This window comes from Nomascus leucogenys, chromosome 10 (assembly GCF_006542625.1).
Source record: "Nomascus leucogenys isolate Asia chromosome 10, Asia_NLE_v1, whole genome shotgun sequence".
In the NCBI taxonomy this organism is placed as follows: domain Eukaryota; kingdom Metazoa; phylum Chordata; class Mammalia; order Primates; family Hylobatidae; genus Nomascus; species Nomascus leucogenys.
The window spans coordinates 4,011,975-4,151,332 of NC_044390.1; the positions used below are offsets into that span (position 1 = coordinate 4,011,975).

At 50.8% G+C, this 139,358-nt stretch overlaps 7 protein-coding genes, 1 long non-coding RNA gene and 1 pseudogene across 19 annotated transcripts in view; 4 read left to right on the forward strand and 5 right to left on the reverse strand.

Moving 5' to 3' along the window:
• Nucleotides 1-2,431: 2,431 nt before the first annotated feature.
• Nucleotides 2,432-13,508, reverse strand: LOC100592754 (putative killer cell immunoglobulin-like receptor-like protein KIR3DX1). Its single transcript, XM_003281639.4, has 9 exons — nt 13,469-13,508; nt 13,215-13,250; nt 12,288-12,566; nt 10,443-10,748; nt 9,191-9,490; nt 8,372-8,422; nt 4,071-4,193; nt 3,290-3,342; nt 2,432-3,181 (listed from the first exon to the last, which is right to left on the reverse strand). The coding sequence occupies exons 1-9, from the start codon at nt 13,500-13,502 to the stop codon at nt 2,990-2,992; spliced, it is 1,374 nt and encodes a 457-aa protein (XP_003281687.3). The 5' UTR covers nt 13,503-13,508; the 3' UTR covers nt 2,432-2,989.
• A 5,533-nt stretch (nt 13,509-19,041) lies between these two features.
• Nucleotides 19,042-31,459, reverse strand: LOC101176722 (putative killer cell immunoglobulin-like receptor-like protein KIR3DX1). Its single transcript, XM_030820061.1, has 6 exons — nt 31,266-31,459; nt 23,563-23,642; nt 22,536-22,841; nt 20,879-21,178; nt 20,184-20,234; nt 19,042-19,061 (listed from the first exon to the last, which is right to left on the reverse strand). Exons 1-6 carry the CDS (start codon nt 31,457-31,459, stop codon nt 19,042-19,044), a joined length of 951 nt encoding a protein of 316 aa, XP_030675921.1.
• Nucleotides 31,460-32,295: 836 nt separating this feature from the next.
• LAIR2 (leukocyte associated immunoglobulin like receptor 2) lies at nt 32,296-40,552 on the reverse strand. Of its 2 annotated transcripts, XM_003281619.4 has the most exons (5): nt 40,431-40,552; nt 39,644-39,679; nt 35,172-35,465; nt 34,289-34,336; nt 32,296-32,457 (listed from the first exon to the last, which is right to left on the reverse strand). In XM_003281619.4, exons 1-5 carry the CDS (start codon nt 40,462-40,464, stop codon nt 32,414-32,416), a joined length of 456 nt encoding a protein of 151 aa, XP_003281667.1. In that variant the 5' UTR covers nt 40,465-40,552; the 3' UTR covers nt 32,296-32,413. The 2 variants fall into 2 exon arrangements, with proteins under 2 accessions (XP_003281667.1, XP_003281668.1); XM_003281620.4 differs by lacking the exon at nt 34,289-34,336.
• A 9,052-nt stretch (nt 40,553-49,604) lies between these two features.
• LOC100592421 lies at nt 49,605-56,673 on the forward strand (annotated as a pseudogene).
• Nucleotides 56,674-69,860: 13,187 nt separating this feature from the next.
• CDC42EP5 (CDC42 effector protein 5) lies at nt 69,861-77,232 on the forward strand. Its single transcript, XM_030819662.1, has 3 exons — nt 69,861-70,093; nt 70,589-70,732; nt 76,712-77,232. Exon 3 carries the CDS (start codon nt 76,712-76,714, stop codon nt 77,156-77,158), a length of 447 nt encoding a protein of 148 aa, XP_030675522.1. The 5' UTR covers nt 69,861-70,093; nt 70,589-70,732; the 3' UTR covers nt 77,159-77,232.
• Nucleotides 77,233-78,345: 1,113 nt separating this feature from the next.
• Nucleotides 78,346-80,887, forward strand: LENG9 (leukocyte receptor cluster member 9). Its single transcript, XM_030819669.1, has one exon. The coding sequence runs from the start codon at nt 78,590-78,592 to the stop codon at nt 80,027-80,029; it is 1,440 nt and encodes a 479-aa protein (XP_030675529.1). The 5' UTR covers nt 78,346-78,589; the 3' UTR covers nt 80,030-80,887.
• LENG8 (leukocyte receptor cluster member 8) lies at nt 80,102-93,056 on the reverse strand. 6 transcript variants are annotated; one of them, XM_030819668.1, is made up of 16 exons: nt 92,627-92,738; nt 90,467-90,559; nt 89,582-89,756; nt 89,097-89,198; nt 88,183-88,293; nt 87,154-87,406; nt 86,745-86,886; nt 86,270-86,473; nt 85,594-85,872; nt 85,373-85,513; nt 84,917-85,202; nt 83,991-84,092; nt 83,837-83,905; nt 83,607-83,736; nt 83,318-83,525; nt 80,102-81,353 (listed from the first exon to the last, which is right to left on the reverse strand). In XM_030819668.1, the coding sequence occupies exons 2-16, from the start codon at nt 90,502-90,504 to the stop codon at nt 81,191-81,193; spliced, it is 2,403 nt and encodes an 800-aa protein (XP_030675528.1). In that variant the 5' UTR covers nt 90,505-90,559; nt 92,627-92,738; the 3' UTR covers nt 80,102-81,190. The 6 variants fall into 6 exon arrangements, with proteins under 6 accessions (XP_030675528.1, XP_030675523.1, XP_030675524.1 ...); XM_030819663.1 differs by having other exon boundaries at nt 80,104-83,525; nt 92,627-93,056; XM_030819664.1 differs by having other exon boundaries at nt 80,104-83,525; nt 92,631-92,770.
• An 11,685-nt stretch (nt 93,057-104,741) lies between these two features.
• TTYH1 (tweety family member 1) lies at nt 104,742-126,104 on the reverse strand. 6 transcript variants are annotated; one of them, XM_030819675.1, is made up of 14 exons: nt 125,851-126,104; nt 122,123-122,301; nt 120,054-120,165; nt 119,032-119,252; nt 114,681-114,776; nt 112,107-112,179; nt 111,529-111,604; nt 110,870-110,925; nt 110,570-110,662; nt 110,228-110,320; nt 105,745-105,887; nt 105,558-105,603; nt 105,288-105,368; nt 104,742-105,124 (listed from the first exon to the last, which is right to left on the reverse strand). In XM_030819675.1, the coding sequence occupies exons 1-13, from the start codon at nt 125,974-125,976 to the stop codon at nt 105,330-105,332; spliced, it is 1,353 nt and encodes a 450-aa protein (XP_030675535.1). In that variant the 5' UTR covers nt 125,977-126,104; the 3' UTR covers nt 104,742-105,124; nt 105,288-105,329. The 6 variants fall into 6 exon arrangements, with proteins under 6 accessions (XP_030675535.1, XP_030675534.1, XP_030675532.1 ...); XM_030819674.1 differs by having other exon boundaries at nt 105,288-105,371; XM_030819672.1 differs by lacking the exon at nt 125,851-126,104 and adding an exon at nt 124,608-125,469.
• LOC105738353 overlaps nt 125,611-139,358 on the forward strand; it is a 16,065-nt gene continuing 2,317 nt past the window's right edge. The window contains exons 1-2 of the long non-coding RNA XR_004031908.1: nt 125,611-125,856; nt 134,263-134,379. This is a non-coding gene — a long non-coding RNA (uncharacterized LOC105738353). The remainder of the gene's footprint in view (nt 125,857-134,262; nt 134,380-139,358) is intronic.

Here is a 139,358-nt window from a genome sequence, read left to right on the forward strand (position 1 = left end):
CACTAACCAGCATTTGTCTCTTAGCCCACATATCCCAGATAGTGGAGGAAGCGTGATCCTCCCTCTGGCCCAGGGAGACAGAGAAACTATTTCTGGGTAACATCAGAGGATCTCTGATGTTTGCTCCACGCTCTGCTCCCTGGAGGGGTTGGCTGTCCTCATCACTTACCAGACCTGAGTTGCTGATACCTCCTCCTATGGGCAGGATCCTTGGAGGGTTGCTTTGAGTCCCAGAGGTTAATCAGACTCAGTCCTGCCTCAAAAAATCTCAGAGTCCCATCCTGGCCAACATGGTGAAACCCCGTCTCTACTAAAAATGCAAAAATCAGCTGGGCGTGGTGGCAGGCACCCGTAGTCCCAGCTACTCGGGAGGCTGAGGCAAGAGAATCTCTTGAACCTGGGAGGTGGAGATTGCAGTGAGCCGAGGTCACGCCACTGAACTCCAGCCTGGCAACAACAACAACAAAAAAAAAAAAACTCACAGTCCACACATGAAAGACCAGTGGGGATCAGGCCATAAAATCTCCGCCTATTGGGCACAGACACTGTGAGTCAATCTACCTCCTCACTTAGCCTATGAGATAAAGACGTGTGTCTGAAGGTGGATGTCTGCATTGAGATGCTCAAGAAATGGAGACAATTACCAGGTGAAGAAACAGCACGGGACAATTCCATGAGCTAATGACAGCTCATTGCAGGCAGCAGTTTGTGAATTGCGCTGGGTAGGTGCCAATTCAAGTAGAAAGAAACAGAATAAAGGCTCAGAGGAAGAGGTCATCAGAAAGCAGCTTCCAGAGCATGTTCTGTGCAGAGAATGGATGTGTGCTTTTTCTCCATGTGAAACCAGAGGACAAGAAAAGGTGCAAATACGAGGTTGTCATGAGCGTCCGTGTGAAGAGACCACCAACAGGCTTTGTGTGAGTAACAAGGCTGTTTATTTCACCTGGGTGCAGGCGGGCTGAGTCCGAAAAGAGAGTCAGCAAAGGGTGGTGGGATTATCATTAGTGCTTATAGGTTTGAGATGGGCGTACAAAGTACATTCTCAAGGGCGGGGAGAATATTACAAAGTACTTAAGGGCGGGGGTGGGGGTGGCGGGGTGGGGAGGATATTACAAGTACCTTCTTAAGGTGGGGGTGGAGAAATATCACAAAGTACCTTTCTTTTTTTTTTTTTTTTTTTTTGAGACGGAGTCTTGCTCTATCGCCCAGGCTGGAATGCAGTGGCGCAATCTCACTGCAAGCTCTGCCTTCCGGGTTCACGCCATTCTCCTCCCTCAGCCTCCCGAGTGGCTGGGACTACAGGCGCCCGCCACCATGCCCAGCTAATTGTTTTGTATTTTTTTAGTAGAGACGGGGTTTCACCATGTTAGCCAGGATGGTCTTGATCTCCTGACCTTGTGATCCGCCTGCCTCGGACCCCCAAAGTGCTGGGATTACAGGCGTGAGCCACCGCACCCGGCCTCAGAGTACCTTCTAAAGTTGGAGGGGAGAATATTACAAAGTACCTTCCTAAGGCGGGCGAGGGGTGGCGGCGGGGGGCGAGGAATATTACAAAGTACCTTCTTGGGCGGGGGAAGAATATATCGTATCAGTTAGGGTGGGGCAGAAACAAATCACAATGGTGGAATGTCATCAGTTAAGGCTATTTTCACTTCTTTTGTGGATCTTCAGTTGCTTCAGGCCATCTGGATGTATATACGTGCAGGTCACAGGGGATATCATGGCTTAACTTGGGCTCAGAGGCCTGACAGAGGTGACCTTCTCAAAGTTTGGGACAAAATCTCTACGGCAGAAATTTGCGTGAGGATTAGAGGTGATAAGACACTCCACAAGAGAATTCTGCTTGTTCCTCGCATTTCGTAAGATAAAGACATCTCACCATTGATGTTAAATATTACTGTTTTGTTACATTAGGTCTTTTCCAGGAGCCTGCACTGCATGAGAAAATAAGCTCTGCATCTTCAAATTTGCACCTTTAATCTAGAACAGCTAGAACTTCCTCTTTTGTATTCATGCTATTCTCTCCGACAGCCAGCAGCCACACATGGCTCTGAGAACTCAAACTGTGGCCATGTGGCTGAGGAACTGAATTTTAAACTTCATGGAATTTGATCTATTCTAAGTTAAAAAGCCATATTTGGCTAGTGGCTACCATATTAGATGATTCAGATATAGAATACACTTCATCTCTGCAAAATTTTGTTGAGTAACAGCAAAGACATGGAACCAACCCAAATGCCCATCAGTGACAGACTGGATAAAGAAAATGTGGTACATATACACCATGGAATACTACACAGTCATAAAAAAGAATGAGATCATATCATTTGCAGAGACATGAATGAAGCTGGAAGACATTATCCTCAGCAAACTAATGCAGGAACAGAAAACCAGACACTGCATGTTTTCACTTATAAGTGGGAGCTGAACAATGAGAACACATGGACACAGGGAGGGGAGCACATTCACTGGGGCCTGTCAGAGGAGGGTGGGGTTTACGGAGAGCATTAGGGAAGAGAGCTGATGCACGCTGGGCTTAATACCTAGGTGAGGGGTTGATAGATGCAGCAAACCACCATGGCACACATTTACCTGTGTAACAAACCTGCACATCCTGCACGTGTACCCCAGAACTTTAAAAAAGTTTTTTAAAAAAACCTTATTGAGTAATTTAGAGATTAAACTGGCTGAGCATACACAACGGCTTTCTAGAAGCATGTCTGTAGAGTTTCAGAATAAGTCAGATGATATTAATGAGATATCCAGGATGAGTGTGTGGGTATAGTCAAATCACCTTAAATGGTTGTATGCTCAAAATAGAATGGTAGAATGGCTAGTTGTCTGTTCAGCAGTGCTGGAATTTTAAGATAATCCCACAAGCATTCAGACACTCCTGTTGCCAGCTTGGAGGTGTCAAGATGGTACCAGAAGGAGGAAGAATGTCCATGGAAAAAAAACCCTCCTAGGAATAGATCCAGGTCCTTGCATATTAATGCCCTTTGTGCCAAAGACTGGGGGCAGCTCTGTCCTCAGCCTGGGCTTGGTGGACGGTGATGTAGATACTGGGCTCCTCTGAGAGGTAGTGGGGACACTGGGAGGCAGCAGTGAATCCTGTCTGTGAGAGGGCCTGGTGGTTTAACTGGGCATACATGATCTCCTGCGTCTCTTCTGCTGCAGGCTCCTGAGAGGATGAAGGTGAAAAGAGGAGCATATTCAGTGACCGAAGGAAGGGGCACTGTGAATGTGAGGGGATGAAGCTGTGGTGATGGTTTGGGCTGGGAGAACTCACCTCTTCATCCGTCCGTTGGCCTTCCATGGTCTCTGTGTTTGCCATGGTGGTGTCTGTGGGGTGAAAAAGAAAGTGTTGCAGATCTTCACATCAGAGGTGGCAATACCAAAACAAGGCAAGGGCATGCCTGAGGCTGCAACGTGATCCAGCCTCCCCCACTAAATTCAGAGAACCACCCATCAGCAACCCCGGGGCAATCTTGACTGCCCCAGGACCCCTCCCATCGATGGCCCCCACCCTTCTGCCTCTCTCATGGACCATCTCCTGCAGGTCAGTGGCCTCCCCAGAGGTGAGGTGCAGGTAGGGGAGGGGTTGGGGTGATTGGTCAGTGAAGGGAAGGAGCAGGGTTTCTCCATCAAGAACCTCAATGGAGGCCGGGCACAGTGGCTCATGCCTGTAATCCCAGCACCTTGGGAGGCCGAGGCGGGTGGATCACCAGGTCAGGAGATCGAGACCATCCTGGCTAACATGGTGAAATCCCGTCTCTACTAAAAATACAAAAAATTAGCCAGGCGTGGTGGCGGGCGCCTGTAGTCCCAGCTAATCAGGAGGCTGAGGTGGAAGAATGGTGTGAACCCGGGAGGCGGAACTTGCAGTGAGCCGAGATCGCGCCACTGCACCCCAGCCTGGGTGACAGAGCGAGACTCCATCTCAAAAAAAAAAAAAAAAAGAACCTCAACGGAAACACAGATCAACCCACAGGACGTGAACAGCCCCCCTGTGCCCTGGTCACATCCCCATGGGGCTCGCATGATACTGTCCTCCCCTCCCTGAGACTTACCATATTTTATGTAACACCAGAAACCAATAAAAGCAGAGAGGCAAACGCTAGTGGAGATGATGGCTACTGAGAGTCCAATGAGGACATTCCAGTTGCTTGACTGTCCTTGAGGACGATGTGTGTCTGTCAAGAAGCAAATGACAAACCCTCTCATTGACTGGTTGCCTGTTTTGTGCCAATACATACTGAACGCACAACATGCTTTATCTGAAGCTCTTCCAAGATCCCTACACGCAAACAGTTACTTTCTCCATTTTCCATCACTTACAAAAAATTCCAAGAGAAGTGAAGACACGTGTCCAAATCAAAGGGCCAGTAAGAGAGATGCAGAGGCCTGGTGTGGTGGTTCACACCTGTAATCCCAGCACTCTGGGAGGCCGAGAAGGGCAGATCACCTGAGGTCAGGAGTTAGAGACCAGCCTGGCCAACATGGCAAAACCCCGTCTCTACTGAAAATACAAAAATTAGCCAGGTGTGGTGGTACACGCCTGTGATCCCAGCTACTCAGAAGGCTGAGGCGGAAGAATCACTTGAACCCAGGAGGTGGAGGTTGTAGTAGGCCGAGATTGTACACAGGCTAGGTGACAGAGCAAGACTCCATCTCAAAAAAAAAAAAAAAAAAAAGGAGAGACATGGAGGTCTGAACCCAGGCCTACCAGGCTCCAGTGTGCCTCCCCTCCCACTTCCTCATGAGACAAGACAGTTTGTTTTTGCATGACAAAGGAAATCCTCTGAACACCATTTCCCCCATCACTCCTCAGCCCAGGACAAATGCACTTTCTGAGAATGGAGATAGAGGTGGCCAGAGGATGACTCTCATGCCAGTTTCTGAGAATTGAAATTGCTCCAAAGAATGCTGGTGCTTTTCTGAGTAATGAGTAAGAGCAGGTGGGTGGAGGATTCGGGAGAGAAAAAGGGGAGTGGGCACAGGCTATGTCACATAGGAGCACATCCTCCATTCCAGGACCCATGCTGAGAGGTGGTGGGAGGACTTCCACATGTGTGGACACATCTCATCCTCACTCTCGCATCCATGATATAGTCCTTGAGAGAAAACAGACTGTAGCCAGCCATACTCTTGGGCTCAATTGATGGCTCTGCTACTTCTAGACATTCACCTTGGGAAGCTTTTCTTTCTTCTCTTTGCTACTTTTTTTTTTCTATAAGGAGGAGGCATCATTAGCCCAATATTCTATCCAAGAACTTGGATGCTTTGGCCAGGTGCTGCAGCTCATGCCTGTAATCCCAGCACTTTGGGAGGCGGAGGCAGGCTGATCACTGGAGTTCAGGAGTTCAAGACCAGCTTGACCAACATAGTGAAATCCGTCTCTACTAAAAATACAAAAATCAGCAGGGCGCGGTGGCAGGTGCCTTTAATCCCAGCTACTTGGGAGGCTGAGGCAGGAGAATCACTTGAAACTGGGACATTGCAGTAAGCCAGTTTCATGCCACTGCACTCCAGCCTGGGTGACGCAGAGAGACTCTGTCTCAAACAAAAAGAAAAAAGAAAAGAAAGAAAATGGATGCTTCCCAAGGTGAGTGACCATAACTAGCAGAGCCATCCATTGAGCCCAAGTGTCTGATTATAATCTTTTCTCTTTCAGGGACTATTTCTCGTTCCCCCATAAGGCTCCCTGCTGAGTTGCTCCTTCTCTGATAGCCCAAGTATGAGTTGCCATCAATGGAAACAGAGGCTCAGAGAGAAACGAGCGTGCCCCAGGTCATGCACTGAGGAATACTGGAACGAGGTTCTGAACTCTCCCTCTTAGTGAGTCCAGCTGTGAGCCTCTCCTGAATCCACCTGCTCAACTCCTTCTCCAGCCCTGGCACATCTAAGCCGCCATGAGTGTCCTCTACGAGGACGTCACACCCCCACCAGGCTCCTGGCTTCCACTCCTGCCTCCTTGTAATAAACACTATTCACATCGGCCGATTGCTATCTCTAAAATAGAATGTGGATCATGAAACGTTTCTGACTAAAACCTTTGTCTTCAGCCGGGCACAGTGGCTGATGCCTGTAATCGCAGCACTTTGGGAGGCCAAGGTGGGTGGATCACCTGAAGTCAGGAGTTCAAGACCAGCCTGGCCAACATGGTGAAATCCTGTCTCTACTAAAAATACAAAAATTAGCCAGGCGTGGTGGCGGGCCCCTGCAATCCCAGCTACTCAGGAGGCTGAGGCAGGAGAATCGCTTGAACCCAGGAGGCGGAGGTTGCAGTGAGCCAAGATCACACCATTGCACTCCAACCTGGGCAACAGAGCAAGACTCCGTCTCAAAAAAAAAAAAAAAAAAAAAAGTCTGGGCACAGTGGCTCACACCTGTAGTCCCAGCACTTTGGGACACCGAGGCAGGTGGATCACAAGGTCAAGAGATCGAGACCATCCTGCCCAACATGGTGAAACCCCGTCTCTACTAAAAATACAAAAATTAGTCGGGTATGGTGGTGGGTGCCTATAATCCCAGCTACTCGGGAGGCTGAGACAGGAGAATCACTTGAACATGGGAGGCAGAGGTTGCAGTGAGCGGAGATCGCACCACTGCACTCCAGTGTGGGTGACAGAGCAAGACTCCATCTCAAAAAAAAAAAAAAATCGTAATTAAATTGTTTGTAACTCAAAGAATTGAGGGGATGGATGTCTTATCCTCCATGATGTGCTTATTTCACATTTCATGCCTGTATCAAAACATCTCATGCACCTGATAAATATACACACCTACTACGTACCCACAAAAATTAAACATTTTAAAAACGAGAAACCTTCACGTGAGTTGGTCCCTGTCCATCTCTCTCAGCTCCACTCCTCTCCCCCGACGTGTCAGCCTCACTGGTGCTGTGAACACACCCAAGCCGTTGCCATGTTGAATTTTTTTTTTTTTTTTGAGACGGAGTCTCCTCCTGTCGCCCAAGCTGGAGTGCAGTGGCATAATCTCGGCTCACTGCAACCTCCGCCTCCCAGGTTCAAACAATTCTCCTGCCTCAGCCTCCGGAGCAGCTGGGACCACAGGCATGCACCACCACGCCCAGCTAATTTTTGTATTTTTAGTAGAGACGGGGTTTTACCATTTTGACCAGGATGGTCTCGATCTCTTGACCTTGTGATCTGCCCGCCTCGGACTCCCAAAGTGCTGGGATTACAGTTGTGAGTCCCGCCCCCCGCCCTGCTATGTTGAGTTTATGGCACCACTGTTTACCTGCTGGGAATATCCTTCCATCAATCCTTCCAACACTGGCTGTCCTTGTCATCAGGATCACACCTTAAATGTCACTTCCTTGAGTGACATAGAGTCTTCCCTTCCACCCACTCTAAAGGATCCACTTAAGCTTTCTCTGTCACATGACTCAATCTTAATGAATACAAAACTAATGAATCTGAATAAATGAGTTCACACGTTTATTCATTATAATTTTTCTCCTCCCTGCACACACCACTGGAATATGATAACCTGAACACAGGAACTGTTGAATATGTCATAGGACTTTAGAAGATGGATGATAAGGCTCGGTGTGGTGGCTCATGCCTGTAATCCCAGCACTTTGGGAGGCCGAGGAGGACCGATCACTTGAGGTCAGCCTGGTCAACATGGCGAAACCCCGACTCTACTAAAAATACAAAAATTAGCTGGGTGTGGTGGCGGGCACCTGTAATCCTAGCTACTCAGGAGGCTGAGGCAGGAGAATCTCTTGAATACAGGAGGCAGAGGTTGCAGCGAGCTGAGATCGCGCCATTGTACTCCAGCCTGGGAGACAAGAGCAAAACTCTGTCTCAAAAAAAAAAAAAAAAAATAGCTGGGTATGGTGGCGGGTACCTGTAATCCCAGCTACTCAGGAGGCTGAGACAGGAGAATCGCTTGAACCTGGGCGACAGAGGTTGCAGTGAGCTGAGATTGTGCCACTGCACTCCAGCCTGGGTGACAGAGTGAGACTCTGCCGCAAAAAAAAAAAAAAGAGATAGATAATAAATATTTAATGTGGTCTCTTAAATCCTTCCCATCTCCCAGCACTTTCATGTTCACAGACCTCCCTGGAGGAATGAGAAGCACCGCTTTTCAGCAAGGGTCAGGTGACTCTGACCTCTTCCTCCCCTGTGGACCAGGCCTCAGTCCCAAAGCATCTGAGGCTGAAAGACCTCACAGATCCCTGCACTGACCACAGTCTCAGATGTGGATGGGGAATCTGGGGACCTGGGAGGGGCTGCCTAGCCCAGGGTCATGGAGCTGGGAGGTGGCACAGCTTTCACTCACACAGGGGCCTTCCGTCTCCCCAGGGACTCAGACACTGGGATAAGAGTTATTTGCTTACCAGATTCAGGGGTGGATTCCGTGAATGACAGAGGAGTACTCTTAGTGTTTCCTAGGAAAAATAAAAGGCAGAGAAGTGGTGAGCAAGCATCATTGATTGCCCCATTAAAGTAGGACCATTTTCTTTTTTCTTTTCTTTTTTTTTTTTTTTGAGATGGAGTCTCACTCTGTCACCCAGGCTGGAGTGCAGTGGTGCCATCTTGTCTCACTGCAACCTCCACCTCCTGGGTTCAAGCGATTCTCCTGCCTCAACCTCCCGAGCATTAGCACCATTTTCTTTGGAGGGTTGGTCCCTGCACACCCCCTACTCTGTCATCCACCTAAAGACCAACGGGGGTCCTGGGGTCTCTTCCCTGGAATCTCTGGGGGACAATTCCTTCCCTGGGATGGGAAGGTGATAAGGAGATGCATGGTGATATCAACAGACATTGTCTTCCATCAGGATGATAAATCTCCACATTCCCTGGCAGGGAGATCTCCCTGAGGTGAGGGGTCAGGAGGGGCTTTGGAGAAACGGAAAAGGGTGAGGGGCTGAGGCAACCTCTGATCTCCACAAACTACATCTGGCCTCACCTCCCCCTGTGTTTGTCCTGATCTCTTTCTTCATACAGGAGGTGGCGGAGGGTGTGGAGCTGCCCCGTTTACCACCCTACACCCTGACAGCCCCATCATGCTCAGCTTCTTTTTTCCTGTTTGTATTTGTCACAGTTTCATTTTATCCAGAATACCTAATACCCCTGTGTCCCCAGTGGGACGCCCCTCAGGTGTGGCTCTGTGATCTAGTGGGCACCAGCGCATGCAGCAGGCATGGGCTCCTCACCTGTGACATAAAGGTGCAGTGGGTCACTGGGGGCTGACCACTCATAGGGAGAGTCATTGAAAGAACCATAGCATCTATAGGTCCCACCAGGGACTGGCATTGCGGGGCCCACAGAAAAGTTGGCCTGGAATGCTCCACTGCATCTCCACCCTCCACTTCGCCACTGCCCATGAGCAACCCCGTCTCTGAACAGATGATACCAGTCAAATGAGATTTCAGAGCTGCAGAAAAAGGTCAACTTCTCTCCCAGCCTCATCATGGGGTCCACATGGGTGGAGAGAGAAGGCTTTTTGTATTTTCCTGAGAGACAAAGAGGCTGATTTTAGAACACACTCCTGAGTGTATGAACAAAGTAATCTCTCTCCCTCTTTTGTTTTTTTTTTTCCTTTGAGACAGAGTTTCACTCTTGTCTCCCAGGCTGCAGTGCAGTGGCACGATCTCAGCTCACTGCAACCTCAGTATCCTGGGTTCAAGTGATTCTCCTGCCTTAGCCTCCTGAGTAGCTGGGATTACAGGCACGAACCACCACGCCCAGCTAATTTTTGTATTTTTAGTAGAGACAAGGCTTCACCATGTTGGTCAGGCTGGTCTCGAACTCCTGACCTTGTGATCCGCCCACCTCAGCCTCCTAAAGTGCTGGGATTACAGGAGTGAGCCACCGCGCCCAGCCTCGCTGTTGTTATCTTGGCAGCAGATTCCGAATGACGGCTGGTGCCTCTGTCAATCTCATTTTCATCTCTAGGGTCCTGAATCAGCCTATGTCTGTGTCTTTTTACTTCCTCTGCATTTCATTGATTCTGCTTTTGACTGTGTCCCTGTGGCTTACCGCCCCTAGAAGCCATATGAGATGTGGGGTTCTCCTAGAAAATGGGAGTTACTCTGTGCTTCAAGAACCTTCAGAAAACATAGTGCTGGCCTTGAGTTCTCTGACATGGGGCTACGGGGTTATGAGTCTCACTATTTTTCAATTGTGTGTGTTGAAAAAATATAAGAATCTCAGGAGGATCAGAAGGAACCTCACAGGCTCCCACTGCAGGGAACAAGGAGTTAGACGTGACTACTTGTTGGGGAGGGTGGAAGTGACCCCTCCTGCCTCTTTAGGCAGTAAGACGTGTTAAACCCCCTTGCTGAGCACTTCCTCACAGTCCCTCTTTTCCTTTATTTCTCTTCCTCTACTGAGGTTTCATTAACAACCGCATTACATGGAGCTCCCATGGCACAAACAGACCACAGCTGGTCCAGCCACACTTACCCGTGATCACAATGTCCAGGGGGTCACTGGGAGCCGACCACTCATAGCTGGAGTGACTGAAACAACCACAGCACCTGTAGGCTCCTGCGTGGGCAGGCGTTACAGGACCCACGGAAAAGACAGCCTCGACGTAATGGATCCCAGCCTCCATCCCCTCGTCAAGCTGCTGGGAATGCTGTATGTGCCCGTCTTTGTATAAGACAAATTCATCAAAGGCCAGTTCTGAGTGACAGCGCAGGCTCACCCTGGCTCCTACATGCACCACGAAGCTTGGGTGCGCTGAGATGGAAGGTTTTGTGAACAAGCCTGAGAGCAGAGACACAAGAGTTCACATGAGTCTCCTTCCTCACCCCTCACCCGAGACCTCCGGGTGAATCTGTCCCTCGTCACCCCCAAAGCCCGTCCACGTCCTTCCTGTTTGTGTGCATGCATGTTCTCTCTGCGTGGATTCCCACTGTCTGGCTTGAAACCATATGAGATGTGAGGTTCTCCTGGAAAATAGGAATTAGTCTGTGCTTTGAGAACCTTCAGAAAACACACGGCTGGACTTAGGTTCCCTGGCATGGAACTGTGAGGTTATGAGCCTCACTGTTTTTCAATTCTGTGTGTTGAAAAATACAAGAATCTCTGGAGGATCAGAAGAAACCTCACAGGCTCATACTGAAGGAAACAACTGGTTTTGTCCCAAAACCCAAGAGGTTAGACGTGACTACTTGTTGGGGAGGGTGGAAGTGACTCCTTTTCCCTACTTAGGCAGAAGGACATGGTAAACTCCTTTGCTGGGCAGCCCCTCACAGTCCCAATCTCCGTTCAGATCCTCCAGGAGCTTTCGTAGCCTGGATCTCCCTGCCTCACCCCAACCTGCTTTCCCCGCTCTCTTGGTGGAAAGACCCAACTCTTCTCTGTTCCTTCTGAGCTCCTTGAATGTGAGACTGCCAAATTAAAATACATGCATTGTCAATGTCGTAAAATGGTTGTACAGCAAAACTGAAATGTTTATTCTGTCATTTTCAAAGTTACAAATTAATGACTTGCAAATTGAGAACCATTTTCCAGTTCTTAAATTTTTCTCCCATGCTTCAAGAAGTTAACAACAACAAAAACTGATTTTGCTTTATTAACACAGAACCAACCATGCAAATCCTAATTCTTGATGCTTTCTCTGAAATCCTTCCTTGACTCATGGTTCAAGGCACAGATCTCTATCTTTCTCTTCCAGAAAACTCTACACTCTCTCTCTCTTTATGTGTATATTTACATACATATATAAAATATGAATAACTCCACACTCTCCCTTCCCTGCTTTATAGGATGAGCAGGGGCGACTCCACAGGATGAGTTTCTAACTCTCCGTGAGACACTCTGCACATCCATGAGAGAGAAGGGATGAGTGTCAGGAGACTGGGAAGGAGGAGAGGAACGGGTGAGTTTCCCAATCCATGTCCCACTGAGCCACTGGACTCATCTCCCAAGGGAATTGTCACTTCCCCAAGGCTCTGGCTCCTTCAAGGCAGGGTAACGACTTCCCTGGGGGAAACACTGGTGCTGGGATCAGGCAACATGGCTCCTCCCTGGATCCACCCTGCTGCAGTTCATACCAGCACCCTGCGTCTGCTACTCCCCAGGCAGATTCTCCCGCTGCTTGGCTTCCTCCCTCCTCCTCCACCTGGGTACCTGATTCCTCACAGGAAATGCCCTCTCTTTAAATTCCCAGGATGGCTTCTGTGTCCACAGTTAGTGCATGACTAGGAATCCCACAACAACTCTCTGGCGTCACTGGGTGTGGACTCTGGGCAGGTCCATCTGGACACCAGGTGGACGTGGGGTGGGCTGGACTTCTCCTACCTGTGACGATGATCTTCAGGGAGCTGCTCTCAGCTGACCACTTTGAGGTGTGCTTGTAAATTCCAACACATTTGTAGGTCCCTGCGTGTCCTGGGGTCACAGGGCTGATGGTGATGTTGTTGGAAAGGCCAGCGTGCAGCTCACGGATTCGGGTCCCAGTTGTTTGGACTATTGTCAATATGACAAACCGAAGACGGGGATGACAGGAGAGAGTCACACGTCCTCCTAGGGGAACCACAGGGCTTGGCCAGGCTGACAGGGAGAGCTTGAACTGAGCACCTGGAAGAGAAGGAGGCACAGCCTAGAGAGGGAAATGTGGAGCTCCCTGTCTCCCACTGTCTTTGGGGGCGTTTCTTTCTTTATATTGTTCTAGTTTGCCCTGTAACATGGGGTCCCCTCATGCCCTGGGATGCCTGGTAGTGAGCCAGGGACACAGCCCACCCCAGAGTGGACATGGAAGGTCTCCCCAGAACAGCATTCTACTAAGCGTGATGATACAATATTGAGCCCGGTTGCTCCTCGTTCTTGTCTACAACAGAAATCTGTGCATGGAGGAGAAGGAGGAAATCTACCAGATTCAAGCAATACAAAAAACATATCAACTCATTTAACAATTCCCAACACAAGTGCCCGGCACTGGGTCCCTGCCTCCCGACATAGAGTACTCCTACCCACCCCCAGACATGCCGGCTTCTGAGCATCACAGGCTCCTTCAGGAGATTGGATGAGCCCGAGGGGCTGCCTATGGAGGGTTTCTAGAACAAAATGGAGCCTGGGGTCTCCAGAGGACTCCCTTCCTGTGTTCCCAGTGCTCACTGCAAAGCCCTCCCCATGTCATCTGCATCAGCCTGACTTCGTGTCCGCCCTCCCTGCCTGGAGAATCATTTGTGTTTGGCCACAGCATCCTAGGACTGAGATAGGACTCACCCGCATGTGTGCAGATCTTCTGGTTCAGGCAGAATCCTGGGCAAAAAAAAAAAAAAAAAAGACAGAGAGAGAGAGAGATAGCTTGTCTTCATGTGAATCCTGCCCTCCTTGGAACTAGGTTTGTCAGCTCAGCCTGGATTCAGAGGGTGGATGAACCTGGCTTCCCACCCCCAGCCCCGGGTTGTGGGGAGGCCAGGTCTTCAAGAGAGCATTTTCCATCCCAACCCTGTCCTCCTTTCCCTTCCATGACTTACCCAGACACAGGAGGGTGAAGAGTTTGGGGGCCATGGTGCCACTTCTATTGGGCAGGACACAGGGGTTGAGCTAAATTGGGAAATGAACAGGATGTGGTAACCACGGTTCCAGTTTCAGTTTGCAGAGTTTAGAGGGTGCCCACCACACAGGAAGATGGCCAGCTCTCACCCTGAACATAGTGGGTACATGGGAAACTTGCAGGTGGTATTCTTGGTTCAACAGAGCCCCTAACAAAGGTCTGACTTGAACCCCAGCACTGACCAATGCATAATGCCTAAATTTCAAATTTAATTTTTCTATGTGCAAAATTGTAGGATGGTATCTTAATATCGTATTGCCTTTTTTGAGAACTATGCATGATTCGATTTCTGCGATGCAACATTCTCCTGCCAAATTAAAATAGACGCATTGTCAATGTCGTAAAACGGTGTACAGTAAAACTGAAAGGTTTATCCTGTTATTTTCAAAGTTGCAACTTAATTACTTGCGAATTGAGAATAATTTTCAAGTTCTTCAATTTTTCTCCTATGCTTCAAGAAGTTAACACCGAGAATAATTGATTTGCATTATTAACACAGAAGCCAGCGTGAAAATCCTGGTTCTTGATGTTTTCTCTGAAATCCTTCCTTGACTCACAGTTCAAGACACAGATCTCTATCTTTCTCTTCCAGAAAACTCTACTCTTTCTCTCTGTGCATATTTACATACATATATAAACTGTGAATAGCACAAACATATGTACATATAACACTGAAGGTTCTCCCCAAAAGCCAATTCATATTATTAAAAAATTAGTAAGATTATAGCAGGAAAAAAAAGCCCTGTGAAATCCACACTGAAAAAAAACAGCATATTCACAAAAATAGTATCAATTCATGCTTTGCCTCTCATCTGTCCCAGAACTTCTCAACGTATGAAAACCACACACACACAATTTGGGATCTTTTCTGTGTCATTTTTGTAAATATGTGTCTTCCGTATCATAGCTATCATCTGGTAATATTTGTGTGTGTGTATGTACATATATTTTTACGTTTTAAATATAGCACAAAAGGATAGTTTGTTTTGTGTTTTTGATTGTAAAATGATACCGCTATGCTCCTAATGCTCTGCCTAGCTCTTGTTTATTTAACAACAGACAGACTGCAGTAAATCGCTTGCATATTCCTCAATGTATTTGTCCTTTTGGGCAGATATGACGCGTGTTTTCACCAGGCATTTTGCTTTTTGGAGCAATGTTTGCTGGAGCATTCTTGCCTGTGTGTCCTGGGTTTTAAGAGTGAGTTTCCCTGAGTACACACCCCAGGGTGGGACTGCAGGACATGAGGAATGTCAAGATAAAAATAAACTGACAAGAACACATTTTTTCCAGAGTGATGACCCCAAAACTGCCAGCAACGGTTGTCAGATTCTGTTGTTTTTTCCACTTCTCAGAAAATACCTGATTACAGATGACAGAGGATTAACTTGATGTTAACATTTACTTACATATATTCTACAATAGAAAAATATTTTGAATACATGCTGTGATATAAATATCTGTACCTGTAAGCAAATGTATCACCTATGAGAAATAATTTTTACAAATCAGTGATGCCATTTATTAAACATTGTGCTATGTTTCATAAAATGTGTTATAACTGATTGAATTGGAAGCGAGATTTGCAAAGTTCAAGACCCCAGTAGTGGACAGTCACCCTCCAAGCAAACACACGGGACAAACACCCACTTGAAAATATGACGCATGCATTGGTTAAAAATGAGGAGAACTTGTTAATTTGACGTTACTAAATATACTTCACGGTGTTTCCGGGTTTCTTGCCAGGAAGACAGCTTAGCAGTGTTTACACATTGGAATGAGGTCAACAACTTTGTGAAGTAAGCTGTTTTAATCCAGTGCAATTTTTATTTAGTACAAATTAAAGTTCTAAGAAGTAAGCGTACACTGGAGTGTGAGAACAAGACACAGCATAATTAATAGCAGAGGGGCCATGGCCTTTGAAGAAGGAAAATTTGAACACTGATAACTTCAAAAGTTTGGCTTTTGAAGGTGAGAGTTAAGTGTATATACATTTCAAAACGTTCCATGAAATTGGAAATTTTTAATTTTATATTGAAGAACGTGATTTTGTGCTTTTTAAAGCAGTGTTGAGAATATAAATAATTACAGGAGTTAATTTGGGATATTGATGTGGGGCATATTTTGATTACTGAATTCAATGCCTAAATTCGCAACTCTTCACTAAAACAAGCTCTACTAAATGTTGAATGCATGTGATGCATTACATGTTAATTAGTATATCTTTAAACTATTTTCCTTCATGAATTATTTCCAGAAGGACCCATATCATCTGTAGATCTTAGGTATATCAAGCAAATTTTCCAGAAGTGCCGCCCAAGCAATAAATACAAATAGTTGATTGATTAGGTAAAGAAGCAAGGCTCTTGCAGGCAAGAGCCAGTGGTGTGTTTTGTGTCCATTCGTGATGATTTAAAAGATTCTATTCACTTGAGGTACATTTAAAGAAATGTCGTAGCCTAATCTCCTGACGGGCTTATGGATTCCTCTGGGAAAACCACATAAAAGAGTAAATTCAGAAGGTCAGAAATAAGCCACACCTAAATTTTTCAAATATGGATCCTGGACAAATAAACCAGATCCTATCTATTCCTTACTTGCGTTCTCTTCTTCAAAAATTCCAATTTTAAAAACGTTGGGTGTTCTTGATCTGTCTTCATATGACTGTACCCTGGCTGAGTATTTTTTAAATATGTATATGTTTCCATCCCTTTGTATATACTTTCTGCAAGCATGCCTTTCTCTGTTTCCAGCTACAGTTACTTTATATTTTCTGTATTTTAATGTGCTCCACCTATTTAATACCTTTCTTGTAAATTCATGAATTTCTTTTTATTTTTACCTCACTTTTAACATCATTAAAATGAGGGAAATAACTCTTCTAACCTATATAACATGTCTAAGTTTTTGGTGCTTTAATGCATTTTATTTATTTATTTATTCATGTATTTATTTTAAGACAAAGTTTCACTCTTGTTGCCCAGGCTGGGGCGCAGTGGCATGATCTCAGCTCACTGCAACCTCTGCCTCCCAAGTTCAAGATATTCTCCTGCTCAGCCTACCAAATAGCTGGGATTACAGACTCCTGCCACCACGCTGGCTAATATTTTGTAATTTTAGTACAGATGGGGTTGGGCAGGCTGGTCTCAAACTCCTGACCTCAGGTGATCTGCCTGCCTTGGCTTCCCAATTGCATTTTATTTTTGAAAGAAACTCAAGGTGCCTCAAATTTCTCTGGGGCTATCTCATATTTGTATCACTTTCACTTTCTGAATAAGTTCCCTTCTTATACACAAAAATTTTATTAGGGTATACTTACGCTTTACTTTTTCTTTACAGTAGCCATGACAGTTTACATTCTGATTAATCCTCATTGTTAAGAGGAATGAGCTCCTTCCTCAATACTAACATGAAGTAGGCAGCACCTTGAATTCTGGTCATCTCTTACCTTCAATTGGTAAAGAGGGAAGTCAACACATCCCAATAAACCTCCAGTTTCTTCTGCCCATTGGACAATTTCTTCCGCAGTTTTGCCGTCTTGGAGCAAGGCAAAATCTGCACACAAAGTAGCCTCTTCCATCGGAAGCTCTGTGAGCTATCGTCACCATGCTGTATATTAGATCTCTAGAACATTTTCATCCTGCATAACCAAACTTTGTAGCCTTTGACCAACGTGTCCTCATTTCCCACACTAAAAACCCGCCTGACTATAGTGTAAAAAGACCATATTACATACCTGAAATTTGCTAACAGTATACATCTTACATATTCTCACCACATAAAAAAAATGAAGACAAAAATGATAACCCTGTGAGGGGAGAGACACTTTTTTGTTAGCTCGATTGTGGTAACTATTTCACGTACATCAAAACATCATATTCTACCCACCAAATATGTACAATTTCTATATGTCCACAAAGCTTGAAAGTATTTGTTACGATCATTGTGATTCTCTCCTTTTTTTTTTAAATAATAAAGACATTTAATGTCTCAATTCACAAAAAGTTTTGAGGCAGGCAGTGCTAGTGTTGTCCCAGCAACCTAGTGGCACTGGGGTTGTGGGTTGTGGGGTTCGGTGGTGGTATTCCTGGGATTCTCTAGGCCTCATATCTTTTTATAATCAATGTTATTTTGTTTTAAGTTCCAGGGTACATGTCCAGGACTTGCAGGTTTGCGACATAAGGAAACTTGTGCCATGGTGGTTTGCTGCACCTACAAACCCATCACCACATGGCCTGTGGCCCCTTTGCTTTGGATAATTTCTCCCATTTGGAATGGAAACATTCACCCAGTGCCTATACCCCCATTGTATCTTGGAAGTAGCTAACTTGTTTTTAATTTTACAGGCTCATACGGGGAAGAGACTTGCCTTGTCTTAGATGAGACTTTGGACTTGGACTTGTGAATTCATGCTGGAATGAGCTAAGACTTTGGGAACTGTTGGGAAGGCATGATTGGTTTTGAAATGTGACAAGGTCACGAGATTTGGGAGGGGCCAGGGGCAAAATGATATGATTTGGTTATGTCCCCTCCCAAATCTCATCTCACATTGTAGTTCCCATGCATTGGAGGAGGGCCCAGTGACAGATGATTGGATCATAGGGGCAGATTTCTCACTTGCTGTTCTCATGATCATGAGTTCTCACAAGAGCTGGTGGTTTGAAAGTGTGACACGTCTCCCCTGGTTCTCTCTTTGTCCTGCAGCCATGAGAAGAAGGTCCCCGCTTCCCCTTCAACTTCTGCCATGATTGTAAGTTTCCTGAGGCCTCCCAGTCACGCTTCCTGTTAAGTCTGTGGAACTGTGAGTCAAATAAACCTCTCTTCTGCATAAATTACCCAGTCTCAGGTAGTTCTTTATGGCAGTGTAAAAATGATCTAATACACCAAGTTCTTTTTTTGTGTGTGTGTCTGCCTCATGCACTTCCGTTTCTCGATTAAACCAATTACTTAAACATGAAAAATTAATGCAAAATAATGTCAAGGTTTTATTTGAAGTGATTAATTAAAAACACACATCTTTAATGGGATCTGAATGATAGCAAGCACAAGTGAAAAGGCCTTTGTGTTGAAGCCAGTGTGGAATTCCTGAGCTGATCCATAGGAGGGCATATCCTCAGGTTACCCATCTGGGTGAATCAAGCTTCTGGTTGCTTTACGTTATTCCAGACACCCCATTCTCTCAATCCTCCAATACTTGTGAGCTCTCCATGCTGAAAACAGTGTGAAGGTCCTGTTAGTTTGGGCACAGGCTTCACCCTGTGTGTCTAGAATTCTTGATCCTCATCCACCCATAGAATAAAGGGACCACTTACATCTCTGCCATGAATGGATTTCCCTGTCTGCTTCAAACCTGTCGACACAACCCAAGGGCAAGCTTTGCATTTGCAGTGATTCAATTCTCACCTGAGAAGATCTATGAAATTGAGGCTTTGCCCAGGGGAGGTGACTGCTTCCAGCCCTGGCCCATTGAACCCAATGCATTATGTTCATCCGTCATTTTTCCTTCTGACTGCCTGGAATAGGGACAATGACAGTGACCATGACAGGGCATATGGGTGATGACCTCCAAAGTCTATCTCCTGTCATCAAAATTCTGACCTCACTTCTGGAGCCTCTGGAGAGGCTGACAGGCTGGCACTTCCACATGCAAATCTTTCTGTGTGTCTCCTATCTGAGCTGAAGATTCCCCATCTCTGATTCCACCTTTCCTTCACAGCAGGCTGGAATATGTGGTATTCTCATCTGTACATAAATAGACACAATGGTTCATAACACTTACTCGAAGCATACATTCATTCAGATACTTCACTCCAAGTTTTAGATAAATATTATTTCTTTATAAATACCCACATACACTCAGGACAGTATGTTGTCTTATTTACAGCAAAAGAAATGGATCCTTCACATTTCCCTCACCCCAGGACTTTTGCATGTGCTCTTCTCTCCATCTCAACCTCCATCCCTGTCCTCACACCTCATATCACTGTTGAGTGCAAATATCACCAGCTCCAAGGCTTCTTTCCTTACCATCATAGGCAAGTAGGCTTCTGTATTAGTTTTCGTGGTTTAATTTTAACATTTTCTTTCATAAAATTTATCATTGATGTCATTTATTTCTATTTCCCCACTTTTTCATTGTTTCTCCTCCAGTTTCCACCATGAAGACACTCTTTGTGTCTACAGTATACCTTAATTGTACAAAGTGTGCAGCCCAGTACTTGGTACACATTTAATGATTAGTAACTATATGGGGAATTATTGAATGACTCAGTGAAGAATGAATGACTGAATGAATGATGTGGGGCCAGACAGTGTCTCACACCTGTAATGCCAGCACTTTGGGAGGGCAAGGTGGGCAGATCACTTGACATCACGTGTTTGAAACCAGCCTTGCCAAAAGTCCCAGCTACTTGGGAGGCTGAGGAAGGAGAATGGCATGAACCCAGAGGTGGAGCTTGCAGTGAGCTGAGATCACACAACTGCACTCCAGCCCAGGGGACAGAGTGAGACTCCGTCTCTAAATAAATAAATAAATAAATAAAATAATAAAAAATAATAATAAAAGATTTCAGGTGGAGAAGGAGACTTCTGTCTCCCCAGGGATTCACAAACTAGGTGAAGAATTCTTTGCTCACCGGTTTCAGGGGTTGATTCCGTGGTTGTCAGGCAAGTACTCTCAGGAATTCCTAGGAAAAAAGACAGAGAATGGGTGTACAAGAGTCGTTCCTCACCACACTGAAGTAGAACCATTCTATGTGTAGTATCTGTCTCCTGACCACACCTTACTCTGTCATTCACCTAATGACTAATGCGGGTCCTGAGGTCTCTTGTCAGAATCCTTTGAGAACAAACTTTCTTCCCTAGACGTGAAAGGGGAGACAGGGCTCAGAGGTGCCTGGTGATGTCAAGAGACCTTATCTACAATGGGGTCATAAATATCTACGTTCACCACATGGGAAATCTCTGTGGCTGAGAGGTCAGGAGGAGCTCCTGGAAAATGGATAAGGGTGAGGGACTGATGCAACCTCTGATCTGCCCAAACCTTATCTGGCCTCACCTGTGTTTGTCCTGACCCAATACTTCATTCACCTGGACTCACAGGATCCCAAAGTGAGCCTCCACATAGGATGTGAAGAGGGTGGAGGTGCCCTGTCTCCAATCCTGCACCCTGAAAGCACTGGTCATTCTCAGCCTCTCTTTTTCTCATTGTATTTCTCACAGCTTCATTTTTTCCAGAACCCCTAAAATCTCCTGATCTCCAGCAGGAAGCCCCTCAGAGCTCCAGGATTGCAGTTGCCACCAGAGCATGCAGCAGGCATGGGCTCCTCACCTGTGACAGAAACGTGCAGTGGGTTACTGGGGGCTGACCACTCATAGGGAGACTCATTGAAAGAACCATAGCATCTGTAGCTCCCACTAGAGGTTGGGGACACAAGGCACAGAGGAAGGTTGACCTGGAATGTTCCACTGTGACTCTGCCCTCCACTGAGCCAGTGAGCACGAGCCTCCTGCTTCCTGGATAGATGATACTTGTCAAATGGGATATCAGAGCTGCAGAACAAGGCCACTGTATCTCCTGGATCCACCATGGCATTCTTGTGGGTGATGAGAGAGGGCTTTTTGTATTTTCCTATAAGAAAAAGAGACTTTGGTTATTTATTTTGCTCTATATTCTCAGCAGACAGTTCACCCAATATACAATGGCAATTTCCTTCCAAAGCCTCCTGGGATTAGGAGATTGGATTCCAAGCCTCTATTGTTCTAAATGGTGCATGGTTTTCTCTTGTGTTCCTCTTCCTTCTACATTTTCGGGTTTTCTTCTGACTGTGCCAGACTCCAGTAGCAGGAATCCAAGGGCCACCAGGACCAAGAGAGCCGCGCCCATCCTGATGAGATTCCCTACTGTGTAATCCTGGGGGTGTGAGCCTGGGAATAGCGGACAAAGGTGTCACCAAAGCAGTGAAGGCCAAAATCATCCTAAAGTCCCTGGATGTCCAGTCGGGCCACCCACATCCCCCTGAGTCGTCATAAGGCTTTTACAACAAAAGCCTTCTCCACACTACTCTTAGTGTTGGAAAAAACTATTTTCTTACGTTAGGAGTCATACGTCCGCTAGTGCTCTCTCCATCTGTTTTCTCTGTATGATCCTGATTCGATGAGTGTGCGTGCCTTTTTAAACCCTCCTCTTTCCATTGCTTCTCCCTTGCTTTTGACTATATCTTTAAGTCTTACTGTGCCCAGACAGCATATGAGATACGGGGTTCTCCTGGAACATGAAAATAACTCTCTGCTTGGAAACCCTCAGAAAATATGATGCTGACCTTAGATTCCCCGACCTGGAGCTACGAGGTTATAAGTCCCAACCCAACGCTGTGTGTTGAAAAGTGAAAGAATCTCCATAGAATCTGAAATACTCTCACAGATGAACACTGCAGGACCAGTTGCTGTGATCCCACACCCTGAGGTGCTAGACATGACTACTTGCTGGAGAGGTTGGAAGTGACCTCTGCTTCCTCTTTGGGCAGAAGGACATGTTAAACCCCTTTGTAGAGAAACACCTCACAGTTCCAATCTCCACTCAGATCCTCCAGGAGCTTCGCTGGTGGGTGGTGAGGGTGGGGGTGTGTGGTGTGCCCCTGCATCACATGGCAGAGGAATGGGGGTGCAGGTTCTATGTGGGGAACCAACTCCAAAATGCAACTCAGTGCCTGAGCTGAGGGAAACCAGCCCCTTGTCTACGCTTGCGAATCTCTCTCAATATCTGTTTCACATTCTCTGTCACTGTCTAACTTCTTTTCTCTTTAACTATCACAAGTTCTCTGTTTCTCCCCCTTTCCTTCATCCCCTCCTCTGGCCTTCTAATAAGTTACTTGGTGTTTCTGTGTTCCGGTATTTTTCTTCCTCTACTGGCGGTTTGATCAACAACCACATTACCCCAGGGAGTTTCCAGGGCACCGAAAGACCACGAATGGTCCAGCCACACTCACCTGTGATCACAATGTCCAGAGGGTCACTGGGAGCCGACCACACATAGCGGGAGTGACTGAAACAACCACAGCACTTGCAGGCTCCTGCATGGGCAGGCGTTATAGGACCCACGGAAAAGACAGCCTTGAAGGAGTGATGTCCAGCCTGGGTCATCTTACCATACTGCTGGGAATGCTGTGTGTGCCCCTCTTTGTATAAGACAAATTCATCAAAGGCCAGTTCTGAGTGACAGCGCAGGCTCACCCTGGCTCCTGCGTGCACCAGGGAGCTTGGGTGTGCTGAGATGGAAGGTTTTGTGAACACGCCTGAGAGCAGAGACACAGGAGTTCACGAGTCTCCTTGCTCGCCCCTCGCCTGAGACCTCAGGGTGAATCTGTCCCTCGTCACCCCCAAAGCCCGTCCGCGTCCTTCCTGTTTGTGTGCATGCGTGTTCTCTCTGCGTGGATTCCCCTTGTCTGGCTTGAAGCCATATGAAATGTGTGGTTCTCCTAGAAAATGGGAATTAGTCTGTGCTTTGAGAACCTTCAAACACACTGTTGGACTTATGTTCCCTGGCATGGAACTGTGAGGTTATGAGCCTCGCTATTTTTCAATTCTGTGTGTTGAAAAATACAAGAATCTCTGGAGGATCAGAAGAAACCTCACAAGCTCACACTGCAGGAAACAACTGATTTTGCCCCAAAGCCCAAGTGGTTAGACACTTTGGGAGGCCGAGGCGGGCAGATCACGAGGTCAGGAGTTGGAGATCATCCTGGTTAATGCGATGAAACCCCGTCTCTACTAAAAATACAAAAAATTAGCTGGGCGTGGTGGTGCACGCCTGTAATCCCAACTACTCTGGAGGCTGAGGCAGGAGAATCACTTGAACCCGGGAGGCAGAGGTTGCAGTGAGCCGAGATCACACCACTGCACTCCAGCCTGGCAACAGAGTGAGACTCCATCTCAATAAATAAATAAATAAAGCAAGCTAGAAAGGAGAGGTCATCATCATCTTTCTACAATGAGGAGAATGATGAGGGATGTTACCTGCTGAAGCTCCACTGTCCGTAATATGGCCTCCGTGTCTTACGCTGAAACCTGTGAATTTCCTCCAATGTTTGCTCTCGCTAAAAGCGTGGAGGCAGAATCTACAGCATCAGATGCAGAGTTCCAGGCAGTGGGAGGAGAGGTAGTGGGGAGGTGGAAATGAATCAGAGGTTTCGAAGTAGAAGAATGAAGAGCAGGTGCTGCTAATTGTAGAACTAAGGAAGTCAGATGGCGGAAGTGTTTGGGAGGAAAAAAACCACACACTCGGGCCCGGAGGGAGGCTCTGCTTTCTCTGAGGCCAGCTATCCATCTTATAAACACCTCCCCTGACTGTTGCTTCTCCTGGGGTCATCCATCCCGTGATAGCCCCATCGGCTCCTCCAGTGAACCAAGGCAGAGACTGGAGCAACCCTCAGTTCCTCACGCTCTTCTACTCCACACACAGCGAACAAATCCAAACAGCTCTTTCCCCCAGTCCCTCCTCACCCACGTCCCCTGGCCCATCCCCACAGTCCAAGCTCAGCTGGAGACTGAAGACATTTTGTCTGTGTCACCACATCAGCCTCCTCCCAGCCCCCTACTCCAGACCCTCACTCCTGCTGACGTCTGTTAATTCTCATAGCCCCAAACTTAACTGTTTCTGGCCCTGGTCAAAATCCTTCCACAGGTCTGCATCTTCCTCCAAATAAGACACAAGGCTCCCTGTCTGACGTTCGTATTGCCGATGATCAGGACTGAGCTAAACTCTACAGCCCCAGAAAACACAGCTCTTCCCTACAGAGCAAACTCAGCACAGAAAACCACCTGGCCCTCCCCAGACACACACACACACCCTGAGATATTAACACATTTGTAGGCCAGGCGCAGTGGCTCACGCCTGTAATCCCAGCACTTTGGGAGGCCAAGATGGGTGGATCACAAGGTCAGGAGTTCGAGACCAGCCTGGCCAATATGGTGAAACCCTGTCTCTACTAAAGAAATAAATAAATAAATACAAAAATTAGCCAGGTGTGGTGGTGGGTGACTGTAATCCCAGCTACTCGGAAGGCTGAGGCAGGAGAATCACTTGAACCTGGGAGTTGGAGGCTGCAGTGAGCCAAGATTGCACCATTGCACTCCAACCTGGGCGACAGGGCAAGACTCTGTCTCAAATATATATATAATGACCAAAGTATTGGCAAGGAGTGGCAGGTGTACACCATAGATGTTTGGGTAGGAGAAATCCTGACTTGTTGAGAATCATCCTTTTCTACCCTATCCCCATCCCTTGTACTCTTTTCCTTTTTCTCTTCTCCGTTGATGCTTTTGGTAGTGTTTCCATTTCTGTCCAACAGCTTTGTGACTCTTCCCTTAGGCAAGAACCTATGGAGTTCCCTACAGGACTTTTCTACTCGCCGTGTCCACAATGAAAGTCGATATTGCTGCTACCCTCTCCCCAAGTCTGCAGTGCCTTTTGGGTATCCCATCTTGGAAATCAGTTTACCATTCCCACAGTCATCTTCTTATTTTATTTTTTTTTTTTGAGATGGAGTCTCTCTCTATTGCCCAGGCTGGAGTGCAGTGGTGTGATCTCGGCTCACTGCAACCTCTGCCTCCCGGGTTCAAGTGATTCGTCTGCCTCAACCTCCTGAGTTGCTAGGGTTACAGGCACCTGCCACTATGCTTAGCTAATTTTTGTATTTTTAGTAGAGATGGAGTTTGGCCATGTTGGCCAGGCTGTTCTCCAACTCCTGACCTCAGGTGATCCACCCACCTCAGTCTCTCAAAGTGCTGCGATTACAGACGTGAGCCACTATGCCCAGCCAAATCTCCCTCTCTTTTAAAAATTTATCTGGCCAGGCACCATGGTTCACACCTGTAACCGCAGCATTTTGGGAGGCCAAGGCAGGCGGATCACGAGGTCAGGAGATCGAGACCATCCTGGCCAACATGGTGAAACCCCATCTCTACTAAAAATACAAAAATTAGCTGGGCCTTGTGGCGCATGACTGTAATCCCAGCTACTCCGGAAGCTGAGGCAGGAGAATCACTTGAACTCGGGAGGTGGAGGTTGCAGTGAGCCAAGATCACACCACGGCACTCCAGCCTGGGCGACAAAGTGAGACTTCATCTCCAAAAAAAACAAAAAAAAAAAGAACACCAAAATAAACATTATCCACGTTTAATTGTTTTCTGTCCCTGAACACTGCTGGAGGTCACTCCTATTGCCCCAGTGTTCAGCCCTTCCATGGTCAACAATGAAAATTTTAATTTAACCTATTAGGCTCAACCCCTCACTCCAGCAATTGAGAATAATTCTCCTCCTAAATCTTTCCCCTTGTTTGAGCCTGTAGCTCCTCATAGCTACTGATGCTTCCTGAATACACTGCTCTCTCATTTGAGGACGCTCTCTACCCTTTCCTTCTCCTCTTTTCCTCTCTGGATCAATTGTCTATCTTTCTGGTACCATCCGAGGGGTTTTCATGGCCAAGGGGCTTTCTTTCACTCCTTAGGAAAAGATAAATTGGTATCTCTTTTGCGTTTCAGCAGCACCTGAGCTTCTGGCAGCAGAGTCCTATCAGTGCATTGCAGATTTCTCTGTCAGAGTCTGTCAGGGGCAGGAGCCGAGTCTGACTCATTTCCACATCACCTGTTTCCTGTACAGGATGTGGCACATCACAGTCCCGAGTCCCAGGAGATGTTGCTGAGTCAATATTTGAAAAAAACAAATGCCTGCATCCGTCCAGGCTAAGTCTCTAAGCCTGAGATGGGGAGCCCCAGGACTTTGGAAAGTAAATCAGGGAATATGTCAGATGTCCAAGGACCTTCAAGAAAATGTTAACAATCATTCATAAACACAGGTATTATTACTGAGCAAAGTTTATCAGGCTCTGTCTAGCCACATAATAATGATAATATTATTATCATTTTTAGAGTAACATTATAGTAGCAATCACAATAGCCCACATTATTGAGTGAGACTAACAACATGTTCAGAGTTTACTTTGCACGTCACATGTATTAACCATGTATTCTCCACCAAAACTCTATATAAGGTAGGTACTGGCATTGTCCTCATTTTATAAGTGACAAAATTGAGTCATGTGGGTAATTTTTCCTAAATCTCATAGTTTTCAGAGACAAAGCAATGATCATATCCCAGCCTTCCTGGCTCCAGAACCTTCCCTCCTAGCTAAATGGAGAGGCAGAATATAGTAATCCCTGATCATCCATCTTCCAAACATCCTTACAAAACAGATAGCATTATTAGTGCCATTTTGTGGAAAAGCAAAGTGAGTCTCAGGTAATGTGACTCTTCCAAGCACATAAACATAGCAAGGTCAGATTCAGGTTTTGAAAGCACTTTGGTGTGATTTAAAGCCTGTTGTCATTTGGCCATTACCCAATAGTGGGTATCTTGAAAGTCTGGGAAGAGCTATTCTCAGCTAGATTGGAGAGAACCAACTCTTTCTGACACCCTGGATTATTCTAGTTGTCCTGATGGGTGTGGGAAATTCTGAGCTTTTTTTTTTATACTTTAAGTTCTAGTGTACATGTGCACAACGTGCAGGTTTGTTACATATGTATACATGTGTCATGTTGGTGTGCTGCACCCATTAACTCGTCATTTACATTAGGTATATCTCCTAATGCTATCCCTCCCCCCTCCCCTCACCCCACAACAGGCCATTGTACTTGCTTGCAGAATCCGTGGAATGTAATGGTTATTTTTTTCCAAAAACATTGCCTTAACAACTGGCATCCTCTTTTTCCAATTTACCCTAATGCCTGTATATTGCCCTGAAAAAAATATTATTGATTAGATTTTTCCAGGAAGACTCTATTTCAGAGTCCCAAGATGGGGACTCAGCATATGCAAATTATCAACTAAGAGACAATGGAGAAAGCTGTGTGGCCTCCGGGACGCTGGCCGTGGTGCTGAAACTACAGAAAGGCGCCAGCATCCCAGTCAGTACCGTAAACAGTAACCGCAAGAACCACTCTCCTTGGACTGAATCCAGACAGGGGAAATAGGAAGGGTGTCTAGATATAGGGCCAGATATATTGGGAACATTCAGAATAGGAGTCAGAATCTAGCAAGAGGTAGAGAAGCTCAAGGTGTAGATCATGTTCATATGAACTATGGAATCTTGACATCTGGATAAGGCCATTTTTTTTTCTACTGTACACCACAGTGGGCAGAGAGGAAGCAAAGAGGGAATCACTCTGGCCTTGCCTTAGTAATAGCAAATAGTGTCTTTTTTTTTTTGAGATGGAGTCTCGCTCTGTCACCCAGGCTGGAGTGCAATGGCATGATCTTGGCTCACTGCAACCTCCGCCTCCCTGGTTCAAGTGATTTTCCTGCCTCAGCCTCCTGAGTAGATGGGATTACAGGCTCACGCCACCATGCCCGGCTAATTTTTGTATTTTTAATAAAGACAGGGTTTCACCATGTTAGTCAAGCTGGTCTCAAACTCCTGACCTTGTGATCCTCCCGCCTCCGCCTCCCAAAGTGCTGGGTTTACAGGCATGAGCCACCGCGCCTGTCTGAAAATAGTGTCTTATTTCAATGCACTGTGTGTATAAATTGTGAGTATGATAAGATTGTACTCATACTGGGACTTTGCTACTTGCTCTACAAATACTATATCATTACTTTTTATTGTAATAAAGTACACAAACATAAAACTAACCATTAACTATGTAAAAGTGTACCAATCCGTGGAATTTAGTGCATTCATAATCTTCTTCAACCATCACCTCTATTTAGTTGCAAGTTATCTACAACACCTTAAAAAAAAGCCACACACTTTGGACAAAACAGAGCCAATACAGTGTGTGTGTGTGTGTGTGTGTGTGTGTGTATCCCTCTCTCACTGGAACAAGATGCTCTCAGCTAGATTGGAGAAGATCAACTCTTTCTGAAACCCTGGATTACTCTAGTGGTTGTTTTGCTGAGAGTGGTTTGTGCAGACATTGGTCAGCAGAACTTCTTGGACTTCAGAGTCTACACACACCCAGTTAGGTCTTGGATGGTGGTGAATTCTCATCTGAGACCCTGATTAGTCTCTCTTGTCAATACACAGCACAAAACATGTAACTAAGAAAGGGTGGTCCCCTAGCACCCATCTGTAATGAGTCTTCCCATCATCTCTTTCTGTAGAGTCAGGAAGTCTGCACCTCCCTCCCAAGCCACTGAGGAACTGGGGGCTTTCTGCGTTTCCTTGTCTTTTTAGAGCTTCTCTTGTAGCTCTAAAGACCTCTACATTTCAGGGAATTCTCATGCTTCTCATATCTTCTGTCTCTTAGGTCACAGTCCTTCCAGGTAGTTAAAAGCATCTGTCAGATTCCGAAATCTCCAGTCACCACCAGCCTCATCTGAAATCCCAAGTCACCTGCTCACAGGATGGAGGGAGCTGAGGATTCTGCTCTGTCCTGGGGTTCCTGAGGCCTGCAGTGACGTTCCATGCAAAGGGCCATCCCCAAGAGGATAGGATGGACCAAGAATTAGGAACATGCAGAGAAGGACTTGAGACTTTTTAGGGTCACAGGTGAGAGTGACTGGCAGAGGCCATGGGTAGAGGAGGTCTCCCAGCAGAGCTGGGGTCCTAGGGGAAGGCACTCCCTTCTGGTTCTTGGGGTCAGCAAGGTGTGATCTGATAGAGATGGGGGGCAGGTTCACACTGTTGGCTGTGGTGTCCTCCTGGGATCAGGTGGGCTAAGCCTCTCCAAGGGCACAGACCTATGGGTTTCCCCAGACCTCACTCTCAAGCCCAGGAGAGACCCAGCCCTAGTGGTCACATTTCTTCAAGAAGAAGAGAATGAAGCTCTCGGGTCTGTGATCCCTCCATGAAGCAAGGCCCATGAGCTTTGTGATTCTTGGTCTAAACCCTCCTCCCCAACACCTGCCCAGGCTCTACATTCTTCCTTCACATAGACACTCTCCTTGACCATGCTCGACTCAGGCTCCTCTGAGCTCTTTTCCAATGAGCCCTGACCTCTGGGCTTCCATGTTTATCTCTGCTTTGCCCAATTTTAGTAAGAATTGCAACTCTTTTCCAATTCTTACTTAAGAAAGAATCCTGCAGAGTCAGTTTAACTCTAGATATCTGGTCACCCTTAATCAGATGGTTCACAGGTAAGAACCCTCATTCTCCATCAGCCTCAGGTGATGTCTGGCCGCCTTGGCCTGCCTTCAGCAAGAATCCTGCTGGGTCGGTTTAGCCAGAGTCTTCTTAACCCCTAAGACTTCTCTTAGCAGTTTTCCACCTACTGAACCCGCTCGCCCTGCTCCAAAGCTACAAATTCCCACTTTTCCTGTTCTACTCAGAGTTGAGCCCAGTCTCTTTCCTACACTGTGTGATTCCATCACCATGGTACCTGTACCTACAGCAATAGTCCTGAATAACGTCCTCCTTACTGTGCCTCAGCAAGTGGCACTGGATTTTTTTTTTCTTCAACACCCTGCCCAGCTGGTCTAACAGTCTGAGAAAGGGAAGTCCAGACACCTGGCCTCAGCTCTGGACAGAAGCCGAGAAGTGGTCTGCAGACCAGGGTGCCGTGATTGCCACTCTGGGCATCTTTCACATGCTCAGGGTATCTCAGTTCCATGGTGGGAACCACTGTCCTTAGGAAAAGCTGTTTTCTTTCTGTGTGAAAGTGACCACCCAAATCCCCAAGGAAACAGGAAGAAAAGGTCAGCAACGAAATGCCTACTAAAATTCTCCAGATTTTGGCTGGGCACGGTGGCTCTCGCCTGTAATCCCAGCACTTTGGGAGGCCAAGGCCGGCAGACCATGAGGTCAAGAGATTGAGACCATCCTGGCCAACATGGTGAAACCCCGCCTGTACTAAAAATATAAAACTTAGCCAGGCATGGTGGTGCCTGCCTGTAATCCCAGCTACTAGGGAGGCTGAGGCAGCAGAATCACTTGAACCCAGGAGGTGGGGGAGGGAGAGAGCCAAGATCACACCACTACACTCCAGCCTGGGCGACAGAGCGAAAGTTTGTCTCAATAATAATAATAATAATAATAATAATAGTCCTGCAGCACAGGGATGCTTATCCTCTTCTTCCACCACGGGGGTCCTGAGTGCTGGGATCCTCTGCACAGGGACACAGCCGGCCATTGGCAGAGCAGGAATCTGATCAACCCCAAAGGCTGACCTCTTTCTCCTTCCACAAGAAGCACACACCAGGCTCATGCTCCACAGCCCCCATCACTCACGCTCATTGTGACTGTTGTCCGATGGCCTCTGCGTGGGTCCTGGGAGGGAGGAATCAGAAGGAGGAGGAGTTAGAGTCCTGAGCTGGACAGAGAAGGCTCTGAGTCCTCCCACGTCCACTGTGGGGATCTCCCTTCACTCCCCAGGACCCTGACCACTCCCTCTAGACCAGCACCATCCAGCAGAGTCTTCTGTGGTGATGCAAACTTTCTACATCTACTGTCCAGTATAAGAGCCACACATAGCTATTGATATTTAAATTTATCCAAAGTTGAATGGCATGAGAAGCTGGCTGCACCGTCTGCACCTCCAGGTCTCAGTGACCCCACGTGCCTGATGCCATCCCTGCTGGACGGTGCAGATACAGCGCGTTTCCTGGGCATGAAGCTGTGGTAGACATCGCTGCTCTCTGCCCTCTGCGGACCTAGGCAGAGACCAACCACCCTCAAGAAGAGGAAGGGAGACCTTCCCTCCCTGACCTCCTTCTGGGTTCCCACCAGAGGGCAAGAATCCCCATGTCTGATTTTATCTGCCCTCGCAGCAACCCTCTGACGGGGATGTAACGCGCCCTCCTGTGGGAAGAATCCAAGTCCCGATGTGCTCCTGTTTCCTGAAGCCCTGCAGCTAGCAGGCGAGTGTGTGCGGCACCGCCCAGGCTCCCTGCGCAGCGCAATGCACGTCCGCCCGTCATCTCCTCCAACATTCACCCTCCTCTGCACAGTGCACGCAACTACCCAATTCCCAGGTGGCTAAATGGGGTCCTGTGGGACTCTCCCAAACGCAGGGTCCGAGCCAAGCATCCCTTTTCCAGGAACAGCGTCCCTCCCCTCCCTTACTGCCGAGGCAGCATCTTCAATATCCTTCAAGAAAGGCAGACATTCTCTCTTGGAGTGTCCTTCCCTCATGCCTCGTCCACGGTCCAAGGTCCAGGACACCACCCGTTATTCTACACCATGACTTCCTGGGCTTGGTCTTCATAACATTTGCCACCATTTAAAATTACATATGTATTATATATGTGCAATATTACAATTTTTATATTATTTATAGTTATATGTATCATGTATTATGCAAACGTATAATATATAACAAATATATTTTTAATATGTAATCTTGACATATACATTATAATGTAATGTATAGAATGTTAATTGTATAACTTATAATATATGTTGCATATATTCACTATAATATATAATGTATAATGTATAATGCTATACACTATAATATATAATATATAATGTATAATGTATATTACATATAAACATAATTAAATATAAAATTTTTTATTATAATTGTAATCTATAAATAATAGATAATATATATTTATGTTTGTACCTGTTTATTAATTATAACACTGGAAATTTATTGTACTATATATTGTAAATATATCTTTCATATAATATAATTATAGTGATATGTGGTGATTACATTAACATTTTTATTATATAATTATGTTCCTGATATATGTAATACATTATGTGAACATATTTAATATAATTGAAATGATAGATCTGAAATTCTCCATTGTGAATCGTATCTTTTTATTTGTAAATGCATGTATAGGCATCTGTGCATTTCTATTGCTCATTCGAATTATTTCTCCCCATTGAAGTTCACAAGACGGAAGGCCATTTCTCCTCATTCATGGTGCATCAAACCCAGAGGCTTCAGTGCCTGGCACAGTCCCTGTGAGGACAAAATACTTCCTCAGTATTAATAGGAGCATCCCTCCTTTGGGGTTTTCTAATCAGCACTGATGGCAGCGCCGTGTGTACCTGAACTCACGTCTGCCCTAAACGATTCTACCAGGACAGCTCTTTTATTGCGTCTGTTTCACATGAGGAATTTGGGACACAGGAGGTTTGGGTGAGTCACCGTCAGGCACAGAGCCAGGAAGTGGCAGAACCACCGGGATTTGAACCATGAACCCAGCAATCTGGCTGCAGGAGGGTCTGTCCTCGCCACCTTTACATGTCACTGCATGAAGATGAGAGAGGAGAGAGAGAAGGAGAAGACGAGAGGGAGAGAAACAGAGGCAAGATATTCCCGCAGACGGAAGGCTGATAAAAACCAGACACTGGGCTTGAACCAGGTCTGCGGGACTCAAGGGCATGTCCCGCTGTGCCCCGGCAGCCCAGGAGCCTCTGAGGGGGTCCGGATGGAGCACGGCATCGCTCCTCCCACCTCCCCATGTGGCTTCAGCCCCTGCTCCCACCTGCCTGAGCTCACAGCCCGAGCCTCACAGGCAGTCACTGGGTCTAGGTCCAAGGACGACTACTCTGGTGATGGAAACCCAGGTGGGGAAGGGTCCGCGGATGGCTTATGACCCCGTGTCCTCCCCTGGGAGGTTCTGGTCACAGATCACAGGGAGAGATGGACAACTCGAGACCCAGGGACTTGGGGCAGCTTCACTCCCATCACACAGAGTCCAGGGCAGAGCCAGATGGAGGGGAGGCCTCATGGCTTCATCCTGGTCACCGTTCACAGCTACATCGCCTCCCTGTGGCGCCCTCCTCCTCTTAGGGGACCTCACTCCACTGTTCAGGCCTCCCCGGACACCACAGAGCCAATAGGAGCATCCCCGTCCCTCTCCAAGTGTCCCAGGTTGGAAGGTGAGTTCTAAGTCCCTCCATCAGGTGCAGAGCGGGGTGAAAGGTGAGGCCACGCCCACAAGGGGGCAGCCTGGAGCTCGGTCAAGCCCGGAAGTCTGGGGTGGGGCTGCCCGGGTGGGCGGCCCCTGCCCCTTCATAGCCTTGTGCCTTTAAGCAAGAAACTTTAATTTATGTTTTGCATATTGGAGAGGAGGAGGAGTTAGAGGATCAGACTAGTGCCTCCCCCATTAAGTGGCGCTTGCATTAAGTGCATTCCACAGTTCCTGGCATGGAATGAGGCTGCAATCACCATACCACTGTTGCTATGGTCTCTATGAGCATTAGCGACCTCCCAGAGCTGAGCGGGTGACAGTCCCTTCCCGTGGCCTCCCTAGACCTTGACTCCAAGCCCAGGGTAGAGGGCTGGACCCGGAGCCGCATCCGCAGCACAGATCCCCCCGTAATCCCTCCGGCTGAGGACCCTGCTAACCCAGAGCTGCATGCCCAGCACAGATCCCCCCGTAATCCCTTCCGGCTGAGGACCCTGCTAACCCGGAGCTGCATGCCCAGCACAGATCCCCCCGTAATCCCTTCCGGCTGAGGACCCTGCTAACCCGGAGCTGCATGCCCAGTACAGATCCCCCTGTAACCCTTCCGGCTGAGGACCCTGCTAACCCGGAGCTGCATGCCCAGCACAGATCCCCCTGTAATCCCTTCCGGCTGAGGACCCTGCTAACCCGGAGCTGCATGCCCAGCACAGATCCCCCTGTAATCCCTTCCGGCTGAGGACCCTGCTAACCCGGAGCTGCATGCCCAGCACAGATCCCCCTGTAATCCCTTCCGGCTGAGGACCCTGCTAACCCGGAGCTGCATGCCCAGCACAGATCCCCCTGTAATCCCCTTCAGCTGAGGACCCTGCTACCGACCAGCTGAGCCGAGCTCTGTGTCGGGGGAGTCCGTATCTCCAGAGGTTTCTGTAAACAGGGGCAGGAGAAGGATTTAGAACCCGTCCCAACCAACCTGCCCTCCTCCACCCTGAGCCCCCATCCAAAGGCCGCATGGCCGTCACGCAATCCCAGACAATGTCCCGAGACTCCTGAGAAAACGGGGCAGGGGACAGGAGGCACTGCTTGCCCCATTCTCCCTGGGGCTGGTCACTCCCTCTGCTCCTCCCACCACAAGCTCTGCTTGACCTCAGGGGACTGTTGAGGTCCTGGGGGGACATGAAGGTGGATGGAGCCTCTCCAGTGGACTTTGACTCCAGGACATCTCGGGCTGAGCACACACAGGGGTGCGTGTGGTCACAAACCAAAGGCTTTCCCAAAGCACTGTCCCGCCCTGGTCAGGGACCAGGATGGCCCCTGTGTTCTGCCCAGTGGGAGACGAACCACACCAGGAGAAGCACATTGCCTGGGGCAGATTCTGGCTCAGAGGAAAGGAATAACAAGTGGGACCATCCATCCTGTGTGGAAAGACACTCAACCCCTTGTAGGCGGGTTGCCCCCTAATCTCTGGGAACCTCCTCCCCACCCAGCCAAGCAGAGCCAGCTCCGAGCCCACTGGATGCTGGGGCTGAGTGTCCAGGCCATCCGTGGCATCCAGAGGAGACCAGGGCTCCAGGGACCTAAGCAGGTGTGAGGCAGAGGGAACCTGTGTGCAGAGGGAGAAGGGGAGGGGAGGGCTTGGGGGTCAAGAGGAGGGCAAGGGTGGCCACAGAGAGAGGACAGCAGCCGGGACAGGGTCCAGGGACCTGGGGACAAGCTCGAGGGTCGAGCTGAGACTGGGGCAGGGCCCAGGTGACGTCCTCACCTTTCACCTGCAGCTCCAGGAAGTCACTGTGCTCAGACCATCCGGGGAGCTTATAATAGATGCAGCGATAACTCCCAGCACTGTCTTCACTTACTGAGTCAACGTGGAATCTGGCCTCTGACTCAGATGGGCCAAGTTGAAACACATTATAACTATCTTTGTACTTGGCTCTATCCTCCCTCTCCAGCCGGAATACGTAAACCCCAACCGGGCCCCGGCACTGGAAGGTCACAGGCCTCCCCGGGGGGATCACAGTGCCTGGCTCGGCCGAGATGGAGGGTCTGGGCAGGGCCCCTAGGAGGGAAGCAGAGAAGGATCTCAGCGTCCACGGTAGGAAGTCACCACGCCACACATGTCATTTTAGCATCACACTTCAGGGTTTTTAGCAATTTTATAGAGTTATGCAGCCACGACCACAGCCCAACCTTAGAACATTCCCACGCCTCCTGCACCTTCTACGTGCATATGATCCTCATCGCTGCAGAGTTCTTTTCCCAGTTGACAGTAAGGACCCTGAGACTTGCTCACAATTTGGGTCTTGCTCAGGGTCACGTGGGAAGTGTCGGAGCAGCCTGGGGCCCTTCATGTCTGCTGCAGAGCCCAGGGCCACTTTCCAGAGGGACGGAGGGTGGGAGGGAGGCACAGGATGGGGATGACAGGGTCATTCGTGAAGGACAAGGGACAGGGAAGCGAGGGCTCTGGAGATGGCTCGTGCTGGGGCCTGAAGGGCACTGGCCGGTCCCCGGGTGGGACTGAGTGTGGCACGAGGGTTCCCAGGCTCCTGTGAGGGTCCGATGGGGTGAGGGTGAAGCCCCCAGCCCTGATCTGCTCACAGCAGATGCCCAGCCCCTGACAGATCCCCGCTGCTAATGCAGGTCTCTGTGGAGACACCACCGCTGGGTTTTCCTCTATAGTTTCTACTTTCTTCTCAGCCTAATTTGCATTTCCTTGTTATTAAAGCTCTTGGAAAACCCCATTGATCTCAACTGGGCTTGGGGTGGAGGAGGAAGGTTGGGTTTGAAGCCCTGAAACAGGAAGGTTGTGTCAAAATTAGCAAAATCCCTGAGCAGGGCAGAGAGCTGGCAGGGCTTCAATTCACTCATCGCGACTTCAATCATTCCTTATTATTGACAAATTAAAACTGCATATATTTAAGGTGCACAACGTGATATTTTGATATGGGTATACACTGTGGAATCGCTGAATCAAGCTAATTAATATAACCTCACTTTGCGTAGTTAATGGTTGTGGTGAGAACACTTAAAATCTGCCCTCTTAGCGATTTTCAAGCATAAGATACATTGTGATTAACTCTAGTCATTATGTTGCACAATCCTGAACTTACTCCTCCTGTCTAGATGAAATTTTCTATCCTTTGACCAGCATCTCCCCAAACCCACCCATTTGTTCATTTTTCTTTCTTTTAACCATATCTCACTTATCAATCCGTTTAAAGACGTTTTTCCTGGGCTGCTAATTCCACAAATGTGAGAAACACACACAGGATGCCTGCCCTTCGGAGGCAGACGTCTAGAAGGGAGGACAGATATTGATCGAAGAATTGTCCAAGTCTGCAGCTGCGAACTGCAGTAAGTTTCCTTGGGTAAGTGCAGGGATCTAGGGGACAGGTGGGCGGTGGAGCTGACCGCCTCTGCAAAGTCAGGGGAAGCGCTATCTGAGCTGAGAGTTGAAGGAGGAGTAGAAACCACCTGAGCTGAGCAGACAGGGGACACCAGGGCACTCAAAAGTGGGAAAATCAGCCAGTGAATGTTGCTCAAAGGAAACAAGGTTTTGGTTAGAGAGGAGAAATCAATTCAAGAGTCATCATGTGCAACACAGTGACTACGGTTAATAACAATGTATTACATTATTGGACATTGCTCATCGAGGTGATTCTAAGCATTCTCACCACAAAAAAGGATTAGCGCAGGAGGAACGCCTACATTCCCTAGCCCGATGTAGCCATTCCACGCTGTGTGCCGAGTCCACAATGTCATATTGGACATGACAGATACATGCAATTTTCATCGGTCAATTTTAAACTGAATTAATCAGTTTTTAAAAATCAGACAAGGCATGGTATCTCACACCTGTAATCCCAGTACTTTGGGAGGCCAAGGTGGGCCGATCACCTGAGGTCAGGAGTTCGAGACCAGCCTGATCAACATGGTGAATCCCCGTCTCTACTAAAAATACAAAAATATTAGCTGGGCATGGTGGCAGGCGCCTGTAATGCCAGCTACCTGGGAGGTGGAGGCAGGGAGAATTGCTTCAACCAGGGAGGCAGAGGTTGCCGTGAGCCAAGACTGAGCCATTGCACTCCAGCCTGGGCAACAAGAATGAAACACCGTCTCAAAAAAAAAAAAAAAAAATCAGCATGTGAGACGGCCCAGTGTTGAACAGAATATGGAGTGTTTGAGAAAGCGAAAGAACCTGGAGGAATGTAGAGATGAGTGAGCCCAAGGTCACAGGGACAGGATGTGGCTGGGAAAATGGGCATGTCCAGACCAAAGAGAGGTGCACGGGTCTGATTCTATCTGAAGATAAACAGAGGAAGGGCTCTAAGAAAAAAAAAATTCATCTTACAATGAGATATTAAACGAAAATTTTTGAATACAGTTTAAAAACTGTGGAAGGTACAATGGTCATGGTTTTCCTTTTGCAAATCTCCAGTCCCTGGGGTCAGGAAGGGAGCAGGCAGCAGTGGCATGGACAGGCTGAGGCCGGCCTCTGGGAGCCACGGAGGGGACAGGGGCCGTCACCTGGGGGAGATGCAGGAAAAGTCAATGAAGAGAGAGGGAAAGATGAGAAAAATTTAGAGTGAAATCACCAGGACTGGGTGACATGACGCATCTAGGAGAGAAGAGGATGAGTGTTCAGAGTCTGCCCTTTGTGACTGTCATGTTCCCCGCCAAGAAGCTGCCGAGTGAAGTGTGGGCTCGTCTGGGGAAAAGAGCCGGGCTCAGCCTTGGTCGTGTTGGGTTTGAATTCTCATTGTGGAAATCGGTGTGTGGAGGTGACACCTGCACTCCCAGGGTGACCGCAGCGCTACTCACAGCCGCCAAGACCTGGAAATAACCTGAGTTATATAACCACCACCAAATGAATGGATGAGGAGAATGTGGTGTGTATATGCAATGGAATATTATTCAGCCCTAAAAAAGGAAGGACATTCTGTCATTCGCAACAACATGGATGAACCAGAGGATGTTATGCTAAGTGAAATAAGCTGGGCACAGAAAGACAAATATCACATGTGGAATTTTAAAAAGTTCATCTCGGCCGGGTGCATTGGCTCATACCTGTAATCCCAGCACTTTGTGTGGCCGAGGTGGGTGGATCACCTGAGGTCAGGAGTTCGAGACCAGCCTGGCCAACATGGTGAAACCCCATCTCTACTAAAAACACAGAAATTAGCCAGGCGTGATGGCAGGCGCCTATAATCCCAGCTACTTGGGAGGCTGATTCAGAGGCAGGAGAACTGCTTGAACTCGAGAGGTGGAGGTTGCAGTGAGCCGAGATTGTGCCACTGTACCCCAGCCTGGGTGAAAGAGTGAGACTCTGTCCCAAACAAACAAACAAACAAACAAGGTCATCTCACAGAGTTAGAGATTAGAATGATGCTATTAAAGGCTGGAAATGGGGGGCTTGGGAGAGACACTGATCAAATGGTACGAAGTTTTGGTTAAACAGGAGGAGTAAGTTTTTGAGATCTATTGCATAGCAGGCTGACTATAGTGAATAATAACTTATTATATATTTCAAAATTGCTAAAAGTAGGTTTTAAATGTTCTCATCACAATGAGTAGGTGATGTGATTGATATGTTATCTAGCCTTATTTAATCTTTCCACAATGTTTACATATGTTGTAACATCACATTGTACCCCACAAACATATGCAATTATTTGTCGATTAAAAATAAGATTTTTGGCTGGGCGCAGTGGCTCATGCATGTAATCCCAGCACTGTGGGAGGCTGAGGTGGGCGGATCATAAGGTCAGGAGTTCGAGACCAGCCTGGCCAATATGGTGAAACCCCGTCTCTTTTAAAAATATCAAAAAAAAAAAACAAAAATTAGCCTGGGGTGGTGGCAGGCACCTGTAATCCCAGCTACTCAGGAGGCTGAGGCAGGAGAATAGCTTGAAACTGGGAGGCAGAGGTTGCTGTGAGCCGAGATTACGCCACTGCATCCTAGTCTGGGTGATGGAGCGAGACTCCATCTCAAGAAATAAAAATAAAAATAAAATAAAATAAAAGATTTTTGAAAATAAGAAAAGCAAAATATGACAGGTGGTGAATGAAGGAGAGAAAGGGGTGAGGGTTACGCATTTTATATTTGAAAGAGTTTGCGATCTAGGGTATATTTAAAGGGATCCCTCCAGGCCCTCTAAGAATCGACATCACTCCCACCCAGAACTGCCCTTGGGGTGACAGAGGGGACTGGGAAGACGGGACGAAGATGTGACTCACCCTCCCGCGTGTTGATCGTCTGGGCCAGGCAGAGCACTGGAAGAGAAGGTCCAGTGAGAAAAATGCCCACCACCCAGTCCCCTTACGGGGCTGCTAACAAAAGGGGGCTCGATGCAGCTGGGGGGCATTCAGCATTTCATAACGACCAAGCCAACCCTCCTCAACAGCACTAGCTCAGTGTAATCCTTCTTGCTGCACAATGGTTTCAAGATAAATCCCAAAGTCTCCTCTTCCAAAAAGGCTCCTGCCCCCCCCCAGCCCTTTTTTTTGGTGTTGTTGTTGGAGACGGAGTTTTGTTCTTGTTTCCCAGGCTAGAGTGCAGTGGAGTCATCTCGGCTCACTGCAACCTCCACCTCCCGGGTTCAAGCAATTCTCCTGCCTCAGCCTCCCAAGTAGCTGGGATTACAGGTGCCCGCCACCACGCCTGGCTAATTTTTGTATTAGTAGAGATGGAGTTTCACCACGTTGGCCAGGCTGGTCTCAAACTCCGGACCTCAGGTGATCCACCCGCCTCAGCCTCCCAAAGTGCTGGGATTACAGGTGTGAGCACCACGTCTGGCCCCCCAGCCCTTCTTGAAGCTGAACTCATCCCCACACCCGGGCCCCTGTTTTTAGGACAAGGTCGTCTCTGATCAGACTTAGGCCCCAGGAGAGCAGCAGGGCAGTCTTGGGGGGAGGAGGACACTTTCCTCCCCAGAATCTTCTGGACTAGAGTCAGGCTTGAGCAGGGAACTTTCCAGACCTCCCGACCCCCTTTCCAATCCTTCCCGCTCCCTCCAGGACTCACCTAGGCCCAGGAGAGCAGTGAGGTGTGGAGACATGGCCCCGGTCCCAGAACTCTGCAGCAGACACAAGCGGACAGGATGTGCTGGCCAGAGGCCTCTAGCCTATGGGGTTTCCACAGCAACTACCTCACACGAGAGGGAGAGATTTCTGTTCTGTTCTTTCCACCCTTCCCGCTAGTGAGACGAGAGGGAGGGCCTTGGTTTCTGAAAAACATCACTCACCCGCATGATCAGATGACCCTAAACTAGTTACCTGATGTGTCAGCCTCTTTCTAAATCTATGGGACAAGGCAGAATAAAGGTCGTGCAACCAACTGACTTGGACGCCATCCCAACTCCACACGTTAACGACCACCGCTCTTGGGCAAGATGTTACAAAACTAGATGTCGACATGTCCTCTTATTTAAAATGAGAGTCATAGAAATCCTTCCCCAAGTTTTTAATATTGTGATCTCTGCTAGAATCCCAACAAGGTATGTAACGCGTTAAAAATGATCCTAGAATGCGCCGGGCGCAGTGGCTCACGCCTGTGATCCCAGCACTTTGGGAGGCTGAAAAATTGTGCACTCACTCTAGAGAACAGTGGGGAGGTTCCTCAAAAAACTTAACATAGAGCTACCATATGGTCCAGCGATCCCACTTCTGGGTCTATATTTAAAAGAAACAAATTCAGTATGCAAAGAGCCGTCTGAACTCCCCTGATCACTGCAGCACTATTTGCAATAGCTAAGACATGAAAATCATCTAAATGTCCATTGACAGATGAATGGATATAGAAAATGTGGTACATACACACAGGGGAATACTATTCAGCCCTAAACAAGGAAGAAAATTCTGCCATGGGCGACAACACGGACGAACCCTGAGGGCATCACGCCAAGCGATGCAGATGCAGAGACCAAGTACTGCATGATGTCACTTACAGGAGATCTGCAAAGTCACCAGAGTCACAACATCACAGCAGGGAATGGTGGTTACGGGGGCTGGGAGGAGGGGGAAATGGGGAGTTATTAACAAACAGGCCTAGAGATCTGCTGCACCACATATGACCCATCGTCAGCAATAACGTCTTGTTCACTTGAAATTTGTTCAGAGGACAGAGCTCACATTAAGTGTTCTAACAACGATACATAATAATAAATATTATATATAAATAATTATAATTATTACATCTAATCATAATATAATTAATATAATAGTGATTATTAGTTAAAATTGTTTATCTACTTTATACACAGTCATTACATATACGTTTATATATAATAATACAGCAAATACTATATATATGCAAGTTTATATATAATTGTTAATATATATAAACTATTATAATTATACATATACATTTAACAATTTGTGTGTGTGTGTGTGTGTGTGTGTGTGTGTGTGTGTGTATGTGCGTGTGGAGATGGAGTCTCGCTCTGTTGCCCAGGCTGGAGTGCAATGGTGTGATCTTGGCTCACTGCAACCTCCACCTCCCAGGCTCAAGCAATTCTCTTGCCTCAGCCTGCTGAGTAGAGGGGACTACAGGCGCACACCACCACGCCCGGCTAATTTTTGTATTTTAGTAGAGATGGGGTTTCACCATGTTGACCAGGCTGGTCTTGAACTCCTGACCTCATGTGATCTGCCAGTCTCAGCCTCCCAAAGTGCTGGGATTACAGGCGTGAGCCACCGCGCCCAGCCCCATTAACAATTTTAATTGTTATTATATATGTTATGTATAATACACACACATTCACACACACACACACACACACACACACACTCTCTCTCTCTCTCTACTAACATGAGTTCTCTTCCCCTCCTCCCACAGTGTCATTTGGCTCCAGGTGGGGGTGACATGGTCCAACAGCACATGCAAAATCCTGAAGGGGTTGAATGGTCAGGAGACAGTGCTTAGAACCTGGCATTGAGGTCTGGGGCCAGATGGGCACTCAGCTGGGTGTGGAATGAGAAGCAGGACCAGGACCAGCAGTGCATTTCTGCATCATGGAGCTGAGGGGGACAGCAGCCCACCCTATCATGGATTCTCATCTCCGCTGCTTCCGAGGACACTGGGGAGCTTGTCTCCAGGTGTAACTGTCGCAGACATTGATGAGGGTCTACACCACAGCCGTTGCTCACTTCTTCCTTACTAACCAAAAGCCAGTTCTGTTTGAGTGGCTGTGCTCCAAGCCCAGGGCGCAAGTGGGAGGGAAATGGAGTTTAGATGAAGGCGATTTTAGCAATCCCATTTTCAGGGTTTGATTCAGAGCAGGGCGTATGACCAGATATGACCAATAATACCTAAAGCAGAACAGAGCAATGTTCCTGGGAATCATATTTATCTCTTAATAACAGAGGGTTTCAAAAAAAAAAAAAAAACAACCCTAGGTGACAGAGTGAGACTCTGTCTCAAAAATAAAAAGAAAGTTTTTTGCATCAGAGTAGTCCAAACATTTCAAAAACATTGAACCATTCCATTATAATCAGTGCATTGCAGACTAGTCCTCCTCCCGAGACGTGGTGGCTGTAATGATCTCAAGCTGGGATGTTGTGGACAGACAGGGGAACTCGAGCTAAATCCTGGTCCTCAAAGAGTTCTGCACGATGCAGTCCCAGGTACGTTCTTCCAATCTAATCCAACTTTCTGTGAATATGTTAGACTAAGTCCATAAGACAGCAATCCATCGAAAAAATAACAATAAACCAACTAAAACTGCTTAATATAATATATTAAAGACTTTTTTAGGCCGGGCGCGGTGGCTCATGCCTGTAATCCCAGCACTTTGGGAGGCCGAGGCGGGCGGATCACGAAGTCAGGAGATCGAGACCATCCTGGCTAACACGGTGAAACCCCGTCCCTACTAAAAATACAAAAAAAAAATTAGCCGGGCGTAGTGGCGGGCGCCTGTAGTCCCAGCTACTCGGGAGGCTGAGGCGAGAGAATGGCGGGAACCCGGGAGGTGGAGGTTGCAGTGAGCCGAGATCGCGCCACTGCACTCCAGCCTGAGAGACAGAGCCAGACTCTGCCTCAAAAAATAAATAAATAAATAAAGATTGTTTTAATGCCTCAGAGATATAAAAACTAAGTGAAGGCTGTGCAGTCAAAAGTTAAAGAAAGACGGAATCCCCAGACTCAAGCTGAATACTGAACCTGGTTCTCACCTTGATGATGATGAATTAACTGAGCTTTATTTTCATGGTTTTGTAAATCACGGGGAGAAGGATAAAGTGCAGGGGTACAGATTTCAAAAGCTTCCACCTCATCTTAAGAATGATTTCAAATCACTCACCAACTTCTCGTAGTTGCAAGGAATACGACATCTGTTTTGAAACTTCGCCTTGAACCCGAGGCCAAAACACAGTGGTTCCTGAGAATGACTTTCCTGCTTCTGACTCTTCTTTCACGTGCAGAATGGTTTCTATGTATTAGATTCTCCTCCCTGCCTCTTTTCACTTTAGGTCTTCATTAGCGATTTTTAATCAGCTTTATCAAGGAATCCTTGGCAGACAAACTGCCTTCATTGAATCTGTGCGATTCAGTGAATTCTGACAGTTGTGAAACCACCAACATATCCAAGATTTTCCTCACTACTCAGAAGATTCCTCCTGCGGACAGAATCGACGTCAAAGGTCACAGAACACGTGGGCAGTTATTCTGGGGTTTTCCGTAAAAGGGGTGATGCAGAGCTGTCATCGTTCCATATTCTCAGAGGGCCCCTCCACCTTTGCATTCCTCTAAGACTTTAATCCCAGCTGGAGAATGTCTGTGTCCAAGACATGCTACACATTCAGAACATCACAGCTTACTCACTCAAAAATGTTACTTGGCCTGGGCACAGTGGCTCATGCCTGTAATCCCAGCACTTCGGGAGGCCAAGGCGGGTGGATCACGAGGTCAGGAGTTCGAGACCATCCTGGCCAACATGATGAAACTCCCTGTCTACTAAAAATACAAAAATTAGCCAGGCGTGGTGGCCCACACCTATAATCTCAGCTACACAGGAGGCTGAGGCAGGAGAATCCCTTGAACCTGGGAGGCAGAGGTTGCAGTGAGCCAAGATCATGCCACTGTACTCCAGCCTGGGCAACAAAGCAAGACTCCATCTCAGAAAAAAAAAAAAAAAAAGTTACTTGGTGTCGGATGCACGGGCATGGAGTAATGATTCTCACACCAGACTCAGATACATACACAATATTTGCAACTTAAATCAAATTGAACACCAATTAAATGTCAAGTGGAAAGACAACATCTACAGAAGTAAAATGACATAAGATGCAACGTGAAATGTCATTCAAAGAGGAGTTTGCATTAGAATACTTCAAATATTTCAAAACTATTCCAGCACATCACTGCACTGCTGACCTATCTTCCTCCTGAGATGTGGTCACCGTAATGATCTCAAGCTTGGACCTCGTGGACAGACTGGGGAACTCAAGCTAAACCCTGGTCCTCACAGTTCTGCACATTGCAATCCTGTGTCATTCCGTCCAATCTAATCCAATCTCAAGGACCCCAGTTCCTGAGCAACCCTGGCTTGGCTCGGCCAAAGGGAAGCGTCTACAGAATCTGAGTCTAGAATGCCCGGAGGTCTGTACTTCTTGCTGTTTTCAGGAGATTCAACTGCAAAGCCCTCCCCAAGCCATCCACATTGGCTCACGTTTCTGCACCCCACCCTTCCTACCTGGGAGGACCCTTCTTGTTCAGCCAAAAAAGCAACCTGAGGGTGGGGTGGTAGCAGGGACTCACCCATTTCTCTTTCCATCTTCTGGCCCGGATGGAACCCTGGAAGGAAGACCTCAAGATGATGATCATCTCCACAGGATTCCCCACCTGTCCCTGGCTTTGTCCTGAATATCAGCCTTGGCAGCCTGGCCTGGGCTCCCCTGGAGGATGAACTTGGCTTTCCACAGGCTGCCACCTCCAGCCTGCACTGTGGAGAGACCAGGTCCTCGGAACAGCATTTTAACCTTGTCCTCTCCTCTCTTCCAGGGTTTACCAAGACATAGCAGGTGTCATAGAAGTGAAAAAGCTTCTGCTGTACCAAGGTCAGGAATTGAGCAAAACTGAAAAACACACAGGATGTGGTCTGCCAGGTGCCAGCATCACAGCTCAAATCTTTAACAAGGTCCAACCACAGGCACGGAAATAAACAGCTTCTCCCTGCCCTGTCTCCGATTTTACCCAGGATGGGGCTGAGGAAGCAACACAAATTCCCGAATTTTACTTTATTTTTTGCCTGAGAGCCAAGGCAATATTAGACAAGCCTTACTCCCTAATTAGTGCCTGACAAGACCCATATCTCTGTCCCAATCCTTCTATTCAAAGTAGGCACTACTTGCTTTTACCAAATGTGAAACTCACGTCAAAGCCATGCTGTGAGTATTTACACCAGAGAAATCGGCAAATGCTACATGTCAGGGTTGTTTTTTGTTTTTCTTTTTGCTTTTTTTGAAGAGAGCTGATTGTCAAGCCTTTACCACAGGTAAATTTTCAAAGGCCAATTTAAAGAAAAAAAAATTTTTACAGAACATGTAAAAAAAATCAACGTGAAGTCAACATGCTCCAGGGAAATCAGAGGCTTGATGAAGCATGACTATTTCTGTAGCGTATACTCCATCCTGTTTCCCCCTCCTACCTCAGCTACCGTAACCAGCATCTGAAGTCTTATATTCAAATTTTCCTCGCACAGCCAGGTGCGATGGCTCATGCCTGTAATCCCAGCACTTTAGAAGGCCGAGGCGGGCAGATCTTGAGGTCAGGAGATCGAGACCATCCTGGCTAACAAGGTGAAACCCCATCTCTACTAAAAATACAGAAAATTAGCCGGGCGTGGTGGCGGGTGCCTGTAGTCATAGCTACTCGGGAGGCTGAGGCAGGAGAATGGCGTGAACCCGAGAGGTGGAGGTTGCAGTGAGCCGAGATCGCCCCACTGCACTCCAGTCTGGGCAACGGAGCGAGACTCTGTCTCAAAAAAAAAAAAAAAAATTTTCCTTGCACTTTTGTATATATAGTGTTATCTCATCAATGTAGCTGTTCGGCATGTGCATGTATATATATGTAGGCTGTCATCTTTAAAATTTATTTATTTATTTATTTATTCATTTATTTGAGACAGGGTCTCTCTCCGTGACCCAGGCTGGAGTGCATTAGCACAATCTCAGCTCACTGCAGCCTCCACTTCCTGGGGTCCAGAGATCCTCCCACCTCAGCCTCCTGAGTAGCTGGGACCACAAGCACACACCACCACACTCTGCAAATTTTTGTTTTGTTTTGTTTTGTTTTGTTTGATAGAGATGGGGTTTTGTCTTGTTGCCCAGGCTGGTCTCGAACTCCTGAGCTCAAGCTCACCCACCTCATCCTCCCAAAGTGCTAGGATTACAGGCGTGAGCCAACACGCTTGAGCCATGCTGTCATTTTGTTGTTGTTGTTGCTGCTGTTGTTGAGACAGACTCTCACTCTGTCACCCAGGCTAGAGGGCAGTGGCACCATCTCGGCTCACTGCAACCTCTGCCTCCAGAGTTCAAGTGATTCTCCTGCTTCAGCCTCCTGAGTAGCTGGGATAACAGGCACGTGCTACCACGCCCAGATAATTTTTGTATTTCTAGCAGAGATGGGTTTTGCCATGTTGGCCAGGCTGGTCTCGAACTCCTGACCTCAGGTGCTTCATCTGCCTTGGCCTCCCAAAGTGCTGGGATTACAGGCGCTCAATTTTAATTTTAGTGCAAAGTATAGTTTTCAAAACAATGTTTGCAATGTCATCAAATATAGAATAAGCATGCATCAATGTCTCCTTAATTCATTAATAATGAAATCATCATTCAAAATTCCTATCTTTACCCAAATATTTAGCTTCTTCTGTTGCTCTTCATTTGTTCCTGCGTTTCTCCATTTCCACTGGGATTATTTCCTCTTGTCCAAGCCTTTTATTCTGGCAACCAATGAGCTTTTCCCTCTTTCTATAGCTTCGCCTTTTCCAGACTGTCACATAGTTGGAATCAGACAGTGGATACCCCATTTGGGCGGGCTTATTTCGTGTAGTGATATACATTGAACTCTCCTCCACGTCTTTTCATGACTTGAGAGCTCGTCTCTTCTTAGCACGGGATAATATTCCATTGTCTTGACACATAGTTAATCCATTCACTTACTGAAGGGCATCTTGGTTGCTTCCAAGTTTGGGCAATTATGAATAAAGCTACCGTAAAGATCCATGTGCGTGTTTTATGTGACCATACGTTTTCAGCTCCCTTGAGTAAATACCAAGGAATGCAATTGCTGGATTACATGGTAAAGCTATATTTAGTTTCAGAAGACATTGCCGCACTGTCTCCCAAAGTGGCTGTACCATTTCGCAATCCCAGCAGCAATGAATGAGCGTTCCTGTTGCTCCACATCCTCGCCAGTAGGCCAGTATGTGGTATTGTCTGTGCTTTAGAATTTGGCCACTCTGATAGGTGTGTCGTGGTTGGTTCCTAAGATACTGAGAGAGTTGTGGAACACCAGCTGGGAAATCAGCCAGAATGAGCTTCTCCTGTGACTTCCTGTCCCACAGCCTCAGAGACCTCAGACAAGCCACTTCCCCTATAAACCTATCTTTCCTTTTTTTTTTTTTTTTTTTTTGAGATGGAGTCTGGCTCTGTCACCCAGGCTGGAGTGCAATGGCATGATCTTGGCTCACTGCAACCTCTGCCTCCCAGGTTCAAGTGATTCCCATGCCTCAGCCTCCTGAGTAGCTGGGATTACAGGCACGTGCCACCCCACCCAGCTAATTTTGTATTTTCAGTAGAGACGGGGTTTCCCCACGTCAGCCAGTATAGTCTGGAATCCCTGACCTCAGGTGATCCGCCCGCCTCAACCTCCCAAAGTGCTAGGATGACAGGCGTGAGCCACCACACTTGGCTACTTCCCTTATAAACTTTTCTAAATATAAATGTGTGAATATTCTTTCTTCAGAAGCCGATCAACCAATATTTATCAATTGCTTATTATCTGCTCGGTGTTTGAGATTCAGGAGTGAACAAAACAGATCCAGCCCCTGCCATCAACAGAGCTCTGAGTCTAATGATGATGGGGACAGGATCAAGGAGCAAATCACAAATTATTTAGCTACTATTGTGAGATAAGAGTTAGGGTGACACTAACCACCATAATAAGTAAGTCTTAAAATACCGGCCAGGCACAGTGGCTCACGCCTGTAATCCCAGCACACTGGGAGGCCGAGGCGGGCAGATCACAAGGTCAGGAGATCGAGACCATCCTGGCTAACACGGTGAAACCCCGTCTCTACTGAAAATGCAAAAAATTAGCCAGGCCTGGTTGCGGGCACCTGTAGTCCCAGCTACTCAGGAGGCTGAGGCAGGAGAATGGCGTGAATCCGGTAGGCGGAGCTTGCAGTGAACCGAGTTCCCGCTACTGCACTCCAGCCTGGGCGACAGAGCAAGACTCCGTCTCAAAAAAAAAAAAAAAAAAAAAAAACCAATGCCTTAACACAATGAGGTTTGGCATCTCACTCATGTAAATGACCAGTGAGGGTTTCTCTGGGCAGAATTTGAGTTTTTTTCCCCAGGATGACTCAGGGACACCGGCTTCTTCCATTGTGCTCACATCATCCCCTTGGGCAATGGTGTCCCATACTTCAGACAGAAAGAGGAGACACAGAAAATATTTGTAAATTTGCAAAATTGACTGACGCACATCATTTCTGTCCAGATTTTTGGCTATAAGTAGTCATTATGGTCAGTCACACATGGGTGCAAAGGAGACTAGAAAAAAAGTCCCTTGGTGAGGGTAGCCACCTCCCAGAGGTTCCAGTGCTTGCACTGTAAGGGAAGTACAGAATTCTTTTTTTCTGGTGAGCAGCCACACATCTCTGCCTCATGTGAAAAATAATCTCAAGAAGAAATGTACCTGAGAGTGTATAGCCAACGAGCACGATGTCGTGACACCCGATTGATGGACCATGTTGGGTGATTGACTCTCCTGATCTTAGAAGGAAATCAAAACCAAAGTTTCAAGTAACATCAAAGAGAAACATCTCCATGTTCCTTCTGGAACCCGTGCATGTCTTAGCTAAACTGCAGGGAGAAGTAGAAACTACTAGAACTGAGGGAGGCAGCTGCGTGCAAGGGTGATGGGCTTCTCCCCTCCCAGTTCCCTTAGTTCTGGAGTTCGATGAAGGACGGAGTGCACATGGCCCACTCCATTTCCTCTTTCTCTGAACCGGTGGTGCAGAACCTGAACCCAGACAACCTCTGGGTATGAGTCCAGCCCCAGATCACAGCTGTGGTTTTGGCTGCCGCGGTGACCGTGGCAAAGTCCTGAGACGTTTGCTGTTGTGGGTATGATGGACAGCCTGGACGTTTTCCTGGACTCCCACTGAAATCTTTATCTTTAACTTCAAGATCGTCTTCTCCATCCCAACAGAACTCATCAGGGCCCAGAAGGCTCCCAGCCCCAGAGGTCCCCAGAGCTCTTCAGGTGGAATGTTGAGTCTGGACCAGCCAGGATGGTGAGTCTGGAGAAGTTCTCCAGAAAAGAATCAGCACCTAGAGTCTCATGAGTTCCAGGCCCTTGGAAATTTAGACTCCAGAACCACTGCCAAAGTAACCCTCTCAGCGCAGCCCTTCAGTACCCAGCATCCACTGTCCTGGTGGGAGTCCGTTGTGTTGCTCCAAGAAGACAGACCGTCACCATTACCGGAGAGACTGACCCTCCTGTGTTCAGGTCCTGTGGCCCAGACTCAGCTCTGGAAGAGAAATCTGGATTTAAAATGCTCAGCACTTCACTCAGAATCTGCACTCGATGACGTCTGTAAGCTCTTAGTCCCAGCCTGGGCTGCGAAGCCTGAGGCTTGAGCAGATAATGCCTTCCTGCCATCGTCTCTGCTCCCTCTTCAATCGCTAAGCTCCCACAGCATTGATCTAACCAGACAGGGGCCCAGGGAGAGAGCTGTCTTCCCCGCCTCCCAGCCCCGATCCCTCCATCCCTCGCCTGCCATGCCAAGACTGGTCAAGGGAAAGTCCAGGAAGAAAGCGTGGGAAGGGGCACCGTGCTGCCTGCGCCGGCCCCGCTGTGCAGACGGCAGATGCTCGGGATGCGGTGCTCAGAGACTCAGTCCCGACCGTCTTGTGGCTTCTTACCAAGTATCTCCCAGGAAGGCACCATGAGGCTTAGTTCTTCCTTCCCGTGACTGGGGTAAAGGGGAGAACTGTCTCCTTGGACATCATCATCCATATGCCCAGCCCGAACGTGATCTCTGACCCAAACACCAAATCCAGACGGGCAACCATGGCTATGGGGTGTGGAGGGGGAATCTGAACACCAACCTGGAGGTCAGACTTGAAGGAGACGGCGACGCTGCCTTCGCCCCATCCAGAATATACAGCCTTCGATGGGCCACCTCCCCAGTGAGGCTTCATCAAGGGGGCTTGGTCAACTTCCTTTTTGTGTGAACGAAAACATACATTTCCAGGCACCTATTAAGGGCTTGAGTCTGTGTCAGAGACAAGCCACACAAGTCAACGGACCTCACAGTCTAACATGGAGGGCACACCTCTGACTATTCAAACGTCATATAGGCCGGGCATGGTGGCTCACACCTGTAATCCCAGGACTTTGGGAGGCCGAGGCAGGTGGATCACTTGAGGTCAGGAGTTCAAGACCAGCCTCACCAACATGGTGAAACCCCATCTCTACTAAAAATACAAAAAAATTAGCCAGGCATGGTGGCGCATGCCTACAATCCCAGCTACTCAAAAGGCTGAGGCAGGAGAATTGCTTGAACCGGGAGGCAGAGATTGTGGTAAGCCAAGATTGAACCATTGCACTCCAGCCTGGGCAACAAAAGCAAAACTCCATCTTAAAAAAAAAAAAAGTCCTATAAAGCATATTAATGGTAGATTTTAACAAATTAGCCTGGAAATACCTGCAGTTTGTCACAATGGAATGGTCACTTCTCACTGGGTGACACTTCCATATGGGGTCCCAGGTTGGCAGTTGGAGCTCCTCCACTGGGTGACTCAGGTGCCCAGATTCTTCCAACTTTGGGGTCCAACCTCCCCTAGAACCTTGGAGTGTTCTGTTACCAGCGAGGGGAAAGAGGAAAGGGCTCATCCGTGCCTTTTAAATAAAAACTCTGAATGTCGCTTGTCACTGCTGCTCACATTCCAAGGGTGGGAATTAGTCAGGAGTCCACAGCTAAGTCCAAGAAGGACAGAGATAGGGTCCCTCATGGGACTGCTGCCTCCAGGGACAACTCTACACCACATAAGAGAGCCATGAGTTTTTGTTGCACTGAGAGCTGTATCTGCTGATGTAGTAAGTGCTCTAAAGAAAAAAAAAAAAAATCCTATGACCTTGTGTGAAAAGGGGACTTGGGCCGGTCATGGTGGCTCACTCCTGTAATCCCAGCACCTTTGGAGGCCCAGGCGGGTGGATCTCCTGACGTCAGAAGTTTGAGACCAGCCTGGCCAACATGGGGAAACCCCGTCTCTACTAAAAATACAAAAATTAGCCTGGCATGGTGGCGTGTGCCTATAACCCCAGCTACTCAGGAGGCTGAGGCAGGAGAGTCATTTTAACCCAGGAGACAGAGGTTGCAGTGAGCCAAGATGGCACCACTGCACTCCATCCTGGGCAACAGGGCGAGACTCTGTCAAGAAAGAAAGAAAGAAAAAGAAAAGAAAAAGGAAGGAAGGAAGGAAGGAAGGAAGGAAGGAAGGAAGGAAGGAAGGAAGGAAGGAAGGAAGGAAAGGAAGGAAGGAAACAGAAAAGAAAAGAAAAGAAAAGAAAAGAAAAGAAAAGAAAAGAAAGAGACTTGACCCTGAGAGCTGACCCCAGGGAAGCCACCTGCAGTGTGGAGTGGAATCGGGGCTGAGGACTGACGAGCTGGCGACAGGAAGAGCAGCTGGAGGGGAGACGTGGACGGAGGAGTCAGCTTCTGTGAAAGCCCCCATCAGGAGATAATTTGCCTGTTGTAAGTCGAGTGGACTCCAGATGGAAAAATAATGAAGAGGAGTATGTGTATGGATTGAGCAGGAGTCTCAAAAAGGCCAAGTAGAGTTTTGGTATTTTACCCTCACGAGAGTGGGACAGGTTTTGAGCCTAAGCGTGGCATCATCACATTTTTGTCTAAAATGTATCGGTAAGACCTTCCTGAAGTCAGAATTGCACGAGGCAATCAAAGGAAGAGGTAACTTTTCTGAGCTCTTGCTCTATGCCAGACCCTGCTCTGAGTATCCCTCATGGGTAGTTTCTTTAATTCTCACAACTTTGGGAAGATGTTTTCATCGTTAGGCCAGTTTTACAGATGAGAACAGTGACGCTCAGGGAGTTAATTAATTTGATTAGCATCTTGCATCAAGATGTCCCAGAGATAAGGCTGACGGCAGCTTACCTGGAATGCTGGCGTCATCGTCACAAGCATACCACATGCCTTCGTGAAAATCAGACTCTCCCTCCAAAATGCAGGTCTAATTTCATAAAATAAGGTATGCTAATAATAAACTGCAATTGGGTAGTAAAATAACAACACAACACAATAAAAACATTCACCTCTCTGTGCCACTCTTCTGCTCAGAAACTTTCCAGGACTTCCCGCCTCGGTCACACTGACACAACTGCATCTTCTCTCCCCCAGCTTGGGTTAGTGCTTTGATAGCGTCTCCTCCGACTCTACTTTTCACTGACTGTGATGCAGTCCCAGTGACCTCCTTGCTATAACTAAAAAACATCAAGCATGCATCTGCCTCAGGGCTTATCCACATGCCATTCTCGACCTGGAATGGCTTCACCCAGACAGGCACAAGACTCACCCCTCCCTCTCCTTCACTGTCAACCTCAGTATCTCCTTATCCTTCAGACCTTCTTGGACCATCCTGCCTGAAGTTGCAACACTCCCTCCCGATTTCATATCACCTCTCGCTGCCTTTTTTCTTTCTTCAGCATGTATCATTAATCTTCCGCATATGTGCACGTATTTTACTTATTAATATTGTAGACTATCTGCCTTCCCACTACAGTGTATCCCCATGAAACCATAGATTTTTTTTTCTGCAGTGTTTCCTACAGCGTCCCTGCACCTGGAACACTCCCTAGAACATAGTACATAATAAATATTTCTGAATGAATGATAACTGAATTGACCTAGTACATAGGGAGTATGGGGAAAGTTATGAGTGCATAACTTTATTTATCTAGTACAATTCCAGAGGCCAGATCTCTAGATTTTGATTTTGGTGGTGTCAGTTATAAGCTCTTTCACTTTAAACTAAGTTTATTAACCTCTCTGTTTCTCTGCCTCTTCCTCTGTAAAATAAAAAAGCAATGCTGCCTAACTCATAGAACTGTTGTGATTATCCAGTGAGTAATTATGTTAATGGTACTCAGACTGAAATTACTTAATAACTAGCTATTGAGTAATTCAGTAATAAGAGATTTGTAGGAAAATATTAATCAAGATGTTTGTAGCAATTAATATGAGGTCAAGGGAGTTTAAATGCCTCTTCATTTTTTGAGGTGTTCTTATTTGGATTTTTAAATTGAGTATGTGTTAGCCTTATAACTGAAAAGAATTAAATTATTTATACCTGAGGGAAAAAATAAAATGAAATAAAAATGCCTCCTTTAAGGAGCTGAGAGTATTGGCTTAGAAAGAACAGGCAAGGTACCAAGATCTCTTTCCTATGACTGATACCTCCTCATTTTTCCCTCCTGAGTTTCAATCATGCAAGATGAGGAAGGCCTAGAGTCTCCTGTGTGGCTTAGTGTGTGCAGGGAACGAGACTGCCTTGTACCCTTACAAATATGCTGAGAAGATAGATCTTATGTTAAGTGCACTTGTCATCATAAATTGATAGGTGATAATATAAATATTATCAAATAATAACAAATAGGCCCGGCGCAGTGGCTCATGCCTGTAATGCCAGCATTTTGGGAGGCCGAGGTGGGCATATCACTTGAGGTCAGGAGTTCGAGACCAGCCTGGCCAACATGGTGAAACCCTGTCTCTACTAAAAATACAAAAATTAGCCAGGCATGATGGTACGCACCTGTAATACCAGCTACTCAGGAGGCTGAAGCAGGAGAATCACTTGAACCCGGGAGGCAGAGGTTGCAGTGAGCCAAGATCGCACCACTGCACTCCAGCCTGGGTGACAGAGCCAGCCTCCATCTCAAAAAAAAAAAAAAAAATTCCATCCCAATAACCCTTCAAAAACACTTTTGCCTTCTGACTTTATTTCTTCTTATTTCCATGGAATTCAGTCTACTGTTTTCACATTTACCATTCAGGGATATTTGGACAGAATTACACGGCCACAGGTCCAGCCACTATGACCATGATTCCCTTTCTAAGAATGAGGAAGGGGGGCCGGGCGTGGTGGCTCACGCCTATAATCCCAGCATTTTGGGAGGCCAAGGCAGGCAGATTACCTGAGGTCAGGAGTTCGAGACCAGCCTGGCCAACATGGAGAAACCCTGTCTCTACTAAAAATACAAAAAACTAGCCGGGTGTGGTGGTGTACACCTGTAATCCCAGCTACTCAGGAGGCTGAGGCAGGAGAATCGCTTGAACACGGGAGACGGAGGCTGCAGTGAGCCAAGATTGCACCACTGTACTTCACCCTGGGAGACAGAGCAAGACTGTGTCTCAAAAAAAAAGAAAAGAAAAGAAAATTACTTAATGGGTACAATGCACATTATTTGGGCGATGGATACCCTGGAAGTCCTGATTTCATCACTATGCAACAACATTTCCTGATTTCATCACATGCAACAAAATTACACTTGTACCCCATAAATGTTTACAAAGTTTTTTAAAAATACAGAAAAATGAAAGGCAAAAGTAAGCATGCTTTCTTAAAAATAAAAAGTAGTCAGACTGGGCCTAACATTACTAAGGGTTCTAATATTGATTATTATTATTTACTTATTTATTTTTTGAGATGGAGTTTCACTCTTGTCACCCAGGCTGGAGTGCAGTGGCACAGTCTTGGCTCACTGCAACCTCTGCTCCCCAGGTTCAAGTGATTCTCCTGCCTCAGCCTCCTGAGTAGCTGGGATTATAGGCCTCTGCCACCACGCCCAGCTATTTTTGTATTTTTAGTAGAGATGGGGTTTCACCATGTTGGCCAGGCTGGTCTCAAACTCCTGACCACAGGTGATCCGCCTGCCTCGGCCTCCCAAAGTGCTGGGATTACAGGCATGAGCCACCGTGCCCGGCCTAATATTGATTATTAATGATTGTTATCATAATTGTTATTTCCATTATTGGTGTGTTGTTGTATTTATATGTACAAAACAGCACCAGTGGAAAGCCCACATTCTTTTCAAGAACATATGGAAAATCTACAAAAATTGACCACTTCTTAATCCACCGAGGTCTCAAAATATTCCAAAGATTTAATATAATGAAACTATATTTTGTGACTACAAAAATTACATAAGAGACCAAAAATTAACAGTTAAAAACACACATTTTTAAAACAACAACAAAAATCTGCATAACTTCTGAGTGACTGTTAAAAAAAACAGAAGTTGTGACATATTTAGAAATGAACAGACGATGTTATTCATAGCGAAACTTAGATGCAATAAAAATCACACTTAAAGTGAAATGTGTATTTTTTAAGCACAGTTTTTTTTTTTTTTTTTTTTTTTTTTTTAGAAATTATGAAGTTTGCTCTCGGCTTTCGGCTCGGAGGAGGCCGGCCAAGATGCAACTTTCTTTGGTCATCCTGAATCTGGGTTCATCCGACACCAGCCGCCTTTACCATGCCGCCGAAGTTTGACCCCAATGAGATCAAAGTCGTATACCTGAGGTGAAGTCGGTGCCACTTCTGCCCTGGCCCCCAATATCGGCCCCCTGGGTCTGTCTCCAAAAAAGGTTGGTGATGACATTGCCAAGGCAACGGGTGACTGGAAGGGCCTGAGGATGACAGTGAAACTGACCATTCAGAACAGACAGGCCCAGAGTGAGGTGGTGCCTTCTGCCTCTGCCCTCATCATCAAAGCCCTCAAGGAACCACCAAGAGACAGAAAGAAACAGAAAAACATTAAACACAGTGGGAATATCACTTTTAATGAGATCGTCAACATTGCTGGACAGATGCAGCACTGATGCTTAGCCAGAGAACTCTCTGGAACCATTAAAGAGATCTTGGGGACTGCCCAGTCTGTGGGCTGTAACGTTGATGGCCACCACCCTCATGACCTCATAGATGACATCAACAGTGGTGCTGTGGAATGCCCAGCCAGTTAAGCACAAAGGAAAATATTTCAATAAAGGATAATTTGCCAAAAAAAAAAAAAAAAAAGAAATTATGAAGTTCGGGGCTGGGCGAGGTGGCTCACACCTGTAATCCCAGCACTTTGGGAGGACGAAGTGGGCGGATCACAAGGTCAGAGATCGAGACCATCCTGGCTAACACAGTGAAACCCCAAACCCTGTCTCTACTAAAGAAAATTAGCCAGGCGTGGTGGCGGGCACCTGTAGTCCCAGCTACTCGGGAGACTGAGGCAGGAGAATCGCTTGAACCCGGGAGGCGGAGGTTGCAGTGAACTGAGATCGCGCCACCGTACTTCAGCCTGGGTGACAGAGACTCCATCTCAAAAAAAAAAAAGAAAAGAAATTATGAAGTTTGGAGAATTAATCGCTGAACATGCAACTTGAGGAGCTGGAATGAAAAAAAAAAGAAGGGCAGAGAGGAGGAAGCCAGCCAGCAGTGACGCAAGGGAGAGAAAAAAAAATGCCTCCCTAAGGGCTCACCGCACTCACCAAGCTGCATTATCTCAAAGGAAAAAGAAAATAAAGAAAACTTCAAAGGTGGGAGAAAAAACACCATGGTGTACCAAGTTTCTATTATCATAATTACATCAGACTTCTCATCAGTCGGTCTGGAATTTAGAAGGCCAGGGAGAAATATATGTGAAAATACCCCATGGGCCGGGCTCCTGACTGTAATCCCAGCATTTTGGAAGGTGGATGCGGGTGGATCACCTGAGGCCAGGAGTTCGAGACCAGCCTGGCCAACATGGTAAAACCCTGTTTCTACTAAAAATACAAAAAAATTAGCTGGACCTGGTGGCGGGCCCCCATCATTTCATCTCGGAAGGCTGAGTAGGAGAATTGCTTCAACCTGGGAGGTGGAGCTTGCAGTGAGCCGAGATCGCGCCACCACACTCCAGCATGGGCAACAGAGTGAGACTTGTCTCAAAAAAAAAAAAAAGAAAGAAAAAGAAAATAGCCTATGTACTTCTATGGAGAGATCCCAGAGTGTATTCTTAGGGATTAAACGACATCAGGATGGTGGCTGTATTGTGCCAAGAATTGGAATCAGAATATACATTCATATTGACTCATATTCACCCAGAAACAAACACTGGAAGGATTAATATGAGAAAGTTAAAATTGTGGCTGTCCCACGTTTTCTTCCCCGTCGACCCACCTGGACAAGCTGCAGACCTAGAAATCGCCTCGACTGCTCCTCTTTCTCACCCTCTCCCCTTGTTCCACCTTCAGAATCTGTCCTCATGCAGACACGGCTTGCCAACACCACGGCGCCAGGTTCACCCTCTCTCCCCTCGTCCAGGGAACATCCCCTAGCTGGTTTCTCCACGCTCATTTCTTGCTACTCAGCTGCCCCTCTCCATATTGTAGCCAGAATGATCTTTTTTTGTTTTTTTTGAGACGGAGTCCCGCTCTGTCTCCCAGGCTGCAGTGCAGTGGTGCAATCTTGGCTCACTGCAACTTCCGCCTCCCGGGTTCAAGCAATTCTTCTGCATCAGCCTCCCCAGTAGCTGGGATTACAGGCGCCCACCACCACGCCTGGCTAATTTATTTGCATTTTTAGTAGAGACGGGGTTTCACCACGTTGGCCAGGAAGGTCTCGCTCTCTTGACCTCGTGATCCGCCCGCCTCGGTCTCCCAAAGTGCTGGGATTACAGGTGTGAGCCCCTGCGCCCGGCCCCAGAGTGATCCTTTAAAAGCATAAATCGGATTATGTTTTGTTACCATTGAAATCTCCAGTGACTTCATAGTGCACATGGCCCAAAACCCAAAGTCTGTGACCTACGGGACACTTACTTATCTTTCCAATTTCACGTTGGTCCCTGTGCCCCTCACTCCCTGCCCTCAGGCCACATGACATTCCTGCTGTTCCTTGAAGACACCAGGTCCCTCCCTGCCTCGGGGCGCCGCGTCTCTGTCTGGATGCACCGACCTCCTGCTTTGCACCACAGTCTCCAGGTATCTGCTCAGCATCATCTCAGCAAGAAGGGCCTTCCCAGACCACTGTGTTGAAAGAAGTCCACTCCCCCTGACACCCATCCCTTCGCCAAGAAGATTCGTCTTCATTTCCTCTTGACGTTCATCCTCCTTTCTAATTATCTACTCATTGACTTGTACGCTGTCCCTCTCTCCCCATTAGAATGGAGACTTCACTTGGCCAGGGACCTTGTCTGTCTTGATTATCACTCTATCGCCTGTACTTAGGGCCTGGCACGTAATAGATGCTCAGCAAACACTTGTAGAATGAAGAGCAGTGAATTAGAAACATATTGCCCACCACTTAATGGACACGTAAATATTAAATAAACAATGCCCTGCCCCCCACCCGCCCAGTGCAATGGAATACTGTGTGGTCATTAAAAACGATGGTGCTGTTTAACTTTCATTGACATGGAAAATGCCAAGGATTTTGTTGAGTGAACAAAACAGGAAAAAAAAAAAGTGTATAGAGGCCACATGTAAGTTAAATTATGTATGCATATTTACACACACGTTTATGGAAGGAGAGATTTGTATGAAAATATTAATCAAGATGTTTGTAGCAATTAATATTAGGTCAAGGGAGTTTAAATGGCTCTTCATTTTTCGAGGTGTTTTTATTTGGATTTTTAAATTGAGTATGTGTTAGCCTTATAACTGAAAAAAATTAAATTATTTATACCTGAGGGAAAAAAATAAAATGAAATAAAAGTGCCCCCTTTAAGGAGCTGAGAGTATTGGCTTAGAAAGAACAGGCAAGGTACCAAGATCTCTTTCCTATGACTGATACCTCCTCATTTTTCCCTCCTGAGTTTCAATCATGCAAGATGAGGAAGGCCTAGAGTCTCCTGTGTGGCTTAGTGTGTGCAGGGAACGAGACTGCCTTGTACCCTTACAAATTTGCTGAGAAGATAGATCTTATGTTAAGTGCACTTGTCATCATAAATTGATAGGTGATAATATAAATATTATCAAATAATAACAAATAGGCCGGGCACAGTGGCTCATGCCTGTAATGCCAGTATTTTGGGAAGCCGAGGTGGGCGGATCACCTGAGGTCAGGAGTTCGAGACCAGCCTGGCCAACATGGTGAAACCCCGTCTCTACTAAAAATACAAAAATTAGCCAGGCATGATGGTGTGTGCCTATAATACCAGCTACTCAGGAGGCTGAGGCAGGAGAATCACTTGAACCCAGGAGGCAGAGGTTGCAGTGAGCTGAGATCGCACCACGCACTCCAGCCTCGGTGACAGAGCGAGTCTCTGTCTTAAAAAAAAAAAAAAATCCATCCCAATAACACTTCAAAAACTCTTTTGAGTTCTGACTGTATTTCTTCTTGTTTTCTTATTTTCAATGGAATTCATTCTGCTGTTTTCACATTTCCATTCAGGGATATTTGGACAGAATTACACGGCCACAGGTCCAGCCACTATGACCATGATTCCCTTTCTAAGAATGGGGGAGGATGTGGTCAGTGAGGTTTTTTCATATTATTTTACTGCTTTGCAAGATGACACTTTTTGTTCATTTTATTTCTTACATTTATTATTTCAGATGCTATTATGAATGTATAAACTGTTTCTCCATTTATGTATGCATGTATGTATGTATTTATCTATTAATTTTGAGATGGAGTCTGGCTCTAAGCTGGAGCTAAGTTTTTTTTGTTTGTTTGTTTTTGCTTTTGTTTTTTTTAGTATAGTTCAGGTTTCCCCATGTTTGCCAGGCTAGTCTCGAACTCCTGACCTCGGGTAATCCACCTGCCTTGGCCTCCCAAATTGCTGAGATTACAGGCATGAGCCACCGCACTTGGCCTCTCCATTTATTTATATCTTTACCTTCTCCTCAGCATCTTTTGTAATTTTTAGTATCCACGTCTTTCACTTCTTTTATTACATTTCTTCCCATTCATTTTATTATTTTGGAGGCTTTGTAAATGAAATTGCTCTCCTCATTTCATTTTTAAATTATCGTTCGTTAGTATACAGACACGTGATTGATTTTGGTGAATATACCTCCTACCCTGCTAGGAATGTTTGTACTTTTCAACTCCAGAGCTTCCATTTAGTTTTATGGGTTTTTTTTGTTGGTTTGTTTTTTTTTTGAGACGGAGTCTTGCTCTGTTGCCCAGGCTGGAGTGCAGTGGCGCAATCTGGGCTTACTGCAAGCTCCGCCTCCCGGGTTCACGCCATTCTCCTGCCTCAGCCTCTCCGAGTAGCTGGGACCACAGGCGCCCGCCGCCACGCCCGGCTAATTTTTTTGTATTTTTAGTAGAGACGGGGTTTCACCGTGTTAGCCAGGATGGTCTCGATCTCCTGACCTCTTCTTGATCCGCCCACCTCGGCCTCCCAAAGTGCTGGGATTACAGGCGTGAGCCACCGCGCCTGGCCTTAGTATTATGTTTTAATAATTTCACAGGATAGCACTGTGCTCACTGGTCGCTTCGTGTAATTAATATTTCTATTAGCCAGGAGTGATGGCACATGCCTGTAATCCCAGCTACTCAGAAAGCTGAGGTAGGAGAAATGCTTGAACCCGGGAGGCGGCAGTTGCGGTGAGCCGAGATTGCACCATTGTAAGCCAGCCTGGGCAACAAGAGCGAAATTCCGTCACCAAAAAAAAAAAAAAAAAAAATTCTAACTTCGTGGATTTATTGGGGTCTGGATTGCCATCCTTCAGATTTCTTGCTCTAGACTAATGACTCTGTTGTTGTTGTTCATTGCAAGTTTTATTTTTTATTTTATTTACTTTTTAGCAGCTTTATTTAGCTATAATTGTTCTACTAAAAAACCCTCTCACTTAATAGCACAATTAGATGAATTTGGATCTATGCAATAACCCCTTGGAAGACATTCACGTGCATGCGTTGTTGGCTTTTTGCTTCTCACAGGAACATATTTCAGGCATTTCCATCTCCACGCTACACATGGGGAAACAGAGGCTCACACAGGAGAAAGGACGTGGTCCAGGTCACACCTGTCCCTGGTCCTCCAGGCTGAGGAGCAGAGAGACCACCCACCTTGGGGCTTCAAGGGTCTGACGCGTATCTCGGGCGCCCTCTTGTGGTCTCAGTGGAGAAACTCCCTGTTTAGTTCATTTCTTTTCTATCTGTCATTCATTTTTCTCATTCAGTGTTTATTGGTCCTCTCCTATGTGCCAGACACCGTTCGAGGCTCTAGCGGTCCATCAATATACAAAACAAACATCCTTGCCGTCGAGGAGCTTTTTTTTTTTTTTTTTTGAGACGCAGTCTTCCTCTGTCGCCCAGGCTGGAGTGCAGTGGCGCGATCTCGGCTCACTGCAAGCTCCGCCTCCCGAGTTCACGCCATTCTCCTGCCTCAGCCTCCCGAGTAAGCTCCATCTTGGCGCGCGCCACCACGCCCAGTTAATTATTGTATTTTTAGTAGAGATGGGGTTTCACCATGTTGGCTAGGGTGGTCTTGAACTCCTGACCTCGTGATCCGCCCGCCTCGGCCTCCCAAAGTGCTGGGATTACAGGCTTGAGCCACCGCGTCCGGCCGTTTAGAAAAAAAAAAAAATCATACTTGGCCTGCTTTTGAGACCACAAGAAAGGGACGATGCATCTCCCACTCCAGGCTTCTGGGACACACCCCTCTCTTCTTCCCTCTTCACTTTCCCAGGCTGCTGCCAGGATATCATCCAGAGTTCCTTTCCCTTTTATCTCTCCATCGTTGCTGTTCTTGGCCGCTTTCTCCCAGGCCTCTGCCCTTCCCGCTGTTCCATCCAGAACCAGCCACATAATTGGTGGGGTCTATTGCCAATGAGAACTCGGAATCCCTTCTTCAAAACGTAAGGAATTTCAAATTGGTGACAGCTGAGCATTAAAAGAAGTGTGGTGGCTGGGCACGGTGGCTCATTCCTGTGATCCCAGCACTTTGGGAGGCCAAGGTGGGCCGATCACCTGAGGTTAGGAGTTCGAGACCAGCCTGGCCAATAGGGTGAAACCCTGAAAAATTAGCCAGGCGTGGTGGCACACGCCTATAATCTCAGCTACTCAGGAGGCTGAGGCAGGAGAATGGCTTCAACCCGGGAGGCTGAGAATGCAGTAAGCTGAGATCGCACCGTTGCACTCTAGCCTGGATGACAGAGCAAGTCTGCATCTCAAACAAACAAAATTCCATCCCAATAACACTTCAAAAACACTTTTGCGTTCTGACTTTATTTCTTCTTATTTTCTTATTTTCAATGGAATTCATTCTACTGTTTTCATATTTACCATTCAGGGATATTTGGACAGAATTACACAGCCACAGGCCCAGCCACTATGACCATGATTCCCTTTCTAAGAATGAGGAAGGATGTGGTCAGTGAGGTTTTTTTCATATTATGTTACTGCTTTGCAAGATGACACTTTTTGTTAATTTTTATTTCTTATATTTATTATTTTGGATGCTACTGTGAATGTATGAACTGTTTCTCCATTTTTGTATGTATGTATGTATTTATTTCTTTTGAGATGGAGTCTGGCTCTGCCATCCAGGCTGGAGTGCAGCGGTGCTTTCTCGGCTCACTGCAACCTATGCCTCCCAGGTTCAAGTCATCCTCCTGTGTCAGCCTCCTGAGTAGCTGGGATTACAGGTGCACACCGCTACGCTTGGCTAATTTTTGTTTTTGTTTGTTTTTTAGGGCAGACCAGTTTCCCCATGTAGGCCAGGCTGGCCTCCAACTCCTGACCTCAAGTAACCTGCCTGCCTTGGCCTCCCAAAATGCTGAGATTACAGGCGTGAGCCACTATGCTCGGCCTCTCCATTTATTTAGATCTTTAACTTCTCAGCATCTTTTGTAATTTTTAGTATACATGTCCTTTATTTCTTTTATTAAATCTCTTCCCACTCATTTTATTACTTTGGAGGCTTCGTAAATAAAATTCCTCTCCTCACTTCATTTTTAAATTATTTTTTGTTAGTATACAGACACATGATTGATTTTGGTGAATGTGTCTGCCATCCTGCTAGGAATGTATTGCACTTTTCAACCAGAGCTTCCATTTAGTTTTATGTTTTAATAATTTCACAGGATAGCATTGTGCTCACTGGTCGCTTCATGTAATTAATATTTCTATTAGCTGGGCGTGATGGCGCATGCCTCTAATCGCAGCTACTCAGAAGCCTGGGGTAGGAGAATTGCTTGAACCCAGGAGGCAGAGGTTGAGGTTAGCCGAGATCGCGCCATCGCACTCCAGCCTGGGTAACAAGACTGAAACTCCGTCTCAAAAAAAATACACACACACACACACACACACAAAACTGTGGATTTACTGGGGTCTGGATTGCTCTCCTTCAGATTTCTTGTTCTAGCTCAATGGCTCTGTTGTTGTTCAATGCAAGTTTTATTCTTTATTTTATTTACATTTTAGCAGCTTTATTTAGCTATAGTTGTTCTATTAAAAAACCCTCTCACTTAATATACACAATTAGATGAATTTGGATCTATGCAATAACTCCTTGGAAGACATTCACGTGCATGCGTTGTTGGCTTTTTGCTTCTCACAGGAACATATTTCAGGCATTTCCATCTCCACGCTACACATGGGGAAACAGGCTCACACAGGAGAAAGGACGTGGTCCAGGTCACACCTGTCCCTGGTCCTCCAGGCTGAAGAGCAGAGAGACCACCCACCTTGGGGCTTCAAGGGTTTGACGCGTATCTTGAGCGCCCTCTTGTGGTCTCAGTGGAGAAACTCCCTGTTTAGTTCATTTCTTTTCCATCTGTCATTCATTTTTCTCATTCAGTATTTGTTGGTTCTCTCCTGTGTGCCAGACACTGTTTGAGGCTCTAGCGGTCCATCAATATACAAAACATCCTTGCCATCGAGGAGCTTATATTCTTTTTTTTTTTTGAAATGGTGTCTTGCTCGTCTCCCAGGCTGGAGTGCAGTGGCACGATCTCGGCTCACTGCAACCTCCGCCTCCCGGGTTCAAGCGATTCTCCTGCCTCAGCCTCCTGAGTAGCTGGGATTACAGGCGCCCGCCACCACGCCAGGCTAATTTTTTGTATTTTTAGTAGAGATGGGGTTTCATCGCATTAGCCAGGATGGTCTCCATCTCCTGACCTCGCGATCTGCCCGCCCCGGCGTCCCAAAGTGCTGGGGATGACAGGCTTGACCCACAACGCCCAGCCGAGGGGCCTATATTCTCGCAGAAGGAGACAGACAGTAACCCTTGGGCATAATAAGCACATTCACAGCCTACTAGAAGGTGAAAATGATTTGGATAAATGAGGAAGTGCAGCAGTGGTCCAGCGGTCTGGAGTGTGCAAAGGTCAGCAGTGTGGTGGATACAGACTGGGAGCCAGGGAAAGGGAAGTGGCCATGACTACCCTGAGCGAGCTGGAAGGAAACACGAACCACTCCAAGTAGAATACCCCTTCACTGAGGATTCCTCTTCCCAAACTTCCTCTAGAAAGCTGAGCTGCCTCTCACCACAGCGAAGGCTCAGCCCATTAGACTTCAAACATCCTCAGCAATTCCCTGCCCATCTCTTTCTAGGAGTCGGGATTCCTCCATCCTGATCTAGACCAGCATCTGGTGACCCCTAGAAACCTGTCCTGGAAGCCTCACAAGGCTCTTCACACTCACAGTTTGTGATATGATGACCCCAGAGTTGTGCAGTGCACAACCTACACAGCTGGACATGATGGGCCTGGCGCTCTTCCTCTGTGCTCCCACTGTGCTCTGTGCTAACTAGGTCATTCCACTGGGTGGTGCCATGTCAACTTCTCACTTCTCCTCTCAATATCCTGTAAGGTCTTTAAGGATAAGATAGGATCAAAGTTCCATCCATGTCCCTGCTACTCAGAAGAGGGGCTGAAACATTTAAAAGGGAAACGTTAGAACCCCCTCAGTAGCACTAGACTTAAGAAAACAAATTGCCAGGTAGTGATGATTAGATTGCTATAAAAGTCTGAATAATTACAAAAAGATTCTAGGAACTGGTGTATAATTACGTAGGGGTGCTGGCAGTATGTGGTCACTGAAATCAACTAAGGAATCATGGTGCAGTCTGAGGAACCAGCTGGGCACAGTGGCTCAGGTCTGTAATCCCAGGACTTTGGGAAGCTGAGACGGGTGGATTGCTTGAGTCCAGGAGTTCAAGACCAGCCTGGGCAACATGGGGAAACTCCATCTCTACAAAAAGTTAGCTGGGCATGCTGGCATACACCTGTAGTCCCAGCTACTCAGGAGGCTGAGGTGGGAGAATTGCTTGAACCCGGGAGGCAGAGGTTGCAGTGAGCTGAGATTGTGCCACTGCACTCCAGCCTGGGTGATACAGCGAGACTCTGTCTCGAAAAAAAAAAAAAAAAAAAAAAGTTGGGAATGTATCCAGATGAACCAAAAAACCTAAAACCTTTCTTTGACCTTCCATGTTCTTCCAGATACCTTATCTCTCTCTCTTTCCCTTCACAGAGGACACCCTGGGTTATCTGCTGACCCCTCCGCCCTTCCTAGCCTTCAACCTCTCTCTCTCTGGCTTTCTTCACTGCAGTCTGACCTCTCTCTGCCCACCCCACTTGGATCTGCTCTCACCCAGGCCCCCAGTGAACTCTGGATTCTTAGTGAGTCTGGTGGACCTCTCTCCCTCTTTTTTTTTTTTTTTTAATCATACTTGTCCTGCTTTTGAGTCCACAGGGAAGGGACGGTGCATCTCCCACTCCAGGCTTCTGGGACACACCTCTCTCTTCCTCCCTCTTCGCTTTCCCAGGCTGCTGCCAGGATATCATCCAGAGTTCCTTTCCCTTTTATCTCTCCATCGTTGCTGTTCTTGGCCGCTTTCTCCCAGGCCTCTGCCCTTCCTGCTGTTCCATCCAGAACCAGCCACATAATTGGTGGGGTCTATTGCCAATGAGAACACGGGGTCCCTCCTTCAAAATATAAGGAATTTCAAATTGGTGACAGCTGAGCATTAAAAGAAGTGTGGTGGCCGGGAGTGGTGGCTCATTCCTGTGATCCCAGAACTTTGGGAGGCCAAGGTGGGCCGATCACCTGAGGTTAGAAGTTCGAGACCAGCCTGGCCAAATGGTGAAACCCCATCTCTACTAAAAACACAAAAATTAGCCAGGCATGGTGGTACTTGCCTGTAATCCCAGTGACTCAGTAGGCTGAGGCAGGAGAATCGCTTGAACCCAGGAGGTGGAGGTTTCAGTGAGCTGAGATCTCGCCATTGACACTCCAGCCTAAGCAACAGATAGAGACTCTGTCTAAAAAACAAACAAAAAGGCCAGGCACGGGGACTCACGCCTGTAATTCCAGCACTTTGGGAGACCGAGGTGGGTGGATCACCTGAGGTCAGGAGTTCAAGACCAGCCTGGTCAACATGGTGAAACCCCGTCTCTACTAAAAATACAAAAAGTAGCTGGGCGTGGTGGCGGGCACCTGTAGTCCCAGCTACTGGAGAGGCTGAGGCAGGAGAATTGCTGGAACCCGGGAGGTGGAGGTTGCAGTGGGCCGAGATCTCGCCATTGGCACTGCAGCCTGGGCAACAGAGTAAGGCTTTGTCTCAAAAACAAACAAAAAAAGATAAGTGCAGGGCCCTCCGAGCATGGGTCACTGGGTAACCCATGAAGCTGGCCCTGCTTTGGCCCTGCCCCCCTCCCAGGACCTGACCTCTGAGAGGCACTATGGTAGCAGAATAGCCCCACCCACCCCCGCACATGCAAGATGTCCACGCGCAAATCCCTGGGACCCGTGAATAGGTCTGCAGATGCACTTAAAATTGTGGATCTTACATCAGGAAGATTATCCTGGCATGATGGTTAGTTGTTGTGTTTGTTTGTTTGTTTGTTTACAGTCTTGCTCTGTCCCCCAGGCTGGAGTGCAGTGGCACGATCTCGGCTCACTGCAAGCTCCACCTCCCGGGTTCACACCATTCTCCTGCTTCAGCCTCCCGAGTAGCTGGGACTACAGGCGCCCGCCACCACGCCCGGCTAATTGGTTAGTATTTTTAGTAGAGATGAGGTTTCACCGTGTTAGCCAGGATGGTCTCGATCTCCTGACCTCCTGATCAGCCTGCCTCGGCCTCCCTGGGATTACACACGTGACAAATAGATCTCTTACATACATATCCCTTTTTCTTTCTTCCTTCCTTTTTTTTTTTTTTTAGAGTGAGTCTTGCTCTGTTGTCCAGGCTGGAGTGCAGTGGCTCGATCTGGGCTCACTACAACCTCCGCCTCCCGCCTTCAAGCGAGTGTCCTGCCTCAGCCTCCCGAGTACCTGAGACTACAGGCACACACCACTGCGCCCAGCTGACTTTTGTATTTTTTTAATAGAGTCAGCGTTTCACCATGTTGGCCAGGCTGGTCTTGATCTCCTGACCTCAAGTGATCCACCCGCCTTGGCCTCCCAAAGTGCTGGGATTACAGGCGTGAGCCACTGCGCCTGGCCTTTATATATATCTTAACGTATGTACATAATATGTGTGATGAACCACTGGCACATGCTACACACGGATGAACCTGCTTATGTGAAGGAAGTCAGAGAGGTAAGGCTGTACAATGTGTGATTCCATTTATGCGAATGTGCAGAAGAGGTAATCCATAGAATCAGAAAACAGGGGAGTGGTTTCCACGGGCTGCAGACAGCAGGGCATGGGAGTGACCACTTAATAGGGTTTTCTCTTGGGGCGATGAAAATGTTTGGGCTACACAATTACCAGTGTACCAGTTAGGTACACTCCACTGGGAATGTACTAAATGTCACTGAACTGTACACCTTAAGATGGTTAATTCTGGCCAGGTGCAGCGGCTCACACCTATAATCCCAGCACTTTGGAAGCCAAGGCAGGCAGATAACCTGAGGTCGGGAGTTCAAGACCAGCCTGACCAACATGGAGAAACCCCGTCTCTACTAAAAATACAAAAAGTAGCTGGGCGTGGTGGCAAGCACCCGTAATCCCGGCTACTCAAGAGGCTGAGGCAGGAGAATCGCTTGAACCTGGGAGGTGGAGGTTGCGGTGAGCCAAGATCACGCCATTGCACTCCAGCCTGGACAACAAGAACAAAACTCCATCTCAATTAAAAAAAAAAAAGATGGTTAATTTTATGTTATATGAATTTTACATCAATAAAAAATACTTAATAAAAGTCTGTAACATATATGTAAATATATATATATATAGTTTTTCTGATTACTGAGTTTCTGGTGACCACTGCCCCCTACCCCCTTAAATTTTGCTGTGGGTGCTGAGTCCTGACCTGCTTCATTCCATCCCCTGCAGGGACGCCAGAGGGAACTTCCTAACACCTGGATCTTTCCCTGCCATTCCTCTGCGGTTCCCCCGCCTGCAGGGCAAACTGAGGCTCCCAGTGGCTTTCAAGCTGGCTTCTCCAGGCAAATGAAACTCCACCTGGCGTCTGAGAACCCTCGGCCGCACCCAGCTTCCCCACCCTGCTCCAATATCCATCTTCCTCTCCTGGGCTCCATCAACTCTCACTCATCCTTAAGACCCAGCTCAAGGCTGCTTCTTCGTTATCGCAAATTGACTATCTTCTCTCCAGCACTACAACCCCAGCCCCAGCTGGGGGTAAAACCACTGACCTAGCCTCCCACCTGGGCCTCCCCTTTCTCTCACCGAGCTGCTTCCTACCTGGGCTTCCCTCTCCCTCTGATCCTGACCCAGCCTCTCACCTGGGCCTCCACCTCCCTCCCACTGACCCAGCCTCCCACCTGGGCCTCCACCTCCCTCCCACAGACCTAGACTCCCACCTGGGCTTCCACCTTCTTCCCACTGAGCTGCATCCTGCCTTGGGACTCTGCTCTCGCCCTCCACTCTCTCTCCCTGCCCACACCGCCCTGGAGGAATTGCCCTAACACTCAAACCTCACTCTCTGTTGTCATCAATAGACACGGGTGCTTAGAATGAGATATGACCTTTCTATGACGGAGCGGCTCCAGGCAGGGAGGTTCATCTAGGGGACGCCGCAGCAAAGCCAGAGCTGCCCCCAGACACCCTCCGTGCTCTTCACCCTCCTGCTGCTTTCGCCCTCTGACCTCCCTCTCTTCTCTCTCTCCCTCTCTCTCTCTCCATACAGCTGCAATCTGGAAGAAATTACTCTTCTAAACAGCCAGACTTCCCCAGTTTCAGGAAATTCCAAGCTGTGCAGGGGAGGGGCCAGGCTGGGGGCGCGCCCTGTCCAGCCCCACCCCCTCTGCCAGTTCCCCCTGCACACTCAGTCCTGGCCTCCTCCCGCCCCCACACTCCGCCCAGAGGGGCCTCAGCTTTTCCACCACTGCTTTCTAGTCCTTTAAATCCTAGAGGCAAACTTTTGGGGGATAAGAAAGGCTGGGAGGGGCCTGTGCCAAAACCCTCTCTGCCTGGGGACTGGGCGGTGATTCCGCTTCTGCCTGGGCTCCTGCCATGGCCCCCGAGAGGGGCTGACTCTTTAGCTCCCGGTGCAGGTAAAGGGGCCTTATGCCAGGGCTTGCCAGGGGTGGGGTCTGGACTCCTAGGTTGAGGGAGGAGGGGCTGGGGGTCTGGACTCCAGGGTCCGAGGGAAGATGGGCTGGGCCTGGACCCTGGGTCTGAGGGAGGAGGGGCTGGGGGGTCTGGACCCCTGGGTCTGAAGGAGGAGGGGCTGGGGGTCTGGACCCCTGGGTCTGAGGGAGGAGGGGCTGGGGGTCTGGACCCCTGGGTCTGAGGGAGGAGGGGCTGGGGGTCTGGACCCTGGGTCTGAGGGGGGGGGGGGGGGGGGGGGGAGGGACTGGGGCCCTTGGCTTTTGGGTCTGAGCAAGAAGGGGCTGGGGGCCCCTGACTTTCGGGTCTGGGGTGGGATTAAGAAAGCTAAGAGCTAGGACGCCTGGGACCAGAGGGCGAAGGAGGAGGTGGCTGTACGGACCCGGATGCCTGGCTCCTGAATCTCCCTCCGGGTTCCTCATGACACTTTTCCTTACCAGGTGAGAACCCGCCCGGAGGAAGAAGGAAGAAGGCGCGGGCCGGGGATTAGGAGGCGGAGGCGGACTCGGAGCCAGGGAACCAGGGGTCCGGGCTAGAGCCGGAGTCGTGAGCGCGCGCCTGCCCCGCTCCGGGAGGACCACGAGGTAAGGCGCGGTGGGGGGACAGGGGTCCTGGGTCCTGGTCGGGAGGGAAGAGGGGCAGAAAGCCCACGAGACGGCGGCCGCTGAGTTCCCGGCCGCGGCCACGTGGCTGCAGGAAGCGCGCAGTGAAGCCCTCGCTGGGCCGGGGGTCTCCCCATCTGGGGTCTCCCAACCCCGCTTCACCGCAGCTCCCACGGGCCTGAGAACCAGTCGGGCCGGATCTGGAGCGGGTTGTTATTTCCGTCCTGGCGGGGCCGGGACTGAGAGAGGACAGAGGTGAACCGGCCGTGCCCGCCACCCTGCAGCTGGAGCCGTGGCCCTGCCCCAGCAGGAAAGAGAGGGGTGGGCGGAGGCGGGGGGAGAACGCGCGACCCGGGCCTCCCCGGGCTCCACGGTCGCGCCCCGCTTGCTGCCTGTTCCACGTTGGTCACAAACAACAGCCCCTCTGTCCCGAGCCCTGGCAGCGTGAGGGACTTTTTCCAAGCATGACCTCATTGCTTTAAACACAATTCAACCAGAGGGAGGTCAGAGGCTTCTGTTTCAGAGGACACCCAGGCTGGCAGAAGTGAAGTGACTTACCCAGGGTCTCAGAGCTAGGGCGCAGAGGTGGCATTCGAAAACTTCCAACTCGTTGTTCTGGTCTGGACCGCAGAGGAAAAAAGACAGTCAAGGGTGTCAGAGGAAATCTCTCGCCTTCATACAAATCAGAACATTATTATTTTTTTCCCCGCGGGGTGGCATGCCCATCATCTCCTGTGGGGAGCTAGAGTTCATCTGGATTCCAGATCTGGCGCCCAGCATTTGCTACTGTGTGACCCAGGGCAAGTTACTTAACCTCTGTGTGTCTCAGCCATCACGCATCTGTAAAACGGGGTTGTCCTGAAGATTAAATGAATTAGTTCATTCATGGGGAGGCACTCAGGCTGGTGCCTGGCCCAGGATAAGCACTTGGGAAATAAAAGTTCGGCAGCCTCAGTGTAGTCTTTCTTTTTCTTTCTTCTTTCTTTTTCCTTTCTTCCTTCCTTCTTTCCTTCCTTCCCTTCTTTCTTTCTCCTTCCTTCCTTTCCTTTCTTTTCTTTCCTTCTTTCCTCCCTTACTTTCTTTTTCTTTCTTTCCTTCCTTCCTTCCTTTTTTCCTTCCCTCCCCTCCCTCCCCTCCTTCCTTTCCTTCCTTTCCTTCTCTCTCTCTCTCTTTCTCTCTCTCTCTTCTTTTCTTTTCTTTTCTTCTTGAGACAGGGTCTCATTCTGTTGCCCAGGCTGAAGTGCGGTGCAACGATCATAGCTCACTGCAGCCTCAAACTCCTGGGCTCAAGGCATCTCCCCTTTTCAGCCTCCCAAGTAGCTAGAACTGCAGGTGCATGACACAGCACGTGGCTAATTTTTTATTTTTAGTTTTGTAGAGAGGTCATCTCATTTTGTTGCCCATTCTGGTCTCAAACTCCTGGGCTCAAGTGATCCTGCTGTCTCGGCCTCCCAAAGAGCTGGGATTGTAGGTGTGAGCCACGGTGCCCAGCTACAAACAAGAATTCCAACCCCTGTTTCTCAAGGAGTAAACTGAGCTTTAGGTTGAGGAAGCCAGTTTGGGATTGCACAAGAAGGAAATGGCAAAATTTGAGCCCAGATGCGTTTGATGTCAGAAACCAAGACTTTATATGTGTTGCCAGGTGCTGGAAAGTGGTGGCAACTGATAGGGCAATGGAAGGGGGATGCGAGATGCATGCTGGGAGCTGGGTCTGACCAGAGGCAGGAGCTGAGAGCTGTCCAGGAGTCAAGAGGCAGCAGAGAGTGGAGGGAGCCAGCTCTAGACACTGGAGTTCCCCAGAGCTAGCTTTGTGATCTTGGTCAGTCACGTCTTGTCTCGGATCACCCATTTCCTTCTCTGAAACACTGGGAGAATGATCCAAGGTGTGACTCCATTGAGATATGTTAATTGAACATTCCCTGTTTGCTGGGCACTGTGCCAAGACCTGCAGGGACATATCATTCCCTTGCAAAAGGACTGGGAAGTATTATATTAATATCATGCCATTTTCAAGATAAGGAAATGAGGTCAGAAAGGTCAAGTAAGTTGCTCAAAGCCACACAGCGATCGGCACAGCCAGATTCAAACCTGTGCAATGGGCTTTCTGAATTCCACTTTTTCACTGCTGACTCACTGCAGAGCAAGTGCTGAGATCATAGGCTCTGTTAGCAGCTAGAGAGGATTTTTTTAAAACTGTGGATCCAGAAGATACATTAATGAGCTGAGTTCAACATTTAAAAATAAAATAGATTACAATAGAAAACATCAGAGTAGGGGCCGGGTGCGGTGGCTCATGCCTGTAATCCCAGCACTTTGGGAGGCTGAGGCGGGCAGATCACGAGGTCAGGAGTTCGAGACCAGCCTAGCCAACATGGTGGTGTGCACTATAATCCCAGCTACTCGGGAGGCTGAGGCAGGAGAATCACCTGAACCTGGGAGGCGGAGGTTGCAGTCAGCCGAGATCGTGCCATTGCACTCTTGCCTGGGTGACAGAGCAAGACTCCATCAAAAAAGAAAAGAAAAGAAGGAAGGAAGGAAAAGGGAAGGAAGGAAGGAAGGAAGGAAGATAGGAAGGAAGGAAGGAAGGAATCAGAATATCTACCACGTTGTAAGACAAGTATTGGCCAGGCTTACTGGCACACACCTGTAATCTCAGCACTTTGGGAGGCCAAGGCAGGCAGATTGCTTGCAGGAGTTTGAGACCAGCCTGGGCAACACGGCGAAACCCCATCTCTACAAAAAAAAAATACAAAAATAACACTACATGGTAGCATGAGCCTGTAGTCCCAGCTATTCAGGAGTCTGAGGTGGGAGGATCGCTTGAGTCCGGGAGGCGGAGGTTGCAGTGAGCCAAGATCTCACCACCGCAGTCCAGCTGGGTGACAGAGTGAGACCCTGTCTCAAAACAAGACAAATCTTGTTTCTTAAAATTTTTGTTTCCATTATGGGGAAGGAGAGAGTGGAGATTGTGTGCTAGATAACGATAAAGATATATTTATTCATCTAGGTTGAGGTCAGAGAAATTTGACAAATGCTGCAGAGGTAGTAAATCAAAACTGGTTTCCCCATGGAAATCAGTGTAAAGTTGTGTGTGTGTGTGTGTGTGTGTGTGTGTGTGTGTAGGCCAGTCTTCAGAATCTAGCCATCTACAATTATTTTAAATCCCTTTGGCTTTCATTTTCCTCCATATTATCACCAATACTTCCCAGGGTGCCTGTTACTATGAAAACAATGTCAGCGGCTTTGCCTTTCTCATAGTGTTCTATCCAACCTAATTTTTGTTCCACAGTTATTGTTAGGGAAATATTTTCCCCCCAACGCTAGCACTACCAATTGGTTAGCACTATTACGAATACAGTTTTCTTTGATCAGACTTTTCTATGTATCCTGAAAGGAAGATAGTGTTATTTTATTTATCTTACAGATAGAAAAGTAGACAGGGAAATAAAGTAATTTATTCCAATTCATACAGCTGGCAAAGGGTAGGGCTTCAACTGAAATAGGTTTTTATTATTGCGATAACAGTGGTGACTGTTAAAACAAAAGTACGAGGTCATCGAAGTCCCTCCCAGAAGTTCCACACAAAACACGCAATGACCAGGATATGGGCAGAGGCTGTGGCTGCGTTTCTATTTCACATTGAATTTAGGCCGGGCGTGATGGCTCATGCCTGTATTCCTAACACTTTGGGAGGCCAAGGCAGGCGGATCACCTGAAGTCATGAGTTTGAGACTAGCCTGGCCAACATAGTGAAACCTCATCTCTACTAAAAATACAAAAATTTGCCGGGCACGGCAGCGTACGCCTGTAATTCCAGCTACTCAGGAGGCTGAGGCAGGAGAATCGCTTGAACCCCCAGCCTGGGCAACAGAACAAGACCCCATCTCAAAAAAAAAAAAAATGAATTTGGTGCAGCTGCAGTCAATAAAGGACCTAGTTTATAATGCAGATGCTGCCAGCTTCAAATTTATGCAATTCTTCCCATTTTTTAACACAGGGCTTTTTTTTTTTTTTTTTTTTTTTTGAGACAGAGTCATACTCTGTCACCCAGGCTGGAATGCAAATGCAATGGCGCGACCTCAGCTCACCACAACCTCCGCTTCCCAAGTTCAAGCGATTCTCCTGCCTCAGCCTCTCAAGTAGCTGGGATTACAGGCGTGCGCCACCACAACCAGCTAATTTTGTATTTTTTTTTTTTTAGCAGAGATGGGGTTTCACCATGTTGGTCAGGCTGGTCTCGAAGTCCTGACCTCAGGTGATCCACCTGCTTCAGCCTCCCAAAGTGCTGGGATTACAGGTGTGAGCCACTGCGCCTGGCTAGGGAATTTATATTATTATTATTTTAGAAAACGTAAGACATCATATTGTTAGGTTGTAGTCTTTCAAGATCAGGTACAGTTGGCCAGGCACGGTGGCTCATGCCTGTAATCCTAGCACTTTGGGAGGCTGAGGCGGGCAGATGACGAGGTCAGGAGTTCGAGACCAGCCTGACCAACATGGTGAAACCCCGTCTCTACTAAAAATACAAAAATTAGCGTCTCAAAAAAAAAAAAAAAGATCAGGTACAGTTGCCCCTTGGTAGCAGTGATGGGATTGGTTCTGGAACCCCTATGGATACCCAAATCTGCAGATGTTTAAGTCTCTTATATAAATGCCCTAGTATTTGCATGTAACCTATGTACATCCTCTCCTACACTTTAAATCATCTCTAGATTACTTATAATGCATAATACAATGTAAATGCTTTGCAAATAATTGTTACATTGTTTGAAACTTGTACTCGTTTTTTATTACTGTATTTTTTCCCCAATATTTTTTATCAGCAGTTGATTGAATCTGCTGATGCGGAACCCACAGATACCAAGGACTGTAATTCAAATCATAAAATGCACCCTAGGCAAAGCCCGCCTGGGCCTCTTCCTCGTGTGCGTGGTGAGCTCTAGGCAGGATCTGCTTTGCTTAATGGACAGAGTCAGCCCTGTCTTCAGAACAGGAGCCTGGGAATTTCCATCTTTGACAAGCTGGAGTTTTCTTTTTCTTTTTATTGAGACAGGGTTTCACTCCTGTTGCCCAGGCTGGAGTGCAGTGACCAATACAGTGACATGATCTCGGCTCCCTGCAACCTCCGCCTCCAGGGTTCAAGCGATTCTCCTACTTTAGCTGGGATTACAGGCGTGCGCCACCATGCCCCGCTAATTTTTGCATTTTTTATAGAGATGGGGTTTGGCCATGTTGCTCAGGCTGGTCTCAAACTCCTGGCCTCAAGTGGTCCGCCCGCCTCAGCCTCCCAAGGTGCTGGGATTACAGGAGTGAGCCACCGCACCCGGGCCAACAAGCTGGAGTTTTCTATCAGTCAAGTCTGAGAAGCACTCTGAAGGGTTTGTGCAATATTTGTTACTTGGCCTCTAGGAAGGCTCAAGTATTCGCTCTTAGGAGGATCGGCATAGCGTGGTGGTCATGGGCATTCTGGAGTCAGGTTAGGCAAACCTTGATCCAAATGTGAGCTCAGCAGCTGTACCCATGGGACCTCCTGGAGTCCCATCTTACCCCATCTGTGAAACGGGAGGCCAGGCGCGGTGGCTCACGCCTGTAATCCCAGCACTTTGGGAGGCTGAGGCGGGCTGATCACCTGAGGTCAGGAGTTCAAGACCAGCCTGGCCAACATTGTGAAACCCCGTCTCTACAAAAATACAAAAATTGGCCGGGTGTGGTGGCGGGTGCCTGTAATCCCAGCTACTCGGGAGGCTGAGGAGGAAGAATCGCCTGAACCCGGGAAGCAGAGGTTGCGGTGAGCCGGGATGGCGCCATTGAACTCCAGCTTGGGCGACAGAGCGAGACTCCGTCTCAAAAACAAAAAACAAAAAACAAAAACACGGGAACCGTCCCCCATCGTCCTTTGAGCAGTCGCGTGGCTGCGAGCCCCGGGCTGGGGCCGCGCTGACCCTCCCGTGCCCCTCGCAGATGCCCGTGCTGAAGCAGCTGGGCCCCGCGCAGCCCAAGAAGCGGCCTGATCGCGGCGCCCTGTCCATCTCCGCGCCGCTCGGCGACTTCCGGCACACGCTGCACGTGGGGCGCGGCGGCGACGCCTTCGGGGACACCTCGTTCCTGAGCCGCCACGGCGGTGGGCCGCCCCCCGAGCCCCGGGCGCCCCTCGCGGGGGCCCCGCGCTCCCCGCCGCCGCCCGCCGTCCCGCAGTCCGCAGCGCCCTCGCCTGCCGACCCGCTGCTGTCCTTCCACCTGGATCTGGGGCCCTCCATGCTGGACGCGGTGCTGGGCGTCATGGACGCGGCGCGCCCGGAGGCGGCTGCCGCCAAGCCCGACGCGGAACCCCGCCCCGGGACGCAGCCCCCTCAGGCCCGCTGCCGCCCCAACGCGGACCTCGAGCTGGACGACGTCATCGGCCTCTAGGTTCCCTCATTCCCCGCGCCCTTCCCGCCCGACACCCCACTTCTGTATACATAAACGGCCAAGGTGTGTGCCCGCGCTCCGACTTTTCACTTTGCACGTGGAAAGGGATGAATGATAGGGTCCTGGCGCCTCTGAGAGCCGGAGGTGTCACCCGGAGGCCTGGTCCGGGTCGGATGATTGCCCTGGGGTGGGGGTGCGGCTCCTTTAAGAGAGCCCGAGGGCGTGGCCAGGCGGTGCGCCTTGCAGGGGCGGCCGCTCCCGCAGTCCCGTTCATCAAATACTGAGCGCCACCGCCGGCCGGACGTGGTCCTGGGGCCGGGCCAGACTCAGCCACCGAGGGGCCAGCCGAGGCGGGGCGGGGCGGGGCTGCAGAGTGCTGCAGCCCCGGGAGTCCTTCTGGCCCTGAACGCCTCAGGTGGACTCCGACCGGGCGGAGCCGCCGTTTACTCTGGGAGCGGCTGCAGAGGGAAGTGTAGGGGGCCTGGTCTCCGTGGGGGAAAGGTCCGCAGGCATCTTGGTTCTTTAAGGTCCCAGAGGGATGGGGCCGAACATGCAAATGATTTGGACTGAGGGGCCAGGTTCTCTTAAGTTTCCCAGAGGGGCGGGGCCGCAAATGTAAATCACTTGGACTGAGGGCGGGTCCAGGTTCTTTAAAGACGTCCCCCTCAGGGGCGGGGCACACAGGTATCACCGGGGAAAGGGGCGGGGCACCACATGTAAATCACCGGGAAAGGGACGGGACACAGGTAAATCACCCGGAAAGGGGCGGGACGCCAGATGTAAATCACCCGGAAAGAGGCGGGACACATGTAAATCACCTAAAAGGGGTGGGGCACTTTAATCACCCGGAAAGGGGTGGGGCATTACATGTAAATTACCCTGAAAGGAGCGGGGAACACATGTAAATCACTTGGGAAGGGGAGAGGCACACATGACAATCACCTAAAAGGGGCGGGGCACTCGTAAATCACCAGGAACGGGGCGGGACATCACATGTAAATCACCGGGAACGGGGCGGGGCACTACATGTAAATCAACTAAAGGGCGAGGCACCCGTAATCATCCGGAAAGGGGCAGGGAATTATATGTAAATCACCCGGAAAGAGGCAGCACACAGGAATCACCGGGAAAGGGGCGGGGCCAGGCTCCCAATTGCTCCGGGAGCCCGAGACGGCCGCAGCCTTTACGCAGCTTGCTTTCCTGGCGCTGGGGGTGGGCGCAGCCGGGAAGTCCCAGAGCAGCGGTGTCAGGTTCTCCACGAAGGAGGGACTGGGCCAGAGTCCTCGCGAGGGCCCGAGGCGTGGTCCCCTAAGCTGGGCCGGAGCGCGGGCCGCTGACGCCACTGGGGTGAGGCTCGGTGCATCCAAGGGGAGCTGCCCTCCGTGCGGGGAGACCTGGTCCGCGCGGCGGGCGTGCCAGTTCCCCGCACCCATGGCAGCGGCCGGAGAGCCGGAGTTGCCGCAGGAAGCCCCCGCCACGGAACCCGCGCCCCCGCCGGCCTGCCGCTTCTTCCTGGAAGGCCGCTGCCGCTTCGGCGCCCGCTGCCGCCAGCCCCACCCTGGGGCGCCGGCGCCGCCTGGCCGCGAGGCGCAGCGGGAGGCCGGGGCCAAGAAGCCGCCGCTGCGCACAGCCGCGGACGTCATCCAGCGCATCCGCTGGGACCCGCGCCTCGACCCCGCCGACTTCTCGGTGGGCTACGTCGACCGCTTTCTGGGCGTGCGCGAGGAGCCCTTCAGCGCCTTTTGCTGGGACCAGCCGCTGGCGGCGCTCGGGCCGGGCGTGCTGGCAGTGCCCCAGCACCGCGTGCGCTTCTTCCGCTTCCGCGGCCGCCTTGTGTGGGACCGCGCCTCGCGCACCGACCTCGTCTTTGGCTCTGGCTCGGCGGCGGGACGCGGGCCCACCATCCTGGACGCACCGAACACCGAGGGCGCCCACGGGGCGGAGGGTGCCAAGTGGACACTGGCGGGGACAGGTCAGGAGGCCCAGCCTGCCCCCAAGCGAGGGAGCACAAGGCCGCTCTGCACAGGGCACCAGGAACCAGGCGAGGAGGAACCCGGAGAGCTAGAGGCGGCCCAGGAGAGGGCGCTGGGCACAGCTGCTGATTTGGGAACACTGGCCCCAAGAGGACTCCTCGCAGGAGTGACTGAGGGGGCACTGAAGCCAACAGCGGCCGCCAGGACCACATTGCTGGGGGGCAAGGAAGCACAGGCCCTGGCAGTCCCGGGGGGCTCCGCTGAGGAGACAGAAGCCGAGTGGGGTCATGGGGCCTGGCCCGAGGACAAAGGGGCCCGCCTTAGTGTTGCAGCCCCTTGCCAACCGCGCCCCACACATTTTGTGGCCCTCATGGTGACCGAGCCTGGGCTACAAGCAGAAGTGACCAAGGCCCAGGAATACCTGGTCCGCGTGGCCCCACACTGCGCCAACTTCCTAGTGCCTACCCAGAACCTACACCTGACCCTGGCCCTGCTGCGACTGGCAGGCGCTGGGGAGGAGGCGGCTGCCATCGGAGCTCTGAGACGGGCCCTCTTGGCCCCAGGGCTAAATGCACCCCCTCAGCTGAGCTTTAGGAAGCTGGTCCTCCTGGGCCCGCATGTGCTCTGTGCCCCACCCTCTCCCACATTGGAAGACATGGCACAGGTGCTGAGCCACAGGCTGGAAGCCGAGGGGCTGAGTACGCTACAGTCTCCAGGGCAGCTGCACCCCCACCTCACCGTGGCCAAGGTGCCCCATGGTTCCCAGGTCCACCTCCCCAAGCTGGAGTTCACCCTCAGCCAGGAAGTGGGGTGCCAGCCCCTGCAGACACTCTGGCTGTGCCGTATGGGGAGGACAGGGGGGCCTTTCCAGCCCCTGGCTGAGATCCCCCTGGAGTGACACCCCCAGAACTCTGGAGGAGACAATGGATGCAAACAGCCCACACAGGAAAGACAAAGCAGGAGCCTGTGCTCTCTCTCTCTCTCTCTTTAATTTTGGTTTCTCTCAAGCTTCCAAATGGTGCTCAGTGCTCCAAGGAAAGGAAGGAAGGAAGGAAAGGGAGGGGAGAGGAGGGGAAGGGGAGGCAGAGGAGGAACATCTGGAAAAAAAGCAGCCTGACAGTCCAGCTGTTTGCAAACTCATAGCACATCCTCCAGTTACATGGCAGAAGAGGGAGGGAGGGAGGGCCAAAAAGAAAAGGGAGAGGAGGAAGAAAAATAACTTAAATAAACACACACACAAAGAAAAGAGAAGGCAACATGACGTGAGCTGGTGATCCATGAAGGCAGGGAGGGAGGGGAACCATTTTACCTGTGCTGAACCAAGGGAGGAATGCGGAGAGGAGGGAGGGAAAGGGGAAAAAAAAATCAGAAGAAACATTGGGGGCAGAGGGAGGAGGGGACACGGAGACAACTTTATACAACTTGAGACGAGGCGGCCCGGCCGGCGTGTCCTCAGTGCGATGTGGCGGCGGAGAATCTGGTGCTGGTGGTGCTGGCACTTCAGGGTGGGGGGCCGAGGACGGGCACAGTCTCTAAGCAGCTCCCCTCACCCCAAACACGGAGGCCCCAAGGGGCTGGGAACAAGAGTCTGTGGCGAAGCAGGTGAGGCAGCGGGCGGTGGGCGGGCTTGCTGGGTGCCCCCGCCGCAGGCGGGCACGGGCTGGACGGCCTGTCTTCTTTCCACTGGCCCCCCGGCATGGGATGGGCCAGGGCGCCGGGTCGGGTACCGGAGTGCAAGCTCGAAAGAGAGAGAGAGAAAACACTGAGACAGCATTAGTGGAGTGAAAGGCGGACACAGATGAGCCTGCAGACCATGCCCCCAACCCTCCGCTGCCCGTCCCCTCCTACCCAATCCCATCCCTCTGAGGCAAAAAATAAAAACGTAGAAAAATCTCTGTACAGACTCCCCGGTGGGAAAACGGGGGCAGGGACGGTGGCTCTTCCTGGAGCCCACTCCCCACAAATAAATTTACAACCCAAGTCCACGGCTCAAAAACAGAATCCGCAAAGGCAGCGCTGGGGGCTGCAGCCCCTGCCCCCGCCCCTCCTCGCTGGGTGCTCAGAAGGCTGACAGCTGCGCCAGGCTGAGGCGGCAGTCGATGCTGGAGTTGTCCGGGCCCGTGTAGGCCAGGCCCAGGGGCTCTAGGAAGGCCCGGCAGGCGGCCTCGCCCTCGAAGGCCAGCTCGGCCTGCAGGTAGGAGACTGGCAGCGCAGGGCGGAAGCTATGGAGACAAGAGGAGAAGGTGATGAGGCGGGCGGGCGGGAGGGCAGGGGAGGGCCCCACGAGTGGGGATGCCCCCCCATTCGGGTACCCACAGGATTTCCTCAGCACAGTACCTGCTGGCTTCCCCACCCGCCTCCCAGCCTCCCCACCTCAGGGGCTCGGGGGGGCCCGGGGTGGGGTTAGTGGCCCCAGTCCCCAGCTGTGCCCCCCCTCACCCTCACTTACCTGTGCAGGGGGCCAGGGAGGAGAGGGGACAGGAAGGGAAGGGCCCAGCGGGCTCCTCCGCTGGCTGAGGGGCAGGGGCCAGATGGAGGGAGCAGCATACGGCAGGGGATGGGGATGGCAGGGCTGCCAGGGCCACCGTGGGGACCCAGCCCTCGCTGCTTCCCCTGCCCTGCATTACAGTGTCTTTGGGAAGCCAGGCACAGGGGTGCCAGCTAGCACTCACCACTACACACTGAAAGCAATCACTTCCGGCTGCTTCTAAGAGACACTACTGACTGAGCATCTAGCACGAGCCAGATCCTCAGAGCTCCCTGAACCCTCTTCCACAGAGTGTAGCCCTACCCTTTCCAGACCCACAGGAATCAAGGCACCGAGTGAGGGGCCCTAAGTCCTAGAACCCGCTTCTGCTCCAAAGCCAGAGCGTTCATGGAGGCCCTGGGATCAGAGCCCACTGTCTCCCTGTCTCAGCTGGCAGGGCAAGGTCAGCCTCCTTGGAGGGAAGGTGCTGACACAATGAGGTCAATGACAGACTAGGGCCCCACCCACGAGGGGCACTCATGGCTGTGTTCCCAACCAAGGCCAATTCGGTATCAATTAACAAGGACACTCGCCCAACCACACGCCCCTGTGTAGCACAGAAGCTTGAGAGCCACCATGCATGGGGCCCATCGTGGCAGCAGACTAAGCAGCCTCCTGCCTCCCCTTCCTTCTAACTTCCCAAGCTGGTCATGGAGCTCCATGCACAGCACCCCACACCCTCGTCTGCTCGTGTGACTCCTACCCTGGCTCAGCCTCTCCCTGAAGTTGGCTTGACCCACACTAGATTCCAGAATGAGTCTCCTAACCTCCAGGCTGACGGTCCCTCCCTAGCTCCAAACTGTGCTGTGACTATGACCTCACACGGAGAGCCACCTGGCCAGGCACTCAAGGCCTCTCCAGTCTACCGGTTGACCTCTTCAACCAGAATTTCTCCACCTTGGCAAGACTGAGCTCTGGGGCCCAATGGCGGTGGCAGGGCAGCATCCCTGGCCTCCATTCACTAGATGCCAAGCGCATCCCCTTGCTGTGACAACCGAAAACCTCTCTTGACATTGCCCAACGTCGCCTGGGTACCTCAATCACCAGACAGAATCATGCGTCTAAACATGAGTCAAGCAACTCATCCCTACCCACAGCAAGCCAGGCACAATGTCTAGTGAACGAAGGACACTGCAGGGGCATGGCCTGACCAGGGGCCTCTGGCAGTGTGCCCAGTGTGGCCTCAACACAGGTGTCTCCCTAAGCGTTTCTGGTGCTCTCAAAGGAGCTAAGTGGGACTGGGCCTTGTCCTGTTAGACCAGAGGCTGTCTAGATGGCCTCTATGGTGGGAGCACAGCAACAAGCTGAGAAAGCAGAGACCTCAGGGTTCTGAGGAAGCCCAGGGCAAGGAGTGAACTAGGGGGTCCAGGCAGGAGATAACAGGAGGAAGAGACGCACAGACGGGGTGGAGAAGAGGCCCCAGAGGCAGTGGGCTGGAACAGTGGGGAGAGGGGGAGGAGTGACCCGGAATACAGAGGTGACCAACAAGGACAGCAAGAGGAACTGGAGAGGGCTGAATGGAGAAAGGTGATGGGGAAGCAAGGACCAGGACAAGGGTTGGGGGCTGGGGGAGGCCTGCGGCCAGGAGCTGGTCTGAGGGGCGGTGCGAGGTGGAAGGATGGGAAGAGCAAGGGCAGAAGGGAGCTTGGCACCACATACGTTTTGATCATGGCCTTGAGGGCGACCTTGCGTTCCCGATCTGCAAACTTGTCCACGAGGTAGCCAGACATGCAGGGTGCATGGCAGTAGAGCCGGAAAAAGCGGTGGTAGTTGCCCAGGGCCCAGGCTGTCCTTAATGCCAAGGCGTGGGCCACGCAAGGATCTGCCTTCAGTTCTCGTGTGAGGTATGCCAGCTCTGTGGTGATGTCTAGCACCAAGATAAAGAGGGTCAAGTCAGCAGGGCTCAACCCTGGGTACCATGGCCTGTGTCCTGGGGACTGGGCCTTACCTCCCGAGTTCTTGGTGAAGATGTAGTAGAGGATTCGGTAGGCAGTAAACTCGCCCACGTTGCCCGGCAAGTTCTCGGCGTACAGCGACTTGAGCTGCGTCTGGCACTGGTTAAACTCTTCATGGTCACCCTGGAAGGCAGAGGCACGGAGGGAGGAGAGCAGAGTGAGGGTGCTGAGGGCAGAACGGCAGCAGGAAAGGGGCTGGGGAGGCCCGCAGAGGCCAGCTCACCTTCTCCAAGGCGATCCGGGCATGGGTCTCATACACCTCCACCGTGAACTCGGTGCGGACGCCCTGCACCTGGGGCAGCGGGGCGAGAACAACAGTCACAAGGAGCGGGAGGCAGGACTGGCTGAGGCCAGGCCCCTCCCAGCGCAAGCCTCACCGTCAGATCCTGCCGGATCGACTTCATCTGCTCGCAGGCAAACGCATAGTCCTGCTTCTCTTTCCAGTGGGACTTGACCATGCACAGCGACTTTTTCAAAACCTGGAAAAGGGAACTGAATTAACAATCGGAGTACAACTCAGGTAGGGTGGCCGAGGGCTTCCACTTATTTGGTGGGAGAGTTGCAACATTAAAAAAAAAAAAAAAGGCCGGGTGCAGTGGCTCACGCCTGTAATCCCAGCACTTTGGGAGGCCGAGGCGTGTGGATCATCTGAGGTCAGGAGTTTGAGACCAGCCTGGCCAACATGGTGAAACCCCGTCTCTACTAAAAATACAAAAATCAGCCAAGCATAGTGGCAGACGCCTGTAATCCCAGCCACTAGGGAGGCTGAGGCAGGAGAATCGCTTGAAGCCAGGGAGCAGAGGCTGCAGTGAGCCAAGATCGCGCCATTGCACTCCAGCTTGGACGACAGAGCAAGACTCTCTCCCCGCAAAAAAGAAAAAAAAAACCACAAGACATGGGTTAAGAGTGGCCACCTCCACACCCATTTCTCTAGAAGCACACGGCTGTTCACATGTTCTGCAGCAGAACAGTGACTACGCCGAATACTGGAAGCACAGCCCCCCATGCCCCACAGCCCATGGGCCTGGGAGAAGGCTTTATGCTCCGTGTCATCTAAGCCAGGGACCACGGCCCAGAGGTCAAGCGATTCGCCGGCCAAGATGCACACCCGCCACGCAGGGCTCCAGGGCAGCAGTGCGCCTTCGCGCTCCTCTCAGAACGCCAACCAGCCGAGGCGTCTCTGGCTGAGCTTCCCCTGCCATACCAGAGCCCCCCTGTGGCCTCTGCCACCCTCCCTGGGTCGGCTCTCAAGTCCTGAGCCAGCACGGCCTCACAGAGCAGAACTGCCCTGCCGGGCACTTACTGCCACAGGGCGCACGGTGGACGGGTCGGGGGCACAGGTGAGGCGCAGGTAGTGCTTGGTGATGTCAGGGCAGGTGCCCACGATCTGCAGCTCCTGCCAGTCAGGGTCAGCCCCGCCGCTCTCCAGGCTGCTCATCTGCAGCACCAGGGGCTCGAGGCGCAGGCGGCGGGAGTGTCCGTGCTGGAAGCGGGCTGCCCGCTTCTGCTTCTTCAGCTCTCGCTCTGGGTCCTCACACTCCAGCGCCGCCATCTTCTTTCGACTGCGCTTGGTGGGAGCCAGATCGTGCCTGGGAAGGGATGAGGGGCAGTGAGCGGGACAGGCGTCTCCAGCCACCCTTCAGCCTCGCCTCTTTGGCAGCTGGCTGTCCACCTGTCCGGCCCTCTTCCTCCTTCTCCCATGGGTCCCCAGTACCCTCCTCCACCCTGGCCTGTGTCTCAAGCCCTCACGCAGTCTCACCTCTTCCCACGCTGTGCCCTGCCTCGGCCCCGATCCATGTGGGCCCCTCGACCGCCCCGGCCCTTAGGGGGCGGGTTCCTGCGGCCCACGGGGTGACACTCATTCCCTGAGTAGGAACTGTCGGAGTCTGAGTGGGAGTCACTGCAGGAAGAAGCAGGAGGGTCAGGCCTGAAACGCCTCCCCGCTCCCTCACACACACCCCCAGCCGGGAGCCTCAGTACCTTCTGCGGAAGTGGCGCGTCGGGGACCTGGAGGAGGAGCGGGAGCGAGAGTCTGTGCTGGAAGAAGAGCTGTTGTCCTTCATGAAGACGTTGCGGTTGCCAAACTTGGTGAAGCTGTTGCCCCGGGCTCGACCAGCACCCCCAGCCCCGGGCGTCCCTCGCTGGGACGGGGCAGCCCCGCCCCTTGTCGCCGAGCCTGCCCCTCTAGGCGGGTGAAGGCTATTAGCGGCCTCCCACCGCTTCTTCTTAGGGCTCTCAGCCACAGGCTCCCGGGTCAGCCTGAGAATACAGAAGGGCAGGGCGTCACCAACCCCGCCAGACACCGGCAGGACGGCCAACACCACCTCCCTCAATCTACCGACCCACCTCCGAAAGGAAGGGCACTTACCCCAGGCGGCTCAGCTATTACAGTGCAGAAATGGGACGCAAACCCAGGTTTTCCGTGTCCAGAGGGTGCGCTTAACCACTGAGCAATGCACACCTCTCCAGCAGCCATGGTCCCCACCCCACCCCACCGGCCTCCGTCCAACCAGGACTTCATTCCCCCAGGATCCAACTTTCCGGTTCCTTTCTTTGGAGCTCCTAGTACCTGGGACCCCCAACTCTCCTACCTCCACACCCAGCCCATGCCTCTCACAGCACCACCCTCCCACCTATGTCCCCCATCCAGACTAACCCCGGCAAGGGCTCCCGGCTCCAGTCAATGGTGTAGGCCGAGCCGTCCTGCAGCCGCGCCTGCAGCACCTCCTTGAGCAGCTTTTCCGTGCGGTCCTTGTCCTCCTCCGACTCACAGGCGGTGAAGCAGCGCTCCACGTACTCTTTCATGTCCTGGGGCCAGTCATCGGGTTTCCCAGACAGGTTCCCCCGGGCAGAGGACCCGCTGCGGGAGGACAGATGAGGCTCAGTTGGAGAGGATCCCAAACTCAAAAGACCATCCCCACCACCACTCTGAGCTGACACACACCGGGACACAGTCCCCAAGTTTTCCTTCTGTCTCCTTCAGTGCTCACAGCAACCCCCAAGGGAGGGTCCTTCTGCCCTTTTCAGAGGCGCACACTGAGGCTCAGGGTGGGCAGCTGGCCAATGGGACTGGATCACAGACTCTGAGTGCAGAGTGTGGGGCTGCGACGGGGCAAGGGGGCAGACGTCACCTGTGGTTCTGAGCTTTCTCAGGGTTGGGCTGGGGGCCAAAGCCGCTGTGCTGGCCCTCTGCGTTGGAGCCAAAGCTCTGGGTGGTGACAGCAAAGGGTCGCTTCTGGATGTTGAACTTGAGACCTCCAGTCCCAGGGGCCGCTGTAAGGGCAGCGAAAGCTATGGTTAGGCCCTTCCCCAGCACATCCAGGGGTCCCCAGGGGACGGGAGGAAGTGGAAATGCAGGGAGGAACAGTCAGGTTCTAGAGGAGGGCTCCAGCACACACGTGCCTGGTCCAGAGCAGCCCCACCCCCAGCCTGGCGATCACAACACTCAGAAACAAGGAGCAGCACACGCCATGGGCCTCACAGCCAGGAGCTTTGTGAGGGCCCAACCGCTCAGACCTCCACGTAGCTCTGCCAACTTACGCTTCATGCGGTTCCACAGCTGTTGGCCCTTCTTGGGCTTGGCAGGTTCAGTGTAGGTGTGTGGCCCATAGGCCTGGCCCGTGGCAGGCCCCGCCTGGCTGTGCTGTGTAGCTGGAGCTGTCCCAGGCTGAGGGCCACTGTTGAGCGTGTGAGCCCCATGCGGGGGATTTGAGGGCTGAGGGGGCTGAGCCGACGGCAGCTGCTGAGGGGGAGCCTGGTAGGACATGCTCTCATCCATGCCGGGGACTGGGGGCTGCAGAAGGAAGCAGGTGTTGAGCACAGGAGGCAGATTCTGGGGCTGGCGAGTGGCACTCAGCCCTCACAGTGAGGACGTGGTGGTCACAGCACTCAGCACTCGACTCTCCTGTGACCTTTCCAAATGTGCTCATTCGAGTCCTCAGTAACTCTCTGAGGTTAACATTTGTTAACAACCCTTTTCACAGCTGACAAGGCTCCAGCTCAGAGACTAAGCAGCTTCCGAGAGCCCCAAGCTATGAAGCAGCAGCTGGCAGTGTTTCAATGCTGGAGTTAACAGCCACCAACAACACACCCACTCCAGCGCTACCATCTGAGCACAAGACACACGTAAGCACACACACTCATGGAGCCCGAGGATGAGGCTACCATCCTTCCCGCTTTCGAGAGCTGACTGAGATGCGTAAGTAATTACGCCAGGGGTGGGACAGCTGGAATTCAAACCCAGGTCTACCTGCCTCCTATGCACTAGCCCCGCCATTCCTCCAAGCTGCACCTTATATGCAAAACCCAACCCGTGTGTGTACGCCTGTGGGTGACCATGCTAGGGAAAAAGATGAGATGTCTTTCAACATCTCAGCCCTGGCCTTGGCTCAGCCTTAAACCCACCCTAGGTTCAAACACTATGCTTTGTCCTCCTCATTTTCAGGTCAGGAGTTGCTCGGAAGGAAAAAAGCAGCTGAAGGTGCACAAGCCATTCCTCACTGGCAGCTCATTCAAACATCCACATTTCCTCTGCTTGAGGAGGGTATGGGAGCTGGGCTAGGATGTTACCTGGTTCAGAGTCCCTTGGTGTTGCGGTGCAGATGGCTGCTGGGGTGTGGCTGAGCCATAGGAGCTGGCCATCCCATACTGGGAAGGGGAGCCGTAGCTCTGGTACATGCTCTGCAAAGGCGCAGGGAGGGAGGGTTTAGTGGGAGGCCTGCCTTTCCGCTTCCCCAGCCTGCTCAGGAACTACACCAGCCATGGCCCTCTACCAATCCCTCACCCCTTTCTCTCCACTATATTAATGCACCACATCCTCTCGTATATTAAGAAAAGAAAAACCTCTATCAATCCCACATCTCACTTAGCTAGTTCTCAGAAGAATATAATCAACAATACTGAGTGCCAACTCTTCTAAGCACCAAGACAGAACAATCAAAAGGAAAACCCATGCTGTAATGAAGCTTGCGCTGGAAGTACATGCCCGGCTGGAGACATCGACATGTAATATATCCAGCAATAAGGATCATGAAACAGTAAGATGGCAGAGAAAGGGAGAGCGACAGGCTGCGAGGCAGGAATGCCCCTTCCCATCAGTGTGTCAGGAAGAGGCTCTCTGAAGGCAGCACCTGAGCAGAGACCTCCAAGAGGCGGCAACACAGAGAGCACTGCAGCCAGGGCAAAGCCAGAGCGGGCCTGGTGGTGCGAGCATCAAGGAGGTCTCTGCTTCGATGGCCATGGCAGAATGAGCATGAGGAGAGAAGGGACCAGAACCGGGTATGTAGGACCTTGTGGCTTATGGTGGGGACCTAGGAATTTACCTCCTGGGCAACTTAGAGGGTTTCTGAGCAGTTATCACTGCGATCTCCAGTCCATCCACCACCCGGCCCCATCCCGGCAGACTCCACTTCACCTCGCCCCGCCCCAGCCTGCCCCATCCCAGCAGACTCCACCTCGCCCCGCCCCGCCGGCTGGGCACTCACCATGGGATAGTAGTAGCTGTAGGGGTAGGCATAGTTGTACTGCTGGTACCACTGGTAGTACTGCTGCTGCTGCAAAGCTGAGGCCTCTGCCTGGGACACGTACTGTGGAAACAGAGGCACATGTGCCGTCAGCAGCCCAAATCCACAGGTACACGGCCCCCAAAGAGCAAGCCTGTTTACTGGTGGCCAATTGCCAAGGGATGAAACTCGGTCCATGTATCTGCAAAGTGAGCCGCTGTCTCCACCACGAGACTCACGCACGTTAGAGACCAGAGGCACAGGCATGGCCTCCCTCTTCAGAACCATATCACACCCTAGATTCCTCAAGGAAACAGAACCTTTCCCCGTTCAGATTTAGATACCCTGGAACGTCTTTTTATGTTTCCCCTCAGAGCACCCCATCTGAATGATACAAGAGGACGCCGGACTGTGTCCCTCCCACAACCTCTGGATCAGGGTACCCCAGCCCCATGTGGCCTTCTCACCTGTGCGCTGGCCACAGGCCCATTGCTGCTGGACTTGGCAGAGCTGCCGGCAGCTCCTGACTTGCTGATGCTAGCCAGGGCCTGGCGGGCCTTCTCCCACTCCGGGTTCTCATGCATCGGCGTCTCCATGCCATTCTCTCGGCCTGCCCCAGCCACCATGCTGTACTGAGAAGACCTGCAAAGAGAAAGGACATCAAGTCACACCCGTTCTCCCCACTGTACACAGGTGGGCAAGTTGGGAGGCAAATTCCAGCCCCTGGATCCCATATCTGACTGTTACTACCAATCTAAGCCTAAGTTTTCTAATCTGTACTATGCTGATAAAGGGTTTCTGCTTCAGAGTCTGCTGGGAGGGATAAATGAGATCACCTACTTAAGGTACTTATCCCACAGCCTGGCACAAAGCAGTTGTTAAAACCAAACAAACAAAACAATTGACGGAACCCACAGAATTGAACACAGGCCCTGGCACCTCCTAGGGCTATGTCTTTCATGAATCAATGAATTCTGTCTGACATCACCCCAGTCGGCAGGTTATCACACTATTTTGAGAAAAAATAAGGAATTAGCAGAAAAACAAATAAATGACTGTGTATTGAGTGTTGGGAACCTGCCTCCTAATTATACTTGCTTGAATGAATCATCACAATTCTGCAAAGCAAGCACTGTACTGTGAAAAATGAAAGCTCAGAGAGGTGAAGGCTTGCTCCTCTCCACACCACAACCAAATGCTTCCCTCTGTGTTTGCCTCACCACCACCCCCACCCACAGGGATTGTGGCATCACTTCCCTTAAGCCCACGTGAGGTCCCACCCCAGAGGACAGCACTGGGTCTTGCTTCCTCTTTCCCTCCCGACTGGCCTCCGTCCCTCTCGCCTCACTAACCAATCTGTGCTACGTTGATCACCCACGTTGGCCGCCATCTGGACCTTGGGGTATAAGGGGTGGACCTCGGGAGCCAGACTGCTTTTTCACTGTCTATGAGAAAAAGAATGAGTTAGGGAGACTTAAGGGGGAGCTAAAAACATGTCATAAAGTGGGGAAGAAAAGTAGATGGACTCACGAGAAGCCAGGCAGACTTAAGGGGGAGCTAAAAACATGTCATAAAGTGGGGAGAAAAGTAGATGGACTCACAAGAAGCCAGGCAGAAACGGGGAGGCTGACAGAGAAGCCACTGGGGTCATGGATCTGAACAGTTCTGGGTGTGGACTAAAAAGGCTGGAGTATGAGGGGAAGCCCCTGGCCCCTTTGTAGAGCTCCAGGTGGAAAACGAAGGATTTGGAAACAGGGAAGCCAGAATAGACTTCCCAAAGGGAAGGAGAAGGGTCCGAAATCCATGTGAAAAAAGAGAGGGTGTGATGAAAGGTCCAGAGTGTAGGGGTGCCTCCATCAAGGGGAAAAGGTCTAAAAAAAATTCTAGGGACCAGGCGCGGTGGCTCATGCCTGTAATCCCAGCACTTTGGGAGGCCGAGACGGGCGGGTCATCTGAGGTCGGGAGTTCGAGACCAGCCTAACCAACATGGAGTAACCCCGTTTCTACTAAAAACACAAAATTAGCCGGGCATGGTGGCATATGCCTGTAATCCCAGCTACTAGGGAGGCCGAGGCAGGAGAATCGCTTGAACACGGGAGGCGGAGGGCGGTGAGCTGAGACTGCGCCATTGCTCTCCAGCCTGGGCAACAAGAGCGAAACTCTGTCTCAAAAAAAAAAAAAAAGAATTCTGGGGAATACGGGTTGTGAAAGGAACCTGAACCAAGAGAATGGATGCTATAATGAGAAGAGTCTGAGGGAACCCTTAAGGCTGAGAGGGTGCAAAGGTTTCTGAGAACTCTGTGAAAAGGGAAGTCTTTCAGGGAGCATCGAGGGGGCTGGAAGAATACTGGAGAAGAGAAGAAAATTTTGAGAGGAAAAGAGGATTTTCTGGAAGTTACCCCTGGAAGCAAGTGGTCGTTGAGCGTTCCTGAGAATGCCAACGTGAACCCCAACGTGAAGAAATGGGTTCTTAGCACTGAGAGACTGATTTCAAAAAGGTCTCCGAAGGGCAGTAAAGAGACCTACGTGGGAGTCCTCAGTGGGACTACCCCTGCCTGCTTCCACGGGAGGTTCCCGGAAGCAGGGGTAGGGCTGGGAGAGAAAAGGGATCACCTTGGTTGGGTGTCTGGACATAAAGCTTTGGGAATGCCAAAGAAGACCCAAAACATGTTCAACGAATTAAGAGTGGGGTAGAGAGAAGTGGAAGAAAAGTGGAGTGTCTCCGGAGCAAGGATTTAGGAGTCTAAACTCCCGAGAGGGAGTAACTGATAAGTAGGATAATTAATCCCGCAGGAGAACTGGAATTCTCACAAGTTGACGGGATAAGAACAGGAGTCTGGAGATGGGGAAAAGCCCTAGAAACGCTAGAAACGCAAAGGCTTAACTTAAACAGGACACAGGGCGTGGGTGGAGACGAGGGATCGTGGCGGGGACACAGGAAGAGGAGCCCCCGGGCAGAAGGGAGATTACAGGTAAGGTCAGGAGTTGGGGGCTGGAGAGAGGACTCCCGGACGGGTCTCAAGAACGGGGACAGGCACCAGACGCGAGGCCCGAGGTCCCGGGAGCACCTGGCCGTCCCGCAGGCTGGGCGAAGGCAAAGGAGGGCGCCGGGTGGAGAAGACCGCCCGGATCCCCACGACTAGCCACGAAGCCACTGCCCAGGCCGCGCCTGCGCACCACGCCCCAGAAAGACTCGCTGGAGCCGCCCGTCACCCGGGGCAACACCCGGTCAACGGCAAGTGAGGGGCGCCCCGGGGCCCCGAGAACCCCGAGGAACAGGTGCAGACAGTAGAAGACGACGGCGCACGCGCGCTAGTGCCCGAACGCGCCCCCCCCCCCCCCCCAAGGCCCGGTGCGCAGGCGCAGTGGCTGCCCCTGCCCCGCCACACCCTGTCGACGCTCGCGCGCGGCGTCTGCTGCTGCGACGGCCGAGAAGGCCTCAGGGCTCGCGGGGCGCAAGACCAAAAGGAGATGCTATCCCCGCCCGCCTGCTCGCCCGCCGCTCCCCTTACCAACCAGGACCCTTCGCTGCAGGGACACGCCAACAACCACCCAGGCGATTAGCAACACGGCCACGACACCGCTCGGCCACCCGGCTGGCTCTGGTCTTCTTTGGCTTCGACGTCCTGACCGCGGCGTCCTGACGTCACGCGGCGGCCTTGCACCCCCCTCCCTCGGCCCTGCACAGCCAATGAACGCCACGAGCTACGCTTGAGCCCGCCCTCCTGCCCACGCACTTACGCATGAGCGTTTTAAGGCAGGCCGGAAGTCTGGGTGGGGACGGTGGCCCCGAGGGGACAAGCGTGGCTGCATTAGCTCTTTCTGCCTCCCACGCAGCCTTGTTTTTTTTTTGTTGTTTTCTTGTTGTTGTTGTTGTTGTTGTTGTTGTCGGAGACGGAGTCTTGCTCTTGCTCTGTTGTCACCCACGATAGAGTACAGTGGCGTGATCTCTGCTCATTGCAACCTCCGCCTCCCGGGTTGAGACAATCCTCCTGCCTCAGCCTCCGGAGTAGCTGGGATTACAGGCGCGCGCCACTGTGCCCCGCTAATTTTTGTGTTTTTAGTAAAGACGGGGTTTCACCATGTTGGCCAGGCTGGTCTCGAACTCCTGACCTTGTGATCCCTCCGTCTCGGCTTCCCAAAGTGCTGGGATTACGGGCGTGAGCCACCGTGCCCGGCCGCAGCCTTGTTTTGACTGAGTCAGTGGCAGCCATTACTGTTCTTAAATGTAAACTGGCGTGACAGGAGTTCCGGGATTGTCCACAGCACGGTGATGTGGAAGCCCTGGGGAGAGAATGATAAAGTTAAAGAAAGGGGGTGAGGAACAGCTCCACCCGGAAGAGCGGGCTTCCCTAGTAAATGAATCTGGAAGGGCACAGTGGAGGGGGCACGGCGAGTTCAAATGGACCGAGGCTGGAAGCTGACGCGGTTGGAGGGGGATGGGTGTAGCAGTTGGCAGTGGCGCTGGAGGGGAAGTGTGTGGGGTCACAGATGTGTAAGGGTGGGCGCGGAGCAGACCCCCAAAGGTCCCTGAGGTCAGGCTGAGGCATCGGACCAAATTTGTACATGGGCATTTCTCTGAACTCCGCGCCACCTTTTGAGTGCCATCTGTTTCCGTCCAGGACTCGATACAACTATCCAGTCTGCTGCAGGGACTGGTCACTGTGTCACAGTAAGTGGTAGGATTTAAGAGGCAGTTTTCCTCCTCATGTTCTACCATTATGAACTTTTAGCTTGAAAAGTACATACCATTTTCATAACTACGTATTATTTTGTTAGTGCTAGCGTAGTAGATCTTTTTCCGTTATTTTACTGTGTGGGGGGGGTTTGGTTTTGTTTTTGTTTCTTTTTGGTACTATACTTTTTGTTCTGGAATAATTTTGGATTTATTCAAAATGTTGCAAAGGCTGGGCGCGCTGGCTCACGCCTGTAATCCCAACACTTTGGGAGGCCGAGATGGGTGGATCACCTGAGGTCAGGAGTTCAAAATCAGCCTGGCCAACATGGTGAAGTCCCGTCTCTACTAAAAATACAAAAATTAGCTGGGCGTGGTGGCGCGTGCACCCGTAATCCCGGCTATTCGGGAGGCTGAGGCAGGAGAATCGCTTGAACCCAGGAGGCCGAGGTTGCAGTGAGCCGAGGTTACGCCATTGCACTCCAGCCTGGGCAACAAGAGTGAAACTCTTGTCTCAAAAAAAAAAAAAAGAAAAGAAAAGAAAAGTTGCAAAGATCATACGCAGTCCAGCATGTTTTATGCCCAGTTTCTTCGGATGCTGTCATCAGAAGCATCAACAAAAGTGGTTTGTTGTAGATGCTGATGTGATGCATTACTGTAACTAAAACCCAGACTTTACTGGGATTTCACCATCTTTTCCTCCAGTGTTTTCTTTACATGCCAGAGTACAAGCCAGGACCCACGTTCCGTTTAGCTTCCTTTTACCTGTTGTATTTAGGGCTGGTTTCTTGTAGATAGCATGCAGTTGGATCTTGCTTTTTTTTGCCCAAGCGAACAGTCTCTGCCTTTTAAAAGAGGTGTTTATAACTCTACTTTTATTTTTTATGTCTTATTCTTTTAACATTCTGTACACAGACACAGCGATAAAATGAAATGACTGGAACTTAAATGTGAAAACTCTTTACAATTAAGCCCACAATTAGATACATTTATCTTACATGTCAGGAAAAAAAATATTATGAAAACAGGACAAATAGGCCGGGCGCGGTGGCTCACGCTTGTAATCCCAGCACTTTGGGAGGCCGAGGCGGGCGGATCACGAGGTCAGGAGATCGAGACCACGGTGAAACCCCGTCTCTACTAAAAATACAAAAAATTAGCCGGGCGTGGTGGCGGGCGCCTGTAGTCCCAGCTACTCGGAGAGGCTGAGGCAGGAGAATGGCGTGAACCCGGGAGGCGGAGCTTGCAGTGAGCCGAGATTGCGCCACTGCACTCCAGCCTGGGCGACAGAGCGAGACTCCGTCTCAAAAAAAAAAAAAAAAAAGAAAACAGGACAAATTATATCACAAAAGAACCCCAAAATAGAAAAAATACCTAAGAAATGTGTCTAACCATGAAAAGTACTGTTCTCTTGGTGTCTTCACATCGTGTCTTCTGTGTACTTAAGTACAAAACATTGTTGCCTCTGATTAATGCACCCTGTACTTATTTTTCTGTTGTCCAGTTACATATTTGGTTGGTTCCAGGGCTATGCTCATTAGCCATCCAGGCAAACCAGCACCCCTCCCTTAATCCACTTCAGAGTTTTACCCCAACTGTCTGATGATTTGCTCTAAGAAGTCACTAGGGGGTTGCTTTTTAAAAAAAATCGATTATTATTATTATTTTTTGAGATGGCTGTGTCGCCCATGCTGGAGTGCAGTAGCACGAGCTCAGCTCACTGCAATCTTTGCCTCCCAGGTTCAAGCAATTCTCGTGCCTCAGCCTCCCGGTAGCTGGGATTACAGGCGTGCACCACCACGCCCAGCTAATTTTTGTATTTTTAGTGGAGGCAGGGTTTCACAGTATCTCAAATTCCCGACCTCGGGTGACCCGCCCGCCTCCGCATCCCAAAGTGCTGGGATTGCAGGCATGAGCCACTGCGCCTGGCCAGTAGGGGGTTGCTTCTGAAAACTTATTTTAATAATCTTGGGTGTCCCAGGCACAGTGGCTCATGCGTGTAATCCTAGCACTTTGGGAGGCCGAGGTGTGTGGATCACCTGAGGTCAGGAGTTCAAGACCAGCCTGGCCAACATGGCGAAACCCCGTCTCTACTAAAAATACAAAAAAATTAGCCGGGTGTGGTGGCACATGCCTGTAATCCCAGCTACTCAGGAGGCAGGAGGCTGAGGCAAGGGAATTGCTAGAACCCAGGGGGTGGAGGTTGCAGCGAGCCGAGATCAATCGTGTCATTGCACTCCAGCCTGGGAGACAGAGCGAAACTCTGTTTCAAAAAATAATAATCTTGGGTGGCAGGAAACCTATCCCAGCTCTTTTATTTAACCAGCCGTATGACTTGGAAAACTCGTTTCCCTTCTCTTGGCTCCAGATTCCTCATCTTGCAGCTATGATCCAGAGCTCTCACTCCAGGAGCCCAGTTACAGCAAAAACCAAAACTATTTTTTTTTGGAGACTAGAGTGCAGTGACGCGATCTCTATCGCAGCCCACAGTGGCTTCAACCTCCCAGGCTCAAGTGATCCTCCTGCCTCAGCTACATAGTGTATGGTATTTTGTTACAACAGCCAGAATGTAGTAAGACATATTTATTGAAGCATATCTTGGTTCCTTCCAAGTTTTTGGCAGTGATAAATAAAGCTGCCATAAACATGCACGTGCACATTTCTTTGTGGGCACAAGTTTTTAACCCATCTGTGTAAATACTGGGGAGCACTGTTGCTGGTTCATATTCTAAGAGTATGTTTAGGATTATGAGAGACTGCCACACTGTCCTCCAAAGTAGCTGTACCATTCTGCATTGCCAACGCCAATGAAGGAGAGTTTCTGTTGCTCCACATTTCTGCCAGCAATTGGTGGTGCCAGCATTTTGGATTTGGCATTCTAATAGGTATGTAATGGTGTCTTTTTTTGTTTGTTTGTTTTTTGAGACAGAGTCTCGCTCTGTCTTCCAGGCTGGAGTGCAGTGGCATGGTCTCGGCTCATTGCAACCTCCGCCTCCTGGGTTCAAGCGATTCTCCTGCCTCAGCCTCCCGAGTAGCTGGGACTACAGGCGTGCGCCACCATGCCCAGCTAATTTTTGTATTTTTAGTAGAAACGGGGTTTCACCATAGTGGCCAGGCTGGTCTCAAATTCCTGCCCGCCTTGGCCTCCCAAAGTGCTGGGATTTCAGGGGTAAGCCACCATGCCTGGCCCCTTTTCCTGTTTTTTAATCAGATTGTTTTCCTGTTAACTGAGTTTTAAGAGCCATTTGGAAATCTTGGATAACAGTCCTTTATGAGATAGGTCTCTTGCAAATAGTTTCTCCCAGGCCTCAGCTTGTTTTCTCATTATATTAAAAATGTTTTTCAAAGAGCAGAGGGTTTTTTGTTTTGTTTTGTTTTTGTTTTGAGATGGAGTCTCGCTCTGTCACCCAGTCTGGAGTGCAGTGGCGTGATCTTGGCTCACTTCAAGCTCCGCCTCCCGGGTTCACGCCATTCTCCTGCCTCAGCCTCCGGAGTAGCTGGGACTACAGGCGCCCGTCACCGCGCCCAGCCAATTTTTTGTATTTTTAATAGAGACAGGGCTTCACCGTGTTAGCCAGGATGGTCTTGATCTCCTGACCTCGTGATCCGACGCGTCAGCCTCCCACAGTGCTGGGATTACAGGCGTGAGCCACCACGTCTGACTTAGCAGAGGGGTTTTTTTTATTATTATTTTAATAAAGTCAAGCTTGTAAGTTTCTTTCATGGATCATGCCTTTGATGTTGTATCAAAAAAATTATCATGGCCGGGTGTGGTGGCTCACAACTGTAATCCCAGTATTTTGGGAAGCCGAGGTGAGTGGATCACTTGAGGCCAGGAGTTTGAGACCAGCCTGGCCAACGTGGCGAAACCCCATCTCTACTAAAAATACAAAAATTAGCCGGCCATGGTGGCGCACACCTGTAATTCCAGCTACTCAGGAGGCTGAGGCATGAGAATCACTTGAACCCAGGAGGCGGAGGTTGCAGCGATCCAAGATTCTGCCAGTGCACTCCAGCCTGGGCAACAGAGTGAGACTCTTGTCTCAAAAAAAAAAAAAAAATTCACAAAACCCAGTCATCTAGATTTTCTCCTATGTTATCTTCTAGGAGTTTTATAGTTTTGCATTTAACATTCAGCTCTATGATCCATTTTGAGTTAATTTTTGTGAAGAGACTAAGGTCTGTGTATAGATTTGATTATTTATTTATTTTTGGCATGTTGATGTCCAGTTGTTCTAGCACCATTTGTGGAGAGAAGTTTGGAAGTTTGAGCATTTTTTATGATACTGTTCTTTTTTTTATTCTTTTTTTTTAGACGGAGTCTCACTCTGTCATGCAGGCTGGAGTGCACTGGCACGGTCTCGGCTCACTGCAGCCTACACCTCCCAGGTTCAAGCAATTCTACTGCCTCAGCCTCCCGAGTAGCTGGGATTACAGGCGTGCACCACCACACCCAGCTCCTTTTTGCATTTTTAGTAGAGACAGGGTTTCACTATATTGGCCAGGCTGGTCTCGAACTCCTGACCTCAGGATCTACCTACCTCAGCCTCCCAAAGTGCTGGGATTACAGGTGTGAGCCACCACGCCCAGCCTTATGATACTGTTCTATCTCTGCTCTGTGCCCACCACTACACCCAGCTAATTTTTGTATTTTTTGGTAAAGATGGGGTTTCACCATGTTGGCCAGGCTGGTCTCGAACTCCTGACCTCAGGTGATATGCCTCCCGAAATGCTGGGATTACAGGTGTGAGCCACTGCGCCTGGCCTTGTCTTCACTTTTGTTTTTGTTGTTGTTGTTGTTGTTTTTGAGACGGAGTCTCGCTCTGTCGCCCAGGCTGGAGTGCAGTGGCGCCATCCCGGCTCACTGCAAGCTCCGCCTCCCAGGTTCAGGCCATTCTCCTGCCTCAGCCTCCCGAGTAGCTGGGACTACAGGCTCCCGCCACCACGCCCGGCTAATTTTTTTGTATTTTTAGTAGAGATGGGGTTTCACTGTGTTAGCCAGGATGGTCTCGATCTCCTGACCTCGTGATCCGCCCGCCTCTGCCTCCCAAAGTGCTGGGATTACAGGTATGAGCCACGGCGCCCGGCCCACTTTTGAAAAACAGTTTCAGTGAGTATAGTATTCTAGGTTGACTACTTTTTTCTTTTGCTACTTTAAGAATTTTCTGACACTGCTTTCTCGCGTTGTTTCCAGTGAGAAATCTGGTGTCATCCTAATTTTTGTTCCTCTGTTTATAAAATCTTTTTGTTTTTCATCTGGCTGTTCTCAAGATTTTCTCTTCATTACTGGTCTTAAGAAATTTGATTATGATGTATCTTGGTTTATCTTTGTGTTTCTTCTGCGTGGAGTGTGTGTTGAGTTTCTTGGATCTTTGCTTTTATAGTTTGTATCAAATTTGGGAAATTTGGGGTTATTATTTCTTTAAGCACTTTCTCTGTTTCTTTCTTTCTCTCTCCTTATGGGCCTCCAGTTACACGGATATTAGAATGTCCCACAGCTCACCAGTGTTCTTTCCATTTAAAAAAAATATATTCATTCCTTTTGGGGCAGGGCATGGTGGCTCATGCCTGTAATCCCAGCACTTTGGGAGGCCAAGGCAGTAGGATCACTTGAGCCCAGGAGTTTGAGACCACCCTGGGCAACATGGCAAGACCTCATCTCTACAGAAAATTTTTAAAAATTAGCCAAGCATGGTGGTGCGCGCCTGTAGTCCCAGCTACTCGAGAGGCTAAAGTGGGAGGATCGCTTGAGGCAGAGAGGTTGAGGCTGCCAGTGAGTCACGATCACGCCAGTGCACTCCAGCATAGGTGACAGAGTGAGACCCTGTCTAAAAAATAAAAATAAATAAATCATTTTTTTAAATGTTTCATTTGGACAATTTCTAATGTTGTCTTCCAGTTCATGAATCTTTTTTTTTTCTGCAATGCCTAATCTGCTGTTCTAGGGCTGGATGTGGTGGCTCGCACCTGTAATCCCAGCATTTTAAGAGGCTGAGGCTGGCAGATCATTTAAGGTCAGGAGTTTGAGACCAGCCTGGCCAACATGGTGAAACACCATCTCTACTAAAAATACAAAAATTAGCTGGGTGTGGTGGCACGCACCTGTAATCCCAGCTACTTGGGAGGCTGAGGTATGAGAATTGCATGAACCTCGGAGGCAGAGGCTGCAGTGAGCCTAGATCACGCCACTGCACTACAGCCTGGGCAACAGAGCAAGACTCTGTCCCAAAAAACCAGAAACAAAAACAAACCAAGTGCATTATTACTAGCTAGTGCATTATTTATTTCAGACATTGTAATTTCTATCTCCTGATACCCAATTTGGGTTTTTTTAATATCTTCCATATCTGTAAAGAACCTTTTGAACGTATGGAGTACAGTATAATAGTTGTTTTAATGTTCTTACCTACTAATTCTAACTCCTGGGTCCATTTCAGTTGAATGATTTTTATCCTCATGGTGTCCCCTATTTTCCTGCTTTTTGCATATTTGGTGACTTTGTTATGGGATACTAGACAATGTCAGTATTACCTTGTCGGGCGCTCCTTACTTTTGTGCGCCTGTAAATATTCTTGAGCTTTGTTTGAGAATGCAGTCACGTTACTTGGAAGCAGCTTGATCCTTTCAGGTTTTGCTTTTAAGATTCCTCAGGTGAATTAGCCGGGCGCGGCGGCAGGCGCCTGTAGTCCCAGCTACTCGGAGAGGCTGAGGCAGGAGAATGGAGTGAACCTGGGAGGCGGAGCTTGCAGTGAGCCGAGACTGCGCCACTGCACTCCAGCCTGGGTGACAGAGCAAGACTCTGTCTCAAAAAAAAAAAAAAAAAAAGATTCCTCAGGTGGGGCCAGAACAGTGTTTAACAGGCTAGGGCTGCTTATTCCACTCAGTTGATGTAAGACCCTCTCCGTGTTCTACCCAGTGTTCCTTCAGTTATGAGGTTCTTCTGGCAGGAACAGCGCCTTGTCAAGCCCCTGTGAGTCCCCAGAACTCAGGCACTGTTTCCTTCAGTCCCTCCAGGTGGTTCTTTCCCTGGCATTCTAGTCCATTCAGGCTGCATGGATGGACTATGCAGAGGACCATGGACTGGTGGCTCAAAAATAACAAACGCTTATTTCTCAGAGTTCTGGAGGCTGGAAGTCCAAGATAATTTATTTTTATTTTTATTTATTTATTTTTTGAGATGGAGTCTCGCTCTGCTGCCCAGGCTGGAGTGCAATGGCACGATCTTGGCTCACTGCAACCTCCACCTCCCGGGTTCAAGAGATTTCCCCTGCCTCAGCCTCCCGAGTAGCCGGGACTACAGCCACCCACCACCACACCCAGCGAATTTTTGTATGTTTAGTATAGACAGGGTTTCACCGTGTTGGCAAAGCTGGTCTCGAACACCTGAGTTCAGGTGATCTACCCGCCTCGGTCTCCCGAAGTGCTGGGATTGCTTGGATTACAGGTGTGAGCCACTGCGCCCAGGCAATTTTTTGTATTTTTAGTAGAGACGGGGTTTCACCATGTTGGTCAGGCTGGTCTTGAACCCCTAACCTTGGGTGATCTGCCCAGCTCGGCCTCCCAAAGTGCTGGGATTACAGGCGCCCGGCCCATAACTGCATTCTCAAAACAAAGCTCAAGAACAAAGCTCAGACTCTCTGCTTTGTCTCCTCTGCTCACAGAGTCCTCCCAGCTCCGCCTCAGTCTTCCCTCCCTGTCCCGTGGCCTAGAAACTTGTAACGGGACCCAGTGGCAATTTGAGGGCTTGCCCTGATGTTTCCATCCCTCAGGGATCCCTTTCTTGTTAGAGTCTTGACCACTGTTGTTTTCTTGTATTTACTCTATTCTTGGGGGGTCGTTGTAGCAAGGAGAGCAAGTCCAGTCTCTGTGACTCCATCCTGGTCGGAGTGGAAGCCCCCGTAGGTAACATTCTAAAAATAACCACTGGATTTTCCTTTTGTAAAGGTTGGGTAAAATGCCTTTTTTTTTTTTTTTTTTTTTTTTTTTTTTTGAGACAGAGTCTCACTCTGTTGCCCAGGCTGGAGTGCAGTGATGCGATCCAGGCATACTGCAACCTCCACATCCCAGGTTCAAGTGATTCTCCTGCCTCAGCCTTCTGAGTAGCTGGGATTGCAGGCGCCCGCCACCATGCCCGGCTAATTTTTGTATTTTTAGTAGAGACGGGGTTTTACCATGTTGGCCAGGCTGGTCTCAAACTCCTGACCTCAGGTGATCGCCTGCCTCGGCCTCCCACAGTGCCGGGATTACAGGCGTGAGCCACAGCGCCCGGCCAACTTCTTGATGAAAGATCACCCTCAGGCTCATTGGCATGGGAGATCAAGCAGCTAGCTGAATCTCAAGGTACTTTGCAGCCGCCCAACAGTCAGCGGGTGCCTGTGCGTGGGAAATGGGCTCAGGGGCACTAGAGGGCAGTGTTTGAGAGGAAAGAAGTCAGCATAGCAGCAGGGCCGGGCCCGGGGCAGACAGCCCACATGGTCAGGAAAAAGCGAGTGAACGCATGTGGCCCCCAGAACCCCTCCCTGAAATTGCAGTTGATTTTTATTCCCACCCTCAGGCCCACATATCTAAAGCTTCCTCTGAACGCTCCTTGTAGTGCACAAAACAGAAATGATTGACAGGCACAGAGCAGCAGCAGGCCCCACGCTGGACACCAGCATCTGGCACTATGGGTCACCAAGCATCAACTCGATCCCCTCGGAGCCAGGTGTGTGCTGAGATTCAGGACTTTTCAGTTTCAAAGGCAATATGATCTCTACTCCGCAGGGCACACGGCACCCTCAGTGCTCAGCACAGCAGTATGCAGCAGCCTGGTTAACCTTTCTGCGGGGAAGTATGTGAACGTTCACACCAGGAGGGTCAGTCATGTCTGTAAGTCATCTCCCACCAACGCAGGTCAGGTTTTCCTGCCCAGTGAGCTTGGGGATGGCTTGGCTTCGAAGCTCTTTGGATCTGTGGATTTTGGAATTTTGGATTTGTGATACCCGTTTGATCAAGGAGGCAACCAAGGTCCAATGGGTCAAGTGACTTTCCCACATCTGTGAAAGTCGTGAGAAGCAGGACCAGGATGGTGGCCTGGGGTGTCTTGAATGAGAAGCTGGGCCCTTCACTGTGCAGGCCCCTCTCCATCAGTCCAGTCTGCCACTGCTGTCTGCCACACCCTGCTCTGATAGCTCCTCTCTGCCAGGTTTTTCCGTCACATCCTTAACTCAGCCAAGAGCTGGTTTCTTCCAGAGAGCCCTGCTGTGCGGTGATTTATTGGACTTCTCTTTTTTTGGATGTTTGCTTTCAGGGTTTAGCTGATCAAAGTGGCATCGTTGTAACAGGCAGCTCTAAATATAAGTCTTCAGAGGCCTGTGTGTCTTTTTCTGTAAATCGATTCCCAAAAGCAGGACTGTTGGGGCATGGGGTGTATGCAGTTTTGATCTGATCACATACAAGCGCATTTTTTTTTTTTTTTCAAGGGATGGTGGCAGTTCACAGCCTCAGGAGAAGTGTTCTGAGTGCCTGTTCCTCCAGGTCCTCGCCCGTCCAGGACGTCACCACTCTTGTTAACTTCATTGTGTCTAGGTAGTGAAAAAGTGTAGTTTCTCATCCTTTCAAATTGCATTTCCCAATTATTAGAGTTTGAATCTTTTTGTCTGTTTACTGATGTTGGAATTTTTACTTTGAATATTCAACTCAGTTGATTACTTTTAAATGGGTTGTCTTTTCCTTAGTTTATGAAGGCTTTTGTAGATTATATCTTTTAAGAATAACATATTTCTGCATCATAACTGTTAACATACACACACACACACACACACACACACACACGCACGCACTCACTGTTCCCCAGTCTATCAATTTGCCTTTTGACTTTACGGTATTTTTTTCAATCTATAATTTGTCAACTAAGCTATCTTTCCCTTTCTGGTTTAATGATCTGCTTAAACTCCTCCCTCCCCACTTTCCCTACCCAGATACAGGACATGCAGACAATATACAAATATTCTCCTAATTTCTCTGTTTTTGTTTTGTTTTTTTCTGAGATGGAGTCTCACTTGATCTCCCAGGCTGGAGTGCAGTGGTGCAACCTCCACCTCCAGGTTCAAGCAATTCTCCTGCCTCAGCCTCCCGAGTAGCTGGCCTTACAGGCCTGTGCCACCACGCCCAGCTAATTTTTTTTTTTTAAGTAGAGACGGGGTTTCACCATGTTGGCCACTCTGCTCTCAAACTCCTGCCCTCAACGGATCCACCCACCTTGGCCTCCCAAAATGCTGGGATTACAGTCATGAGCCACCGCAGCCAGCCTCTGTTTTTTGTCTTTTTTTTTTTTTTTTTTTTTAAAGACAGGGTCTTGCTCTGTTGCCCAAGCTGGAGTGCAGTGGCACAATCACAGCTCACTGCCGCCTCGAAACAGGCTCAAGCAAGGAGCCTCAGCCTCCCGAGTAGCTGGAACCACAGGCATGCACCACCACACCCACCCTCCTAATTTCTCTAGAAATTCTTCGGTGCCTTTACTTGCATACATCTAGATCTTCCACCCATTTTATCTATAGAAGTTTTTGGCCAGATGGAGAGCCGATATGTCACTGCTGCTGCTAAACCAACCGTCCTTTCCACACTGACTTGAAATCTGTCTTCTGTCATGTGTGTATATATATACACACACACACACACACACACACACTTAGATCTATTTCTAGGCCATCTATTCTGTGCCAGAGATGCCTGTGTCTTCCTGTGTCAGGACACGTGTATTACTTTTAGAATCAGAAGAAAGCGTTCTTTTTGTTTTTTGATTTTTTTTTTTTTTTAAAAAAGAACAATGTCTTTGGACCCTTTGCTGAGCCTGGACAGGTGCAGAAATTCCTGGCAGCTGGGAGGCCAGGGGAGAGAGGACAGCAGGGAGGATGTCCCAGCCCCGGCCATGAGACCGAATCAAGGGAGAGGAGAAATAAGGAGGGCCCGGCTGCTTGTAAAATAGTCTTCCCTTTTATTTTAAATCAACCCTTTTCCAAGTTAGTGCCACAAGTTGAGATCGGGGGGTCAGAACCCACTGGGACGTGGCAGGGGCAGCAGGGGGACTCACGTCCCCCGCCCCCAGCTTAGTCCCTCCAAGGATGGGACCGGCAGCCAGGGATGAAGGGTGCGAGGCTGTCTGCCCCCCTCCCCTGCCAGCCCTACTCCCTAGTCTGCCCCCTCAGCTACTCCCAAGGCCAAGGACAGAAATGGGGGCACAGTGGCCAAGGGCAGGGAGGTGGTCCTGTGCAGGCTGTCCGTGGCCAAGAGTGTTAGTGGTCAGAGCCCAGGCAGGCTGGGTTAGTGGGGTCTCCTCCGGCAGCCAGGGAAGGAACTGCGGAGAGAGGGAGAGACAGGGCAGTGATGCAGGCTGGAGGGCCTGCCCGGTGCGGTCCACCCAGCAGGAAGCACGCAGCCCGTGCCTGGAGCAGCTCGGAGGGCGGGAGGGGAGGGCAGAGGCCAGGCTGCGGGAGCTGGGGTGGCCCTTGGAAGCTCACCGAAAAGGGGAGCCAGGCTCCAGTCCGGCCGGGAGGAGGGGCTCAGATAGACGACTGCCACTGCACAAAGCGCTTGGATTCCTGCTGGGAGATTCGGGGCGGGGGGGCGGGGGGGAGGGAGAGGAGGGAATGGAGTGGGAATTGGCTTTGTACTGTGGGACCCCAGCCCCTCCTCCCTCAGACCCAGGCGTCCAGGCCCCAGCCCCTCCTCCCTCAGACCCAGGCGTCCAGGCCCCAGCCCCTCCTCCCTCAGACGCAGGCATCCATTACCTGAGGGTTGAAAGGGTCGTCATCGTCTGTGTCATCGTAGTCGTCACTGGGGTTTGATGCGGGGCATGGCAGAGAGGCGGGATGGGGACCCATCAGGAGGCTGCACCCCCCACCCCCCACCACCGTGGTCCCCAGGTGCTGCCCCTCCTCTTCCCTCCCCAGGACCCTACTCTCCCCCGCTCCTGACCTGGGTGGGAAGAGGGCCCAGGCTCGGGGCAGGCTACAGAGGGCAGTGGCCAGTGCTCCTGCGGACAGCAGGGAGAAGAGCAGCAGGAAGAGCAGGCCTTCCAGGGCGTCTTCGCACAGGCCCCGCAGGGCTGCGCCATAGTCCTGAGGGGAGGGCATCATCAGGCTGTGCCCCCCACCCCCTCCCCCGCCAGCACACTCTGTGCACACCAGTCTGACCGTCCTCCCGGCTGTGGTACTGCACATGTCAACTGACCGCTCTGTGCCTCAGTTTCCCCTGTCAAAGGGCAGTTCTGAGAATACAGTGGGTACAGTGGGGTCGTTGGTGTGATAGGCCTGGCACTCAGGAATTAATTGCACAGCCTCCAGACTTGGCTTCTCCTGAGCTGCACCCCCCCTTGTCATTGCAGGCCCCTATCTCCCTTTCACATGGGTCCTCCCCGATCCGCACCCCACATCCAGAGCCAGTCCAGCATCTCCCACCAGCCCTGGGCCCTCTCCTCCATCTCCATCTACCCAGGAACCTGAAAACTGCTACTCCCGTTTCCTTTCTCCTTCCCGGCAGTGGCACCCCCTGCAAGAGCATCCTCCCCTGTCCCAAGCGCCCACAGGCCAGCCACCGCCAGCTCCGCCTTGGTCCAGGGGCGAGGGCTTCGTAACCTGGGCCCTGCTGACATTTTGAGCCCGATCATTGTGGTGACGGCGCTGCCCTGTGTGCTGTGGGATGCTGAGCAGCACTGCTCAGCTCCACCCACCAGATGCCAGGAGCACCCCTTCCCGCAGTGTGACAACCAACAGCAACTCGACACTCGGCCAAGTGTCCCTGGGGGCAGAACTCCTCACCCAGCCAAGTGTCCCTGGGGGCAGAATCACTGGCCTAGAGCACATGGAACAGCACGTAGAAGAACCAACCAGTGGCTCAGGATGACACCGCACACACGGTACACACTCAACATGCCAACAAATGCTGGCTCTGATGACTGTCGTCCCAAGAAACCAGCAGAAATGGCCTTCACCGAGTGCTGAGCACCTGCACAGCATATGCATTCAGTGGGGGTTGAGAGAGCCTGCTCTGCCCCAGGCGCTGCCCCCAGTACCAGGAAACTTCGGTAAACAGGACCGAGAAGGTCATCTCAGAGGCTGGTGCGCAACGAGGTAGGAGGGCGGGGGTCAGTGCAGGGCAGGGGTAGGTCGGGTGACCCCACCAGCAGGGATGGGTCCTCCAGGAAGGAGCCAGGCAGAGGGCTGTGCAGAGGAAGCTGGGAGGGGCTGAGGCCAGAGGCAGACATATCCAGGACTGACCACCCAGGCCCTTGTAGGTCAGGGCGAGGAACAGGGATTTTAATCCATGACCAAGGGGAATCACTGAGCGTTTTAAGCAGAGGAAGAACTTGATCGGATTGTGTTTTAAAAGGATCACCCAGCTGGCTGGCTGCTGCGTGGAGGACAGACGGGGATAGGCGAGGTGGGACAGGGAAGAGGCCCCTGTGGTCATGGTGGCTAGGATGCAGGGACGCAGGGCACAGCGGTCGTGGTAGCAACAGCGGTGGGAGTCCAGATAGGTTTCAGAGAAAGGGCCAACAGAACTTGTTCCGAGAATGGTTGTGGGAGGTAAGAGCCTGAGTTTCTGGCAGGAGCACCTGGTTGAGGTGGGCTGTCTGTTACTATGCCAGTGAGGGTGGGGGTAGGGACCTGTCCGGGCAATGGAGGCCCTGTTTTGAGAGTATTGGTACATGCACACTGTCCTTCATCCTCACAACAGCCCTGCCAGGCAGACACCGACCCTCTCACGCTGCCACCTTTTGCAGTGGTGGAAAGAAGTTGCAGCCCAGAGAGGGCAAGCTACTAGCCCAGAGTCACACTGTCTGGAAGGGGCTGAAGCGATATTGGAGCTGATTCTCTTAGGCTCCAGCCCCCACCCTCCTTCCTCCTCATCCCTGAAGTCCCTTACTGTTGATTTTTTTTTAATAGAGATGGGTTTTCGCCATGTTGGCCAGGCTGGTCTTGAACTCCTGGGCTCAAGGAGTTCTGATCTGCCCCACTGGGCCTCCCAAAGTTCTAGGTTTATAGGCAGGAGGCACTCATGCCTGGCCCCCTCCTATTTTTTTTTTTGAAACGGATTCTGGCTCTGTCACCCCAGCTGGAGTGCAGTGACACGATCTCAGCTCACTGCAACCTCCACCGCCTGGGTTCCAGCAATTCTTGTGCCTCAGCCTCCTGAGTAGCTAGGAATACGGGGGTGTGCCACCACACCCGGCTAGTTTTTTTGTATTTTTGGTAGAGATGGGATTTCGCCATGTTGCCCAGGCTGGTCTCAAACTCCTGACCTCAGGTGATCCGCCCACCTTGGTCTCCCAAAGTGCTGGGATTACAGGCATGAGCCACAGTGCCCGGCCCAGCCACTTATTCTTGATTTTAATCTGTGAGGACCCTGACGCCCTGACAGGGGAGATGGAGACCCAGGGTCTCATGGTGCAGTGGTAGGGAAGGGTAGAGTGATCTGTCCTCCTCCTTCCCTTCCCTCCCTCCACAAAGGAGTCTGGGGGCCTGTATTCCAGCCCAGTTTCTGCCTAGGCCACAGAAAACTGCCTGGACCTGTTTATCCTTATGCAAAAGATCAGAGCAGCCCTGGGCTGGGTGGGGCCCAGCCTTTCTCAGCTCAATAGTCGGCAATTCTGAGCATAGTGCTTACCCCCCACTCCCTTTTTGGAATGCCAGTTCCAGAAGGGTGGGGGGCAGTGGGAGCCACAGAAGGGGTCTGTCTGAGCCAGACCAGGGAAAGCTCAGATCCATGCGGTGGTGTAGACAAATCCCTCTTGGGTAGGGTTGCCAGATCAAATTCAGGACTTCCAGTTAAATTTGAATGTCAGATGCCCAATACATAATTTTCTGGTATAAGTGTCACCCCAGCATTGCACCGGGCGTACTTATAGCAGAGTAGTTTGCTGTTTGCTGAATCTGGCAGCCCTCTTCTAGGGTCCATGAGGGGACAGATGGGGAGGGGGCCATGCTTCCTTCTCCAGCCGAAAGAACGAGGCCTCAGCTGCAGCAGGGGCATTGGGCATTGAGAGCAGATGCATGAAGACATTCCAGAAGCAGAAAGGACAAGACTGGGCAACTGCCTGGCTGTGGGGGGCAGAGGGTGGGGCCCTCCGGAAGATCCCTCTCTCCTCAGTGTGCAAGGGCTGGCTGGCCGTGTGACCTTGGGAAAGTCCCTCAACTCTGCACCTCATCTTCTAAATCTGTTAGGTGGGATAATCATAGTTCCTTCTTCATAGCATTGTTAGGACGTATCGATGAGTTATCACCTGTGAAACGCAACAGGGTCAGGTACTTGGTGAAGGCTATGCAGTGTGAGGGCTTTGACGGGAAGACTGGCCGGGGAAAGGCATCCTCGGGTGTGTGTTTTAGAACAGCTCTTACTGGTTTTGTTTGTTTGTTTGTTTGTGACAGAGTTTCGCTCTTGTTGCCCAGGCTGGAGTGCAGTGGCGCAATCTCAGCTCACTGCAACCTCTGCCTCGCGGATTCAAGTGATTCTCCTGCCTCAGCCTCCCGAGTAGTTGGGATTATAGGCGCCCACCACCATGCCCGGCTAACTTTTTCTATTTTTAGTAGAGACGGGGTTTCACCATGTTGGCCAGGCTGGTCTTGAACTCCTGACCTCAGGTGATCCACCCGCCTGGGCCTCCCAAAGTGCTGGGATTACAGGTGTGAGCCTCCGTGCCCGGCCAGCTCCTACTGTTTTATAAGGGGAATTTTTTTTCAATCCTCACAGCCATCCAGTGAAAAAAAAAAAAACAACTCGTCCTTCCTCACAGTATGGGTAGGAAGCAGAGTCAGCCACGCTCACCTGCCTATGGCCGTGCAGCCTGCGGCAGAGCCCAAACTGGAGCCTGCAGGACACCAAATATCTTTCCTCCTTGGCGCCCTGCCCGCCCCTGCCTGTCCAGTATATGAACAGCATACACAGTGTATGAACGCCGCAGGGGAGCTGGGCAGGTGCCCACTCTTGCAATCCCAGGTTTATAAGTGAGGGAACTAATTGAGGTACAGAGAAGTTAGGTGACTTGCCCTTGGTCAAGAGCTAGGACTGGAACCCAGGCAGTCTTGCTCCAGAACTCACTGAGCGGCAGCCTCTAGGAGGGAGGGAGAGGCAGGAGGACGAAGAGAGGAGAGAAGACAAGGAAGGAAAAGGTGGCAGGAATGGACGGGGAGGGTGGGATGGGGACCCGGCGGGGAGTGCGGGAGTTGAGGGGGAAAGGGAGGGAGGAGGGAAGGAATATGGATAATGCTTGATAGGTAGGTAGAGGACAGGTTATAAATAGGTAGAGAATAGATATAGGACAGATAAATCATATAAACAGAGGATACAGAGATAGCCTCAGGCGCAATGGCAGGGGTCCAAGGAGAGGAAAGAGGTAGTTCTGTGGGTCGAGGCAGAGGCTCCCCGTGGGAGAAGAAATTGGGAGGGGGAAGGGGTTCACCTTGTGCAGGCCGCGGCAGTGTAGCAGTGCCACCAACTGGTGGAAGTTTCCTTCTGTCACATTCAGAGTCTCTTCCAAGGACAGCAGAGGCTTCTGCAGGGCGAGGAGAGATCGTTTTCCCACGAACTCTTCAGGCCCGCCCATCGCCCTGGCCCCGCCCTGCGGCCACGCCCACGACACAAGGCCCCGCCTAGCTCTGCAGCCCCGCCCACAACCCAGGGCCCGCCCACACACGGCCAACCGGTCTGGTTCTTTGGGTCCCACCTACGCCCCACAGCTCCATCCCGCCCCGTCCGCCTTCCCCTTGGGGTCCGCGTGTCTGGGGAGCGCCCACCCACCGACCTGCGCTGAAGGGAACTGAGGCACAGCTTCTCGCTCCAGGCCCAGCAGCTGGGAGTGGATGTTGGCCAGAGCTCGCTGGGACAGAGTCAGCCTCTGCGGAAAGAGAAAGGGAGGGAGGAGGACCGAGGCGTATACGCCCCTGGCCCTCTCTCCTCTCCTCCGGACACAGCACTCGGGCCCCTGGCCTGCATCCTCCCCGGAACCCAGGAGTCCAGGCCCCAGCCCCAGCCCCGCCCCCTCCCTTCAGAGTCCAGATTTCTGGTTCCCTCAACACCCGTTTCCCTTGCCCGCAGCCCTAACCTGTTGGAAGGGGTTGGAGACGGCCTGGTTGCAGAGGAAATAATAGCTCAGGATGTCTGAAGTGGGAGGAGGAGAGGGGAGGAGGCCGTGAGCCTGGGCCCCAGGGATCTCCCGGGGGAAGGCCGGGGACTGGGGGGTTAGCAGGGTTAGGGGCCTCAGCCCAGCCCTGGAGCCCTCCTGGAGCCAGACGGCCTTACCTTCAGAGACCTGCCAGCCCCGCGTCCTTTCTGCTCCTGCCACAGCCAGAGCCGGCGCTGGTGGGCATCCCTATACTCCCTGGGAACCCCTGACTAAATGGTGCTCCCCAGTTTTCTCCAGGGGGCCAAACCCCCCATTCCTGACACCCAGGAGCACCCTCTTCTGACCCTCCTCTCTCTTCCTGGCACCAGCATCTTTATCCTGCCCTCTTTTCCAGCCCACCAGGAGAGGCGCTGCCAGCTGGAGCAGAAGGGATGAGGGTCTGGTGGGTGGCGGGGCTCCAGGAGGGCTCCGAGCTGGGGAGTGGCCAGGAGCCCTGCTTCCCTTCCAGAGGGCTGGGTCTCGCCTGGCAGGCTGCACCCCCACCCCACCCTGGGCAGGACCCGGGCACAGAGGAATCCTGAGGAAGCCAGGGCCTGCACTGCCCAACCCGGCGGACCCACCGGGCCCTTGGAAATCACCTGAGCTGAGCCCTGTCTCCTCCTGGGTCAGGTTCAGAACATAAGGGTCTGGACTGGAGCAGAAGTCACTGAGGCCCTGTGTGAGGCAGCAGAAAAGGGGCTCAAACCCAAAACTGCCCCGATTCCACACTCCCACAGCACCCAGTGCCTGGCTCCCCAGCTCCCCTCCCCACCCAGGGCTCCAGGTCCCAGCCCCTCCTCCCTCAGACTCAGGAGTCCAGGCCCCAGGCCCCTCGTCCCTCAGATCCAGGGGTTCAGACTCTCCAGCCCTTTCTCCCCCAGACTCAGGAGTCTAGGCCCCCGGCTCCTCCTCCCTCACACCCAGGAGTCCAGACCCCCAGCCCCTCCTCCCTCAGACCTAGGAATCCAGGTTTCCAGCCCCTCCTCCATTATAGCTCAAACGTCCAGGACACCAATCGGTACCCACTCAGGACCCAGGAAACCAGCCCTAAACCTCAGAGCTGTGATCGTGCCCCCCAATTCCTTTCTCTACTAAACCATGCCATCCCGAGATCCAGAAGTTGAAGTCTCCAGGCCCCCTGAGTCCCAGAGCCCAATGACCCGGCCCTGGCACTCACCACGGCCGTGGCTGCCTCCAGGCCCATGGAGCCCCAGCTCAGGACGAGAACCAGGAGACTCATGACTGTCATCCTAGAGTGGGGGAGGGAGGATCAGCCTGGGGTTCTTAATCTCCTAGCCTAGCCTCTTTCCACACCCCAAATCCCATCACAGCCGTCCCCCGCCTCCACCCACCTCTGGAGCCTGGAGGATCAGAATTAGGGACACAGAAGTTCGGTGGTTGGGGGTAGGCCAGTGGCTGCTGACGTCCAGCTGGACATCTGGCTCCTGCCCAGATGAGCAGGGTGTGCAGTACGAGCAGGGCCCTGGGCTGGGTGGTCGCAGCTTGGATCCCAGCTCCAGGACCCTGGGACGGTGACTGCTCACCTCTGGGCTCACTTCCCCCAAAGGCTCCCCCAAGTCCACCCACAGCCTGGTCAGCCTCTGGCTCTGCCCTGTCTCCTCTGAGAATGGGAGACAGTGCCAGGGCTGAAATCTGAAAGGCTCTGGACTTTCCGGGTAGGGAGGGGTGCAGGGGGCCGTGTCAGCATTGATAGGGTGACCAATAAGCAAGAAGGGCACCCAGGGGTCCCCAAACTGAAGGCCTGGCTTCCAGTCTCAGACCTGCCCTGTGTTGGCTAGGTTTATGGGTCTACAAGCCTTCGAGGGGTCTCTCCCACTCTCTCAGGGGCAATGGAGGCACAAGTTCAACTCTGCCCCACCCCACCAGGGCCAGAGAGGACACAGGGACTCCTCCAATGGGAATGGCCTGCCTGGTTCAAATCCCAGCTCTAGCACTTCTAGCTGTGTGGCCCTAAGCAAGTGCCCCAACCTCTCTGATCTTCAGTCTCTCCCTCTGTTAAACAGGGAGAAGGGCCGGGCGTGGTAGCTCGTGCCTGTAAACCCAGTACTTTGAAAGGCTGAGGCAGGCTGATCACTTGAGGCAAGGAGTTCGAGACCAGCCTGGGCAACATAGCAAGACTCCATCTCTACAAAAATATGCAAAACTTAGGCCAGGCACGATGGCTCATGCCTGCAATCCAGGCACTTTGGGAGGCTGAGGCAGGCAGATCACCTTAGGTCGGGAGTTTGAGACCATCCTGACCAACATGGAGAAACCCCGTCTCTACTAAAAATACAAAATTAGACAGGTGTAGTGGCATATGCCTGTAATCCCAGCTACTTGGGAGGCTGAAGCAGGAGAATCGCCTGAACCCAGGAGGCAGAGGTTGCAGTGAGCCAAGATCACGCCACTCAACTCCAGCCTGGACAACAAGAGCCAAACTGCAGCTCAAAAAAACAAAAAACAAAAAAACAAAAACTTAGCCGGGAGTGGTGGCATAAGCCCGTGGTCCCAGCTACTCTGGAGGCCGAGGTGGGGGGATCACTTGAGCCTCAGGAGACAGAGGCTGCAGTGAGCTGTCATCATGCCATTGCACTCCAGCCTGGGCAACAAAGCAAGACCTTCTCAAAATACAAAACAGGGAGAAAGAAGCACCTTCCTCACAGGGGGCATGAGGCGCTCCACGGAGTGCAGGGAAGAGTGTCGGGCACGTAGAGCAAGCTGTGAAATCAGTGTGGTCCTGTGGATCTGCCACGACACTTAAGGATGGCTCAGTCTTGGACTTGGCCACCTTCTGCCTCAGGTCCCTGACCGGCCACATGGAGCCTTATGGTAGCTCCTTCATGGGGTGGAGGCAACTGAAGGAATCAGCGTGCATGACCCTCAATAGACCATCATCCTCATCTGTTTTTTTTTGAGACGGAGCCTCACTCTGTCACCCAGGCTGGAGTGCAGTGGTGCGATCTCACCTCACTGCAACCTCCACCTCCCGGGTTCAGGCAATTCTCCTGCCTCAGCCTCCCGAGTAGCTGGGTCTACAGATGCCCACCACCACGCCCGGCTAATTTTTGTATTTTTAGTAGAGACGGGGTTTCACCGTGTTAGTCAGGATGGTCTCAATCTCCTGACCTCGTCATCCGTCCGCCTCGGCCTCCCAAAGTACTGGGATTACAGGTGTGAGCCACCACGCCCGGCCTTTTTTTTTTTTTTTTTTGAGATGGAGTCTCACTCTGTCACCCAGGCTGGAGTGGGGTGCGATGGTGTGATCTTGGCTCACCACAACCTCCACCTCCCGGGTTCAAGCAATTCTCCTGCCTCAGCCTCCTGAGTAGCTGGGACTACCGGTGCACGCCACCACACCCGGCTAATTTTTGTATTTTTAGTAGAGACAGGTTTCTCCATGTTGGTCAGGCTGGTCTCGAACTCCTGACCTCATGATCCACCCACCTCGGCCTCCCAAAGTGCTGGGATTACAGGCGTGAGCCGCCGCGCCTGGCCTCATCCTCATCTTTATTGCAAACACAATGATTATTTCTGCCATGATTCCAGCATACTTCATACTGTGACGGCTGCCTGTTTTCAGGTCTGTCCCCGCCTCCCTCCTGGGTTGCTCTGACTCTCTTTTCTTCCTGTGTACCCGGCCCTGACCTGAAGGACCACAGTCCTCTGTGTAGGAGAGTTGTAAGACTGAGGTCCTGCCTGCCAGGAGAGTGCCAGGCAAGCACTGGGTCCCCCTACTGCCTGCACTTACACGATCACCAGCCACTTGCTCTGCTTCGCCAGGCCCAGGAGGGTGAAGAGGCAGACCAGCAGCTCCAGGAGCAGCAGGAGGACATAGGCCAGCCACCTGGGAGGGGAGAGTGTAGGGCTGAAACCTGCCTCCAGGCACCCCGGCGGAACAGCAACCCCCCACCAACATTCACCCTGTCCCCCAGCTCAGCCTCACATTCACCACCCTCCAAGCTCAGCCTCCTGCTGTTTACTGTGTCTGGGCCACAGCCCAGCTCATCTGTGAAATGGTGTTATCAGGAGACGGGACACTGGAGCGGTTTAGAACACAGGTCCTGAGCACCTGGGACTATCCCTTGGCCAGGCCGCACACATGTGCCCTGTGACCAGGGACACGTGATGTGTCCTCTCTGAGCTCCTCATCCCCGACCCCACCCTGCAGAGTGGAGATATTCATTCTCAGACTGCACCAAGGATCCCATCGCATCCCCAGAGGGCATGACGTCTGGAGGCAGAGGCTGCCTGGTCTCAACCCCAGCCCCTCCGCTTAACTGGCCGGGTAACTCTGTCTCGGTAACCTTAGCCTCTCATTCCTCAGTTTCCCCACATGTAACGTGGGGAGCACAACAGCACTGGCTTGAGAACGTTGCCTCGAGTGGGATGCGTGACTAGAAGTGCTTAGGAGAGTGCCAAGCATGTGGACACACTTAGAGGTTAGCCTGAGCGTGATCGAGGGAACTGAGATGTTATTTAATAGTTAATACTTGGCCAGGCACGGTGGCTCACGCCTGTAGTCCCCACACTTTGGGAGGCTGAGGCGGGCGGATCACTTGAGGTCAGGAGTTTGAGACCAGCCTGGCCAACATGGTGAAACCCCGTCTCTACTAAAAATACAATAGTTAGCCGGGCGTGGTGGTGCACGCCTGTAATCCCAGCTACTTGGGAGGCTGAGGCAGGAGAATCATTTGAACCTATGAGGCGGAGGTTGCAGTGAGCCGAGATTGCGCCCCTGCACTCCAGCCTGGGCGACAAGAGTGAGACTTAGTCTCAAAAACGAAAAAGAAAAGTTAATACTTAGATATCAGCGAAGGGCCCACCACCATGATTCAGGAGGTGCAAGCATGCAAGCCACAGTGAGAGACAGGACAGACGGGACTAGCTGGATGTCCGAGGCCGACTAAGAATCCCTAAGCATAGCTGGGAAGGTGACCGCATCCACCTTTAAACACGGGGCTTGCAACTTAGCTCACACCCAACCAATCAGGTAGTAAAGAGAGCTCACTAAAATGCTAATTAGGCAAAAATAGGAGGTAAAGAAATAGCCAATCATCTATCGCCTGCGAGCACAGGGGGAGGGACAATGATCGGGATATAAACCCAGGCATTCCAGCCAGCGACGGCTACCCCCTTTGGGTCCCCTCCCTTTGTATGGGAGTTCTGTTTTCACTCTATTAAATCTTGAAACTGCACACTCTCTGGTCCGTGTCTGTTACGGCTCTAGCTGAGCTTTCGCTCGCCGTCCACCGCTGCTGTTTGCCGCCGTTGCAGACCCTCTGCTGACTTCCACCCCTCTGGATCTGGCAGAGTGTCCGCTGTGCTCCTGATCCAGCAAGGCACCCATTGCCGCTCCCAATCGGGCTAGAGGCTCGCCATTGTTCCTGCACAGCTAAGTGCCTGGGTTCGTCCTGATCGAGCTGCACACTAGTCGCTGGGTTCCACGGTTCTCTTCCGTGACCCACGGCTTCTAATAGAGCTGTAACACCCACCGCATGGCCCAAGATTCCATTCCTTGGAATCCGTGAGGTCAAGAACCCCAGGTCAGAGGACAAGAGGCTTGCCGCCATCTTGGAAGTAGCCACCACAATCTTGGGAGCTCTGGGAGCAAGGACCCCCCGTAACAACAGCACAGTGCTCGGCACATAGTAAGTGCTCAGTTAATCCTGCCATTCTCTGCAGGCCCCACAAGCTTGGGCTTCACTAACCCTCGTCTCTGGCTGCTTCCCCCCAGCCTCGCAGGTGCCCCCTCCAGCAAGACTCCCTTGGGGACCCCTGATTTGTCTGTCGAGGGACGCCCAAGTGCGGGGTGCTTTCGCGGTGGTGCACCCGGAAGATATTTTCTAGCGATGGTGGGTCTGCCTCACCCTGGCGTCACCCTCATGGCTCCCCCCACTTCCCTACCCTCCTCCAGGAGGAGGAGCTGAGGCCCGGGTTGTGCAGCCCCTGGGCCTGACCACAATGCAGGATCTGGACTTCCTCAAACCCAGGCCTGTCTGTCTCTTACACCTGCTGCCCTGCAGGTGTGTCCTGACCTCCAGCTTTTTCAGCCCCAGTCAGCCTTCCCCACCGGAGCACAGCATCCCGGAAGGTCTCCCGAATCTCAGCCCATGCCCCGCAGGCAGGGCCCCCAGCTGACATTGGATGAATGAATGAATGAATGAATGATTACTAATGGTCAAAGCAATGAGGACACCATCATGGTGGCCGCTGGGAAGGGTGGCTGCCTGGACGCTGCACAGCTCACTGCCTCCTCCTCCAAATGCCACCTTCTCAGTCCCCCGATGAACTGCCAGACTCTGTCCCACCTCATATCCCTCTATAATTTTCTTTTTTTTTTTTTAAGACGGAGTCTGGCTCTGTCACCCAGGCTGGAGTGCAGTGGCACGATCTCGGCTCACTGCAAGCTCCACTTCCCAGGTTCAAGCGATTCTCCTGTCTCAGCCTCCCAAGTAGCTGAGACTACAGGCGCCCGCCACCACACCCAGCTAATTTTTGTATTTTTAGTAGAGACGGGATTTCACTGTGTTAGCCCGGATGGTCTCGATCTCTTGACCTCGTGATCTGCCCGCCTCGGCCTCCCAAAGTGCTGGGATTACAGGCGTGAACCACCATGCCCAGCCCCCTCCGTAATTTTCTCCAAAGTTCTCATGGCCCAGCACCTTACAGACAATGTTTTTCTCCGAGTTTATCCCTTGCTGGCCCCCCCTGGAGGACACAGCCACGTGGCAGGGATTTCTGCCACTTGCTCACTGCCCTGCCCCGCCACCTGGGTGACTACACTTCACATGCACCTCTGCGGTGCTCTCCCTGTGCTAATCGTCCTTCTCAGCACTCACATGCCAACTCAACAATTCGCACCAATTCAACAAGGGGGACGCTGCCCCGATTCCCATTTCACAGATGGGAAAACCAAGGCACATGCCACATGCCTGCAAAATAACTTGATTGCGGCCGCATGGTTAGGGAGGGGCTGGCTGGCTTTCGAGCTCAGGTTCCTGACCTGTAGGTATGCTGCCTCTTTCACCAGAGGGTGCTAAATAAATAATGCTGAACAACACTTTGAGAGGCCAAGGCGGGCAGATCACAAGGTCAGGAGTTTGAGACCAGCTTGGCTAACATGGTGAAACCCCGTCTCTACTAAAAATACAAAAATTAGCCAGGCGTGGTGGCACGTGCCTGTAATGCCAGCTACTCAGGAGGCTGAGGCAGGAGAATCGCTGGAATCCAGGAGGCAGAGATTGCAGTGAGTTGAGATCGTGCCATTGCACTGCAGCCTGGGCGACAGAGTGAGACTCCATCTCAAAAAAAAAAAAAACAGTGCTGAACAAACACACATGTCACACGGATGAACGAGTGAGTGAGTGGCCTGCTGGGTTAGTCCGAGAGTGACTGAGTCCAAGAGTGACTTGCTGAATGAGTGAGTCAAGGAATGAACGCATGTGTGAATAAGTGAGTGGAGTGACGTGGAGGGGGTGAGTGAGTGAATGGGCGAGGACATGGGCGTCAGGATGGTCATGAGGTCCCGTAATCTGTCCCTCTGTGCAGGGTTTATCAACCTCATCATTTTTTTTTTTTTTTTGAGATGGAGTCTCACTCTATTGCCCAGGCTGGAGTGCAATGGCGAAATCTCAGCTCACCGCAACCTCCATTTCCCGGGTTCAAGGGATTCTCCTGCCTCAGCCTCCTGAGTAGCTGGGATTACAGACGTCTGCCACCACGCCCGGCGAATTTTTGTATTTTTGGTAGAGACGGGGTTTCTCCATGTTGGCCAGGCTGGTCTCAAACTCCTGACCTCAGGTGATCCGCCCACCTTGGCCTCCTAAAGTGCTGGGATTACAGGCCTGAGCCACCGCGCCTGGCCAACCTCATCATAATCGGCATGGTGGCTGGATCATTCCCTGCCAATGGGTGGGGAGGGGGGTCCTGTGCATTGCAGGGTGTTGAACAGTCCCTGGGCTCTGCCCACTGGATGCCAGCAGTGCACACACACACCCCAGCTGTCACAACCAAAACTGCCTCCAGACATTGCCAACTGTCCCCCCGGGGACTCCGCCTGAGAGCTGCTGGCACAGACAGCAAGAAGAGCAGCCTCTCACCTGTACTCCTCCACGAAGGACACATCTTCAGCCACCTGCAGGGGGCTCAGGGGCACTCCCTGCCAGAAGGCCAGCCCCTGCAGCTGCTGGGCCACAGCCTCGGCCTGCCGCCGAGCCCCTCGGGCGGCAGCCACCAGCTCCGTGCGTGGCTCGAGCACCTCCTCCAGGGTGGTCAGCTCTGTCCTCACTGCCTCGCCCAGCCTCTCCACCGTCTCCATCACCTGGGGATAGGACAGGAGCTGAGGCCTGGAAGGACATCCTGTGGGGAGCCCAGGGTCAAGGCATGGGGTTTTAGAGGTGAAGGAGGGGTGCATAGTAGCAGGTGTCTGCGGTCTGGAGTCTGGGACATCTGAGGATTGAGGAAGGGAAGGGGTTGGGGAGGGGCTCCAAGATCAAGTTCATGGAGTTCTGTGGCCTCTATCCAGAGCTCTGGATGGTTGGTAGCTTGAGCCCAGGGTAGTGAGTCCAGCCCCAGGACGGAGATTAAGTCTGGAGCTTTAGGTCTAAAGTTTTCATCTGCCTTCCAGAATCTGGGGTCTCAAGTCTGGGTGCCATGGTCTAGGGTCTGCAGCTGGACATGGAATCTGAGGCCTGAGGTGGGGCCAGGCCTCAGCCCCAGGGCCCAGAATCCCGGAGCTGAGGTCGGAGCTGAAGCCTCAAGTCGGGGACCTGGGCCTCAGGGCGGGGGTCCCTGAGCTTGCTTACGGGCCAAGAATCAGGTCTGGGGCCCTGGATCTGGCCCGTGGACAGGGGCTGGTGTCCCTGGTGCTTGGTTTCCGTGTGGCTTGGGGGTTCCAGGTAAGGTCCAGGGCTGGGCATGGGTGTGAGGCCCTCAATTTGCAGCCAGGGGTGGGGGTGGGGTGGACAGTCTGAGGTCTGTGGGTCTCAGGATGAAGTTCTGAATCTGGGTTCCTAAGCTTCAAGCCTGGGGTCTTAGCTCTGAGTTTGGATCCCTTTGTCCTTGGGTGTGAGGAGCCCATCCGGGTATGGGTCTGGGGTCCCACTGGTTGCTGGCCCCTCACCAGGTGGTCAATGGTGCTGAGTGTGTGGTTGGCGTGCAGCAGCGCGGAGCTGAGCTGGGACACCCCATCACTGGTCTCACTGTTGCCATAGAAACCGATGCCAATGCCAATGCTGAGCAGAGGAGGAGGGAGAGGAATCTCAGCGGGTCCCAGGACCCCGGGGGCCACCGTCCCCTCCCACCCCATCCCCTCCACCTCGCCTTCTTATCCACCCCTCCCATCTCTCAGCCCCACCCCATTGGTCCAGCCCGTGGGAAAAGGACGACTTCAGCCTGGCCCCCATCGGTTGCCAAGGTAACGGGAAGGCCTCACTCCCCCAGTGGAGGGACGTCATTGTGATGCTAATGGTGGGTGGAGTGGTGGGGGGGAGGGAGCCCCCGATTTAACTCGCACCTCCCTGGAGCAGAACCCCAGTCACACCCAGCCCGGGATGGGCCGTCTTCCCCTCCCTATGACTGCCTGCCCCACACTCTTCCCGGGCAGGCAGCCCTCCTGGCACCTGTCCTAGGGTGTCCTAGGGTCCTTGGGGCCCGCAGTGCCGACCCTTCAGTACTGAGATGTCCCCCGCCCCCACCTCCTGGGGGTTTCTAAGGGTACGAGGGGGGCAGCTGCCACCATCTCCTGGGGGGACGCTGAGCCTGGAGCTCTCAGCCTTCCCCCACCCGGGACCCCAGCTTCTGGCCAGCTGGGAGGGAAGTAAGGGAATGTGGGAGGGAGGCTGGAGGATGGGCCAGAAGCCGTGCCCCCGCCCCGGCCCTGCCAACACACAGAGCTCCATTGTGGGGCCTGAATGTGGGGCCCCAGACCCCTCCCGTCCCCGCCCCCAGCCGGTGTCCCGCAGCGGAGGGGGCGGGAGCCTGACACCCTCCCGGTTCCCAGCCCCTGCTGGGCCTCCACCCCCATCCCTCGGGTCAGACGCCCAGTGTCCCCGCCCCATTGTTCAGAGTCCTACAAAGCTCCTCTTGTTCCCAGGCCGCGGGGGCTGGGGCCGTGTCTCTCTCCCACTGGGCCTTTGTCCACCTCCCCTGTCTACCCCCACGCCAGAGAGCCGGAGGAGGAAGCGTCCTGGATACAGGGCACCCCCACAGGGCCCTCCCCTTGCATGCTGTGGGTCCGGGGCAGGCCTCTGGCCCTCTGGGACCTCCCATCTGTGGAAGAGGATAGCCGTCTGTAACCTGTGGGTGCTGCCCTGCTGGGGAGGGGGCCGTGCTCAGAGCTTGTTCTTGGTAGGTGGTGTGTTCACATTGGAAGCCCCCTAAGCTCCCTTTGAGGGGTGTGAGGGGGTCCTACTAACCTGGGTCTGAATCTCTGTGCTGCCTCTTAAGCCACGTGGCCTTGAAAAGTGACCTCCCCTCTGTCCCTGAGCCTTCCTCTTTGGAAACTGGGCCTGACACCCCTGAATCCAGCAGCGTTATTGTGAGAAGGAATTAGACCAGCTCAGGTCTGGGCACAGATGAGGTGTTCTCGGAGGATGATTATATCTATCGTCCATCTCCTGATTAGAACATAAGCTGCATGAGGGGCTCCTTGCCTGGCTTGGTCAGTATGTGGCACATAGTAAATATTCAATAAACAGTTGTCGAATGAATGAGCTGGTGAATGACGGAATGACAGACATCACCAGTTAACGTTGGCTGAGAGTAGCTGCAAGCCCGACGCTGTGCTTTCTCTCCATCTTCCCCCAGCAGGATGTGGGCGAGATGATAATGCCCAGTTTACAGATGTGGAAACTGAGGCGCAGGGAGACTATCACTCCCTTAGGTCACACAGCTATGCACTGGGAGAGCCACCAAGACCAGGCCAGGCCATCTGACTGCCCCTGCACCTTCTCACCAGATGGCTGCCCTTGATCCATTTCCGCTCCAGAACCTCACCTTCTCCGTCCATCAAATGGGACGGTCCTTCCTGCTGTGCGCTGAAGTGGGCTTGCAAATGGCGGGGAGAGGGACGAGGGAGTTTCCTCCTCCCTGTCTGCTTCCTCCATGTCCCCGGAGGACACCCCCAGGAAGGCCAGCAGAGAGCTTGGGAAGCCCTGTCCCCACCGCCCACCCGCCCTGGGGCCCCATTACCAGCCGGCGAGAAGGGCGACAATGCAGCTCCAGGTGACGCAGCCTCCCCCGGGCGAGGGGATCTTGGACCCTGGGGGCTCAGGGGGCCGGCAGCAGCAGAAGCGGATGAGGTAGACAGCGATGAAAATGAGGCTCAGGCCCAAGCCCAGGCCCGCCAAGGCCGCCACCAGCAACAAGGCCTGGGGAAGGGGGTGACATCAGACCTCCGAGGGCACCAGCGTGTTCCACACGCAGATCCCGCTTCCTGCGTGGCTGGGGGGTCGGGGTCTGGGATGTCAGAGTGAAGGTGGGAGGCATTCCTGGCCTAATCTTGGGGGAGATTGGGTCCCAGCCCCTCCCAGGCTGGCAGCTGGGGCTCCAGGTGTCAGGGCCAGCTTGCTGGAGGGAGCTTCCAACTGGGGGCCCCAAGCCTTGGGTCCCAGTTCTGCTCTGCCCTCCAATGGCTGTGCGACCTTTAGCAGGAACCTTCCCTTCTCCGAGCCTGGGTTTCCTTCTCTCTACAGGCAGCAGTTGGAATGGAGCATTTCCCCAGGACCTGCCAAGGTCCCTCCACAATCGCGTGGGATCAGGGGGCGGGTGGGGGTGTGGGGGCACCTGTTCCTGGTGCCTCGGGCCGGGCCGGGGAAGGCGTGCTTCCTCCCCCTCTCCTCCCTGCTCACTGTCTCCCCTGCTGCTGAGCGCCACACCCCAGTGCGCCTGAGCTTGTCACCCAGGGATGGGGTGAGGGGCTGTGTGGCAACGTGTGTGTGTGTGTGTGTGTGTGTGTGTGTGTGTATGCAAGACTCAGAAATGGAAAATGGGAGAGTGAAGACAGAACAGAGAGAGAGAGAGAGAGAGAGATGGAGGGAGGGAGGCACGGGCAGAAAGACACAACCAAAAAAAGAGACAAAGATAAGACAAGGTTTGGGCATGAGTCAGAAAAAGGCAGAGAGCAAAAGGGATCAAATCAGAGAGGAAGAGCAGAGTCAGGGAGAGAGAGCGTGAGAACGCTATGGAGACAGGGGAGACACACAAGGACCGAGAGGCAGAGAGAGCCAAGGCCCGGAAGACAGAGGCAGGCCGCGGCAGCGTTGTGCAGTGGGCAAAGCCTTGCAGAATAACAGGGCTCTCCATGTGGCGGGGATTTCCCAGCTGACCTGTGCAGTCCCAGAGGCTCAGAGGCCCACAGTGGCCCAGGGGGTTTGCACTGAGCCCCGGAGCATGGCGGGGGGACAGCACTGGGATCAGAGTCACACCTCTGGACTTGCCAAGCCTGTTTCCCCTAAACCACGGCGTTTCTGCCTTTGTCCACACACACACACACACACACAGTGGCACAGTGGTGTGTGTGTCCCAAGTGTGTGCAGTGTTTGTGTTTCTGGTGTGAGACCGGATGTTTTTATCTTTGGGTTGTCTCCATGAGATGAGGATGCACCTGAGTGTGTCTCCTGGGTGCACTGCTGTCTGCAAATGAGAACATCTGTGGGCATTTGTGTGTTCTGGGCACAGTTCCTTGGGTCTGTGAGTGGGTCCGGTTGTGTGTGTGTAACAGTGTGGATGAGTGTGTGTGTGGATGCGTGGCTGCATGTGAGTGTGTGTGCACATGAATGTTATAGTCAATATATATGCGCATGGGTGTGTAGATGTGAATGTGGAATGTATGTGTGTGTGTGTATATGGGAGTATAAATGTGTATGTGTGACTGTGCATGCATGAGTGTGTAAGCATATATATAAGTGCAGAGTGTGCTTGTATATGGGAGTAAATGCTTATATGTGTGTGTGTGAGCGTGTGCTGTGAGTCACTGTGTGCAATGTGTGTGCATATGTGTGATTGTGTATGTGTAAGTGGGTATATCCATGTGAGTGTATGCATCTGTCTATATGTGTGTTGTATGTGGGTGTGAGTGCATAGTGGGAGTAGTAAATGGGTAGTGCGTGTGCATATGTGAGTGTGTAATGAGAGTAAGTGGGCGTGTGTGTGTGCCTGTGCATATGTGAGTGTGTGCATATGTGCGTGTGTAATGAGAGTAAGTGTGCATGTGTGTGTGCCTGTGCATATGTGTGTGTGCATGTGTGTAATGAAAGTAAGTGAGCATGTCTGAGTGTGTCTGTGCATGTGTGTGTGCATGTGAGTGTGTAATGGGAGTAAGTGGGCGTGTCTGAATGTGCCTGTGCATATGTGTTTGCATGTGAGTGTGTTGGAGTAAGTGGGCGTGTGTGTGTGCCTGTGCATATGTGAATGTGTGCATGTGAGTGTGTAATGGGAGTAAGTGGACGTGTGTGTGTGCCTGTGCATATGCGGGTGTGTGTGTGTGGCTGTGTGCCTCCCCGCGGGCCAGTGTCCCAGAGGCCCTGGCTGTGTCTGCAGCTGTACCCACGGTGGTCGCGTCCCTGGAGGGGTCCCCCTCGCTCTCCTCGGCTGTGGGGCTCTGCCCGCGCATCCCTGCCACCCTGACCCTGACCCCCGACCATGGGGGCGGAGTGAGGCTTCCCCAAACCCGTGCCTCTGGCGGTGACTGGGGCTGCGGATCCCCGCATGCGGCTTCGGGAGGTCTCCGGGCCAGAGCCGGCGTGAGTCTGGGCCAAGGCCGGAGCCGGTGGAGCGGCGGCGTTGGAGGTGGCCGTTGTGTAACCGCGAGGCTGTGGGCGAGGGGACGGCGGTCCCCGTGTGTGGGGAGAGGGGGCGGCGAGGAGCAGGCGGGGAAGAGCTGCTCAGGGCTGTGCCAGCCATGACCCAAATAGCTCAGAACACAGCACTCATCCCCTCCGCGCTTTTCTGGGACCCCCTCCACGCCCCCTGAGCTCTCCAATCCCAGCCCCCTTTTCCCAGGAGCAACCCAGGACGGAGCCCAGGGGCTCAGGCCCCATTGGCAGGGCCAGGACCCGTCCTGGGGCCACATGGGGACTCCCAGCACCCCCACCCGTCCCCAGCTCAGCCAAGCCTTTCTCCTCATTAATCTCAAAGTCAAGGACTTGAATTAAACTGGGTCAGGGGACAGCTCTTTCGCCCATTGGAGCTGCCCCGATCCGGGCCCCTTCCCCAGGGACCCCGGCTTCTGTGAGGTTCCCACACCGGCCCCACCCTCGGGACCCGGGTCTGTCATTCCGAGGCTCCCCAAATCCACCCTCATCTCGGCCCTCACCCCTGCAGCGCCCTGACCACCCCTTCTTTCTTGGGACTGGCAAGAAGCTTCCTCTCCCAGAGCCCCTTCATTTTCCAGCCCTGGCCCTCAGCCCTGGGGCCCCTTCCCCATTTCAGACTGTCAATCCCATCCCAGCACCGCAGAAGCCAGCGTTTTCCCCTCCACCGTTATCAGGTCCGCTGTCTCCTGGGTCCCACCTTATCTGGGACATATTCACCTGCTCTGATCCTGTGGGGCTGGGTCATCTTTTAGGGCAGGGAGAGTAGACCTACCCTCCCAATGACCCTGGAGGCCGGCTTCCCAGGCAGGTATCAGACACCCGAGAATCCGGGCCCCCCTCCCCTCCTCTCCATGAACTCAGGGGTCCAGGCCCCCAGCCTTCCCTTATTTAGAGAGCTCGAGGTCTGGACCCCCAGCTCGCGTCCCGGGAGAACCTCCAGGCATGGGCGCCCCAGGCTCCTCCTCCTTCCGAAACCCCAAAGTCCGGGCCGGCCCCCACCCTCCGGGGGAGCTCAGGAAATCTGTGACCCAGCCCCCTCCTCCCTCGGGACCCAGGAGCTCCGGCCCCCAGCCCTGGCCCCCAGGCCCTGGCGCCCGGTCCCACCTGCTGGTATTCCTGCTCTTGGGGCGCGAAAACGCTGGGCACCGGGCGGAGCTGGAAGTCGGCGCGGGGCAGCTGGTGGAGGAGATGCACCCAAGCCGAGGGCCGGTAGCCCGGGGGCGCCCCCATGGCCCCCGGGGGAGGGGGCAGCGGGGCGGACGCCGGGGCTGCGGGAGCCTCCGGAGTCGAGCGGGGCGCGGGCGGCGCGGGGTCTGGCTGGGCTCAGGGGAGCGGGAGCGGGGGGGGAGGCAGGGGGTGGGGGGCGGAGATTGGGGGGAGGGAGGCGCGGGCCGGGCGGGGACGGTGCTGCCCCTGGTGGTCGCGGCGGGGACTGCGGGAGTCAGGAGGCCCTGGCGCTCCGCCCGCCCTGGTCGCGGCTCCCACCTGCTGCCCGCGCAGGTACCGCGCTGCTGGCGTCGGCAGCATCCGGACAGCTGGCTTGCATCGCGATTGAAAACAGCCCTCCTTGTCCATACGAGACCACTTATACTGTTATTTCACCCTAAAACATAACGATCCCTTTATCCTTATGGAGAACCTTCATGTCTGTGTAAAGGTTGCTAGTAAGTACAGAGCGTTTTACAAAGAACGGCCAATTCCATGGATAAAAAGTCCTCTGTGTATGAAAGTGCTCCCACCTGTAAAAGATGCCCTTATTTGTGTAAAATCTCCGTCCCACTTTTATTCCTAGCCTGCATAAGGACACAGCTTCTAAGCACAAACCCTCCTATGTGTACAGGCTACTCCAGAATGTGTGGAAAAATCCACACACCTGTGTAACAAGCCTTCATACTGCATAAGGACCCCTTCTACCTGCATAAGGACCCTGGTCATCTATATAGGGGCCCTTCCCGTCCTGTAAACTGACTCGGGATTACTTCGGTGTATACAAGGACCCCTGCCCCTTGGCATTCGCCGTACAGTTACAGAGTATTTTTCCAGCCACTCCCCATGTTACGTCTCACTGGAATCCTCCGATGCCACACCGATAGATGGGGAAGTGCTAAACCTGGGAGGGGACTTGGCCACCCCGACATGGTCACCCAGACTGTCACTATTGCAGCCAAAACTAGGTGCTCAGGAATCTGGCCCCAGGGGTCCCCTCTTGCTGTAGGGCAGGGTGAGACTTTGCCATCTGGAAACCACACACGTGGCCTCTGGAAGAAAGGGAGATTAGTGCTCCACTTACCCCATTTCCATATTTTGCTCCAGATTGGCAAGAAAGGGCTAGGGAAAAGAGGAATGCTGGTGGTAGCGGAGGTGGTGGTGATGATAATGATGGTGGTGATTATGTTGTGATACGATGGTGATGATGATGGTGGTGGTGATGACAGTGATGGTGGTGATGATGGTGATGGTGATGATGATGATGGTGATGGTGATAGTGGTGGTGATGGTGATGGTGATGGTGGTGATGATGATGATGGTGATGATGATGATGGTGATGGTGATAGTGGTGGTGGTGATGATGATGATGGTGATGATGATGATGGTGATGGTGGTGATGGTGATAGTGGTGGTGGTGATGGTGATGATGATGGTGATGATGGTGATGATGATAGTGGTGATGATGGTGGTGATGATGATGATGGTGATGATGATGATGGTGGTGATGATGGTGATGGTGGTGATGATGGTGATGGTGATGGTGGTGATGGTGATGATGATGTGGTGATGATGATGGTGATGTGTGATGATGGTGATGGTGGTGATGATGGTGATAGTGGTGGTGATGGTGGTGATGATGATGGGTGATGATGATGATGGTGATGGTGGTGATGATGGTGATGGTGGTGGTGATGGTGGTGATGATGATGATGGTGATGATGGTGGTGATGGTGATGGTGGTGATGATGGTGGTGATGGTGATGATGATGATGGTGGTGATGGTGGTGATGGTGATGGTGATGTGGTGATGGTGATGGTGGTGATGGTAATGATGGTGGTGGTGGTAGTGGTGATGGTGATGGTGGTGATGGTGATGATGATGATGGTGATGGTGATGATGATGGTGAAGAAGAGGATATGATGATGATGATAGTGATGATGATGATGATGGTGAAGACATGACTATGTTGACATGTCATGATGATAATGATAATGATGATAATGATGGTGGTGATGATGGTGATGAGGATGATGATGATGGTGATGATGATGGTGGTGATGATGGTGGTGATGACGGTGATGATGATGATGATGATGGTGATGATGATGCTGGTGATGATGGTGATGTTGGTGATGATGGTGGTGATGGTGATGGTGATGTTGGTGACGTTGGTGATGGTGGTGATGGTAATGGTGGTGGTGGTAGTGGTGATGGTGATGGTGATGGTGGTGATGGTGATGATGATGATGGTGATGGTGATGATGATGGTGAAGAAGAGGATATGATGATGATGATAGTGATGATGATGATGATGGTGAAGACATGACTATGTTGACATGTCATGATGATAATGATAATGATGGTGGTGATGATGGTGATGAGGACGATGATGATGATGATGATGATGGTGGTGATGATGGTGGTGATGATGGTGATGATGATGATGATGGTGATGATGATGATGATGATGGTGATGGTGATGGTGGTGATGTTGGTGATGGTGGTGATGGTAATGATGGTGGTGGTGGTAGTGGTGATGGTGATGGTGGTGATGGTGATGATGATGATGATGGTGATGGTGATGATGATGGTGAAGAAGAGGATATGATGATGATGATAGTGATGATGATGATGATGGTGAAGACATGATTATGTTGACATGTCATGATGATAATGATAATGATGATGATGATGGTGGTGATGATGGTGATGAGGACGATGATGATGATGGTGAGGAGGAGGATAGTGATATTGGTGAAGGTATTGATGATGAAATGGGAGAGTGAGAATAGGCACCTTGTCTCTCTCTCTCTCTCTCTCACACACACACACACACACACACACCCTCTCATCACTACCCTAGGTCTTCTCCAGCTTTCTCTGGTTCTGGCTAGAGTCATGTTCTCCACCATTCCCAACCAGGTGGTCTACATGGGGCGTGGGGATGAAGAAGGTCCTGAGATGAGCAGTTAGAGGTGTAGTAAGTGACTGTAGGCAAGTAGTTTTCCATCTCGGAGTCTCTCTTTTTCTGTCTGTAAAATGAAGGCTTAACCCTTTAGGGCTAAGATTAGTGTATTCTAAAACTCTTGTTCTGACAATCTCTTGCATCGTGTCCACAACCAGTGTTTGTTGTAGCAGCAGGATTTGCTAATGGGAAGAATTCCAAACGTCATGATGTGCACAATTGGGCATGTGTACCTCAGAGTGCAGGACAGTGAGGTGCTGGTGGTGGCTCTGCAACCCAATAGAACTCAGTGGCTCCACGTTGCCCATAGAATCAAGTCACACCCTCAGCCCTGAGTTTATGCCCTCCATCATTTGGCCCTGCATCAGCCCTCTCCATATGGATAATATTCTAGATTAGTGGTTTCCAACTTATAGGGCCACAACCCACAGTGAGAAATACATTGTACATTATGATGTAGTATACACACACACACACACACACACACGAAGTAAAAAGTTTCTGACCACTATGTGCAATGCTCTTGGATAATTTCTATCCTCTGTTACTTCTATTTTATAATACAAATGTGGTCACAACCTTCTAAATTGTTTTGTGGCTGGCTAATGGATCTTGGATTGCCACCTGAGAAACATGAATCCTGAATTGTAGAGAACAATCTGGGTTGGTGTTAGAAAATGGTTAAGTGGGGGCCAGGCGCAGTGGCTCAAGCCTGTTATCCCAGCACTTGGGGAGGCAGAGGTGGGCAGATCACTTGAGGTCAGGAGTTCGAGACCAGCTTGGCCAACGTGGTAAAACCCTGTCTCGGCCAAGCCTGGTGGCTCACGCCTGTAATCCTAGCATTTTGGGAGGCCGAGGCCAGTGGATCACCTGAGGTCAGGAATTTGAGACCAGCCTGGCCAACTTGGCAAAACCTCGTCTCTACTAAAAATACAAAAAAATTAGCCTGGCATGGTGGTGTGTGCCTGTAATCCCAGCTACTCAGGAGGCTGAGGCAAGAGAATTGCTTGAATCCAGGAGGCAGAGGTTGCAGTGAACCAAGATTGCGCCACTGCTCTCCAGCCTGGATGACAGAGTGGGACTCCGTCTCAAAAAACAAACAAACAGGCCAGGTGTGGTGGCTCATGCCTGTAATCCCAGCACTTTGGGAGGCCACGGTGGGCAGATCACCTGAGGTCAGGAGTTTGAGACCAGCCTGGCCAACATGGTGAAACCCCGTCTCTACTGAAAATACAAAAATTAGCTGGGCGTGGTAGCACGCTCCCATAGTCACAGCTACTCGGGAGGCTGAGACAGGAGAATTGCTTGAACCTGGGAGGCGGAGGTTGCAGTGAGCCAAGATTGTGTCATTGCACTCCGGCCTGGGTGACAGAGCAAGACTCTGCCTCAAAAAAAAAAAAAAAAAAAAATACCCCGTCTCTACTAAAAATACAAAAAAAATAACTGGACATGACGACATGTGCCTGTAATCCCAGCTACTCAGGAGGCCAAGGCATGAGAATAGCTTGAACCTGGGAGGCAGAGGTTGCAGTGAGCTGAGATTGTGCCACTGTACTCCAGCCTGGGCGACAGAGTGAGACTCTGTCTTAAAAAAGAAAAGGGGTAACTGTTACTAAGTAGAAGTAAGTTATATTGGCTTCCAGGGGGAGCTCATTGCTTTGTTCTTGCTGCTAAGTCCCCAGCATGCTGCTTTCTTACATGAAACACACACACACACACACACACACACACACACACACACACGCACGCACACACCCCATAGTCACCACATACACCATTCCCCTTCATTCCCCTAGAAAAAAGACTTTAAATTGATGGACTCTCTCTCTCTCTCTGTCTGTCTCTCACTCTCTCTGTTTCTCTCTCTCTTTGTTTCTCTCTCTGTCTCTCTCTCTCTTTGTTTCTGTCTCTGTCTCTATCTCTCTTTGTTTCTCTCTCTGTCTCTCTCTCTGTCTCTCTCTCTTTGTCTCTCTTTCTCTCTCTCTGTCTCTCTCTCTGTCTCTCTTGCTGTCTCTTTCTTTGTCTCTCTCTTTCTCTCTGTCTCTCTCTCTCTCTCTTTGTCTCTCTCTCTCTCTTTATCTCTCTCTCTCTGCTTTACTCTGGCTCTTTCTGTCCCCACCTCTCTGTCTCCCTCACATGTGTTTTGGGTCCCAGAAGGCAAGCCTCTTTAGAGAATGGCTTAGCCTGTATCGATTCAACCCAGGACATCCATCCTCCTGCATGGGACATCTGCAACGCTGCCTGACAGAAATGTGTTATCTCCACCTTCTCCAGCCGTGGTTCCCTGGGTCTGTTTCTGCTGAGGAAAACAAACAGTCATTCCAGGTGGCCCTTGGGTATTTCTAGAGCCCTTGGCCGAACACCGCCCGCAAACCATCTCAAGCTCTACAGGTGTTCATTCACGGCTTGGGACGCGTGCAAACCCCCTGGTAGAGGGTAGCTCGGAGAACATGGCTGTTGCTATTTCGTTTCAGCCAACGCTTGCCATATGGGAAGAGGGACCTGGCACCACCAGATGTTCCAAATTTCCAAGAGAAGGCAGAAATCTGGATATTTTTAAAAGCAAAATCCCTCAGCGTTTAAATGTTAAAACTAATTCAAATGAAAAAAAAAAATGCTGTGTGGGCCAAATAAAACCTGTCTGTGGGTTGGAGCTGGCTGGTCTGTAAGCTCTGGTCTAGCCAGACATGGAGTAGTACAGGCATGAAAGGGACAAGTGGAGAAAGAGGGGCCCACAATGAGACTGAGAAGGAGCAGCCACAGGGTTGGGAGGGAAGCTTGGGGGAGGCGGTGATGCTGCCTCCTCCAGGAAGGCCTCCTGACCAGCTTCTGCTGACAGAAGGCAAGGACAGCTCCTGGCTGAAGGACTCAGCATGTGCTTCCCATGGCTGAAGCTTTGGGAGACTCGCCTGCGTAACTGAGTGGCTGTAAGGATGCCAGGAGAGATTTCCCAGTGCTTGGTCCTGTGCCTAGCATGTAGTAGGTTCTCAATAAATCAGGACCACGTGTGCTGTGCTAGCAGCTGTGCTTCAATGACGTATCTGTTCCCCACACATGTGTTGAGTGCCTACTGTGTCCCAGGCATTGCTGCATGTTCTAGAGAAGCGGGGATAAGGAAAAAAGACAAGGTCTCCGGTTGGCACAAGTGAAACTGCTGGAGTAGAGAAGGTAGAAAATTGAGGAATGAACAGGTGAGCCGAGTCCATACTGTCAGGCAAGAGGAAGCAGCACATAGACATGAGTGGAAGTGGTGGGGATGAGGTGGTTGCTACTTTTTTTTTTTTTTTTTTTTGAGACAGAGTCTTGCTCTGTTGCCCAGGCTGGAGTGCAGTGGCGTGATCTCGGTTCACTGCAACTTCCACCTCCCCGGTTCAAGCAATTCTCTGCCTCAGCCTCCCGAGTAGCTGGAATTACGGAGCCCGCCACCACACCCAGCTAATTTTTTGTATCTTTAGTAGAGATGGGGTTTCACCATCTTGGCCAGGCTTGTCTTGAACTAACCTCATGATCCACCTGCCTCGGTCTCCCAAAGTGCTGGGATTACAGGCATGAGCCACCACGCCCGGTGGTTGCTACTTATATAATAGAAGGTGCTCAGGGAATGTCTCTCTCTCCATCTGGATGATATTTGAACAGAGACACAAATGAAGGACGTTCTTTAGTTCATGACTGGTATGACTAAGAGTTCAGGCTTTGCAGCCACACTATCTGATTTCAACCCTAGCTTGGCTCCTTATTAGCTCCGTGACCTTAGACAATTTTCTCTACTCTCTGTGCTTTTGGTTCACATAAATAGGATGAAAATAATAACCTTGGCAAGGCCCAGTGGCTCACGCCTGTAATCCCAGCACTTTGGGAGACCAAGGCTGGGGGGGATCACCTGAGGTCAGGAGTTCGAGACCAGCCTGGCCAACATGGTGAAACCCTGCCTCTAATAAAAATAACGAAAATTAGCTGAGCATGATGGTGGGCGCCTATGATCCCAGCGATTCAGGAGGCTGAGGCAGGAGAATTCGGGAGGCAGAGGTTGCAGTGAGCCGAGATCGCGCCACTTCACTCCAGCCTGGGCAACAAGAGTGAAACTCTGTCTCAAAAAAAAAAAAAAAAAAAAAAAAAGAGCAACCTTAACTAATTCCACAGGGTTGTCGTGGAGATCGAGTGAACACGCGGGAAGTGTTTGCTGAGCAAGTGCTTAACCTGTGCTCGCGAATTATTACGGTGGTGATGGTTGTTGATTTTTTAAAAATTACTACAGTGATATCTCCCAAATAGGAGGAAAGCAAAGTAACTGAATGAATTCACAAGTAAATAAGAAAATGACCAGGAAAGGCATAAATACGTAAAGCTGTTCAGCCTTCAGATGTTCAGTCATCCTTATGATCTTTCCCTCCCTCCGTCCCTCCCTGCCTCCCTCCCTTCCTTCCTTCATTCCTCTTTCCCTCCCTCCCTCCCCCTTCCTGCCTTCTGGCCTTCCTTCCTTCCTCCTTCTCCCTCCCTTTCTTCCTTCCTTCCTTCCTCCCTCCCTCCCTCCCCCACTTCTTTCCTTCCTTCCTTCTTTCCTTCCTTCCTTCCTTCCTCCCTCCCTCTCTGCCTCCCTCCCTTCGTTTCTCCTTCCTTCCTCCTTCCTCCCTCTCTTCCTTTTTACCTTCCTTCCTTCCTTCCTACCTTCTCTCCCTCCCTCCCTTCCCTCCTTCCTCCCTCCCTTCCTTCCTTCTTTCCTTCCTTCCTCTCTCTCTCCCTTCCTTTCTTCCCTCCTTCCTTCTTTCCTTCATTGCTACCTTCCTTCTTCCTTCCTTCTCCCCTCCTTTCTTTCGATCAAATGTTTAATAGCTGCCAGGCTGTGTTAAGTAAGCCCTGGGATCTATTAATAATAAAAAAGAATCCGTACATTCGTTGGTTTCTTCATTCCCCAAGCATTTATTTATTGGACAGCTGCTAGGTTCCAGGCACTGTTCTAGGCCCTGGGAATTCAGCAGTGAACTAAACGAATGAGAATCTGCTTTCACAGAGCATGATAGAGATAACTCATTAGGCAAATGAGCAAATATGCAGATATAGCCAGTTTATTAAATAAGCTGATGTCATGGTTAATTTTATGCGTCAACTTGACTGGCCTAAGGGATGCCCAGATAGCTGGTAAGACATTATTTCTGGATGTGTCTGTGGGGGTGTTTCTGGAAGAGGTGAGCATTTGAATCAGCAGACTCAGTAAAGAAGTTCTGCCTCACTGATGTGGGCGGGCATCATCCAATCTGCTGGAGGCTTGAATAGAACAAAAAGCAGAGGAAGGGCGAATTCACTGTGTTTTCTTAACTGGCACATCCATTTTCTCTTGCCCTAGGACATCAAACTTCCTGGTCCTCATGCCTTTAGCCTCAGACCGAATGACACCACCAGCTTTCCTGGTTCTTCGGCGTATAGACAGCATGTCGTGGGAATTCTCAGCCTCCAGAACTGTGTAAGAAAAGTCCTTATAATACATCTCTGCTGGTATCTCTCTATATATCTCTTTGGTTTTCTTTCTTTGGACAAACCTGACTAATAGAGCTGCATTCAACCACAGTGAAATACCAACAGCCCAAAGCAGGCCTGAGATCCAAAGATTCCAGGAATGAAGCACCGAGTGTTATACATTATTGATGAGAGAGTAAAGGGTACAAACCCTGTAGGAAAAGGCCTGGCAGTTTCTTACAAATCTAAGCCCACACCTATCCCATGACCCAACAATTCTACTCTTTTTTTTTTAAGGCAGAGTCTCGCTCTGTTGCCAGACTGGAGTGCAATGGCGCAATCTCGGCTCACTGCAAGCTCCGCCTCCCAGGTTTAAGTGATTCTTCTGCCTCAGCCTCCTGAGTAGCTGGGACTACAGGTGTGCACCACCATGCCCAGCTAATTTTTGTATCTTTAGTAGAGATGGGGTTTCACCATGTTGGCCAGGCTGGTCTCGAACTCCTGACCTCAGGTGATCCACCCGCCTTGGCCTCCCAAAGTGCTGGGATTACAGGCGTGAGCCACCATGCCCGGCCAACAATTCTACTTTTACCCAAAAGAAAGGAAAATATTTATCCACACCAAGAATTGTGCAAGATTGTTTACAGCAGCTTTATTCATAATAGCCTCAGGCTAGAAACAGCCTGTATGCCTATCAACAGGGGAATGGACCAAGATATGTAATATAGCCACAGAATGGAATACTACTTAGCAATAAAAAGGCACAAGCTAATAATGCATGCAGCAGTATGGGTAGGTCTCAAAATTATTGTGTTGAGTGTCAGACACAAAGGAGGACGTACTGTATGAGTTCAGTTAGATGATTTTCCAGACAGACAGAATTAACATATGGTAGCAAAACTAATCAGAACAGTGGTTGCCTCTGGGTGAGTAGGGTCAGGGTGACTGGGAAGGGAGCTGGGGGAACTTTCTGGGATAAAGGGCCTTGTTCTATATCTTGATGAGGGTTTGTTTTGTACCAGTGTCTGCATCTGTGGCTCACTTAAGATTTGAGCATTTCAGGCCAGGCACAGTGGCTCACACCTGTAATCCCAGCAGTTTGGGAGGCGGAGGCAGGTGGATCGCCTGAGGTCAGGAGTTACAGACCAGCTTGGCCAACATGATGAAACCCCGTCTCTACTAAACATACAAAAATTAGCCGGCTGTGGTGGTGCATGCCTGTAATCCCAGCTACTTGGGAGGCTGAGGCGGGAGAATCACTTGAACCCAGGAGGTGGAAGTTGTAGTGAGCTGAGATCACACCACTGCACTCCAGCCTGGGAGAACGAGTGAAACTCCATCTCAAAAAAAAAAAAAAAAAAAAAAAAAAAAAAAAAAAAAAAAAAAAAAGATTTGTGCATTCCACTGTATACAAATTTTACCAAAAAATGTTAATGAGGGACATGCTTAGTATTGGGAGAAAGTGTAGCGGTGTCTGCAGTCTCTTTTGAAGTTAATCACAAAAGAAAATAAGACGGATGGATGGAGGGACAGGTAATAAGGCAAATGAAGACAAATATTAAGCAAGGTACAGTGGCAGGAGCCTGTGGTCCCAGTGACTCAGGAGGCTGGTGCAGGAGGATCACTGGAGCCTAGAAGTTCAAGGCAGCTGTGTGGGTATGATTGCACCTGTGAATAACCACTACACTGTAGCCGGGACAGCATAGCCAGATCCTGTCTCCAAAGAAAGGAAGGAAGGAAGAAAGAGAAGGGAAAGAAAGAAAGAGAGAGAGAAAGGAAAGAAAGAGAGAAAGAGAGAGAAGGAAGAGAAAGGAAAGAAAGAAAGAAAGAAAGAAAGAAAGAAAGAAAGAAAGAAAGAAAGAAAGAAAGAAAGAAGAAAGAAAGGGAAAGGAAAGAAAGAAAGAAGAAAGAAAGAAAGAAAGAAAGAAAGAAAGAAAGAAAGAAAGAAAGAAAGAAAGAAAGAAAGAAAGAAGGAAGCTGGGCATGGTGGCTCACTTCTGTAATCCCAGCACTTTGGGAGGCCGAGGTGGGCAGATCACAAGGTCAGGAGATCGAGACCATCCTGGCTAACACGGTGAAACCCTGTCTCTACTAAAAATAGAAAAAATTAGCCGGGCGTGGTGGTGGGCGCCTGTAGTTCTAGCTGCTTGGGATGCTGAGGCAGGAGAATGGCGTGAACCTGGGAGGTGGAGCTTGCAGTGAGCTGAGATCGCGCCACTGCACTCAAGCCTGGGTGACAGAGCAAGACTGCATCTCAAAAAAAAAAAAAGAAAGAAAGGAAGAAAGAAAGGGAAGGAAGGAAGGAAAAGGAAAGGAAAGAGAGAGAGAAAGAGAGAGACAGAAAGAAAGAAAAGAAAGAAAGAAAGAAAGAAAGAAAGAAAGAAAGAAAGAAAGAAAGAAGGAGGGAGAAAAAATTAACAGTAGACTAGAATCCAGGTGATAAGTATCTAGGTTTTCACTGTAATATTCTTTTTTTTTTTTTGAGACGGAGTTTTCACTCTTGTCACCCTTGCTGGAGTGCAGTGGCACGATCTCAGCTCACCGCAACCTCTGCCTCCCAGGTTCAAGCAATTCTCCTGCCTCAGCCTCCCGAGTAGCTGGGACTACAGGTGCGTGCCATCGCACCCAGGTAATTTTTGTATTTTTAGTAGAGACGGGGTTTCGTCATGTTGGCCAGGCTGATCTTGAACTCCTGACCTGAGGTGATCCACCCTCCTCGGCTTCCCAGAGTGCTGGGATTACAGGCGTGAGCCACCGCGCCTGGCTTCAAGATGTTTTCATACATAGTATGGGGGGCCCAGCAGATGAGATGGGTCACTGAGAAAACAGTTTGTCACAGTTCTCAAGAGGAAGGGACATGCCAGGCCAGGCAGGCCACCCAGAGAGCACCAGGGCCGAGGGACCCTGCAGGCCACACGGGGAAGCACGGGGGATCAGAGGCAGAGGGAATGAGGGCGGACAGAGGGCAAGAGATTGACTTCGTTTTTTGCAGGAATGAGTGGGTGGGGCAGGGTAAACAGGTTTATGATTAGCTAATTTGAATAATTTCAGCAGGGCCTGGGGCATTGGGCCTGCTCTAGTGGTCTGGTTCCTGGCCCTGGGTGGTGAAGGCAGGTGCACAGCAGCCCTGAGTGTGAGAGCTCAGAAACGGAGGTGGCTGGGGGCTGGGCTCTGGACTGGTTGGTTTGCATATGAAAGGTGTGACTGAAAAACTTGTTGGCCGGCGAGGTGGCTCACGCCTGTAATCCCAGCACTTTGGGAGGCTGAGATGGATGGATCACCTGAGGTCAGGAGTTGGAGACCAGCCTGGCCAACATGGTGAAACCCCGTCTCTACTAAAATACAAAAAAAAAAAAAAAATTAGCCAGGTGTGGTGGCAAATGCCTGTAATCCCAGCTACTTGGGAGGCTGAGGCAGGAGAATCGCTTGAACCCGGGAGGCGGAGGTTGCAGTGAGCGGAGATAGTGCCACTGCACTCCAGCCTGGTGACAGAGGGAGACTCCAGCTCAATAAATAAATAAACAAACAAACAAAAACCCACAGTTAATGGGGTACTTAAGATGTGTGCAACGGCTGGGTGTGGTGGCTCACACCTGAAAATCCCAGCACTTTGGGAGGCCGAGGCGGGCAGATCAATAGGTCAGGAGTTCAAGACCAGCCTGGTCAACATAACGAAACCCTGTTTCTACTAAAAATACAAAAATTAGCTGGGCATGTTGGCTCACGCCTGTAATCCCAGCACTTTGGGAGGCTGAGGCGGGCAGATCACTTGAGGTCAGGAGTTCGAAACTAGCCTGGCCAACATGGTGAAACCCCGTCTCTACTAAAAATACAAAAAAAATTTAACTGGGCGTAGTGGCACACACCTGCAATCCCAGCTATGTGGGAGGCTGAGGCAGGAGAATCGCTTGAATCCGGGAGGCAGAGGTTGCAGTGAGTCAAGTTCATGCCACTGCACTCCAGCCCGGGTGACATAGCGGGACTCTGTCTCAAAAAAAAAAAAAAAAAAAAAAATTGTGAATGGTTGAGTCTGGGTGTCTGGGTGGTGTGGATGGGGTATTCATTCTCAGATTCTGTCAGGTCTTCTCTATGCTTGAAAAATTTTTATAAGATGTTGAAGGAAAAATTCAGCCTCTACCAACCTTCTCACCCCAGGTTTGTCGATCTCCTTAAATTACAAAAAAAAAAAAAAAAAAAGACTTGGGGCACCTGGCACAAAGTGTGTGGGAAGAGGTTTTATTTTGGGAATCACCTTGGCTGCTATGCACCGTGGCAAGTCATAATTTGTCATTTTCCGCTTTCCGTGTATGAACCTTTTTGCTACTTGGAAAGAGGTCCCTGTCAGTCTGAGTCTTAGTGGGAAGTCTGGTTCTGCCTTCCTCTGTGGAAGGAAAGGTGGTCTCCATCCCATCCTTTGAGGTGGAGAGTGGGATCCCCCATCACACGGCCCCATGTGGGGCTCTTTTTTTTTTTTTTTAAAGAGATAGGTTCTGGCTGTGTTGCCCAGGCTGGAGTGCAGTGGCGAGATCTCGGGTCACTGCAACCTCTGACCCTCTGATTCAAGTGGTTCTCCTGCCTCAGCCTCCCGAGTAGCTGGGATTACAGGCTCACACCACCACACCCAGTTAATTTTTGTATTTTTAGTAGAGATGGGTTGCATCATGTTGGCCAGGATGGTCTTGATCTCCTGACCTCATGATCCGCCAACCTCAGCCTCCGAAAGTGCTGGGATTACAGACATGAGCCACCACTCCCAGCCTTTTTTTTTTTTTGAGATGGAGTTTTGCTCTGTCACCCAGGCTGGAATGCAGTGGTGCAACCTCAGCTCACTGCAGCCTCTGCCTCCCGGATTCAAGCGATTCTCCTGCCTCAGCCTTTCGAGTAGCTGAGACTATAGGCGCCCGCCACTACCCCTGGGGTAATTTTTGTATTTTTAGTAGAGATGGGGTTTCACTACATTGGCCAGGCTGGTCTCGAACTCCTGAC

Coding starts and splice junctions, on each gene's coding strand:
- LOC100592754 (XM_003281639.4), bottom strand. CDS start 13,502: ATGGCCCCCAAACTCTTCACCCTCCTGTGTCTGG. Junction 10,749..12,287: donor CCTGAAGATCATCGTCACAG/GTAGGAGAAGTC, acceptor CTCTGCTCTCAG/GCTTGTTCACAAAACCTTCC. Junction 4,194..8,371: donor GGAATCCACCCCTGAATCTG/GTAAGCAAATAA, acceptor GCTTCTTGACAG/ACACACATCGTCCTCAAGGA.
- LOC101176722 (XM_030820061.1), bottom strand. CDS start 31,459: ATGACGGGCGGACGTGCATTGCGCTGCGCAGGGAGCCTGGGCGGTGCC. Junction 22,842..23,562: donor GGACAGTGGAGCTTCAGCAG/GTAACATCCCTC, acceptor CTCTGCTCTCAG/GCGTGTTCACAAAACCTTCC. Junction 21,179..22,535: donor TCTGGACATTGTGATCACAG/GTGAGTGTGGCT, acceptor TTTTTCTTATAG/GAAAATACAAAAAGCCCTCT.
- LAIR2 (XM_003281619.4), bottom strand. CDS start 40,464: ATGTCTCCACACCTCACTGCTCTCCTGGGCCTAG. Junction 35,466..39,643: donor GACGATCAACACGCGGGAGG/GTGAGTCACATC, acceptor CTTCCCTCCTAG/GGGCCCTGCCCAGACCCTCC. Junction 32,458..34,288: donor CACAGAGCTCGGCTCAGCTG/GTCGGTAGCAGG, acceptor TTGTCCTCACAG/GGACTGTGCCAGGCACTGAA.
- CDC42EP5 (XM_030819662.1), top strand. CDS start 76,712: ATGCCCGTGCTGAAGCAGCTGGGCCCCGCGCAGCCCAAGAAGCGGCCT.
- LENG9 (XM_030819669.1), top strand. CDS start 78,590: ATGGCAGCGGCCGGAGAGCCGGAGTTGCCGCAGGAAGCCCCCGCCACG.
- LENG8 (XM_030819663.1), bottom strand. CDS start 90,504: ATGGCGGCCAACGTGGGTGATCAACGTAGCACAGATTG. Junction 86,887..87,153: donor GCTGTGGAACCGCATGAAGC/GTAAGTTGGCAG, acceptor CTGCCCTTACAG/CGGCCCCTGGGACTGGAGGT. Junction 83,737..83,836: donor CCCGGATCGCCTTGGAGAAG/GTGAGCTGGCCT, acceptor TCTGCCTTCCAG/GGTGACCATGAAGAGTTTAA.
- TTYH1 (XM_030819670.1), bottom strand. CDS start 125,057: ATGAGGAGAAAGGCTTGGCTGAGCTGGGGACGGGTGGGGGTGCTGGGA. Junction 120,166..122,122: donor GTCGCCCTTCTCGCCGGCTG/GTAATGGGGCCC, acceptor TCCTCTGCTCAG/CATTGGCATTGGCATCGGTT. Junction 110,321..110,569: donor CTCAGTTCCCTTCAGCGCAG/GTCGGTGGGTGG, acceptor CTCGCCCTGCAG/AAGCCTCTGCTGTCCTTGGA.